The sequence below is a fragment of the Carya illinoinensis genome, chromosome 8 (assembly GCF_018687715.1).
Source record: "Carya illinoinensis cultivar Pawnee chromosome 8, C.illinoinensisPawnee_v1, whole genome shotgun sequence".
Lineage (NCBI taxonomy): Eukaryota > Viridiplantae > Streptophyta > Magnoliopsida > Fagales > Juglandaceae > Carya > Carya illinoinensis.
The window spans coordinates 32,904,287-33,014,372 of record NC_056759.1 but is presented as its reverse complement, the minus strand read 5'-3'; the positions used below and the strand labels follow the sequence as shown (position 1 = coordinate 33,014,372).

General features: G+C 35.4%; 4 protein-coding genes and 1 non-coding gene across 5 annotated transcripts; 2 read left to right on the top strand and 3 right to left on the bottom strand.

The window, feature by feature from the left end:
- Window positions 1–15,127: 15,127 nt before the first annotated feature.
- LOC122319266 (peroxidase 5-like) lies at window positions 15,128–16,697 on the top strand. Its single transcript, XM_043137258.1, has 2 exons — window positions 15,128–15,594; window positions 15,785–16,697. Exons 1-2 carry the CDS (start codon window positions 15,385–15,387, stop codon window positions 16,562–16,564), a joined length of 990 nt encoding a protein of 329 aa, XP_042993192.1. The 5' UTR covers window positions 15,128–15,384; the 3' UTR covers window positions 16,565–16,697.
- A 19,196-nt stretch (window positions 16,698–35,893) lies between these two features.
- Window positions 35,894–37,219, top strand: LOC122274233 (peroxidase 5-like). The gene is made up of 2 exons (XM_043083250.1): window positions 35,894–36,218; window positions 36,331–37,219. Exons 1-2 carry the CDS (start codon window positions 35,982–35,984, stop codon window positions 37,105–37,107), a joined length of 1,014 nt encoding a protein of 337 aa, XP_042939184.1. The 5' UTR covers window positions 35,894–35,981; the 3' UTR covers window positions 37,108–37,219.
- A 574-nt stretch (window positions 37,220–37,793) lies between these two features.
- LOC122274300 (uclacyanin-3-like) lies at window positions 37,794–39,893 on the bottom strand. Its single transcript, XM_043083339.1, has 2 exons — window positions 39,663–39,893; window positions 37,794–38,478 (listed from the first exon to the last, which is right to left on the bottom strand). Exons 1-2 carry the CDS (start codon window positions 39,832–39,834, stop codon window positions 37,970–37,972), a joined length of 681 nt encoding a protein of 226 aa, XP_042939273.1. The 5' UTR covers window positions 39,835–39,893; the 3' UTR covers window positions 37,794–37,969.
- A 4,791-nt stretch (window positions 39,894–44,684) lies between these two features.
- Window positions 44,685–44,792, bottom strand: LOC122274857. The gene has a single exon (XR_006228397.1). It is a non-coding gene; the product is annotated as a small nucleolar RNA R71 (small nucleolar RNA).
- An 18,032-nt stretch (window positions 44,793–62,824) lies between these two features.
- Window positions 62,825–93,717, bottom strand: LOC122318294. The gene is made up of 8 exons (XM_043135523.1): window positions 93,089–93,717; window positions 92,576–92,737; window positions 77,485–77,628; window positions 66,689–66,772; window positions 65,919–66,047; window positions 65,242–65,505; window positions 63,822–63,979; window positions 62,825–63,552 (listed from the first exon to the last, which is right to left on the bottom strand). The coding sequence occupies exons 1-8, from the start codon at window positions 93,612–93,614 to the stop codon at window positions 62,938–62,940; spliced, it is 2,082 nt and encodes a 693-aa protein (XP_042991457.1). The 5' UTR covers window positions 93,615–93,717; the 3' UTR covers window positions 62,825–62,937.
- Between the last annotated feature and the right edge of the window lie 16,369 nt (window positions 93,718–110,086).

The window sequence follows — 110,086 nt, the reverse complement described above, 5'->3', positions numbered from 1 at the left end:
TTCCAACAAAAGTGGTTGATGGAATAAAAGTCAAAAAGAAAGAAGAAGACTTTGATTGTAAAGACGATCAACTTTATATATTGAATTTAACTGTTATGAATTTATTATATAATGCTCTCAATGGAAATGAGTTTAATAGAATAATGACTTGCGCTACGGCAAAAGAAATTTGGGATAACTTGAAAGTTACTTATGAAGGAATTTCGCAAGTCAAGGAATCAAAAATTTATATTCTTACTGATGAATATGAAATGTTTAAGATGAATAATGATGAATTTATTTCTAGTATGTACACTCGTTTTACTAACATCATAAACAACTTGATAGCTCTCGACAAAGTTTATTCTAAAGTGGAGATAATAAGAAAAATTTTCAATTCTCTTCCAAAACGCTGTGAATTAAAAGTGACAGCGATTCTTGAAGCTAGAGACCTCAAGAAGCTCGAAATGAATGAACTCATCGGGTCACTTACCACCCATGAGTACATATTGAAAAGAGGAGAAGAAGAAGGAAAGCCAAAGAAGAGCTTGGTACTTAAAGCTACTCCTCATGAAAGTGAAAGTGATGAAGATGAGAAAAATGATGACAAAGATGAAGAAGTTGCGATGATAACAAGAAGAATTAAGAGGTTCTTAAAGAAAAATAAAGCTCATCCGAGAAAATCTTTCAAAAAGTTTTTCAAAAAAGATTCAAGTAAAAATGACTCTTTAATTTGTTATAAATGTAATAAGTCTAGACATATTAAGCCAGATTATCCTCTGCTAAAGAAAGATAGAAACAAGGGCAAGAAAGCAATGAAAGTTACATGGAATGATGATTCAAGTAGCTCAGATAGTGAAGCAAGTAATGAAGAATAAGCAAATTTTTGTCTAATGGCTAAAGATAACTTTGAAGTAACAAATTTTGATAATATTGAAAATCCTTCATATGAAAACTTGCAAAATGTTTTAGAAGAGGTATATGAAGAATTTGAAAAATTGGGTATCAAGTATACTATTTTGAAAAAGGAAAATTCTTCTTTAACAAACGAAATTGATATTTTAAGAAAAGAAAACATCATTTTGAAAGATGAAAATTTTGAGTTGAAAAAGAAGAAAATTGATTTAGAAAATATTGTTGAAAACTTTACAAATGGAAAGAGAAATTTTGAAAAACTTCTTAGTAGTCAAAGATATGTTTTTGACAAGGTATGCTTGGGATATATGCAAAAAAAAAAAAAAAAAAAATACAAATCTTATAAAAATATATTTGATAATCCTTCTACATCAAAATTTAGTATTCAAAATTTTTTTCATAAAAATAATTTTGTTAAATAAAGATACTGTTACAATCTTTCAAGTTCTTCATATATGCAACATGCTATTTGTAATTTTTGTAATAGAAATGGTCATAATTATCATGCTTGTCCTATTAGAAGAAAGAATACAATGACTATTAGGAACATATGAGTACCTAAAAATCTTATTTCTTCTAATACTAATAAATAAATGACCCAAAGAACATTGGTACCAAGAAAAATCATTTTAATTGTTTTTATAAGTATGCATGAAGTCCTTCACAAGCAAAAACAAATAGTTTTTAGATAGTGGATGTTCAAGACACACGACAAGAGATAATACTAAGTTCTTTAATTTTAGATATAAAAAATAAGGACGCGTGACATTTGGAGATAACTCAAAAGGGAAGATCTGGGAATATGTAAAATTGGTAATGAATCTTCTCTCATAATTGAAGATGTTCTACTTGTTAAAAGTCTAAACTATAATCTTTTGAGTATAAGTCAATTATGTGATAAAGGATTTACAGCTACTTTCAAAATGGATAAGTACATTATTTTGAATGACTATGATTACAATGTTTGTTTTATGGCTTTTAGAAACAACAATGTTTATACAATTGATTTTGAATAAATTTCCTCACAAGATGCTATTTTTTTTCCAGCTCAAAATGAAACTAGTTGACTATGGCATAGAATACTAAGTCATGCCAACATGGAATTTATTTCCAAATTTTCAAAAAAATAATCTTATGATAGGTTTACCAAAGACAAATTTTCTTAAAGACAAAATTTGTGATGCATGCTAATTTGGTAAATAAACAAAAACTTTTTTTAAAACCAAGAAACATATTTTCACTATTAGACCACTGCAACTGATACACAAGGATCTATTTTGACTAAATAGAGTTGCAAGTCTAGGAGGAAAAATAGTTATTATTGATGATTTCTCTATATATACTTGGGTCATCTTTCTTACTTATAAAGATGAAGCATATAATGCATTTACCAAGTTATGCAACAGAATTCAAAATGAAAAAAGTTATACTATTTCAAGTATCCGAAGTGATAGAGGAAAATAATTTGTTAATAAAAATATTGAAACTTTTTATGATGAAAATGGTTTTGTGCATAATTTCTTTACTCATCGAACTCCTCAACAAAATAGGGTAGTAGAGAGAAAAAATAAATCTCTTCAAGAGATGACAAGAACAATACTCAATGAGAACAACTTGCCTAGTTACTTTTGGACCGAAGCGGTAAGTACTGCATGTTATATTATAAATAGAGTTATGCTAATGTCTAAATTAGATAAAACCTCCTATGAGCTTTGAAATGAGAAAAAGCTCAGCATTGATTACTTTCATGTATATAGATGCAAATGTTTTATTTTGAATGACAGGGATAATTTAGGCAAGTTTGATACAAAATTTGATGAATGTATCTTTCTCGGGTATTCTACTAATAGTAAAGCTTATAGAGTATTTAATAAAAAGATTTTGACTGTATAAGAATCTATACATGTAGTATTTGATGAATCTAATTCTCTACTCTCCAAGAAATCCGTTGATGAAGAAACATGAGGTATAAATAACATGAAAAGTCTCAACCTCAATAAAGAAAACACAATAGAGGAAGTCTATCATGGAGACATCAGGAAAGATCATTAAAATTTAATACAAGATGCAACTAAATAGTGAAAATTTGTGAAAGATCATCCAATGGAACAAATTATGGGAGAACCTTCACGAGGTGTAAGTACTTGATCATCTCTTAGAAATATTTGCAATTATACTGTTTTCTATTTCAGGTTGAATCCAAAAATATTGATGAAGCACTTCTTGATGAATGCACTTCTTGATGAATCTTAGATTCTAGCTATGCAAGATGAGTTGAATCAATTTGAAAGAAATGATATTGGACACTTATTCCTAGACCCAAAACTCATATTATTATTGGTACAAAATAGTTTGAACAAAATGGATTTTTAGAAACAAGAAAGATGAATCCAGAGTTATTAATAGAAATAACGCTCGACTTATAGTCCAAGGTTTCAATCAAGAAGAAGGAATCGATTATGATGAGATATATGCTCCAGTCGCAAGATTAGAAGCTATTCAAATGCTACTTGCATATGCTTATTATAAAGATTTCAAACTTTTTCAAATGGATGTTAAAAGTGCTTTCTTAAATGATTTTATAAATTAAGATGTATATGTTAGACAACCTCCAGATTTTGAAAATCATATTTCTCCAAATCATGTTTTCAAACTCACAAAAGCACTATATGGACTCAAACAAGCTCCTAAAGTTTGGTACGAGAGACTCAGTGGTTTTTTTATTGAAAAAGATTTTTTAAAAGAAAAATTGACACAACTCTTTTAATTAAACACGAAAATGATGATATTCTTTTGATTCAGATTTATGTTGATGATATAATATTTAGTGCTACTAATGAAAATATGTGCCAAGGTTTTGCTAAGATTATGCAAGAAGAATTTGAAATGAACATGATGGGAGAACTTATATTCTTTTTCGAATTGCAAATCAAGTAAGCAAAAAGTGGAAAAACATTCATCAATTAGTCAAAATATATTAAGAAATTACTCAAAAAGTTTGAGATGGAAGGTGCTAAGGAAATTGAAACACCAATGAGCCAATCCACTAAACTTGATAAAGATGAAACAAGTAAGTCAGTTGACTCGAAGGAATATCGAGGTATGATTGGTAACTTATTATATTTGACAGCCAGTAGACCAGATATTATGTTCAGTGTGTGCTTAAGTGCACACTTTCAATCATTTCCAAAATAATCTCATTTGATTATAGTTAAGCGCATTTTTAGATATCTTAATGGTACAATTAACCTAAGGTTATAGTACCCTAAGCACACATTTTTCGATCTAATCAGCTACATAGATGCAGATTATGCTGCATTAGTGGAGCATGCCATTTCTTAGGTGATGCACTAATTTCCTGGTTTAGTAAAAAGTAAAATTTTGTTACACTATTTACTACTGAGGCAGAATATATTGCTATGAGTAGTTGTTGTGCTCAAGTTCTTTACATGAAGAAACAACTTGAAGATTTTAAATTCATGTATAATCACATTCCAATCAAATGTAATAATACAAGTGCTATAAATTTTTCAAAGAACCCAATACAACATTTTAGAACTAAGCATATTGAAATTAGATATCATTTTCTTCAAGATCGTGTGTAGAAGGGTTATATAGTATTAGCATTCACAAACACACAAGATTAGTTAGTAGACATTTTAACAAAACCTTTGCCAGAAGATGGACTATGTATTATTAGAAGAGAAATAAGTATAATGCATGCTATGAATATCTCTTAAAAGATAGACCAGAGTCAATAAAAATAGAGAGAGAATTTTTATAAATAATTTTACATAAACTTGAGGTTCTTAGCCTCAAGAACCTCATGTTTGAGACGCTTATTCTCTTCATACAATATCATGCCATCTCTATCCATGGGAACTGGTAAGCGGAATGAAGAATCTAATGAAGGTTGTGCTTGAATTTGAGTGGTTCAAGTAGAGAGAAATAAACAAAAGTGGATACACTTGAGGTCCTCAAGTTCTTCTCAAATTTAGGCAAGAACTTGAGGTGATGTTGATCCCAAAATACTAAACCAAAGTAATAAAAACACAACAAAAGAAGTTGAAAACATACCTAGAGAAGTGTCACTCCTGAGCTCTTGAAGATCTCAAGGACTTTGAACTTTCCAGAGCTATAAGCTGTGCTCTCTCTCTGACCAATGCAAAAGTTGAGTGTCCACCTTTCATGCTTGCCTCCACAAAGGACCCAATTAGATTTCATAAAGAAATTATGTAAAACCCATCTTCCACAAGCAAAATATTTAGACACTATAGAGAGAACATTATAGAGACCACTTACAATATCAATTGGCTTGTTCTGCTTATACTCAATTTTCTTTGATTCAACAATCTTCTCCAAAGTCCGTTGATCCCAGTCTTGCATTTTTTTGCTTTTTCTTCAAAATGAAAGTTATGTGAAACTCACAATGAAGTTAAAGAAATCAAAGTAAAGTAAAATAGCAACCAAAGAAGAAAACCTAAACCAATTTTGGTCATTCATACCATGATTGAGTATGCAGTGTATGCAAAGTTAGATGCTCCAAAGTTCACACCATCAAGAACAAAAAGTTAAGTTGCTAAAGTTGAACGAAGATGGTTACCTTAAGCAGAAAAAAATGTAGAGGTTAAGTTAAATGGATGAATTAGTAATAAAAAATCAAATTAACAAATAAAAGGATTTACCTTTAATGTCAACACCTTTTACATGCTCCTTCACCTCCCAAGAACTAAGTGGTTCACAAGTCAACCAATTTTGCATGCAGATTAGTGTTTGGACAGTCTTCGGCACTAATGAGTTTCAGTATGGGTCTATTACATGTCCACTAGTACTGAATGGGATGCAACGGTGAAAATATGGATGACCAATATATCATGTGCGATCTCTGCAAGGATGAGATGTCTAAATGAATTCTCTTCCACAAATCCAAAATCTCAAACTTGGGTACTTTTGATTTAATCAGATTCAACAAATACATTTCCATGTCCGAGCTAAATACTGAATTGTTTTGCCTCTCAAGATATTGATCTAGAGATGTATCGAAATTTTCATAATCCAAGTCATCACCAATAATACTTGAGGAACTTCTATGGGCTATATTTGATCTTCCACTATAAACTTGTGGTGTTGCTCAATGAAATGATTCATGAGCAATCTTACTTTGGCCTTAATTCTCTCTGCATTCAACCACTTTTCACCCTTTTAACCAATATGATAAGACTATAATCTTATATCGAGGGTCAAGGATAAAAGCTACATAAATAATCATGTTCATCTTATTCGTATTCTCCCAAATGACCCGCCAGCAAATGATCGAAAATGACCCCCATAACCCTTGATTAGAAAGATATTGGTAAACGCGCACTCTGAAGTAGTACTACTCATTCAAATAAGACTTTTCTCCCTATGGAAACACTACAAAAAAAAAAGTAGATTGGGCTATTTTTATTTCCGGCAACACTAATATTGCTGGAAATAACTCATATTTTTATTTTAGACGGAATATTGTGGATATATGGAAAGAATTAAAGACTTTTTCCTAGGAGTTTTGGTTGTCGAAAAAAGGCTTGCAAAAATAACTCTATTTCCTATTTCTAGGTTGTTTTTAACTTATTACAACGATAAAAGTTTGCCACAATTTTGCTAGCCCTAAACTTGACATTTTACCGCGACTTCTAGTCACTGTAATAAGTCTTTTAAATCCCATTCTTCATCCCATGCCTAATTTTCCTTCACTTTCCCCACTCTCTCTCTCTCTCTCTCGGGATTTAATATTCTCACAAGGATTTTTGATCATTGCCACCGACACCGTCTTCTCGCCGCTATCTTCTTGTCGATGCCGGTCAGTTTCTCTAATTTTATCAATCATGCTCTCTCTCTCTCTCTCTCTCTCTCCAACTCTCGCTCGGATTCGAGACATTCAAAGAGAAATGGTTACTCTCTCTTTGGTGCCCCAATGTTACTCTCTCTTTCTCTCTCTATATGTGAGCTTACAACTTTCTATTTGTATTTATCTCATGTTCAATTTGTGTAGTTTTTTTCTTAGATGTTTATTCTTTTTCTTTGTTTTGGAGTAGTCCGATTTTTCTTTGATTTTCTTATTTTATTTTTATCATTTCCTCGGTTTTCCTTTTTCAATTTTTTCATTTTCTTTGGAAACCATACTTCACAGCTGTGTAATTAGTTGTGTTGAAGTGTGGATGGAAAATTGAAATTCCAAGGCTGGAATTTCAGTTCAAGCACTATGTTCTTTAACTCTTGAATTAAGCAGTATACATTGCTTTGTATCTTCATATGATGATAATATTACATCATTTGACCATTAAGATAATGTTAAGAGTTCTGAGTCTTCTGCACCTAGTTTAAACTTTGAACTCTTTAGAATACAGCAAAATTCTCATTATCCAATAACATATTTATTAAAAGAAGAAGAAGAAGAAAAAAAAAATCCTGTTTTCGGATTAAGATTATTTTACAATGGGATGCACTTGATGAGCTTTTGGAAAGAAATTAAAATTAATATCAAACATCATTTTCTGAAAAAAATAAATTAAATTAATTAGGGGTGAATAATATTTTGTATCAATTTTTATTTCTTCAATGTCACCACTTGAGACACCAAAATATTCATTGTATCTCCTATCATGTGAAAATATGAGCTCTGATATTATTGTTTCCAGGACACATTGAAGACAAAAATTTATTATGTTGGGAAAGGTAAGTGAGGTAGGGACTGGAGGTAGATTTATTATTATTTCCATCATACTATTTCATAAACTTGCGTCTGGATCTGTATTTTTGTCTTGTTCTTGTGATAAAAATATGTAAATTGGAGGTAGATTTATCTCATGGAATTTTTTGGCAGATTAGTTTAATTCCTGCCATTTTTGTGAACTTATGAAGTCTTGAGTTGTGTAGTTAATGTGAAAGTTGAAACTACAAACCTGCACTCAATAAACCTGCACTAAAGAGCATTAAGGTATGTGTGATCTTTTCCTTCATATCATTCATTCATGTGTTACCTATTTCCATGTCAAGATTGTTCTCAATCCAATTATATATACCTCTCAGTTTTCACTACAACATAAATGCTGATACAGGTGAAGATGGCCATGTGAAAGGGTAATATTCCAGTTGTGCCTTCTTATTTTGTAGTTCTTTGTAGAGGCCTTCCTATGTGATTTGGCAGGAAACTTTTAGATGATTTTTTTTTTCTATTTATGAGAATATGAGTTATGCTTTTTACGTTTACAATCTGATCAACACAATCATATCTATTATATGAATAAAAGTGGCTATCCGGTAATCTGATCTGGGTGTTGTTTAGTTTTTATGTATTTGATTTACAAGAGCATGTTGAGCAACCCTTTGATTTATAAACATTTCTGTGAATCTACTAGGAGTTTGTGTTGTTATTTCAGTTTATTAATTTGTTCAGTTTCTAACACGGAGGAGTCTGTATGTGTTTCTCTGTAATGTTTTGTAAAGCTTTCAGATTATTTTTCATTTGAAATATCTTAACTGGTTTCAATCATACTTATCTTCCTGCTCTAGGTTGCTCAAGTTTGCATCAACTATGGCGTCAATATGGGGTAATATTTATGCTAAGTTTGCAAATTCTATGAGGACGATGTAATTATGCTTTCTCAGATTCAACTACCTGAATGGGAAAAATAAATAAATTTATTTATTTTATTTGTATGCATAGCAATTAGATTAGATTTGGCACTTGGGTTTGTCCCTTGATTGTTATTTCTTGTTCTCCTTTTATTGATGCAAACTGTTATTTTAACAAATCTCAAGCTGAGAAAGGGTAGTTTCACTCTGATGATTATGGAATTTGTAGGTTAGTAAACTGAGTACGATCAGTGTCTTTAAAATTTAAGCATGATGAATTGATGATACAAATGACATTAGGCCCAAAATTCTATTTTTTCTACAGAGTTGATGGTCATGATAAGTTCTTTCATTACAAAAAGTGTGGTATGCGCTTCCTCCTCTATAATTAGTAACTTTTCATTCTTATTGTTTTTATTTATTTAGAATTAGTAGTAAAAAGTAACATGCGACTTTCTTTGTGGTTTGTTAATTTCATGATTGTAATTTTGGTAATCTCCACAAAATTGCATGGGTGAGAAGTAGAAGTACTAATAAAGGAGTAATTTATTTATGTCAGGTCTGCTCATTTGTTTGTTTTGTTTTATATTTTTAGTATTCTTTCCTATGTACAACATTTGGTTGCTGGTTTTTAATTTTTATTTTTTTGGTAGATACTTTGTGGCCAACAATATTTTACGTTCACTTGTTTGTAGCAACAATATCCTTGAAAATGGAAAACCCTGAAAATGCATGGAAAGAAGACCCTTATGGCATGGCTCTTGCAAATCATATAAACTATTATCGTCCCAAAATATTAAAGTCTTTATCATTTTACCCTCACAAGAGGCGAGACCCAAATTTTTTGCATTTTATTTCTTACGAAATACCATGGTGATGGAGTGAAAACATTAATTTGTGTTGTTTTTTTTTTTTAATGTTTTTTATTTTCTTAATACTCTGTTTCACTTTTTTCATATTTGAATTGGGGCAAGAGTATCAACAACAAGCACCAGTTTGACTTGGGGGTGCTAATTTAGTGGCAGTGGCCAGAAAAGTTGCATTGTTACCTATGCCTTACTTAAAACTGTAGAAAGAGAGATCCTTAAGCAAAATCAAATAAAGGTTTCTCAAATATAATTATACTAGAAGACCACATAGTTGACTTCTGATTGTTCAGGCTTTGAAGTGTGTGTTGCACAATTAGATTTGCATTTTCTTATTATTGGAAGAATAAAACAAGCTGACCATTTACATGATGCTCTGTTTCACAAGTTTGTCATGCTATCCCATTTCGTCTTCTAATCCTTGGATAATGTTTACGTGCTTTTATGTTATATGACATTTGATTCTGTAATCTCTGGAAGTATTCTTATCTCCTTCCTGCTAAAATCATTGGAATCAAAAGTTACCTTAGCACAACTGAAGTTGATCATCATCTGTTAGACTTCAATAATATATTGAATGCAATTGAGGTGGGGTACATTTTTCTTTTATTCCCTCTATTAATGTAAATTTTCATTTCTTCTCTGGTTGTGAACTAAATGTTAATTTTGCATGACCTTTTATTGATTAAATCCTGTGTTAGCCTCCAAATTTTTTTGTACACTCCACATTTTGCTTATAGGCATGCTTACATGTTTTTAAATGTATCTTGCAATATATGGAGTTTCTTCATAATATAAACTTGATCTGGAAGAATGTATGCAAATTATGTCATTGGCTGAATTTTTTAAGGTACTCATAAAAAAATTGTGAATGTAGGGTCCTTATATTAAAAAGCTCATATGTTACTCTCATGTAGTCTATTGTTGAAATGCACATGCATTATGCTTAGATGCACTTTCATACTTGTCATCATATATATTTCTTCAAATATGCAGTTGAAAGCATTGGAAATGGAATTTAATTTTCTCAGTTGTCTCTCTAAGAAACCAGTAGACAATTGAAGTTCGAAAGTGGATTGTAGATTGTGTTGCATTATCATGTGTATCAATTTTATTGTCTGGCACATAGCACGATTGGACTTAGATTGCTTTGTTTTCTTTCTTGTAGGAATTTATCTACATCTGCAATAATGGAAACTTGGAATGCTAAAACTCACACTAACAGGACACATTTAACAAATACGAGGTCAGCTCCTAACAAATTAATGATGTTATAGAGATTTTAGTGCTTAATTATGGTATGGTTAATGGCTATATTATTGGGCACAAGATGGGTAAAAAAGTGTGTTTTCTTTTGCAAGCCTTGCTGTTAGCAACAAATATACTTACATGTTTTCTGCTGGTGATGACAAACTAGTTAAATGTTGGGACCTTGAGCAGAATAAGGTTAGAACCTCCATCAAATAAAAATCTTCAATGCTTTGTTGTATTAGGTAAATTCGGTAACACTGTGAGTTAATATCCAGTGATATGATCATCAGTGTTCTTTTCTTAAAAATATCAATGGAATTATTTTCTTATAGTAAAAAGCAAATCATGAGTGTTCAAAATGGTATTGAGTGGGATTTATTATTCAAAAATTAATTTTTTTACGTAGATTTCATATTTATTGGAACTTTAGTTTTCTAACAGTAGCAAGTTTATCCTCTACCATTGCCCATTACATGCAAGTCGGTGGCATTAGATGTCGCTAATAAACTAGAATATCTTTTCTTCAAATTTATTGTTGTGTTTTCCAAGATAATATTTTTTCCCCTAAGCTTAAATCTAATTATTCTACTTCTTTACCCTATCATTACAATCTCTTCATACATCATATTCATTAATCCATTGTTTTTAATTGAACCAATCACATTTTATTCATTTGTTTTTAATAGGAAGAAGCAACAAAACAATCATACAACTAGACGAAGGTCATTTGTGCGGCTAATGGAGATGAGGGTAAGTCTCCATTTTGGTTGAAAGATGCCTTAGGATTTCCTATATATATTTAGTCTAAGTTGAATGTAATTTGCTAGTATTTGAAGTCTGGGAATGATGAGACTATGGTGTTCTGTTGTATACTTGTTTTTTCCAGGTTGATACTGCTCTGGTTTTATTTAGATTTTTTTAATAATCTTTTAAGCATGATTTGATTATTGCAGTCTATCAATGTTTTAAAGGGATCTCTGATGGCTCTTATTTGATTGAAGTTTCTTATCTGTAGTTTGTGGTCATGGTCGTGGAATGCTTATAGTTGTGGAGCTGTCGGATTTGCCTAGATTTTCTTGTACATGTGGTTCATTTTTCACTTCGGGATGAGAAGAAATTCGTTAAATAAACTCATGAAAGGGCTGCTCAAGTCAAATAAGATCTTTGCTAGCCTGTGGTCTAGCAAAGGGGGAAATGGTGACAATAGTGGCTCGGATTCATTAAATAGTCTTTGTTCTACAAACTCAGAGGAAGTAAAATCAACACCTTTAAAAAATAGGAAGCATTTTGTATCTTAGATACAATTGAAAGAAATAGTTTGGTGGACTCTTTTGGGCTTTTTGCTTTTGTTAATGACATTAGTAAACTTCAACAATAATGCTTATCATTTATAGATTTTATGAACTTAAAAAATGAAGTGCATATAGATTTTAGATGAGGAGTTAAGAGTTTGTTTTGCTGAGAAATTTACTATTGACCAAGAAAAATTTTACTTGTTGGGAATCATGAAATACATAAACTTTCAATTAAATCTTGAGTGCTTGTGAGAAAAAGACACATTTTATTTGCTATGAAGAAGAAAAAGAAGCTCATTTGATATGAGTGGATAAAAACCAATATGATTAAAAAAATAAAAAATTATGAATAGCACTAGCCAGACTTTCAGGCAACTATTTTTAGCCGGTGACTATTTTCAACAAACAGAAGTCGTCGGAAATAAGCTTATTTGTTGTAGTGAAATTAAGGGGAGAGAAAAGGGTACTGCACGCAACATATATGCAAGAATTGGCCATTACGGCTAGTAATTGCTAGAAATTCCTAATTTGACAATACTATATGTATGTATATATTTTAGTGGGTCCAATTGTACTAAAACTTTCAAAATTAAATTTATAACATTAGTTTACATGTGGAGAAGTTTATGTAAACATTTCTGTGGCTGCAATTGACTTCTTTGATCAAACCGTTGATCACTAAATTAATAATTAATAAAGAAACAAATTTAAGCTTGTTTAATAATATGCAAGAAAACCCAAAGCCGTCATAAGGTGAAGAGAAAGCAAGCCCTTCGATGCCCGATGGTAGGAACGACGTCGGAGCAGTGTTCTTTGATGGTGCAGGCGCCTGATCTGCTCCCGGCATAGAGAAATGTGGTGGCTGAACATCCGGATTGGCTGGAATTGAAGTACTTGGACTTGGGCTAGGTGGATGGGTTGGCTGATAACTTGGTCTAGATGGTAGTATGGAACTTGGACTTGGACTTGAGGTAGGTGGATTTAATGGACTTGGGCCCGGGGAAGGTGTCGGGTTTAGAGGTTGAATCAAGACCCTGATGTCAACCTTCTCGGCCGGCTTGCCAAGAAAAATGTACTGTAAGTACGATGCATGGGTTCGTGACACGTGTCAGCTAGTTCACAAACACCACAGACATCTAACATTTTAGTTGTATTGGAAATTATTGCATTTATTTATTATGTAGCGAACGTATTTATTGATGATTAATTGAGATTAATGTGGTATGCGATGACTATTCAGCCTTAATATAATATATTATTACCATCGATCAGTAATTCCAATTAAGCCCTTTGAAAGTCAAGAAAAAAACCAATACCTTTCAAACTTTAGACTGCTTCCATTTTCTCTGAAATCTTCAGCAGTTAATTAATAATGATGCATATATGGAAGTGTTCAAACTTCAGAAGGCTTCAAGCTAGCTTCTCTATCACTATGGAATTGTTCAAACTGAGACAGCTTCAAGCTTCTCTGCTTGATTATTTGCAGCGGCTGTATGATAACTCGTTTTGCATGGTTTACAAAGCACTACAGCCGCCCATACCAATATCATCATCAATCTCCATCTTCACCTTTTCTATCTCTGCCTATAAATACACGTACGTAGTATCAGCTCTTCCATCCAATATCTCAACCACTTCATTTCACCATCTCTCTAGTCTCTAGTCTCTAGTCTCTCTCTCTCAGTATCATTCTTGCTTTAATTTGTTCCAATATATTCCCTTGTTTGTTGCTCTTTAATATTTTCTCTCGCAACGATGAGGTCCTTTGGTTGCACGGTGAATACGACGTGACCATTATGTTATAAATCATAAAATTATCTGAAAAGTGCGCGTTATAAATTATGATAATTAAAGTAACATATATCTTATTTAATTAAAAAAAATATAACTAGTAGATTTCCAAAATACAATAAAAAAATTAAAAAAAAGTATATAATAACAAAGTTGAAAATGAATTATAATGCTTTCTTATTATATAGAATTTAGATTTTTTTTTTTTTTAAATATAGAATGTAGATGGATGGATCAAATTCTGAATAGGATAGATAAAGGATAAAAAGTCTAATATTAGAAAAAATTTGACTAATAAGATAACTAATACAATGCTTTTTTTTTTTTTTTTTCAAGCTTGATCATATTAAGAAAACTGAAAAAGAGTTTTACACAAAGTAGAGATTGTACGTAACAGGAAAACATAAGTACAAAATAAATACAGCGCTAATGCTATCACAAAGATTTATGTTTTATTTTGGTAATTTCACTTATTTACACAGTACCGAACATATTTATTGATTGATTGAGCAAGTGGCAAGTGTTGACTTCTCAGACCCCATCAGCATCCTCCAATTAATTCCCATTTAAAACCTTTGAAAGTCAGAAATCTAGTATATGTACTCACCTTTCTCAAATGGCATAATCCGGCCAGTTTTTCGTGATTTTTCCATAGGTGAACATAAAAGAATAAAAACAGGATTTAAAGCTTAAACCTGCAGGGAGGGAAGTAGGCCAACTTCTGGAACTGTTCAAACAAAGACAGCTTCATGTTTGATACTACGTTTTCGCAATGAGAAATATTTTAACCATAAAAAAGTTTATACAAAAATTTATTTACAAACTGACATTACTTGATATTATTCGTTAAATTGTAAAACTATTTTTATTATAAAGTAGATCTAACGTATCGTATGAAATAATAATAATTTATGATTTTACTTTTATTGAATCTCTTTATAGTTAATATATAAACATGCCTTTTGGCCGGACTGGAAATTAAAGCTGTCTCCTGCAAGGCATATGATCATCATGAGCAGAGACGTGACTTAATTGAAATGGTCATTTTGAATGGGTTCCAATGCAGAAAAACTACCAATTAGTCATGGGAAGACGGCCTAATTAACTTTCATCCATGTCACGCGGTTTCCTGGTTGTTCCCAGTCGCGCAGTATATATTGGCAAGAGTGGATGGTACCTCGATCCTTTGTAAATTACTTTGCTTACAAGACATTCATTTTATCATCCTGAACGTTATCCATCCTCGTTGTCAGTTGACATATTTTGCAAGTCAAAGAAGATATGCAATGCCACCCACTCAGAATGAATAGCTAATAACATATACAATATATAATATATATATATATATATAGAAGATCAAGAAACTGTACATGGGAGAGTGAACCAGTGAAGAAGGTTTCCTCTTACCTAGCTTTGAACAGCTCAAACTTGGACAGCTTCAAGCTTCTCTGCTATGCAATACACGCTTTGGTTTACAAAGTAAAACCGCCAGCCTCAAGCTGTACTTGTCCTTTTTCTCTATAAATGGTTCAATCATTCCACCACGATCTCCATCACTCCCATATCATTATTCTTCCTGCTCATAGTTTACTCCATTCTCTTACACAGTTCTGTGACTCCTTCATTCTCTGTTCATTACAATAACCAGGCATCTGGGTTGCAAAGTAAATATGGCAACCATCAAGATTTTCATGGTTTTCTTTCTAACCATGTGTGCTATGGTCTCAGTATCATTGGCATCGCTCAAAGTGGGTTTCTATCATTCAACTTGTTATTCTGCAGAGTCAATTGTGAGAAAAGCTGTGAACAAAGCCGTGTCACAGAACCCTGGCATAGCTGCTGGCCTCATCAGAATGCATTTTCACGACTGTTTCGTCAGGGTATGATTAACTTTGTTGATTAGGTTCTTTTTTCTGTGGTGTTAAACTCCGTATGCACGTTGCAAGTTTAGCAAATTCATCTTCAAGAGAAAAATTGAGTCAAACAGGATTTGTAGAAGGAATTTATGGCAATAGATATCTTAAGTACTCATGTTAATGATCATATTCACTCCCCTATGAATTATTACAGGGTTGTGACGGCTCCGTCCTACTTGATTCAACCCCTGGGAATCCATCAGAGAAGGAACATCCAGCCAACAATCCAAGCTTAAGAGGCTTCGAAGTGATCGATGAAGCAAAGGCTGAACTTGAAGCTCAATGCCCACAAACTGTCTCATGCGCAGACGTTCTAGCATTTGCTGCCCGTGACAGCGCCTACAAAGTTGGAGGCATAAGTTATAAAGTGCCATCAGGACGACGCGATGGCAGGGTATCACTTAGCGAAGAGCCTTCCCAAAACCTGCCTCGACCTTCCTTCAATGCCATGCAACTCCAAGAAAATTTTGCAAGAAAAGGCCTGAGTCTGGATGAAATGGTAACACTTTCTGGGGCCCATTCTATAGGCGTGTCTCATTGTTCCTCCTTCTCAACTCGTTTATACACTTTCAATGCAACACATCCACAAGACCCTTCAATGGACCCCATATTTGCTAGAAATATGAAAAGAAAGTGTCCCCGACCACCTCAAAATGCTGGAAATGTCAATGATCCAACGGTGCCACTCGATGTTCTTACACCAAACAGGCTTGATAATAAATACTACACAGATTTGAAGAACCGCCGGGGCATATTGACGTCTGATCAAACTCTTCTGAGCAGCACTTCCACTGCGGGTATTGTGAAGAACAATGCAAGGCAAGGAGCAGCATGGACTTACAAGTTTGCTGCAGCCATGGTAAAAATGGGTTCCATTGATGTTCTCACAGGAAGCCAGGGTGAGATCAGGAAGAACTGTAGGGTTGTTAACTAAATTATTTGGGACTTCCCTTTCCTGTATGCTTTGTACTCTACATTCATCCTTCAATGTTATGCAAGTGTAAATCAATTCTATTGAAGTTTAAAACCAAATCATCCTAATTAAGAAAATTCTATTGATCTAAAAAGTAGAGTGATATATATCTTTATATATAAGTGTTTTATATGGATGTGTTTCACCGCTACTCACGTACGATTACTTGCAACCAAAGACTAGAGTGGCTTGGAAGGTTTGTGGGAACGCCTCCGATACCTAAGTCAATAACCAGAATGAAACTTTCTCTTCAATACTAATGAATCAGATGAGATTTATATACTTGGGTTCTTCGCTTATATAGAGCTCGTAAAATATCTATTATTATATATGTGATAGCGAACTTATAGTCTTGGGATGAGGGGCATATCTGGTATTCAAATGATAGCTACCCTCACCCGATGGACTCCCAAGTAGTTATCCTTTCTATGATTAGGGTGGATTGGGCCCCTAGAGGTGGGCCAAGTTTTCAGATGATCATACCATGGGCTAGGAGCTCCATTGGCGACCCAGATCCATTAATCAGCCCCTATAGGCCTCATAATTACACTACAAGAGAATTGGTTTTTGGAGACAAAAAATTTTATCTAAAAAAACACAAATTTTGTCCCTAGAAGTGTTTGGAAACGAAAAATTTTTGTCTCAGAAAGACCGTCTTAGAAAGTATTTGGAGACTTTTAGTCTCCAAAAAGTACTTTTAGGGACGAAATTGAATGGAACCATTCGAAACTGTTCGAACGGGTTTTTTTTAGACAAAAAGGTCATCTCAGAATCAAGTTCGAATGAAAAAATTTCTATTCGAACTTACACTTTTGTTCGAACAATATGAAATATTTATTTAAATTAATAACCATATTTGATCCTGTTCGTTCAAACCAACACATTTTTCAAATGACTTTTGTTCGAAATTAAAATCTACCCATTTGAACAGACATTTTATTTTCAAAAATCTTCTGTTCAAATTGAGTTTTGAAATATAACGTTATTTGAAGAAATATTTAATTGTTTGAACGGACGTACGGAATGTATTTCTCCGATACCGTGTGAATGGGTTGTTTTTGTTCGAATGAGTCTATTTTTGTTCAAATGGATGCATAAATGGTAATTCACCATTCGAACGGTATTGGTCAAACAAATCAAAATTTAATTAAAAAGAACATACTGATATTACACAAATTGTAATCATATATATCAAATGTTCAAATGTTTACGAACATCATAAATAAAGGCAATTAAAAAAATTAAATGAATTATGATTGTGGTGGTGGTGGTGGCATAGAATTTTGGGATATCATTGACTAAAATTGTTCAAACATTTTTTTGTTATTTAATCGTAGTCTCTCTTCTAATCTTGCCTCTAAATCTGCTGTTTGATGTAATCGGGCCATCAACTCTTTTTCCTTCGACCTCAATCGTTTTATCTCAAGTGCAGCTTCCTCTAATTTCTTAGCCTTGTCGTCGTTTGATCTGACTTTAGAAGAAGATGATGATGTTGAGTGTTGCCCAGATGACTAACACAGGAGGGTGGGTGAATTGAGTTGTATTAAAAAAATAACAATTATAAATCAAATATATAATATAAAATATAAACAAAATATGAAATAACAATAAATATAAAGAGTAAGGGTAAGAGAGAAGCAAACTCAGTATGTTAACGAGGTTCGGCTCCACTGCCTACGTCCTCGCCTCAAGCTACCCCTTGAGGATTCCCAAATTCACTATTCAACCTCCTTCAGGTGGAGATAGAAACCTATTACACATTTGAACAACATCGCTATAAAGGATCCGTGTAAAACACCCTCTACATTTGCAATCACCTTACACGTGGTGATTCAACTATTCCCTGTGTAGAACACTTTCTACACACACAAGGGTTATACACACCATTTTACTGATACAAGAGCTGATAGTGGGTAGGTTATCATAAAACACTCCTCAATGAGTGGAATAAGAACAATACAGCGCAAACTATATCTCTCAAAATGAACAAGAATTAAGGCTCAATGCTTAGAGAAGAGAGAATGAAAGTTTTGAATGAATGTTGTATGCTCTAGATGTTGTGAATGTGAAGCTCTCAAATGATCTATTTATAGGCATATGAGACTTCATATTCAAATTTAAAAAGATTCACATGTCAAAGACAACATCATTCACTTTTTCAAAAAATTCAAATAAAAGGTTCTTCTTTTTCAATTGTCAAAGACAACATCATTCATTTTTTCAAAATCTTCAAATCTAATCTTTTACTTTTGACATATGACAAAAGGAGCACACTTTACTTTTCAAATATTTCAAACATAATCTTTTACTTTTTGCATATGACAAAATGAGCACACTTTACTCTTCAAATTTTTCAAACAAAATCATTTACCTTTTGTATAAGTCTAAAAAAGCATCAATCACATTTGAAAATATTCAAATAAAACATGCACATGTGAAAGATGACAATCAATCATCTTTAATATTTTCAAAGTTCAACCCTTTAATCAAGGTATGCACATGTGAAAGATGACAATCAATCATCTTTCAAAATTTTCAAATATAATTTTCAAAAATATTCATGCACATGTGGAAAATGTATTTTAATGCTTTATGATAAAATATTAATTTTGAGCATTAATCCTAATTTCGAATTTTAAGAGATTTACAACATTACTCTATGACTTTAATGTGGACTTATTTCCTTCTTGCTCATGCTTGGTTTTTTGATGTGCTTGATTCCATTGTGTGAACAACTTGAGCTTGAAACTCCTTTATTCTTTGAATTCATTTGTTATCATCAAAATCCATGTGTAGATTTATAATCACATGAAACTTGAAACCTTGAGTTCAACAATCTCCCCCTTTTTGATGATGACAAATACTTGATAGAACTTGAAACCTGTATTAATACTTAAGCTCCCCCTGAAAATATGCGTTAGTTTTTCAAGCAAAAATATAAATATAATTCCAAGCATATATAACAAGTTTAGCAATTTAAACAATGTTAATGTTCTAGTCTAAAACTTCTCCCCCTTTTGGCATCATTAAAAAGGATCGGCAGCAAGTAAATGGACTGAAGAAAATGATGCGTTTAATAGTCACTGTAGATAGTTGAAAAAGGAGCCGTCCGTGACCCGACAAATACTGCAAAGTCTCGAGGCCTAACTTTATGAATTTAGTGCGGCTGGAGATTTAAACAATCGCCTGATGTTGTTGACAAACGTGATTGAAGCCTCTGAGTTGCTATAAAAAATGATCATTTTCATCTATTGGATGCCAAAAAATTAATCGCTTCTTGACCTGAGTTATGTTTTTCCACAACGATAGAATGGCTGAGCAATTCTCTTCCACTAATGTTCCAGACTTGAATCAGGAACCCTTGACGCATCAATCATCAATCTTCTCTCCTGAGGCCGTCAATACCATGATAGGAGCAGTGAACTGTTTTTCTAGTAAGGCTGATTCTGAGATTATTGCAGAATCAAGAATGCTCAATAGTCAATATGCTGCCTTTGTTACGATCATGTCTCGGAGGTTAATGGCGAGGGTGAGTGAGATTGATCATCTTAATATGTAAATATTTGAGTTACGACAGAAGCTTGCTAATAAGGATAGTGAGAATAAAAGGCTAAAGCAAGAAAACCAAGAGTTGAAAAAATTTGCAGATTGGTATGCTCATGATCTGCAACCACGAATAGAGGAGCTGGAACGAGAAAGGGTTCAGATACAAGGTCAACATCGGCAGATAACAGCAGAGGTTCATCGTTCACTAGAAAAATAGGGACAATCTACTGTTAATCTTGCTGGCTTAGTAAGAAAACTTTTGACAATGTGTGTCCAGCATATCTTGTATTTCTTTTGACTAAATAAGATTTGAAGAGACAATAGTTTGTCTTATTCTTTATGCCGTCTCTATAAAATCAGTCCTGAAGTTCATCCAATCCGCATCAAGTTTTCATCTCATCTCTATAACTCATCTGAATTCTTTCAGCATTCTCGTTTTAAGCCTTCTATTCTTTTCTCAATGGCTCATTCTTCTAACATTTTTCTAGATCCATCCATGAGGCATTCTGCATCTCAACCTCCTGTCCTTTCTGCAGCTGCCATTGGTGCCATGTTGCAGCAAGAAAATAATAATCTGACTAATAAGTCAGATTCTGATGCTATTTATGACTTGGTGAGTCTTGGGACTCACTACTCTTCCTCTATTGTTGTTTTTTCTCAGCGGCTACAAGCCAAAAATCACGAAGTTGAAAAGCTCAAAGAACAAATTGTTGTACTTCAACGAATTGTTCAAGAGTCTCACACAAGGGAAGGAATCATTCGGCAGAAGAATAAACAGTTGAAATCTTTATTAGATTCTTCATTTCGCTTGCCGGTTCCCATGGATAAGAATGACATGATATTGTATGAAGAGAATGAGCGTCTCAAACATGAGGCTAAGAATCTCAAGTTTATGTAAAAGTATTTAAAAATTCCATCTCTATTTTTATTGACTTTGGTCTATCTTTTAAGAGATATTCATAGCATGCATCATACCTATTTCTCTTCTGATTATACATAATCTATCTTCTGGTAAAGGTTTTGTGAAAATATCTGTTAACTGATCGTGTGTGTTTGTGAACTCTAATATTATATCGCCTTTCTGCACATGATCTTGAAGAAAATGATACCTTATTTCAATATGCTTAGTTCTATAATGTTGTATTGAGTTCTTTGAAAGATTTATAGCACTTGTATTATCACATTTGATTGGAATGTGATTATACATAAGTTTAAAATCTTCAAATTGTTGCTTCATGTAGAGAACTTGAGCACAACAACTACCCGCAGCAACATATTCTGCCTCAGCAGTAGATAGTGCAACAGAATTTTATTTTTTACTAAACCAGGAAACTAGTGCATGACCTAAGAAATGACATGCTCCACTAGTGCTTTTTCGATCTATTTTACAGCCAGCATAATCTGCATCTGTGTAGCTGATTAGATTAAAAGATGTGTGCTTAGGGTACCATAACCCTAGGTTAATTGTACCACTAAGATATCTAAGAATGCGCTTAACTGCAATTAAATGTGATTCTTTTGGAGATGATTGAAAGCGTGCACATAAGCACACACTAAACATAATATCTGGTCTACTGGCTGTTAAATATAATAAGCTACCAATCATACCTCGATATATCTTCGAGTCAACTGGCTTACCGGATTCATCTTTATCAAGTTTAGTTGATGGGTTCATTGGTGTTCCAATTTCCTTAGCATTTTCCATCCCAAACTTCTTCAATAATTCCTTAATATATTTTGATTGATTGATGAATGTCCCACTTTTTGTTTGCTTAATTTGCAATCCGAGAAAGAATGTAAGTTCTCCCATCATGCTCATCTCAAATTCTTCCTGCATAGTCTTAGCAAAAACTTGACACATATTTTCATTAGTAGCACCGAATATTATATCATCAACATAAATCTGAATCAAAAGAATATCATCATTTTCATATTTAATGAAAAGAGTTGTGTCGATTTTTCCTCTTGAAAAACTTTTTTCAATCAAGAAACCACTAAGTCTTTCATACCAAGCTCTAGGAGCTTGTTTAAGTCCATATAGTGCTTTTGTGAGTTTGAAAACATGATTTGGGGAAATATGATTTTCAAAACCTGGAAGTTACTCAATATATACCTCTTCATTTATAAAACCATTTAAGAAATCACTTTTAACATCCATTTGAAAAAGTTTGAAATCTTTATAACAAGCATATGCAAGTAGCATTCGAATAACTTCTATTCTTGCGACAGGTGCATATGTCTCATCATAATCGATTCCTTCTTCTTGATTAAAACCTTGGGCTACAAGTCGAGCCTTATTTCTAATAATAACTCCAGACTCATCTTTCTTGTTTCTAAAAACCCATTTTGTTCCAATAATAGTATGATTTTTGGGTCTAAGAACAAGTGTCCAAACATCATTTCTTTCAAATTGATTCAACTCTTCTTGCATAGCTAGAATCCAAGATTCATCAAGAAGTGCGTCATCAATATTTTTGGGTTCAATTTGAGATAAAAAAGCAGTATGATTGCAAATATTTCTAAGAGATGATCGAGTACTTACACCTTGTGAAGGTTCTCCCAAAATTTGTTCCACTGGATGATCTTTCACAAATTTCCACTGTTTGGTTGCATCTTGTATTAAATTTTGATGATCTTTCCTGATGGCTCCATGTTGAACTTCCTCTATTGTTTTCTCTTTGTTGAGATTGAGACTTTCCGTATTATTTATACCTTCTGTTTCTTCATCAATAGATTTCAATTTTACCTATTCCCACGATCTTCCCTTTCGAGTTGTCTCCAAATGTCACGTGTCCTTCTTCTTTAGATCTAAGATCAAAGAACTTAGTCTTGTCTCCCGTCATGTGTTTTGAACATCCACTATCTAAAAACCATTTGTTTTTGCTTGTGGAAGACTTCATGCATACCTATAAAAACAATTAAAATGATTTTTCTTGATACCCAAGTTCTTTGAGTCCTTTATTTATTAGTATTAGAAGAAACAAGATTTTTTGGTACCCATATGGCCCTAATAGTCATTGTATGATTTCTTCTAATAGGACAAGTATGATAATTATGACCATTTCTATTACAAAAATTGCAAATAGCATGTGACATATATGAAAAACTTGAATGATTATAATAATATCCTTTTTTGACAAAATTATTTTTATGAAAAGAATTTTGAATATTAGTCTTGATGTAGAATGATTATCAAAGAAATTTTTATAAGGTTTGTATTTTTGTTTTGGCATATATCCCAAACCTGCCTTGTCAAAAACACATCTTTGACTATCAAGAAGTTTTTCAAAATTTCTTTTTCCATTCGTAAAATTTTCAACAATATTTTCTAAATCGGTTTTCTTCTTATTCAATTCAAGATTTTCATCTTTCAAAATGATACTTTCTTTTCTTAAAATTTCAATTTCATTTGTTAAAGAAAAATTTTTCTTTTTCAAAGCAGTATATTTGATACTCAATTTTTCAAATTCCTCATAAACCTCTTCTAAAACATTTTGCAATTCTTCATATGAAGGATTTTCAATATTATCAAGATTTGTTACCTCAATGTCATCTTCAGCCATAAGACAATGATTTGCTGATTCTTCATTGCTTGCTTCACTATTTGAGCTACTTGAATCATCATCCCATGTAGCTTTCATTGCTTTCTTGCCCTTGTTTCGATCTTTCTTTAGTAGAGGACAATCTGGTTTGATATGACCAGGTTTATTGCATTTATAACAAATTAAAGTGTCATTTTTACCTGAATCTTTCTTGGAAAACTTTTTGAAGGATTTCCTCGGAGGAGTTCTATTTTTTTTCAAGAACCTCTGAATTCTTCTTGTTATCATCACAACTTCTTAATCTTTATCGTCATTTTCCTCATCTTCATCACTTTCACTTTCATGAGGAACAGCTTTAAGTGCTAAGCTCTTCTTTGGCTTTCCTTCTTCTTCTCCTCTTTTCAATGTATACTCATGGGTGATAAGTGACCCGATGAGTTCATTGACTTCGAGCTTCTTGAGGTCTATAGCTTCAAGAATCGCTGTAACTTTTGATTCCTAACGTTTTGGTAAAGAGTTGAGAATTTTTCTTACTATCTCCACCTTGGAATAAATTTTGCCAAGAGCTGTCAAGCTGTTTATGATGTTAGTAAAACGAGTGTGCATACTAGAAATAGATTCATCATCATTCATCTTAAACATTTCATATTCATGAGTAAGAATATAAATTTTTGATTCCTTGACTTGCGAAATTCCTTCATAAGTTACTTCAAAGTTATCCCAAATTTCCTTTGCCGTAGCGCAATTCATTATTCTATTAAATTCATTTCCATTAAGAGCATTATATAATAAATTCATAACAGTTAAATTTAAAGTATAAAGTTTATCGTCTTCACGATCAAACTCTTCTTCTTCCTTTTTTACCTTTACTCCATCAATCACTTTTGTTGGAATATAAGGTCCATTTACAATACATTTCCAGATTTCTCTACCTTGAGCTTGAAGAAATATTCTCATTCTAACTTTCCAGAATGAATAATTATATCCACAAAAGAGTGGAGGCCGACTGCTAGATTGATCTTTACCAAATGAAGCTGCAATGTTAGCCATAAGATCTTAACTCAAAAGATAGTTAATCTTATAATAGAGCTCTTAGCTCTGATACCAATTGTTACTGATCATAGGCCGCACCTATGTCACCTAACAATTATACCTACCAGACTAGCCGGCCACCTTCTCTACCGGTGCACCGTCACCCATGGTCAGAGAGTCTTGCTTCGGTGACACAGTCACAAGCGAGAGTTCCTATGAGTGATCTGCCTGTATGAACAGTACAGGTCAACTAGCTCTGATACCAATTGTTGCCCAGATGACTAACACAAGAGGGGGGGTGAATTGAGTTGTATTAAAAAAATAACAATTATAAATCAAATATATAATATAAAATATAAACAAAATATGAAATAACAATAAATATAAAGAGTAAGGGTAAGAGAGAAGCAAACTCAGTATGTTAACGAGGTTCGGCTCCACTGCCTACGTCCTCGCCTCAAGCTACCCCTTGAGGATTCCCAAATTCACTATTCAACCTCCTTCAGGTGGAGATAGAAACCTATTACACATTTGAACAACATCGCTACAAAGGATCCGTGTAGAACACCCACTACACTTGCAATCACCTTACACGTGGTGATTCAACTATTCCCTGTGTAGAACACTTTCTACACACACAAGGGTTATACACACCATTTTACTGATACAAGAGCTGATAGTGGGTAGGTTATCAGAAAACACTCCTCAATGAGTGGAATAAGAACAATACAGCGCAAACTATATCTCTTAAAATGAACAAGAATTAAGGCTCAATGCTTAGAGAAGAGAGAATGAAAGTTTTGAATGAATGTTGTATGCTCTAGATGTTGTGAATGTGAAACTCTCAAATGATCTATTTATAGGCATATGAGACTTCATATTCAAATTTAAAAAGATTCACATGTCAAAGATAACATCATTCACTTTTTCAAAAAATTCAAATAAAAGGTTCTTCTTTTTCAATTGTCAAAGACAACATCATTCATTTTTTCAAAATCTTCAAACCTAATCTTTTACTTTTGACATATGACAAAAGGAGCACACTTTACTTTTCAAATATTTCAAACCTAATCTTTTACTTTTTGCATATGACAAAAGGAGCACACTTTACTTTTCAAATTTTTCAAACAAAATCATCTACCTTTTGTATAAGTCTAAAAAAGCATCAATCACCTTTGAAAATATTCAAATAAAACATGCACATGTGAAAGATGACAATCAATCATCTTTAATATTTTCAAAGTTCAACCTTTTAATCAAGGTATGCACATGTGAAATATGACAATCAATCATCTTTTAAAATTTTCAAATATAATTTTCAAAAATATTCATGCACATGTGGAAAATATATTTTAATGCTTTATGATAAAATATTAATTTTGAGCATTAATCCTAATTTCGAATTTTAAGAGATTTACAACATTACTCTATGACTTTAATGTGAACTTATTTCCTTCTTGCTCATGCTTGGTTCTTTGATGTGCTTGATTCCATTGTGTGAACAACTTGAGCTTGAAACTCCTTTATTCTTTGAATTCATTTGTTATCATCAAAATCCATGTGTAGATTTATAATCACATGAAACTTGAAACCTTGGGTTCAACATTGAGGATGGCTTCATGCAATGTCCTAAGCCTCTCAAATATCCAGAACGTGATCCAAGAATTTGAGAAATGATTTGAGCATCGTTGATAGATGATTCATCAGATAGATTTGCAACAGTTTCCTTAAGAGATATCATCTTGTCCATAAATTAAAAAAAAAATTAAAATAGCATAGGTAACAAAAATATCTTTAGACAATGGAATTAAAGAAACTCAAACTTACATAATTTGCATCTGCCTCATGATTGCTCCAAACACCATCACGATTTTTATGTGTTTTAGCATATAATTGGGTCAGATCATAGTCAGCAGGGCTTTCTTCTTGCTGCAAAATGAAAATCTATATCAAAACTTAAATCAGAAAAGTGTATATGTTAATATTTAATGAGGACTATAATAACTTACCATTTTTTTTTTACAAGCGATGAAAAGATTGAAAACCCACATGATGGTGTATCATTAAATTTGATCTATTTGTTTTGTTCACCATACTCCATTACTAAAGAAAAGTATTATAATTATATGTTTAATACATCTATCATATATTATTAAAAAAAGATAGCAGTGAAAGTACCTGATAAGCAGGATCTTCAAACAGATCACAAACTTTCTCCCATTCGTTTGGTGGCATTGCTTGAAATAGACTTTGACGTGCCTCTGTCGTAGTACTGAACTTCTGATAGTGTGCATTATATCGACCTTTGTACATCAAGAATGCATTCGACATCAGTTCCTCAATTGTTAGTCGATCCTCTCGCCGGTCAAAATTTAGTTCAAACTTGTCTTTCAAAAATTATAAACAATTAGTATAAATACAAAAATTATTTAAATTAACATGATATACAAAATAGCTTATTATCAAGTAATGATTTTTGATAGGGTCTTCACATCTTGGAAAATTTTAGCCCAAAACTATGTAGTCATCGGTGCATTCGTGCGAGTAAGGGTACAAACGTAAGAAGCAAGCCAAACTATCGAATCCTTGGAGCCACAGGTGTGATTATCAGGTATATCAACTTTAATTTTATCTGCTTTCCTTACGTTCTCTATACAAACACCTCTCGTAATGCCTCTAACTCAGTGCTGGTTTACAACAGTTATATATACAATAATTAAAACATATATTTTAATTAAATTATTTTATTTTAAAGATATACAGTGATAAAATACTTTGTTCTGGTTTTGGTGATGTTGGTCTACCATTGTTGGCAGGTGAACCACATAGGGAGTTAGTAAGGGGTGGAGATGGCTTGCGTGTTCTTTTACGTTTATGAGGCATATCTATTTGAAATTATAATAAATTATTATTCAAACAAGATACATTATGAGTTTTTATAAGAATTATACCAACACAAATATCTGTTTGAAAATCATTCAGTATCAGTTTTGTTGGACCAATCGCTCTCATCCTCAGTAGACACTTTAGTTGATTCATATTCTTCCGACACTTCCCTTCAATTACTTTGGGTTGAACATCTTCTCCACGCAATGGACCATGTTTGGACTGGTTTAGACCAACAAATAGATTGATGCCTGATTCATTTTCTTGATATGTTTCTTCATGGTCTGGACTATCAACTTCTTCATGTGGTTTGTCTGCCTCTGGAATATAATCATATACATTTCTTGGTGCAAACTTCTCGACTACCCACCATGGATTTCCATACTCCGGATTATCTAAATAAAAAACTTGATTTGCTTGGTAAACGAGAATGAAAGGATCGTCCTCATACCATTTGCGAGTATTGACACTTACAAAATAGTCATCTTTACGCACTCCCAATCTAGGATTTGAGACATCCCACCAATTATATTTAAGTAACCAGACCATATATTCTCCCACATACTTAAACGCTATGATATCTTCCACAATTTTGTAAAAATTAATATTATCATCCCCATGGCTTCCTTCGACTACGACTCCACAATTTTGAGTTTTCCTATATCGTTTTTTGTCTACTGTGTGAAATCTATATCTACGCACCAAACATCCTGATTATTGGATGGCTCGCTTAGACAGACCAAATGGCAAAGCATACAACTTTGGTGAGATTTCACCTGAATTTTCATTATATTTCGATCATTGCATCCTTCCACAGTGATCCAAAGTCTTCATTTCTCTCAAATGATTGTGTAGATGTTACTTCTCCATCCTTGGCACCAAATATGCCTGTGCCAAGGTCTCCTAACATTTCAGTCATATCTTCTCCATTATCATAACTATCATTAGAAACATCAACATTTATGTTGTCCATGTCGATCTCGTTACATTTGTCCATATGATTGAACTGACTGTCAAATCTAACTTCTTTATGAAATGAACTGACTGCCAAATCTAACTTCTTTATGAAATGGTTAGCCATGTAAAACCCAATGTTAGTATTTAGGATCAATTCTATTTACGAATAAATGATCCTCCACTACGATCATATTATATGAACAAAGGTTCTTGCACTTCTTGCATGGACATCTTATAAATCCTTGACTGTCAACACTCCTACAAGTAAATTCTAAGAAAGACTTCACCTCTTGTGCATACTCCTTATAGTCTCGACCAAGTCTATCTCCTAACAATATCTAACTCTTATGCATCTATAAAAAACCCAATTCATGGGATAAACACTATCAATAAACTATTACAATATACGTGTTTAATTACCATCTATTTGTAAGGTAGTTGGTCATATCCCAATCAAGAGACTATCATTTATATTGCATATATATTCAGTCCAAAACTCGTATGTTAGTAAAAATTTCAGCAGCATTTCCCTATAATTCTCCAAATATGCTAGTCACGATAAGTCGTCGACCCTATTCATGGGCCGAGAAACTTACGAACTACATAATACTCTAAAACAGGAGTTTTAACTGAATATTATGCCATATAGATGATAGATTCCCAAACCGTCCACTTTGGACAATTCAAGAGTTGTTCCCAAATATTCTTTAAGAGAATATTTGGCCACAACTCTCGAACGGGTCTAAGATTTAACCGAATGTAAAAATAATTAGCAAATCCAACACCTCAATAATAAACATAATAATTGTTATAATCACATTCCAAATCACAAATACATTACAAAATTACATTACAAATCACTTTAATTAGAGTGCACAAAGAGTTTTAATTATACATTATATTTTTTTAATTAAATATTTTATAAGTATATTTTAAGTATTAATAATTTTAATTAGAGTGCTTACAGATTTTTAATTATACATTATAGTTTTTTAATTAAATATTTTATAAATATATTTTAAGTATTAATCACTTTAATTAGAGTGCTTAAAAAGTTTTAATTATACGTTATAGTTTTTTAATAAAATATTTTATAAGTATATTTTAAGTATTAATAATTTTAATTAGAGTGCTTAAAGATTTTTAATTACACATTATAGTTTTTTAATTAAATATTTTATAAGTATATTTTAAGTATTAATAATTTTAATTAGAGTGCTTAAAATTTTTTAATTATACATTATAGTTTTTTAATAAAATATTTTATAACTATATTTTAAGTATTAATAATTTTAATTAGAGTGCTTAAATATTTTTAATTATACATTATAGTTTTTTAATTAAATATTTTATAAGTATATTTTAAGTATTAATCACTTTAATTAGAGTGCTTAAAGAGTTTTATTATATATTATAGTTTTTTAATAAAATATTTTATAAGTATATTTTAAGTATTAATAATTTTAATTAGAGTGCTTAAAGATTTTTAATTATACATTATAGTTTTTTAATTAAATATTTTATAAATATATTTTAAGTATTAATCACTTTAATTAGAGTGCTTAAAGAGTTTTAATTATACATTATAGTTTTTTAATAAAATATTTTATAAGTATATTTTAAGTATTAATCACTTTAATTAGAGTGCTTAAAGGATTTGATTCTGTTCGAACAAATTAGCCAAATGTTCGAACATAATTTTGTTTGAGTAAGATTCTGTTCGAACTGGGTAAATTCAATTCGAACGGGATTCAGAGTATTTGAACAAAACCAACCGAGAAACCAATTAGGAAACAGAGTAAAAAACTAAACCACAAAACTCAATTTTCACATATATAATGGTATATTTCAATACAATACATTGCATATGAGATTACACAAACACACTTATACCTAAATATGATTATTAAATAAAACTATAAAAACTTACCCCTAATTTTTTCAATTCAATAAAAATATCAATCCACAATACCTATACATGCATAAAACACATTAAACATTTGTTCTATCTCAAGAATAAATGTAATAAATATCAATAAATGTGTACTTGAAAATTGAAATGAAAAATAACAAATAAAAATATATTACCTCTTGGTGCACCTCTCTTCTCTCTCAAGAATCTCTTCTCTCACACTTCTTTCAAGCTCTCTCTCTCTCCACAACACTCTCTCAAAGTCGTCTGCCACACACACTCTCTCTCTCTCTCTCAAATTTTAATCTGAGTGAAAATGAAATGAAGGGACCGGCTTAATAATATGTGAAGTTCAGTTTGAACGGATTTGTAGCAGTTCGAACGCAAAATTAAAAAAATCGCAAAGTTTTCCCACAAAATTTTCCCGTTCGAACGGATAATATTTAACGTGCAAACCAACAAAATAGAATATTCTATAGCATATACCCATAATTTGGCGTGAAATTTCCCTCCAAACATAAAAAATACGTTCAAATAGACTTTATCTCCATTCGAACGTATTTGAAGTTAGTTCGAACAAATAAATTATAGCAATACATAAATATACATAATACACCCAATATTATTATTAGTATATATTAAAACTATATACACTATATAATACTAAGTGTTACTAATAGTATAATACTAAGTTACTTATAAATCTATAATATTAATTATCACTAATAGTATAATATTTCATTTAGTATCACTAATAGTGTCATACTTATTAGTATCACTATAAGTATAATACTAAGTACCATAATAGTACAAATAGCATAAATATATGAAAACTAATAGTACTATAATATTTTATAATATATTCTAAGTACTTAGTATATTACTAATATACAATATAAGTATATTAAATATAAGTATACAAAGAATCACTATAGAATACACTTATAAGTGTATTATATATATACTAGTTAAGTATATTTTACTATATACTATATATACTCATCTAATGCATAATATATATACTATATTATATATATGCTAGTTACTTATAATATATATAGGATATATATAATACTCTAGACTATATACTATATATAGTTATCTAATATATATTATATATATACTAGTTAAGAAATTTTTTATTAATAGTAATATTAGTATTATATAATAGTATTAGTAATATAAAACATATTTTTTTACTTGTTGTACTTATATATATTTTTTCTCAGTATTATATATTTCATTCGAACGAATATCATTCCAGTTCGAACTAATACCCTTTCCGTTCGAACGAAATTTCATTATATAAGTCGCGATACAGTTTCTTCTCCGGTCATTTCGTGCTCTCTCATTCGAACCAAAGGATCGTCTCCTCTACCGTTCGCAGCCACAACGCCGCCACCAACTCTGACCAAGTCGTCAAATCTTTAAGAAGAAGAGGTATGGGTCCTCATCTTGTCTATTGCTTTTTTTTTTTTTTTTTAAATAAACTTAGGTTTTGAGCGGGTCAGATTTTGAATCAATCCGACCCCATTTTGTTGTTTTGGGGCCAAATGATGCAAAAGTAATCAGTAGAAATGATGGGGGCTTCACTCCTAAATCATTTCTACCGATTAAAACCAATGATTATCAAGAATCCTTGGTTTTTAAATTTGGGACTGAGTCGACTCAGCCATGGCTGTTTGGCTCAATTTTGTTTGAACAGTTTTCTATTCCATTCGAATGGAATTTAAGGTCATTTGAACTAAAGATGCTGTCTGCCAGCACTTATTCGAACATATTGGAATCCATTCGAATAAGCAGTTGCCAAACACTCAGCAAACAACATTATATCCATTCGAACAAAAATATATTTTGTTCGAATAAATCTTCAAATGTGGTTGTTTCCTGTTCGAATGAACATGATAACTAGTCTTTGAATAATATGTTATGTTTGAACGAATTATTTCAATTCATTTCAATATTTCAAACTTCTTTACTTTAATTAGATTACATAATTATTTTATGGATCAACAGTATACTAATGGCAAGCAACAGTGGAAGAAAACGTTCCCTACCCCAGACAGGCCAAAGTAGCAGAGCATCTCCTTCTCAGCAGGCCGTGAGGCCTATACTAGTTGAGCGGGAGATCATTCTGGGTAACTTCCACAATCTTACTTGGGAGGGATGGAGCATACACGACATCATCACCGAACGTGGATGGACATCGATCTGTCACCAAATGGGCACATCATATCTTGATATGGTCGGTAAGTTTATAGTGCCATGGGAGAGCAGTCTAGTGAGACTTTGTGCTACAACTTAATAGTCTAGGGAGTGAGTATTATCTTCTCTCCCCACATTATTGCTGAGTTTCTTGATCTGCGGCGGGAGCCCGGTGCATATCCTGCAGCAACAACGGCTACACCGAGAGTAGCGACTGCATCATCTGATGCTGATACACCAGCCGTATCCTCATCGCCAGTACCAAGTGTAGAGACAGTTAAGCTGGATGTTGGCTCAGATGATAGTGAGAGTGGCGATGAGATACCTGATGATAGTCTCACAGATGATCAGGTTTGTGAGCTAGTGCAAGACCCTTCGGCTCCTCCATATGATGGCAGTAAAGTAATCCGACAGGCCGACTGTATAGCATTTTTCAGAATGCTTAATCTGATTGTTGGGTATAACATTGATCCGAAAAAAAAACAAGATTGATTTCGGGGTCAAGCGAGCCAGATTTTTGTTACGGATAGCACAAAGGAAGCCGATTGATCTGGCATTGTATTTCTTCCTCTGCATTCGAATAGATTCATGCTATTCGGGTGGAGGGAGTCTATCATTTGCACTACTGATATCTAACCTCCTACTCCAATCGGGGGTTACAGTGACTTCGAGTGAGTGGAGTTTGCCACGAATGAAGCCCGTTAACAAGATCACATTCAACAAGAGTAAGGGTCACTTGTCGAAGACTCATGCAGTACAGGATTTGCCTCTGCCTACTAATCCAACTTCTACTGCTGATGTCGGTGTTGAGAGACAGCCTGTTGGGGCTACTTTGAATGAGGTACGAGCTCTATTGGTAGAGCACCGCCAAATTATGAAGTAGGATTTCATTGAGCCCATCATGGAGAAGCTTAATGACCTAGATGGAATCTTATATACCTTACAGGAGGATTTTGATTTACTTAACAAATAGATATTTTTAGTTATTATTTTACTATTTTTTTTTTAAATGTTGTATAGAATTTCTAACTCCTTTTGGGATGTAATAAATGTATAGTTTTTATTTTTAATGTTTGTTAGCCTCTTTAATGTTAATTATGTTTTTTTTTTCATTATACTTAATGTTCACGATGATAGAAAAAATGACACTATCTTTAAAGTAATATTTATTTAACTAAAATATTTTTAGATTAATTACATAAAATTAATTTATGAATTCTTAAATATTTTAATTCATTGTAAATCATAATATATAATATATACACATTTTTATTTATTTTAAAAATGACAACAAATTAATAGAAAAAATATGTATTACTTTAATATTTTGGACCTGTTTAACAATATATTATTACAATTAAATAATCCCGTTCGAATAAGGTAATAACCGTTCAAACATATTATATTGCATTTGAATATGATTAATTATCTGTTCGAATAAAATTTTATTAGTTCTAATGGTTTAGACTTTTAGAGACGATTTAATTCGTCCCAAAATATCTGGTTCAAATGAATATGTATCCGTTCGAACGGATTTATAAGATTTTCCATATTTTGAGATCAAATTTAAATTTCGTCTCTAAAAAATACTTTTAAAGATAAAATAAATTTTAATCCTAACAAAATTTTGTCATTAAAAATCAAATTTGTTGTAGCGTCAGCCCTCATTGGCTTCATGCTGGCATCCAGCCCTCTCCAATAATAAGGGTATGACATAATGTTTGTTTCGGCCCCCGGCCGTTTGCAAGGAGTGATCCATGCATGCAATCGATTTCTTTCTTTCAACCCAGGTCAATGAAGTGTTCTGTTCATGGTCCAGTCCATAGACCTAAGATAATCCCATAGGAAAGTTATATAGCTCTTTTTACAATTTTGTTTTAAATAGAGGCGTTCTTTTTTTTCTTTTTTTCTTTTTTTTCTTTTTTTTTTTTACCTACACATAATTAAGATATATATATATATATTTTAAAAATAACTTGATACTAGTGGTTGGCGGCAGCCGGATTCCGGTGGTTCCGCCACTAGTTATGCATGGACGTCCGGATTGTCTTTTGGGGTGGCAGCCCGTCATGTGATGGTTAAAAAAATAAAAAAATATTGATTGAAAGTTGTTAAATATCTTATCATCATTGATATAAGTTGGGGTATAAGTTTCCAGTTTAATAATTAGTAATTAGTGTGTTGTAAATTAAATGGGGGTTTAATGTGTAATACTCTTTCAACAAAAAATTAAAAAAAAGGCTTCAATATTACATATAGTTACTACACGATATTAAAAGAAGGACAATGCTACGACCAGCCAATATTTTTTTTTTCTTATACTTTTTTTCAAATCTTTTTTAAAATTACTTAAACATTTTTTTAAAAATAAAAAAATCACAAATTCGTTTAAAAATACTTTTTTTTATTATTAAGTAAAAAAATTTTAAAAAAATAAAATAAAATACAATTCGGTAGAAAATTTCCGTAAAAACTATAGTATTTTCCTTAAAAAAAAAAAAAAAAAAAAAAAAAAAAAAAAGGCGAGAAAGGCATTGGGCCCACCAGCAATTACCTTCATGTTTGATATTTTTTTTGGGTGCAGTTGTAATTATGTCCTCTTGTTTTGCATCGATTGGCCAAGAAAAATGTACTGTACGTACGATGCATGGGTTCGTGACACGTGTCAGCTTGTTCACGAACCCCACAGACATCTAACATTTTTGTTGTATTGGTAAATTGGTAATTATAACATTTATTTAGTATGTAGCGAACATATGTATGCGATGACTATTCAGCCTTAATATAATATATTATTACCATCAATCTGTAATTCCAATTAAGCCCTTTGAAAGTCAAGAAAAAAACCCATACCTTTCGAACTTTAGACTGCTTCCATTTTCTCTGAAATCTGCAGCAGTTAATTAATGATGGTGCATATATGGAAGTGTTCAAACTTCAGACGGCTTCAAGCTTCTCTATCACTATGGAATTGCTCAAACTGAGACAGCTTCAGGCTTCTCTGCTTGATTATTTGCAGCGGCTGTATGATAACTCGTTTTGCATGGTTTACAAAGTCCTACAGCCGCCCTTATCAATATCATCTCGATCGATCATCAATCTCCATCTTCACCTTTTCTATCTCTGCCTATAAATACAAATACGTAGTATCAAGTACTCTTCCATCCAATATCTCAACCACTTCATTTCACCATCTCTCTCTCTCTCTCTCTCTCTCTCTCTCTCTCATTCTTGCTTTAATTTGTTCCAATATATTCCGGCCCTTGTTTGTTGCTCTTTAATATTGTCTCTCGCAAGGATGAGGTCCTTCGGTTGCACGGTGAATACGACAACCCTATACTTTTTCTTGATTTTCTTTCTTACCATGTCTACTATGGCCTCGCTCTCGTCGGCATCCCTCAAAGTGGGCTTTTATAGGACAAGTTGTCCTATTGCTGAAGTAATTGTGAGGAAAGCTGTGAACAAAGCCGTGTCAAGAAATCCTGGCATAGCTGCAGGCCTCATAAGAATGCATTTCCACGACTGTTTTGTTAGGGTATGTTTGTTTCCATTTTTTCCCAAAGTATTGAATTAATCTCATATATTTTAAAAGCAAAAGCATATCGTAATATCCTCTAATATAATTTCATTCATGATAAATATTTCAGGGTTGTGATGCTTCCATTCTACTAGATTCAACACCTGGAAATCTAGCAGAGAAAGAAAATACACTTAACAATCCAAGCTTGCGAGGCTTTGAAGTGATTTATGAGGCAAAGTCAGAAATTGAAGCTCAGTGCCCTCAAACTGTGTCGTGTGCAGACATTCTAGCCTTTGCTGCTCGTGACAGCTCCTATAAAGTGGGTGGTATAAATTATGCGGTGCCATCAGGACGTCGTGATGGCAGAGTATCTTTGAAAGATGAGCCTGACGGGAACCTCCCAATAGCTCTCTTTAATGCCAAGGAACTACAGGAAACTTTTGAAAGAAAAGGCCTTAGTCTGGATGAAATGGTGACACTTTCCGGGGCACATTCTATTGGGGTCTCACATTGTTCTCCCTTCTCAAATCGCTTATACTCTTTCAATGCAACCCATCCACAAGATCCCTCGTTGGACCCCGTATTTGCTAGAAGCTTAAAAGCAAAGTGTCCCCCACCATCAAATTCTGGAGATGAACGTGATCCAACGGTGCCACTAGATGTTCTCACACCAAACAGGCTAGATAACAAGTACTACAAAGATTTGAAGAACCACCGAGGCGTATTGACATCTGACCAAACTCTTTTTAGCAGCTCTTCAACCAAAAATATTGTGAGGAACAATGCAAGGAATGATGCAGCTTGGGCCAACAAGTTTGCTGCAGCAATGGTGAAAATGGGTTACATCGAAGTTCTCACAGGAAGACAGGGTGAGGTCAGGAAGGACTGTAGGTTTGTTAACTAGATCAAAGATCTGGAGTTCAGTGGCATCTACATGAATGCAATTCTTTCAATTATTTGTTCTTTTTCCATCAATTCTTTCATTTTCACTTCAAGTGTAAATCTCCCTCATTTATAAAAGTTTCTGGATTTTTATTTTCGTAATGTGATTATTTCCAAAAATAAACAAAATAATTTCTTACTTGTAAGTTGTATATGCTCCAAGGCACTCTGCATCTTGTGTGCAAGTCTTCAAATTTTGTTTGAACTCTACAATTTTTATGATCAAGAGGTAAAAAGAAACGGTCTAATTTGGTTACCAAGAGGAGTTCATATTATTATTACAAGTTTTCAAAACTCTTACAAAAAATATAACAAATAATTTAATTTTTTTAAAAATTTGAAAATAAAAAAGATATTAAAAAATTATATATTAATAATATTTTATTTAATTTTTAACTATTATTTCATGATAATTAATATATTCATGCAAGCTAGCCAGCTAAGCGATCGAAAACGGCCTGCCAGAACCCCTGATCAGAAAGATATTGGTAAACGCGTGCAATGAAGTAGTACTACTCGTTTAAATACTTTCTATATAAGACTTTTCTCCCTAAGGAAATTAAGGGGAGAGAAAAGGGTACTGCGTGCAACATGCAACATCTATATCTATATATATATATATATTGTATAAACAATCAGCAAAACGACTTTGATCATACCGTTGATCACTAAATTAATAAAGAAACAAATTTAAGCATGTTTAAGTAAATCGTACGTACGTAGAACGTTTGGTTATTGATTAATTAAACATATATAACTAGTTAACTACTACTACTAGCTGGGAACTATATGATCTCTATCCTTCCTACAGAATCACATCCATATTAATGATATGCAAGAAAACCCACAGCCATCATAAGGTGAAGAGAAAGCAAGCCCTTGGATGGTAGGAACGACTTCGGAGCAGTGTTCTTAGATGGTGCAGGCGCCTGATCTGCTCCCGGCATAGAGAAATGTGGTGACTGAACCTCCGGAGTGGCCGGAATAGAAGTACTTGGACTTGGGCTAGGTGGATGGGTTGGCTGATAACTTGGTGTAGATGGCAGTGTGGAACTTGGACTTGGACTTGGACTTGAGGTAGGTGGATTTAATGGACTCGGGCCGGGGGAAGGTGTCGGGTTTAGAGGTTGGATCAAGACCCTGATGTCAACCTTCTGGCCGGCTTGGCAGTGACCCGGAAAGGAGCAAACGTAGTAATAATGGCCAGGCTTCCACATGGTGATGGAGTCCCTGCCGCTGGTGTATAAGTTGAGTGGACTTCTTACGTTGCATGACTCGAAATCCTCGCGGCTCACTTCCATTACGTCGTTGGATTTGTAATCATACTGGAAAACTGCACGTCAAATAGCAGCTATATAGCGTGCATCTTATATATATTAATAATAAGCAACTGTACTAATTGCTTGACTCATTCACGACTGCCCGACGTCTACAAGAAACGCAAATATGGAAATTATACACTATGCTCTATGGCAATATTCTCCTTCTATATTTGTATTCCAAAAAATCTCTTTTCTGTAACGTTACTACACTATAATTTCTCCCACATATTGTATATATTGAAAGCTAGCTAGACTCTCAATGGACTGATGATCTCACGGTGTGTGAGATTTTTCCACAAACACCTAAAGTGCAATTTTCTTTAGTTTACATGCTATAAATGGATAAAAATTAGAACAAAAATGTAGAGACACGGGATCGATCTTGAATGTGAGCAGTAGTAGTACTGTTTTCATTATTCACATAAACAGTAAAATACAGTTCATGATGTGTGAACGGGAGGTTTCACGGACAAATTAAGGAACATGAACAAACCAAAATACTTAATTTACTGTTTACGGACAGTAAAATAATTTTGATTCTACTTAATTATAATTAAGTAGAATCAAAAGTTCAAAACATACTCATATTATCAAGAAAAACGAAATAATTAACGAAAAATGTAATAAACAAAACTTTCCCATCGATCGAGATGATCATTACCTTCGGAAGAAAATAGAATGTTTCATAAATCAAGAACGCTTAACAATATTAAGAAGGGTGGGTCTAAACTCACCGCCCGGAGCTTATGCTAGGTCAAAAAGATATTTATTTTATTTTTTTTACATTATTTTTTTTAAATATCTTTAAAAAAGTAAAAAAAATTTACAATATTATTAAACAATATTTTCTTAATTGCTAAGTGGAAAAAAAAAAATTTAGAGTGGTAAAAGGGATCCCTAACTTTTTCGAGAATAAATATTTCACATATTGATCGCTCACAAATTAAATTAATAGAGAAAGAAATATTATTGTTTATTCTTATATATTTGCAGGATTAATATAAATTAAATAAAATATAGAACGAATTTGGGTACGTACGTAAGAAATACAGATCGAAGAAAAGGTCAATTGTAAAAATGCGAGTTTGTTTATAAATCACTATGTGAATAAAAAATAAAACATGGCAATAATATTAGAAATTGAAAAAAAAAATGAATGAAGTAGCAATATTTAAGATCAGAAAAGCTTACGTACAAAAAGTATCGCCGACGAAGAAAGTCGAATTAGAAGACCAAACCTTGTAATCAACATTGGTTTCGTTAGTCCACCCTTTAGAGTCGCCCACCTTATACACAGTACCAAAGCAGACACCAACGGCAGACATAAAACTGAGCAAAATCATTGCGCCTGTAGCCAAACAAGCCATGGCGACACCACACAATGGCAAAGAGAGATAGAAAAAAGGATAAAAGACAGGGAACACAATTGTGGGAGAAGATTTCAAAAGATTGATTCCGAGGTGCATGCAGCTATATATATATATATATATACATGGAAAGGACAAGATTTCACAAGAAAAGTTTCTCTTTTTAATTGGTTTAGTATATAGCGTGATTTGAGTGAATTAATGGACAGGATTATGTGTAATTAATTAATTAATGATATGGTCATCAAGGCAACGTATCTTACCAATGGCCACCTAGCCTGCACTCTGGTTGGTTATTAGTAGGGAAAACTGAAATAGAAATGGAAGTACGTAAATGGACGAGTATGGAAAAGCATTTTTCTTTGTAATTAATTTCCTTTGCCGTTTGAATTAATTTGTCCTTCTGTTTTCTTATTTCCAAGAATTTAATGATCATCAAATCTGTACGTCCTTTTGAAAATGGTCAATCTTAATTCGTTGCCGCCAAGTTCATGGCTGGGAATATATCCAGTTCCCGGTGAGTTCAGCTTACTGATGAGGGGCAGCAGTTTCAAGCTTCCTAGAAGCTTCATTTTCCTTGATTCCAGTTAAGGAAATTTTCTTGATTAGAACTAAACGGCCCTGGTTTTAGGGCTGCTAGAGTTCCTCTTCTAAAATTCTTGGTTAGAATCCGTTTCCCTTTTCACTTTTGGCAAGTTTTTCGATCTTTCCATATATATAGTACCAGTCCCAGTTTGGCAAGTTTCCTCTACTTGCCTTGTGTAACATTTAATTATCGGCACCTAAAACAATTGATTCAAAGCCGTCAAACAGCAGCTGAAATTAGGAAAATTAAGGCATATATATTTCGAACTTATATACTCAAGCTAGAAAAAGTCGAATTCTGCGGGATATATAGGGCTCGATCTCTACAAAATAACATTAGATCACTTTGTTGATGCTGCTATTGGAGTACTGATAATTAAGAGATGCATGTCACCAATCATTCGACCCAACAGATCCAGATCAGTGCTTTTACATTAGTGGTAGACCTTAAAATATTCTTTTTCTTGTGCACTTTTTCTTCTTTTATAGAATTCAGTTCTAATGCTTTATAACTTGCAGAGGATATAATATATATTACGGTGCATTTTTACCTCAATGTTGAAAAATCCAGTTTCACCTTTGAGAATGCCATTGACTGTGTTACAATGTTTGGATTAGTATGATGATATAAGTTTTGAATTCCATTCCCTTCTGGCTTGAACGACTGGATTTTTTTGTTTCGATGTATTATCTAGTACATTATACATCGACCTAATCATTCTGTTTTTTTCTAAATTGTTTTAATGACAATTTTTTGATTTTCTTGAGTTTGAATGACATTTTTGTCGTTTCAAATCTAGATAGCATTAACATAATTTTAAAATATTAAAGGGATTTATATAATTTACATTTTTATATAACTTTAAATATGCTCCCTCATTCTCTAAAAAGATAGGAGTAATTCTACATACAACTGTGAAGTGCATAAATATCGCAAAATCGCCTTGAAAAATAGTGAGTTCTACTATTAAGAAATTAATAATTTTTTTCATGTGGGTTCCATATATATATTTTTTTCAAATCTATTATGCGGCAGTTGTACAATTCCTAGTTGCAAATATCTCTCTCTTTTTTTAATATGATCTTTTGACACCAATATCTCTACCCTTTTTTTTTTCTTAATGTTTTCAATGTATATTCATGTTAAAAATATTCAATTCTTCCACGTGCATGCACCCACATATACAAAGAAATGCTAAATATTGTACTTAAGAAAACTTGTAAAAACTTAATTCTCCACGCATAAGCTATTGATATGCTAAAGATTATGAAACTTTAATTCAAATAAAACTGTTAAAATGAATCTTATACGTAAATATAAAAGTACATATAACATTACTCATATATATACACACATACATATATGATACGCACTTACATATACATGTTTTTTTTTATTAATTATCAGTTTATATATATATAATTATATATATAGCTAATTCCAAAATAGTACACAAGAATGCACCTGAGCTATTTCATTCTTGTACTTCAGCCAAAATGATCACCATAATGGAATTTAAAACATTGTGAGACATACGTTGGTTTGTATGATTAGCATTATGATATGCCCTCTTTCTTATAGGTACTTTTTACAACAACTTATTCTTCAGTTTTGCTTCGAGTTAGTGGGGACCTTGAAAAGATGTCCAAGACATAACCTGTATGCAGTGCTTACCCATATGTTCTTTCAATTATCTAAAAATGAGAGGAAATTAATGTTGTGTAGTTGAAGATCAGTTTATATCACAAGAGAGAAAATGTTGTTGATGTCATACGTTTTTCATATACCTATGGGTCTAGCTCTTAGAAGTTCGAGTCTTCGGTCTTAGCGGCCTGCTAACATAGAAATGAGATCGATAGGAGGTGGCCATTGGATGGTTGAGGTAGCCTCTGATGCCTAAGTCAGTTATAATCTTGAGAGTATGCGGGAAAGCAGGGAATTAAGGAAGTATAACAAGTGTGTAGAATGTAAACCCCGTTCGAAACCTAGGCGTTCTCTTTTATTCCCTGCCTCGAGAGCCAGGCAGCCATGCCTTGTGGCTGGGGGGAGGGATGTCCTCCTGAAGTCCCTTCCGACATACCCATTTAATCCGACGTGGCCATTTGAGTAGTGTACTTAATGCAGTGTGATCCTCTAGTGAATGCATTTAACGTGGCGTGATCCTCTATTTCACCTTAGGGTTTAGTCTCGTCAAGATAGTGTGTTCCTCTACCCCTTTCACTTCGGCAGCTGTCCCGTACTCTAGGTATAACAACCTGATGAGTGTGCGAAAGTGCACTCTAAATACCCTATTATTAGACTAAAATGCTAAAATGTGAATAGAAATCATAGGAATTAATGTGTATTCTTTAATTGAATTTCTATTTACGTTGGGATACTCCTAAGCAGTTTTTTTATGTTTAATTTCAAAGTTTATAAAAGAGCAAGTCAAGCCCAGTCAAATTCAAAGGAGGACATTCATGGGGTTTGAGAGCAATTTGGAAGAAAAGAAAAAGAAAAAAATCACAAAATGAAACCACAAGAAGTCCTAGTCGGAAATTCGCTAGGAGACAGCTGGACATACTTTAGTCTTTTGAATGTATCTTTTTACTCATATATTGGATTGATGCAATTCTTAATGCATTGGAAAGATATCTTAAGGGGCTATAACTTCGTCTCTAATAAGGATTTCCAAATTCAAACTCCTGAAGGGTGTATGTGGCTGCCAAGATAAGTCCTAAAATTTAGGTATTTTTTTATGCGAAAATTAAGAGGACATTAGGGTTTCTTTCCTACCCTATATAAGTATATCATTAGCTCGAAATAGAGGGGGAGGAGGAGGCACAAGAGGCAGATCTGAAGAGAGGAGAAAATCTTTTGCTTCAGTTTTCTCTAGAGATTTTTGTTGTCTAGTATATTTATGGGTAACTAAATTCTCAAGTAGGGTTAGGGATGAACTTGCACATTAGATGGTATTTCTAATTTATTCTTAATTCATGTATTTGATTTTCAATTTCTAAAACTCTTTTGTTTTATCATTCTCAATTCATTGTTGATGTTTTCTTCTCTGAATAATCATAAAATTTATTCTGTTTATGGATTCAGTCATGTTTTTTCTATTGAATGGATTAGTTCTTTGATTATGTTTAGATCAATTATTTATCTATATTGATTTAGTTTTTTGCTGCAATATCGCTTCCTGAGTATATTGTCGTCATTGGATTTTATCAATAGGGGTAGTAATTCACGTTTTTTTAAAAGTGGTGAATGTTTTTTCAAAGGGTTACATTTGATTTAAGTCTGGTTTATAAATCTATACCTTCCGATTGAGAATTGCAGGAATTGAGTTCCTAATTGAGTTATCCAATGAATTAAGAATAATTAAAATACCAGATTTGTGCAAGGGATTTCCGACGCTCTACTGTTTGTCAAATTTGAGTACTTTTTCTGTTAATCACTTTGCTTCACTTTAATTTACATTTAAAATTAATCTTTGTTCTCTATTACTTATTTAATATTTTTCTTTAGTTTCTTTGTTCGTCTTGCAATTCTTTTAATTTGTCTTCCTGTGGAATCGACACCCTAAAGCTGTGCTACAACTACCGCGTTATTCTTTGGGCGTAATCAAATTTTGGCGCCGTTGCCGGGGAGACGGTAGAAGAATTGTGAGAGAGTTTTTCTTTTCAACAATTTGTAAAGGCTGTAACTTCGTTCCCTCTTTTAGCTTGCTGTATCTTTTTTTTATTTTCTTTTTCTTTTTGTAGTTTCTTTTAGTGTTGTGTTTTTCTCTACCTTGCATGCACATGTATAGAGATGCCTTTGGTCGGTTTGCTTGTAGACCTGTGTTAGAGTCTGAGTTTAATTTTTCTGATCATTTGTTTGAAAATTCTTCTAATTCTGAGAAAATGACTGAACATGAAGATCAACCCACTAGGACCCTTCAGGATTACCTCCACCCTACACGCACAGCCACACCATCATGCATCATGTTTCCAGCTAATACTCGCCAATTGGATTTTAAAACAGGGATGATACAATTACTCCCTACTTTTTATGGTTTAGAAAATGAAAATCCATATGTACGCATTAGGGAGTTTGAGGAAGTAGTTGCAACTTTTCATAGTCAAAATGCAACTGATGACATTGTGAGACTTAAGTTCTTTCCTTTCTCTTTGAAGGATAGAGCTAAGAGTTGGCTATACTCATTGAGACCACGATCTATTGGGTCATGGAATAAGATGACTCAGGTCTTCTTTAATAAATACTTTCCCCAACATAAGACCAATGCTTTAAAAAAGTAAATCTCCACCTTTGTACAAAAGGACAGTGAGACTTTGTATCAGTCTTGGGAGAGATTTAAGGAGCTATTGAGTATGTGTTCTCACCATGGGTATGAGAATTGGTGCTTAGTGAGCTATTTTTATGAGGGACTTACACCTAGAGAGCGTCAATTTGTGGAGATAATGTGTAATAGTGAGTTCTTACAGAAAGATCCTGATGAGGCCATAGAATACCTCAATGAGCTTGCTGAAAAAGCTCACACTTGGACTGGACCTAGTGCTACTGAGAGCACAAATAGGTCACGACCTGCAGGAAACCTAATTGGTGGTGGAATTTACCATCTCAGGGAAGAAGATAACCTAAAGGCTAAGGTTGAGATGCTCACTAGGGAGCTAGAGGTGTTGAAGAATAAAGACTTAAAGCCAACACACGTGGCTAATCATACAGAATCTTTTGGATCATGTTTTGTGTGTGGCAGGGTAGATCACCTTGCCCAAGATTGTCCCACATTTGCTGAGATGAGAGGGATGTATGAGGAACAATGTAATGCCTTAGGTATGTACATAAAGCCTGTTGCACCTTTCTCTAATACCTACAATCCTGGGTGGCGTAATCACCCCAATTTTAGTTGGAAATCTGAAAACCAGCCACCTGCACAACCCTCTAGATCATATCCTGCACCATATCATGCACCTTCATCTTCTAGGAGCCCCTTAGAAGATACTTTACATGCTTTTATTGAGGCACAGAGTAAAACTAATCAAAAGTTTTGAATCTTTAATTATGCAGGTTGTTGAAGAAAACAAAGAGATAAAGAGTCATATATCCAAGATAATGAGCTCCTTGAGTGTGAATGAGCGTGGCAAGTTTCATTCTCAAACTCAATCCACACCCCAAGGTCATCATATGGCACAAAAAAATTTGAAAGAGGTCAATGCTATTGTGACAAGAAGTGGTAAGTCCTTACACCTCCAAACAACTGATAAACCAAAGGATGTTGAAGAGGAACAAAGCAATGATAGTACCGAGTTCCCCAAGGATGCTGAGGTAATCAAGAGTCCAATTAAGGTACCATTTCCTCAAGCTTTAAAATCTGGTATGCGAACTTTGGATCCTAGTAATGAAATCTTGGAGAACCTCAGGCAGGTAAAGATTAACCTTCCTCTTTTGCATGTTATTAAACAAGTTCCCACTTATGCAAAAGTTCTTAAAGATTTGTGTACAGTTAAGAGGAAGCACCATGTTAAGAAGATAGCATTTTTGACAGAGCAAGTTAGTGCTCTAATTGAGCAGCGAATTCCTCCTAAGTACAAGGATCCTGGTTGTCCAACCATTGCATATACTATTGGGAATCATGAGTTTGGGCAAGCCTTGCTAGATCTAGGAGCTAGTGTTAATTTGATGCCTTATTCCATTTATTTGCAGCTTGGTTTGAGTGAAATTAAGCCTACTTCTGTCGTGCTTCAGTTGGCTGATCGTTCAGTTAAGAAACCAAGAGGGATAGTTGATGATGTTTTGATCCAAATTGACAAGTTTTATTATCCTGTTGATTTCTTAATTTTGGACACTCAATCAGTTGTTGAGTCTAACTCTAAGGTTCCTCTCATATTAGGTAGACCTTTCCTTGCTATGGCTAATGCACTTATAAATTGCAGGAATGGGTTGATGAAGCTATCTTTGGAAATATGACCATGGAGGTCAACATTTTCCATATTGAGAAACAGCCAACAGATGATGAGTGCCACCAGACGTACATGATTCACGCACTCATAGACAAGGAAGTTCACACAACTCATGATTTTGATCCTTTGAATATCCCCTTGTGAATTCTGAGTTTGATACTATTAGTGATTCATTTGATGTTATTGATATTTATGCTGTTTTTTATGAAACTCAGAACTATGACACACAGGCTTGGCAACAGAAATTTGAGGAGTTGCCTAAGAAATGTGGAAAACAGATTCCTGTAAGTATGATTGCACCAAGAGTTAAATTGAAACCTTTGTCTAAGTCTAAAGTCTATAAGGTTAAAATGAAAACGTTTTATGATAAAAATATTCTTAAGAAGAGGTTTAAACCTAATGACCGAATATACTTATATGATTTTGGATTTCACAAGCACCAAGAAAAACTTCGATCTAGCTGGACTGACCCTTATTTAGTAAGGAATGTTTTTGTAAATGGGGTGGTAGAAATAGAAGATCCTAAGGATGGTCGTATCTTTAAATTAAATGGTCAACGCCTTAAAGTATTAATTGATAGGCAAGTTCCGGAAGTGGAATACATTCCACTTGTGGATCCAGTCTATCAACCTTGACCACACCACCCAGGTATGTTTTTCTTTATTTATTTTGTTTTGCTTTTTGTTATTTTTTATTTTTTATTTTCTTATTTTCTTTCTTTTCCTTTTCGTTTGCTGTTGTTTTCTTTGTTTTTGATTGCAGGATAGTTTCATTTCATTTCAAGTTACCATCTTTGGTGTTTAGCGAGCTATCCACGTCACTCATCAGGTGTATTCTACCATTTTCAGTTACTCCCCATTCAATTTTGATTTTTAAACATTGAGGACAATGTTTCATTTAAGTTGGGGGGTAGTGGTGTAAATTCAGTATTTAAAATGCTTGTTGGAACTCTGTAACATATTTTCATATGTCAGTTTTTTTTAATTTGCATCACACGTGCATCATTTTCACATGTGTACTCATTCTCATTTATAGCCATCTTCGTGAATTCACCAAACCCACCATAATAATTTTTGCTGAAACATTCACAGAACCCTTAATGCACTTATCCAAGTTTTGTGGTAAGATGGTGGTTTGACACATGTAGCTAGAGAACTCTTTTGCTTAAGTATTCATGTGAGTTTGGAGAGGATTGAGAGCATACAAATGCAGTAAATTGTGATAAGCATTCATTGATCTGTTGAATTGGGCACTTCTTTTGAGAATATCATTACATGATTTTGTGGTAAAATGGTGGATATACTTGAGATATGACGAAGGTCAACTTAGGATTAACGTTTGAGCCTTTCAAGCTATCCATTTCCACCATAGACCCCTAGTAGCCAACTTTGAGCCAATAAACACATGTAGCTTTTTATTTTCATATGTCCATATCATCCATGCCTCTCCACATTGGAGTATAACCTATACACGGATTTTCTTACTCTTTTTACTTCCAAGTGTATATTAGGTGTGGAATTTATATTTTCTTTCTTTAATTTTATCATTTTCAAATTAAAAGAAGAAGAAGAAGAAGAAGACGACAGAAAAAAGAGAAGAGTACAAGTTGCAAAGTGTTCAATTGAGTGGATTTAAAAAAAAAAAAAAGAAGAAAAAAAAAAGTTGGTAGAGATGGAAAGAATGCAAAAGTGGCATGTGTTTATCCATCAAATTGTTGAAAAAAAAAAGAGTAAGAAGAAGGAAAAGCATTATTATTTGATGATATGAAAAGTTGGAGAGTACATTAAGTGAGAAGTGTGGTCTATTGAGATATTTAATAAAATTCCCTTTGTATGTACTTGGAAGTTTTTGAATCCCTTTCATCCTTTTTTTTCATATAGCCCCGAAACCAAGTCACATTACAACCTTTTGTGTTGACCGTTCTGATCCTAAGTAAGCTGTTGGAAAGACTGGTGGAAATCTCATTTGTTAGTGTTCCTATCGTAAGATCAATGTTTGCTTGTTGCTTGTACATAATTGCCTAATTTTCCATGAGAGTATGTATACACCCATTGTCAACTTCATAGAGAGAGCCCTTACACAAAACACTATTATACCCGTGAGTTATGGAGTTGAACCTTTTGCTTGAGACATTCTTGATGTTGCATGTGTCAAGGTTAGTAGTAAGATGATTATGGCTTGGAGAACACACACACACACTCTGTGAATTGCTATAGGTGGATTGATCTTGATGGGTTATTGAATTCCTTAGATTGTTTTGATATGTGAATTTGGAAAGTGTGACTTGATGGCCTTTATGTGTGATTTTTTTTTTTTATCTCTTTCGTCGTTTTGACATGAAAATTGCTAGGGACTAGCAATGAGTAAGTTGGGGGGTGTGATGAGTGTGCAAAAGTGCACTCTAAATACCCTATTATTGGACTAAAATGCTAAAATGTGAATACAAATTATAGGAATTAATGTGTATTCTTTAATTGAATTTCTATTTACGTTGGGATACTTCTAAGCAGTTTTTTTATGTTTAATTTCAAAGTTTATAAAAGAGTAAGTCAAGCCCAGTCAAATTCAAAGGAGGACATTCATGGGGTTTGAGAGCAATTTGGAAGAAAAGAAAAAGAAAAAAAATCACAAAATGAAACCACAAGAAGTCCAAGTCGAAAATTCGCTAGGAGATAGTCTGGTCATAATTTAGTGTTTTGACTGTATCTTTTTACTCACATATCGGATTGATGCGATTCTTGATGCATTGGAAATCTATCTTAAAGGGCTATAACTTTATCTCTAATAAAGATTTTCAAATTCGAACTCCTGAATTGTGTATGTGGCTGCCAAGATAAGTCCTAAAATTTAGGCGATTTTTTTATGCAGAAATTAAGAGGACATTAGGGTTTCTTTCCTACCCTATATAAGCATATCATTAGCATGAAATAGAGGGGGAGGAGGAGGCATAAGAGGCAGATCTGAAGAGAGGAGAAAATCACTTCCATGGCCACCGTTTGCTTCAGTTTTCTCTGGAGATTTTTGTTGTCCAGTATATTTATGGGTAACTAAATTCTCAAGTAGGGTTAGGGATGAACTTGCACATTAGATGGTATTTCTAATTTATTCTTAATTCATGTATTTGATTTTCAATTTCTAAAACTCTTTTGTTTTATCATTCTCAATTCATCGTTGATATTTTCTTCTCCGAATAATCATAAAATTTATTCTGTTTATGGATTCAGTCATGCTTTTTCTATTGAATGGATTAGTTCTTTGATTATGTTCGGATCAGTTATTTATCTATATTGATTTAGTTTTTTGCTGCAATATTGCTTTCTGAGTATATTGTCGTCATTGGATTTTATCAATAGAGGTAGTAATTCATGTTTTTTTTAAAAGTGATGAATGTTTTTTCAAAAGGTTACATTTGATTTAAGTCTGGTTTATAAATCTATACCTTCCGATTGGGAATTGCAGGAATTGAGTTCCTAATTGAGTTATCCAATGAATTAAGAATAATTAAAATACCAGATTTGTGCAAGGGATTTCCGACGCTCTACTGTTTGTCAAATTTGAGTACTTTTTCTGGTAATCACTTTGCTTCACTTTAATTTACATTTAAAATTAATCTTTGTTCTCTATTACTTATTTAAAATTTTTCTTTAGTTTCTTTGTTCCTCTTGCTATTCTTTTAATTTGTCTCTTTATGGAATCGACACCCAAAGCTGTGCTACAACTACCGCGTTATTCTTTGGGCGTAATCACAACCTGCCCCCCGACCTGAAGCCCCGAAGCTGACTTATATAGGTCAAAAGTCCTTGTTCGGGCTGCCAAGCGGGTACAAGCCTTTGGATATTGGGCCTAGCGCCTGGGCCTGAGGGAAAAAAACCCTAGAATAGTTACTCTGTCAATTATCATCAGGTTAGGCCAATGGGAATTTCACTTACTCCCTTTTAACCAGTAGGTTGTCTACGTACACCTACATTCTTTAGGCCAAAGGGCATGGCTGTATAGCCGTCTAGCCCCTTTTTGGTGATGAATGTGGTTTTCTCTTTATCCTTCGAATTCATGCAGATCTAGTTGTGCCCAAAGTAGGCATCCATAAATCTAAGCATACGGGCAGGCTTTGTTGAGGTTAGTGAAGTCGATGCACATTTTCCATTTGTCGTTTGATTTCTTCACCAACACTACGTCAGACAACTATTCTAGATACTAGACTTTGTGGACAAAGCTTGCAATTAGCAGACGATCGACCTTTGAGCTATGGTGACGTTCTTTTCTGTGCTAAAGCTTTGGCATTTTTACCTGATACCCCTGGCTTTCGAGTCGACACTCAGATGGTGCTACATAACTTCGGGGTCTATGCCCGACATGCCTTCATGGCTCCAAGTGAAGACATCTTGATGCTTGGCGAGGAGTTGTTGCATGGTGTTTTGCATGTTGGGTGTCATCTCTTCTCTAATCCTAGTGGTGGCTCTCGGTCGGTGAGGGTTTAAAGGGCATAATTCTAATAGCTCGTTCGACTCTACCTTTTTAAGAGTTTTTCATCTTGGATTTCAACCCCATAGGAGGTCGCTTGGGAGGTGGTGGTAATACTTGATTGTCTACCCTGCCATTCTGTGGTGTTACTTCATAGGCAGGCTCTGCTAGTTATTCGAAGACCCTAGTTCTCTTGGTTTCAATGTTTACTAGCTCCATTTTGCTTTGGCTCCCGAGCCGTCTGGAATAAGTTATTGTAGTTGCACGAAGTACACGAGAGATTTCTCAAATGTATCGCAAAGACGGTGTGATGCCCCCAACTCCCACGTACAGACACGTGGAAATCGAGGCATCGGGATGATGACAACACGGGTCACACATCCCATCGCCAAGTGCCAAGTGTGTGTACATGCAACAAGTGTATAATAAAACCACATAGTGGATAATAAAAGTCTTATAACTAAGTACCATAATTTTTGTTTAAATACAAACTCTTTTAAATCACACATAATAAAATATTACAAGTCTCAAATATTGTTTCAAAACCAAATTACAAGACATAAAAACTAGTAGAGATAATTTTTAATATAAAAGACTCCAAGTCAATACTCTGGTGGAGCCGCCTCCTCGGACTCAGCCTCATTCTTTTCAAACTCTGCATCAAAATCTATGGTACCAAAATGGTGCCGCAGGTAAGTAATAATCCAAACGCCATAAGATAAAAATATATTACACTCAACAATATGCATGAAAATATGCTGAATGCAAATGTCCCAAAATCCACATTTTTGCATGCACGTCAAAAGTCTCATTTGGCCCCAAAATATAATTCCTTTAAAACTCACGCCAAAAGTCACGTTTGGCCCAAATCCAATTTCAAATCAATATCCAATTTATCCGAATGCACCATGACCTCTCCTAGGGGTCATCCGCACACCCTAGCTCCCTTCGTTACACCACGGGTAACGATCATGCATGTGACTTCGTAACGAGCGATGCCCAGTTCCACGCCCAGCGCGTATGTAGCCAAGCATCCTCTAGCCTCCGTCAGCAGAGGGGCCACGGAGTCAGTACGAGAGCGTTACCATCCCGCCCACTCCCGTTGTCGCCCAGCGACAACCTAGGTGACCAGTGGAGCTCCACCGAGATAATACCTCATCTCGGCTTGGGGTCATGATAGACATTCACCCAAAAATCCATTTACACATGAAAATCCAGTTTTCATAATTTAACGCATGTACATGTATGCCATTATGCCAAAAAAATCCAATTTTTCCTTTTTAAACATGAACATGCATGCTCCATGCAACGCACACCTCAAGACACAATTTATCCAACAAATCTCAACATTAACAATAAACAAATAACTCATTCCTCAAATCCATCCGACCCCCGACTCCTTGGACTCAGTCCGGAATAACCAACCAGCCAATGAATTTATTGTAAAAGTAATAATATATTTAAATCTAAAATAAAGTTTGGAAAATACTTACAGCGCTATATAAAAATTTTTGAAGGATCAACGAGCTGAAAAGAAAGAAGAAAAAGCAACGTAACAGTGTAAAAACACTGTGGCCAATACCCACTTTTGAATGGGAACAAACCAAGACTTGATATTGACAGGGAATGGCTTAGAGCATTGGCAATGGGTTATTTATCTTCATTTTCATCTTTGAATTTGAAAAATATGCCCTTAAAATGGTCTACATTGGTTTGTTCATATCTATAATTATAAATAACTATGTATAGTTCTTATTCAAAGATGAAGACCTCCTTTTCTTTCTTCAAACTATATTTTATTGTTTTTTCTCTCTCCTCCCAACTCTCTCTTTTCTCTCTTTTTCTCTCGTTTCTTTTTTCTATTCTCTCTCTTTATTATTTTATTATTATTTGATCAAAAAATACATAATCCAATGTAGTATTTTTTCTTCATATTCAAAATCAATCTTCAAAAGATATGATTTTGCATATGAAGATAAAGAACCCATTGCCAATGCTCTAAGAGGTGTTTATGAAGCTACTAGAAGTGAGGGTTGGCTGTGGGTGGCGGCGAAAACGGTGGTGGAAGTGAAAAACGGCCAAAACGGAGTTGAGCTCGTGGGGGCTGCTCTGGCAGCGGATCGGAGCTGGAAATGGGTGGTTTAGGACGGAAAGAGGTCGGTGATGAAGCTGTGAAGAGATGGTGGCCGGAGGTGGAACGACGACGGCGATATGGCCCAAAAGCAGGGCGGCTTGGAGGAGTTAGTGGGTACAAACAGCAGCTCTGATAGAGGTGAAATTTGGTGGAGATGTTCACCGGTAGGAGGGGAAGAAATCTGGGTGGGTGGTGTAGTACACGGCGGTGGATGGTGGCGGTTCTGGGTGGCTGAAGGCAAACAGCGAAAATGGAGGGGGTGAGAGAGCCTTCGTGTGCGCGGGAGGAAACCGGAGGAAAAGATAAGAAAAAAGAAAGAAAAAAAGAAAAGAAAGAGAAAGGAGAAAAATAAAATGAGAAAAAGAAAAGATGAGGAAAAGAAATGAGGTCCAATCCTCACCTCAAGAGTCTAGAAACTGATCCGATGAAAACAACTTTAAAAGCTATAAAACGAATAAAATAATTTAAACATCACATCTAGCTAAAATATAATAAATAACTAGTAAATAATAACAACAAAATTTTAAATCCAAAAATAAATTAAAATAAATTACACAGCAATTTAAGAAAGCTCTACAAAATAATTTTTACAGCTAAATAAATTCAATAAAAATAAAATAATTTAAAATAAAATAACTAATATTTTAATTAAATTAAAATACTCATTCAGTGAAAATACACGTAAAAACGGGATATCATAGACGGCGCTATGTCTAATGTCGTGTTTCGCACAATTATGGGCTAGATTCCAATGGCTCAGGTCTTTTTGGTAGGGCCTGCAAAAACTATACAGAAGAGAAGGAAGGAGGTGGCCTTGGGACTGAGGAGCCTCCGATGCTTAAGTCAATAAATATCTTTGTGAGATTGTCAGTAAAAAAGGGAACTAGAGAGAGTTCTCATACCTGTGACTCCACTATTTATACCTAGAGTTTGCAGGGGGCATATCACATATGCTCTTTTGGGGCCTACGTCCTTCTCGCCATCCTTCTATCAAGGTTTCTTGAATGCAGAGTGGCCTCTACAGTGGCATAATTAATTCGATGTAAGGCCAGGGTGGCGCATCATTAATACAGTGTAGCTTCTTGTCTTGCTTTTCCTTCAAGCTTTGCTAGTTGTCTGTTGATGCTTATTCGTTAGTGGATCGATGGTTCCTCCCTCATCCCATAACATCATGAACAGGTTCCTAAGGGTACGTTGGAGTCAAACGGTGTCAGTTCCCTTACCTTGTCAGTCATGGTTGTTGTCTCCCTCTACAAGTGGGCTGCCTCATGGGCCAAGCCGAAGGAAAGGCCCACTACTTGCCAGTTGAAATTGAACGGCCGAATGTGAGGGGAAAGTCCCTTACAATATATATATATATATATATATGAGTTATGCTATACAATTACCCCTATTCACTCAACCTCCGCACTCTAGCCTACGTGGCTTTCTTTTTTTTTTTTTTTTTTAAATTGAAAACGTGCATTTTGGTCCAAGAAGTTTCATTTCAATTTCTCCCCCCACCCTGACCCGCAGGCGTTCTTCTTCACTTCTTCCCCTTGCCCCCTTCACCGCCACCGTCTAGGATCTCCGACAAGAAAGCTACGACCGACCGACGAGAACCAAGCCATCAGACGAGAGCTGAATGGTGTCCATTATGAGATTCAGGCCACTGACCCCATGGAGATGGATCTCGAAGTGCTTAGAGACCATACTCGTTGAATAGTCTCTGCTGTTTAGAGTTTTCTTCCTTGGAGAGTGCTATGGTTTTTAAATTTACGAAATAGTTCTAAGGCACAGCATAGCATTGCACTATCCGTGAATAAATTGACATATTTGAGGCACATTAGTTTTAGGCTAATATTATCTGATAATAATAGAGATAATGGAGAAAGTCACTTCCTTCTTGATTGCCGATTCTCGGGTGAAAAGATGAAAAGATGAGTTTGTAAAGTGGTATATGGAAACTCTTGATATAAGTAATCTTATGAAAGTTGGTCTCCAAAGGATTTACCAAGGTTATGTAGAAACTCCATGTATATTGGCACGTAAATGGACATGTCTGAAGATGTATGAGAAACAGAAAAAATTGCTCTTATTCTTACCTTCCCCTCCCCAATTTCTACCCTTCTCTTGCTCTTTGCTTCAGGTTTCACAAGAGAAAATGTCATGAGCGGGAAGTTGATTTCCCCCAACGGGAAGAGCAAAACCCTCGCGTTGCATTTGTCTTGACCCAGTTCTTAGAGAAATACGAGAGCCCAAATGCACACACCAAAGTCTCAAGTTTTGCGAGCAAACCGAGTAGAAAATTCTCCCACAAGAACCTGAATATTTTGCAGCTATGTATTCCACATTTTCCCTTTCATTCTCCTTAGACAAATTTTCTTCAAGAGACTGGAACTTTAGCAGTTATATTCCATAAAATCATTTGTAATTCCTAGTCTCCCACAGGAAGCCTTACAAGAAACCAAATGCACCCACAATGGCTCCAAGCTTTTCCGATGCTGCAGATATGCAATGGCAAGTAGACGCAATCTGGCTGGGAAAATCTCAACTGGCACGACAAATGCGGTTGCGTTAGGCCCGAAATTAGCAAAGAAGAAAGTGATGATTTCTGATGGGGGAAGATGAAACCGTCACGTCACGGGAGAGAGTGATGATTTCTCAAATCGCAAGTGGGGACTCACGAGGAGAGGAAGTTCTCAGATAGGAAAGATGAAATCATCGAAGGATTTTTCCTTAGAGGATTCACGGGGAGAGGGTGAGGGATAGGGATTTTTGGATTTGGATTTAATCACTGAACCGGAAGGTAAGTTGACTGGGTTTGCCACATCAGCCTTCGTGTGGCGTGTGATAGGAAAACCGGATGAAGAGTAGAATTTTCCTATATATATATATGCAAACCCTAAAGTAAGTATGCTACTACATTTTGACAGCATGTAATTTTTAGAAGTAAAAACTCCAACAGCACAAAGAAACCAAAGGCAGCTTCGCATGAGACAGAAGAGTACTCTCATTGAAATAGCCAAAGTCAAACTTAAGTTTTAGCTAATATGACGTAAATTTGTTTTTGCCTATTCCATGGTCATCCAATCTCCACATTTATTTAATTTGTCATATTTTAATTTCTTTTTTTCTCATTTTTAATTTATTTAATTTTATCATATTTTACCATTTTACCAATAATATGTTAATTAATAATAATATTATAGCCCTAAAAAAACTTCTAGTTCAAAAAACCCAAGCCAATATTATAACTACATTATATAAAACTCAGCATCACTCTTCCCAAATCAAGTATATCTTCTACCAAAAAGTTGTGAAGCCAAAATATTAATAAAATAATATTAATTTGTTTGGGTAGTAAGATGAGATGGTTTTAAATTAAAGCTAAATAAAATATTATTATAATATTATTTTTTTAATATTATTATTAATTTGGGATTTAAAAAGGTTCAATTATTTTTTTATATTTTGTATAGAAATTTAGAAAAGTTATAGTGATGAGATGAAATGAGATAAAACTGTTATATATCCAAACGAGCCTTAATAATATTAATTTTTTTTCTAAATTTTTTTTGCTATTAAGAGTTAGAGGGATATATTAATGCTCTACCATTAATGGGAATAGAACACATAACGCACACAAGTAGCACAAAATACCCCATTGGAATAACAAATAACGTACACAGGCAAAGAGAGGATGTTTTTATTCCTTGTGATCATGTTACGTACCGAGACTATCAAATTTGACCTAAAGAACTAATTGATTGTAGTAAAAAGCCAGCCATTTTTGCATTTGCCACAACAACAGATTGGCCTTTTCCCGGCGTTGTAAAATCGCCGGCAAATAGACATAAATCCCCGCTATAGTCATATTCCAGCGATTATCTAATCGCCGCATATTCGCCGGTATTATTCTTCCACTTTACCTATAGCACGACAAATAAAGAAAATCGCCGTGAAAAAATGAATATTTAGCAGCGATTTTTGTATCGCTGGCATATACTTTGAATAGCGTCAAATTCTATTCCAGCGATTACTAAATCGCTGCCAAATTAATTAGCAGCGCTTCCAAAGTCGCTGCCATATACTGTCCATGGTTCAAAACATATGGCAGCGATACATACATCGCTGGCAACTGAGTTTGCAGCGCTTTTGTAATCGCAGCTAAATACGTAACCATTTCCAAAATCATATGGCAGCGATAGAAAAATCGCTGCCAAATAGTAAGGCAGCGGTTTTTTAATCGCTGCTATATAGTTTTCCTGTTTCAAAAATATATGGCAGCGATTATAAAATGGCTGCCATACGATTTTGCAGCGCTGACGTAATCGCCGCCATATACGTTTCAATTTCCAAAATCATATGGTAGCGATAGAAAAATCGCTGCCAAATTATATAGCAGCGGTTCCTTAATCGCTGCTATATACTTTGCCTGGTTCAAATTATATGGCAGCGATAAAAAAATTCGCCGGAATATGATATGGCAGCGGTTTGTTAATCGCTGCTATATAGTTTTCTGTTTCAATAGCATATGGCAGCGAGATAAAACTCGCTGCTATATGATTTTCCAGCGACTAAAAATAGCTGCAATAGGATTTTCTGAAATGGGAATCTATCGTATTAAATGGTTTTTTAAAATTATTGACGGCGATTAAAAAATCGCTGGAGAAACCTGAAAATCGAATTTTATATAACCTAGTAACCCAATATTCTTAATGGGTTACTAGGTCTCATTTATACTTTCTCCATTCATCCAATAGCACCTGATAGACATGATCATTTAATTTTCCATATATATAAGTGTAAACATAGAATTGGTCGTTAATGTTTTAGCTCTATATGTAAGAGTCAAAATACTGTTTTAAACATGGAAGACAAACAATACAAAAATAGTATTGAAATTTTGGATTATTCGCTTTATACACGGTAGTCTTTAAAACCAAAAAGTTCATACCAAGTCCACTGGTTTATGCATCTAGGAATTCAACGATCTAAGTTCTTGTACTTTTCTGCCACTCACAGCAAATCAAGACAGAAAGTAGGCCAAAAATACAAAATCATAGTTACCTATTTAGCAACAACAGTCGCGGCAGGATGTGCGTGATGTTAGACAGGCTATTGCTGCACAATGGCAATCTGCTGCAAATTCAAACCAAATGCAAATTGAAACACACAATTATTTACAGTAAAGAGACAGGGCCTAAGCAACCAATTATTAAAACAATATTAGTAGTAAAACATATTATACTGCAGGTGTTTCGCTGAACTTAAAAGTTAAGAAGTGTTATGACAGGTGATCCCTAATCTCAGAAAAAACTGCTGTGGGAAGTTTTACATTAAGTTCATTGCCTGCTTAATATTCTCAAAGAATTAAAAACAGATGAGTATATAAGTACAAAAGAAATCAGGACAGAATTTATGGTCACCACAACCCCCCCCCCCCCAGAAAAAAAAAAAAAAAAAGGAAACCATAAAAATAACATGCTTGTACTCACTGTTTGTAAATTAGCAATCTTTTTGACAAATCTTTTTTTTTTTTTAAGACAATAAGAGGAAACATATTAAGGATCTGAAACCAACTTTTTGTGACCTTCAAACACATATCATCCTTCCTATGGCAACCAGAACTAGTTTTCTTGACTAGTTTGCAGGCAATGGTTGCTCGTGGAGACCTTGGAGCGGAACTGCCAATCGAGGAAGTTCCTTTATTACAGGTGAATTGATGTTAGCGATATGCATCACACAGTTTTTCTCTAAACTTATTCATAAAGTTGCTCGACATAAATAGCTTTGATGTATGATCTATTCTTTTGGTGTGGGTATAAAATGTTTGGGACTCATAAGTCAAATAATCATATGCTTGTTCAATTAAACAAGTTAAAGGAAGAACCCCCATACATCTTGATCCAAAAATGGAGTTGTCAGTTTTGCACTTTTACTTTAGTTTATAATAAGTATATAAGAGAATAAATACTAACTTTTTTTTATACTTTATTTAATACATATTTAATACATGTGCACTAAATTTTAGCAAAGAGATTTACTTTAGCCTGGTAGTTTTTTACTCAAAACTCGTGAAATGTTGATACTGTAACTATTTACAGTATTACAAACTGCCATAGAGTACTTAAAGCAAGCGATATCTGCAAGTAATAAATGTGTAACCTACTCTTAACAAAAAAACACAAAAAATGCTATGCCATATTCGCCTATTTGATAAAAACTAAACTATGGCTTCTAAATGCATGATGCAAAAGTGAGTACTCTTTTGCTGATCTAAGTTCTTATAAATGATTCAAAGACTCTTCTACATCATATTAGTGATCATGAACATAGAGCAATCAAAAGGGTAATTTGTCATCCGTTGTTCCAAAACTCATATGGCATCCAAAAATGTCTAGCTGGAAAAAACTCTGTTGAACATTTTCCAGCTAACTAACACATAGGTTTGTAATGTTTTTTGATAGATATTATGGATTTTATTCATAGTAAATAGGCATAGCCCAAGTACACGGGTAGTATACAAGAGAATAAACCTAAGTACAATCTAAAGCAGAAACAGAACTAATGCTAACCATTACAAATGTTGATATCCCTTAAAAGATAACTCGCCCAAAAGTTTAAAGTGTTGAGGAAAGAGATAACCCTGATTTGTATGAAATATATGTAGTGAGGACCAAATGACCACACAGTAGAGATTTGATTTTGAAAATGTGAGAATTGTAATAGGAAAAGCAAACATTAGCTCAACAAGTAGTTTCTAATGCTTTGTTGAGCATACATCCCAGGGAAAACAATCAAATTAATTTGAGATGAAAAATCCATTCTAAGGTCATCATTTTGGCTGAGAAAGGGTCCCATGGAGTCCCCTAACTACAAATGTACTGGTTACATTAATCTTATGCTCGTGATATTAGAATGATTTTGAAGTTATTGATCATTGAGTTTTTATCAATTTCCTCATTGCCAACCACAATGAATGCTCTGATTTTCAGTTTCCAACAATCTTATCTGAAGGGTATTGAAGTTTATGAAGAATACTTGCTACCTTTCAGTAAGAATTCATTGGAGTTGATTGGTTAGAACTGTATATATTCTGTCATTTAGGTTAGCTAAATCCTATGTCATAATTACGATCTAGATGCAATGACTTTGGGCCTGAGAAAGAATGAATGAACTCTCTTATTGAAGCTTTCTCCCCACAAGTTGTAATTTTACTTCCTGACCATGAACTGTTGGTGTGAGTCTATTACTCACGGACCAATATTGTCTTCTCACTTGAGGAAATAGAAGGAAAACCAGAATTGATCATTATGCAGTTTGAAATGGAAGCTTCCCAGTCAAGTATATAGTTAGGTGTGCCTCTTATCACTTCTAATTTTGTATCCTTGAGATCTACATCTCAAGTTCTCAACTCCTGGTCTACAGGATTACTCAATAGAGCTGGACTGCAGGGCTCTTTCATGTCTGGGAGTTTCAGTTCACTTAATTTAGCATGGAGATATATATTGTGTACTTTTGCTTGAAAAGGGTTATTCGGTGAATTAAACAAACTTTTCATGGAAGGGGACAATGGATACGAAGACACTCACCAGGCTGTTTACTATCCTAAAAGGGAGGTTGTTTAGGATTAAGAAGATCAATGAATAGGTTTAGGCCATGAAAAGAACCGACGAGGGGTGAACAATTAAATAAACAGACGTAATGCCTTCCTATTATCACCAGAACTTTAAAGCTTAACCTTGAATTTGGCACTAGATAAGCAGCCCCCCCCCCCCCCCCCCCCCCCAACAAAAAAACCCAAGAAAATAAAAACGTTAACATTTGACAGATCCTGTTTTAATGCTTATATAAAGGCTGTACCTTGTATATAAGTTTTAGTGTATCATCAGTCTAAAGTTGTTGTAAGAAGGTAATTTTTTTTTTTTTGATAAATAAAAAGGTAAAAAAAGTGGCTTTGATTGTTTGTATTATTACTGGCTCACATGAATACCTTGAGTATCTGTGTATTTATTGAAATTTTTAGTGTTCTCTCTCTCTCTCTCTCTCATCTTTTATTGGCTTCTTTGTACTAGATGTAGAGGTTGACTTGTTATTCCAATGATCTCTCAGTTTCTGATCATTGCATCGAAGTATGTAAAGTCTAGATCAAGCTTTGCTCTCCACATACTTTTCTTGTTGCCACGAAGCTGGCATAGTATGAATGCTTGAATTACCTGGTTTGTATAATCTGGTTTGTATAAGAATGTCTGAAGGCTTCAGAAAATGATTGAAGTTCATGAAAAGATTGGACTACAATAATGGTAAAAAGAACATTGGAAGTGGTCTCTCTATACCCAAAAAAGAGGCCCAAATCAGGGTTATCTCTTCAAAAATTAAAATCACATACCTATTTAAGTGAAAAAAAAGAATACTTAACACAATACAAATTAAAAACTATCTGAAGGCTAGGGAAAATGATCACCACAAACCAACAACATAAAACCAGCCCCACAGGGTACTATAACAGAAACAAACCAATAAAACACAAATCATCCATGCAACAAATAAAGTATAAACCATACAAAGGAACAGATGAGAACTCAGAAATGTCAGGGACCGAAAAGTAAGAAACTGGAGAACCACAGATTTCAAATAAAAACTCTAAGCAACTCGCTGCATAGGCCAAAAACTAAGAAACAGTTCAATTTAGTAATTTTCCATAGTGATAAAATCAGATAAACTAAATACCAGAGAACAGCCCAGCAGCATTTAATTTAAAATCACTAAAGCCAGTTATATCTATCTTGGCAGGTCGGCTACCATTTGCATCATTATTGAACTGCAATTGGGGGTTTCAGAATGGAATATTGTTTCCATTTTACATTCAAGTCCAAATTTTAAAACTATAGTTCAATTAGGAAGCAAAAAATCAGTTGTCTAATACCGAACGAAAAGGATGGGGCTAAAAAATTATAACTTGAAGTGAACGTGGGTGTGTGGTGAGAAGCAGAGAAGGAGAAGGTGCTTACCAGTGGTCGGCAACTCAGAACTCCAACAACTTCACAAGCCGTGCAGCACCAACTTTCCCATTCAATCTTCGGTGGAGATAGAGAAGGGGAAACAACTGAATGCCCTAGGATTACAAAATCAGAGGGTTTTCACGAGAGAGAGAGAGAGAGAGAGAGAGAGAGAGAGAGAGAGAGAGAGACGAAGAATGGAACCTAAAGCTTTCAGCTGTATGGACTCTGGTTCAACCTCCGTGGGAAGAAAATGGCGTGGGGGTGGTGTGGCTAAATCGCTGGAGATTTCCTTCGACTGAAATAGGTAAGCATATGGCGTCGGTGGTCTTTTGGAGAAGGACAGAACGTATAGAGGCTGTGGAGAACGAAGGAGCAGGCCGTAGGGAATCGGGGGGTGGGTTTTGGTGGTTGCAGGGGGGGACGCGGGATGAGGATGAAAAATAAGACTTCGCGCCCAAAGATAGAGATAAAGTGACGTAGTTTAGGCGATGGGAAAAGTATATTGTAATATAGCAGCGATTTTATAATCGTTGCAATAGTTATTATAAGCCCCGGCTAGTAAATGGTTTTATTAGATCATGAATTTCGCGGGGATTTTTAACTCGCCGGCAAAACATACTTTTGCCAACGAAATATTTTGCGGCGATTATTAAATCGCCGGAATATCCCCGATTTCTTGTAGTGTGCATAATCCAATGCAACGTATTTTGAGACTTTATTAGCCAACCAACAGCCATTGAATTTGTATTTGCATAGTCCATAGAAAGTGCTCTAATTAAGAAGAGGAAAGAGAATTTTATTCAAACATTAATTTCATCGTACATATAATATATAATATAAGACAAACAGTTCTTTTTTTTTTTTTGTTTTTTTTTTTCGGTCAAAAACAGACTAAACATAATCACACACGGAGAGATCCTTATTCGATATATAAAATAGAAAAGGGAGATAAAAGAAAATGAAAATTGAATAGAAAAAAAAAAGGCACATTACTTAGTCATGAATGGATGCCATGTAGCTACGTCGTGGCACCTTCCTGAAGGTAGAATCTAAAAGATCAAAATACAGCGGAAACTGCATCACAGCAAATAAAGTAACCGGAAGGCAGGTTGCCGCATACACTGTATACGCCACATACTTTAACTTATCGTTTATCACGAAGAGATGTCCTGAGCAGAAGGAAATCAGCATCGCAGCTATGGAAAAGAACAAGGACGTTAAACCTATCAAGAGCTTCAGTGGCAAGTCCTTTCCGAAATCTGTTGCTTTATACCTTGATGTTAAGATGGAGAGGAACGTGACCAAAGCCGTGACCGAGAAGCAGAGTGCGATGAGTGATGAGATGGCAAAGAGGTGGAATGGGATTCTGTTTTCCAATATTGGAGTGCCAATATTATCCTTGACGCCTCCGGGGACTGCTGTGGAGGTGGCAAAGGCCACAGTGGCTATGAGTCCAGCGACAACGGAGTACGCTTCGGAGGTTTTAACTAACCATTCGCCACCGTTGCTGACGAGTTCGCCGTGATTCTCGATGAACAGTTCCACAGGGGTCTTGTTGTCCGCGTTGCAGCAGGTAAGAAATTTAGAGGGAATGGAGTCTATCACGAACTGCATGAAGCCAAGCATCAAGTACGTACACATGACAACAATTAATTATTACAAATATATATATATTTATATGTATATAGTTTTTTGTATATGCATAACTGAAACCACTTGATTTCATATTGCATTTGCAAGGCTTCCCCAGGAATCAGCCAAGGCCTATATTCTCCAAGCTTAGCCGCGAGATGAGCTGCATTATTCGCACTTTTATCCACCACCCGTAACACGCTGTCTCTGACCAGTATATTTTTTTGTAGCAGGATTTGAATTACCTGTGGTTGTCTGTTCTGCGCCGCCAACAACATTGCATTCTTGTTTTCTTTATTCACGTCATGTATGGCTATTGGAAACTGTTCCAGAATTTTCTCCACAATTTCAGAAATGCCATTTCGAGCAGCGATTAATATAGGAGTCTCTAGTTCCTTCCCACCTACATTTTTTTTCGTGATAGGTCAGTAATATATATGAGAACAATAAAAAAATTAATAATAAGAATAATTATTCGATTTGCAACTGATCATGAGATTTTGTCGATCCCCTCTCATTCGAGAGATCGATCGATATTAATTTGGGATTGGGTCCCCATATGCTTAAGCAGTGGCCATTATTTTCGACTACTTCACTTAGCCAAATTATTGGTTTCCCTTTGATTAATTGTTAATGAAATGGAACTTAATTAAAGAAAAACAAGGTTAATTAAAATTTTTTGGCAAACTCATGCACAAAGTCATAAAACAAAAAATTAATTTTTTAATAATCAATTTAGTACTGTTTTAATTGCATATTAATGTTTATACATTCTACAACTGTATGTATCATTATTACAGTGTTACAATGATAATGCACATGAGTATTTCAAGATGACGTTGGTCGTGATCAGAAATATTCAACAGTTTTTTAAAATAATGATTTCAAATCTAACATCTTTAAATTAAAATAGAAATATTTTCCAAAACAAAATTCATCTAGTCATTTTTTAAAGTTTAAATAAAAAATAAAAAACACAAAAACCAAAAAAAGATTTAAAAGAGGACAAAAAATCTTTAAAAAATTATATTTAAAAACCTTTTCAAATCTAAATTTATACTCACTCTTTACCAACCCTAATGCAAATCAATAAATCTTAACAAACTTTTATTCAAACAATAATAAAATCTTTCACAAATCCAAATAAAAACTCATCTAATCACTTTTCTGAAAAGTTTTCAAAACCTGATTCTCTAAAAATTTTCTAACCCAAATTGGATACCCCAGCGTAGAATTCTATTTATAAAAATGTTAATTCCACAAAGGTAATTATAAAAAAAATCCTTTTACATTTAAACTAATTTGGTGTGCCAAATCAAATTGTAAAACCTTTTTATAATTATAAAGTAAATATGACGAACTATCTCAAAATACATCTAAGTTTTTAGTTTGGAAACTCCCTTTATAAATCTATCGCTTATTAATTCTGCTACCTTCTTTGTCCGAGGTACTCTCGAACGAACAGTTATTTATTTATGGGCTTCCTCTCCGGAAATTGCTTTTAACGACAGGGGTAGCTTATATAATGCCACGAGTGAAGCACCCAAGAAGGGTCTTCTCAACCATCTAGGACAAGTTACAAGAGCAGAAAATGCATGAGGTCACTCATAAGCAGTAAAAAGTTAGATCTGAGTTTTGGAGAAGGCTTGTCCTTGACTGTATTACCTTTGCTGTTGTCATCTTCATTGAGATCATATGGACCCAATAATATTTCATCTGGAACTATTTCGTCCATATCTATTTCGTGATCCGGATCTATACTTAATTTATCTGGCGATTGCAATATTGGGCTCCTGATCTTCTTCCCACCGTAATAATATTCATAAATCCAATCTTTACCAGTACTACTCTTTAGAAGCTTTTTCATGATCACAATGGATATCTTGTGCCGCCTTTTCTCCTCATATATCTTTCTTATCGTGGGAATTCCTTGTTAAAATCATACAAAAAATAGCATAATTAAGAAAGCCATGAAAAGTTATTGTATGAAAGCATAAAATTAGGTAATTATCATGCACAGAAGAAAACAAATTAAATTTAGATACGTATTAAAATCATGCGTGTGTTATACATGTCTAAATATAAATATTATTAAGATATATGAACATTAAGAATGCACATGACATGATAATCATAACGATCGGGTACGGTACTGTTAATTAATATATAGATGGTGTGTACATATATATATATATAACCAAATGATGACAGCTTCTAGCTGTGTACACTATATATATATATATATTTTTTTTTTGAGATTTAAATACACAAAATATAATTATTCCCAGAATCTCTGTGAACTTTCCCTTAAAATTAGTTACTTTGGTTGTATACTGACATACCTAGTGCAATTAGAGCTATCACAATTGTCCTGTTTGCCAGCTTGAAGATTTGGTAGAAAAGGGCCAAAAGGCCATACATGGCAAGAGAAAATCGATTCTTCCAACCTCCATTAATGCGAGCGCTTAGTTCTGTAGAAAATACAAATAATTCATTTTAATGGTAAAGCAGAAATCATGTTAATTAGGCTCACAAAAGGGATAAAAAAAATTGCAAGCACCAATATATACTTGATGTACTGTGATATATTAAATTGTAAAACTGATGACTCTCTTCATATAGAAGATTTGATGAAATAAAAAGAAGGATTATTTGATGAAATTACATATATAAATTCACATCGGTTTGTAATCTTCTTGTTTTATAATTTTGTTTATAGACGTATTGATGTAACGCGCATTTTTCTTGCCAACACAAGCTAACCTCATCAATGATTAAAGATTATATTGGGAGACTAGGATTTCATGATCCGTTCAACCATTTGATATCTTTGGAAAATTGGCAATATATATATATACACACACGCACAACATGCATGTGATATGTTTTTAAGTTCACAATCGGTCTCGATCAATATTACTAATTAACCATCTTAATAACACAAATAGTCAGATTTTGTTTCTTGTTTGTACTGCTTTAAATAGTTTCAGAATATCTATAGGAGCTATATATCATGGTTCTGAAAGTCATGATTTCGAAGTTGATGGGAGTTCATGCACATATTGTTCCTCATTTGAGCATGCTTTCAAACATACAGTTCTGCATTGCTTACCTGGATATCCGGGCTGTCTTTCAGGCCTCTCTTCATCTCTCGGTTCTCTAACCTTATGTCTGATCATTGCGAGTACTGACAGTACTAGTAGTACTCGAGAAAAGAAAAACGTTCAGTCAGTCCTGCATATATAGCAAATGAATCTTGACAAGATAGAATTACTAAAGCTGTTAAATGCAGCTTGAGAGCAGCAAGCTTTTGAACTTTCAGTTAACTTTCTTCGTATCATTTTATAAAAATACTACACATCCTCCTACACCACACACTTTATATATTAAAATATTATTTTTTATTTTTTATTTTATTTTATTCTTATTAAACTAATTAAATTATTTTATTTATCATCCACACACTACATATTTATTATAGAAAAAATGAAAAAAAAATTAAAATAAGTGTGGTGTGTGAAGTGTGAGGATGACAAATAGATTTTTCCATCATTTTATAGTTGTTTTGTTTCAGTCTGATCTGAAGTTAACATTTATGGTTGACGAGAATTCTCATCTCAAACTCAAAATTTTCATCTCATCATTACAACATTTTCAAATTCTCACACAAAATATAATAAACAATTTAACTTTTTTAAATCTCAATACAAATTTTTCAAATTTCAAAACAATAATAATACTAAAAATAATATTTTAAACTCTCATTTCAAACTCAAAATTCTCATATCTACCCCCAAACCTCACAGTTGCAATTTCTGCAACAAGAAATAAAAAATTTGAAGCTTTTCCTAGAGTTGTAATGGAGCCGAGTTCAAGCATTGTCCATTCACATATTATTAGTTGCTTGATTAATTTATTATTTTCTTGAATGAAATAAATAACTACAAATCTATGAATAAAATAAGGTAAACTAAGAATGTTGTGTTTGAGATGGCAGCCGGACAAAAATTCAATTTGCAAAAAACTGCAGTACTCTTTTTCATTTCAAATACAAGCAAGGAGGTATGTACTGAATTAGTTAATATTACTGGTGCAAGCTAAGTGTGTGGTGATGCTGAGAAATATTTGGGATTGCCTACCATGGTGAGAATATCAAAATATAAAGCTTTTAGAGGATTAATTAAGGAGAGGGTGTGGAAGAAAATCAATAGCCGGAAAAATCATCATATCACCCAAGTAGGGAAAGAAACACTGATAAAATCATTTATACAAGAATCTCAATTGTTGACATTTTTTTAATTTTTTTAATTTATTTATTTTTGAGTCACATATGAAGGAGAAAAAGACCATTAACTTAGAAACAAATGACAAATGTAGTATTTCATGCACAATCACAAATTAATCACAAATTTAATACAAAATAATACTCATACATCTCCTAATTTTTTTTATTCAACTAAAGAATAAAAAAATACAAACAAATAGATTGTAGTATCAGATTGTATACAATGATGGCCGCCACTTATTAATTTCCCTAACCTCGTTATGAGTTTGTCCATAGGATTGCATACATATAACAATTCACCAATTCAATCTTCGAGACACGTCGAAATTGGCCCTAAACAGTTTTTTTTTATTCAACTAAAGAATAGGAAAATACAAACAAATAGATTGTCGTATCAGATTGTATACAATGATGGCCGCCACTTATTAATTTCCCTAACCTCGTTATGAGTTTGTCCATAGGATTGTATGCATATAACAATTCACCAATTCAATCTACGAGACACGTCTAATAAATAATTGGCCCTAAACAGTTTTTTTTTTTTTTTTTTTTGGGTAAAAAAAAAGGATTCAATGTTTTGTTGTAATAAGTTGTCCATAGATTCGATGTTCTATCGGTGAAAAACACATAGCAAGCTGTAGAGAAGATGAATGTGAAGTACAGAATTTAAGAGACCGACTATATAGATCTGAGATGGATGTTTTGTCATATCAAATGTGGTACTGACAATTAAAGTCAGTCGCCTGATAGTGGGGGTGCCGCTCGGCACCCCTGTAATGGTGCTACATGCACCACGGTGCCGCGCGCACCATAAGGGGCCCACGGTGCTCCGTGCACCGTGGGGGCACCATATTGGTGCGGCAAGCACCGCCTCGGTGCTGCGCGCACCAGAGGGGTGTGGCCAGCACCACCTAGGTGCTGCGGCAGCACCCAGCTTCCTCTGGAAGCTCTTTTCGAAGAACAGCGGCGCCGGTGATCTCTTTAAACGGCTACTGAAATTTGCTGGTTTTGCAGTTACTGTTCATGTGAACAGTAACTGCTGGAGGAAGAAGATGACTTAACTCATCTGGTTTTTTGCATGGGCTTGGGCCCTTCGGCCCACTGTGTTTTGGGTTAAAAAAAAAAGGGGCTAGGCCGCAGTGTTTTTCAGTTTTTTAAGTTATGTTTTTTTTTTAAAAAAACGAAATAAAAGAATAAAGTGGCACAATGGGTTTTGAACCCAAGACCTCCTACTAAACCAAGGAAATGGGCTGTGAATATCCTTTGGTTTAGGTGGGGGTTTTAAATGCTTTTATAATAGTTTTTTTTGTTATAAATAATAAAAAAAAAAGACTTTTTTGGCATGATTTAATATATGCTTAGATATATTGTTATATTACATGTGATCTTTTATTTAATGTTTTAGATTAAATGTGATTACATGTGAATATTTGGTTATTTTCATGCTATTTTTTTTTTCCATAATGTTATATTACATGTGATCTTTTATTTAATTTTTTGGATTAAATGTGATAACATGTATGTGTGTATTGAACATGTGGAAATGTGATATTTTATCATCTATGAATGTTAGACTTGAATGTTTAGACATTAGTCTTTATTTCTTTTAGTGATAAAATAGAAAATCCCACTAAGTAGTTTTAGTTAGAATTGTCAGTGTGAATGATAGGCTGAAAGAATTGCAGTGACCCTAGTAAGAACTGTAAATGCACTATATAGCCAAAAGACCATGGTGACCCCAGTAAGAACTGTAAATGCACTGTATAGCCAAAAAGACTACAGTGGCCCCAGTAAGAACTGTAAATGCACTGATGGAACAAGAAAAATAGACTGTAATGGTCTCATATGAACCATCTTTGTAGATTGGCCCAACAGGTTACTGTAGTCTGGCTGTCTTTATAGACTGGCCCAATAGGTTGCTATGGTCTAGGTAGCTGTCCTTGTGGACTGACCCAAAAGGTTACTGCGATTTTAGTAGGTTATGTCTTTACATGTGACTAGGGCTAGATGACTACTTAAGATAGTGGGAGTATGGTTGAGATTTATGATGATAAATTCTCCCATATTTAGTTTTTTAAATTTGCGCGGGAATTAGGTTAGAAATTTAATAATTGGATATTGTGGCGCAAGAGATGATTCTGAAGCCTAGCGATTTTTCGAGCTTGCGACATGTCTAAATTATTCTTTTTCTAGCTTGAAAGGACGCGACATATTTCTTAGGTGTGTGTGTAATATCCTTTCTTTGCGTATTGTAGTGAAATGGCATCCAAGAATATTGTTGCCGACTTAAACAAAGGGGAGAAATCAGATGGGGAAAACTATGACATATGGCATCGCAAGATCCAATATGTCTTAGATGAGCAAGAGGTCTTGGAGGCCTTATCTCACACCCTTACTGTGCCCGAGGAAGGGAACTCAGAATAATACAAGATAGATCAACAAGCCTAGACTCAATGGGCTAAGAAAAATCGGTGCGCGTGCATAATAATGTTAAGCAGCATGCACAATGATCTAATGTGTGAGTTCGAGGTCTATGACACTGCCCAAAGCATGTGGGAGGCTTTGAAATTGAAGTTTGGTGGAACTTCAACCACTAGGTTGCGTGGATTAACCATGAGGTTCGACTCCTATAAGATGCGCTCTTAGCACGCAATGAAACAGCATCTTAGAGCTATGTCAACTCTGATCCGCGAGCTTAGGTCGGCAGGAAACAACCTGATAGATGAATAGCAAGTATAGGCAGTGATAAGATCACTATCGAATTCTTGGGAGAATATGAGCCAGAACTTGACGCATAACGAGAATATCAAAGATTTTGATGATGTCTCGCATCACTTGGAATTGGAGGCTGAGCGCTTAGAGGCTGCTAAGTCCAATCATACGGCGAATGTGGCTAATGCTGGTTCGCGCAAGACATCAAGGCCTAAGCGCAAGAAGTCCAAGAATGGGGTAGTTGCTGGAAAAATTAAAAAGGTATCAAGAACTTCTCAGCGCACCAAGAGGGGCAAGCACGGGAAAAATAAGTCAAAATTATAGTGCTTCAACTGTGGAAAGATTGGCCACTTCGCTTGTGACTGCATTGAGCCGAAGAAGGTACACTCTGACTTTTCTCGCATTGTTTTTGTAACTAGCTATGTGATGGTTGCTCACTCCTATCCTTTGTAGACTGTTGATTCAAGAGCGAGTGAGCACATAGCGCGGGATAGAGTCGGATTTGTGGAGTATCACCAGATTCCAACTGGGAGCCATGATATCAAGGTAGGGAATGGAGCTAGCGTGGAGGTACTGGGCCTTGGTACCTATAAGCTGGACTTGTGGGGTGGCCGCACTCTTTTCCTCCACAATGTGCTATACGCTCCCGAGATCCGACGAAACTTACTTTCAGTTGTTACTCTATTAAAACTTGGTTTTCAGATTGTTTTTGAAAACAATTATGTTTCCTTTTATTTGGGTCATGTGTTTTATGGCAATGCTTTTCTGCAAGACGGTTTTATGATATTGGATTTGGTTTATTCTAATATAAATTAATCTATTGTTTTTCTTTCTTCATCTGCTGATAATTTGGATTCATATACATGGCATGCTAGGCTTGGCCATATAGGGCAAGATAGAATGACTCGGTTAACTAGAGAAGGCTTGATAGGCAATCTCGCTAGGGTCATCTTTCCCACGTGTGAACATTGTCTAATGGGAAAAGCTAAGAGAAAACCGTTTGGAAAAGCCACTAGGGCATCTTTTCCACTGCAATTAGTCCACTCAAACATCTGTGGTCCAATGAGTGTGAGGGCAAGACACGGAGGTGTCTACTTCATCAATTTTATAGATGATTTTTCACGTTATGGTCATGTCTACTTAATCTCCCATAAGTCTGAAGCATTTGAATGTTTTAGGCGATATCTAAGAATGGTTGAGAATCAGTTAGACAAGAGTTTAAAGAATCTAAGAATTGACCGAGGATGAGAAAATCTCTCTGAGCAATTTAAAAGGCTATGTGATGAAAAAGGAATCAAAAGACAATTAACAATGCCGAGTACGCCGTAGCAAAATGGCATGGCGGAAAGGAGAAATTGAACATTGCTTGAGATGGTCAGGTCAATGATGGCGCACACAAACCTACCAATTTCTTTTTGGGGGGATGCACTTTTGACTGCTGCCTACATTCTTAACCGAGTGCCCTCCAAATTAGTAACTTCCACCCCATATGAACTATGGACCGGTGAGAAACCAAATTTAAGTAATTTGCGGCCATGGGGTTCAACGGGTTTTGTTCATGATCTTTCTCATAAGTATGGAAAATTAGGCCCTAGAGGGAAGAAGTGTATCTTTATAAGGTACTCAGAACACTCTAAAGGGTATGTGTTAATAGGTGAACAAACTGATGGAAGTGTAACTAAGATTGAATCACGAGATGTGGACTTCATTGAAAATGAATTTCCAAGTAGAGGTGAGGTTGATAGGAGTTTAGAATTTCATGAGATTGTGGAACAAGAGGAAAGTGCTCTAAAGAATTTAGTTGAGAATGAGGAAGAAATTCTTCAAGCTTCTACAAATAATAAAAAGGACTTAAATCCTAGTGAGAGCACACCACTTGTCAATCAATCACAACAACCTCAGTGGCATAGAAGCACACGTGAAAGTATTCCCCGTCGTCATTTTGAGATTGAAGGGGAAGCTTTTATGGTAGCTCCGCATGATGATGATGAGCCTAGGACAATTCATGAGGCTCTCTCATCTTCTACTAAAGATGAGTGGATGAAAGCTCTTAATGATGAGATTGAGTCTATGAAGACTAACCAGGTCTGGGATCTGGTTGATCTACTGACACGGCGTAAGACTATTGAGAACAAATGGGTTCTTAAAGTCAAACGCAACTCGGATGGATCGATAGATAAGTACAAAGCTCACTTAGTGGCGAAAGGATATACCCAACAGGAGGGTATAGACTATGAGGAAACTTTTTCACCAGTGGTGAGATTTGCTTCCATTCGCCTGATTCTAGCTATAGTATCAAACATGGATTTGGAACTCTACCAGATGGATGTTAAGACAACATTTCTCAATGGAGAATTAGATGAGGAGATCTATATGGATCAACCAATGGGTTTTGTGGTCAAAGGTCAAGAGCGCAAAGTGTGCAAGCTCAAACGATCAATATATGGCCTAAAACAATCATCTAGGCAATGGTACCTCAGATTCCATCGAGCCGTTCTTTCAAATGGGTTTACGATGATCACAGAGGACCATTGTGTCTATGTCAAAAGGTCTAAGAAGAGTTTCATTATGTTGTCATTATATGTTGATGACATACTACTAGCTGGAAATGATAAAGGGTTGATAGTCGCCACAAAAGAGTGGTTATCCTTCAATTTTGAGATGAAGGATATGGGTGAGGCAGAATACATTTTGGGAGTTAAGATCTACAGAGATCGCTCAAAGAGACTTTTGTGTTTGTCCCAACAAACTTACATAAAGAAAGTCCTCGAGCGATTCCTAATGAATGGATGTAAACCCATTGACACCCTTATTGAAAAAAGTGAGAACTTATCTAAAGAGTTGTGTCCTAAGACTCAAATAGAAAAAGAAAAGATGGCCCGTGTCCCTTATGCTAATGCTGTAGGTAGTCTGATGTACGCAATGATGTGTACTCGGCTTGACATATGCTATGCATTTGGCTTAGTGAGTAGATTCCAATCTAACCCCGGACTGGCTCACTGGAAAGCAGTCAAGAGGATTATGCGATATCTCAAGGGAACTGTAGACTATGTGCTGTGCTATCAAGGTTAAGATTTACAGCTAAAAGGTTACAGCGATGCCGACTGGGGTAGTGACCTAGATGAGTGTAAATCAACCACTGGGTATGCCTTTCTGTTCAATAATGGCACCATTACATGGAGCAGCAAGAAACAACCCTGTATATATTTATCCACCATGGAGGCATAATACATAGCTTGTTCTGCAGCAGTTCAAGAAGCTGTTTGGTTACGGAGATTCTTCAAGCATTTAGACATTGGCACGAATACTTCAGATCCAGTGACAATATTCTACGATAGCACGGCTGCTCTCGCATATGCTAAGGACTCTAAGTACCATGGAAGAACCAAACACATAGACATCAGATATCACTACATCAGAGACATGGTAGCGCAAAAAGAAGTGGTTTTGAAACACCTCTCTACAAGTCGCATGGTTGCTGATCCCTTAACGAAGCCTATAGCAAGAGATGTCTTTGAGGCTCATGTTAGGAATCTAGGACTACGTAGACTATAAATGTATTTTGTATTTCAAATAACATTGAGATGTAACATTTCCTTTGGGATATTAATACAATATGATTAAGTTATTGTCTTTATCATATTGTTTTTTCTAATTCACACACAAGATATGTCAACAGACTTAGATCAGCTCACTCACACGAGCGATCACCTCTAGCGCTTGAGAATCGAGTAGAGATGAGACATTGTGTTCTTAGATACTTTTCCAAATGGATAAGTTAGTTGACACAAAGATATGTCGTTTTAGTGGGAGTTAAGATGAGGTCCAATGAGAGGACTATGTATGGGTTACCCCACAATCTATGTAGCCTGTGGTTAGCCAAATGTGAGATCATTTTTTATGACTTGGAGGCGAGAAAATGGAGGAACTCGGGTTAGACGCTTAAGGAGCGGCTAGACTAAGATCTGTACGGTGTTGATATAGACATATGCTCTTTGAGAAAGATAAATCTACCGTAGCATGTGTTTCATACTACATGTGCTTATTCGACCAAATGAGTAAGTGAGTAAATGGTTCCCCTCTTTCTCACTGTGTGAGTCTCATTTTTTTTAATTGTCCTTTACTTTTGACTATGTTACGAGATGGAGGTTATGATGTCTGCTACTTTGGCATGTTGTCTATGGCCATGATTAATACGGTCTAAAGAGGCATTGTGGAAAGCGATTCGACCAAAGTTGAATGATATGAGTGCAAAGGGAAGATTCTTCGATATCGCATCTTTGATAGTGTTTGCTGACGTCAAACTATGACGCTACATACTCGTAGCAACTAAGGTTTTGAACATATTGAAATGATTTGGAGGTAGTCAAGCATTGTTCTGAGTTTTCTGAACTCAAGAGTTCGAAAATGCTTGATCTGATGCGATCGAATGAGTTTAGGACATAACTAGACACTTTAGGGATGTTACTATGCTAGTCTTCTCTGGGAGAGATTTAGTGTATGTACTCCCACCTTTCTACAGATGTGCTTGGTGGTCGCACGGCCTATTTACTTGTATGAATAAGATTGAGAACATTAGAGAGATGCTGACCTGGGGTCATGCCCATTGTGTGCGAGTGAGAGATGTTATATGGAGGGGCGCCCATATGGGGCAGACCCCTCCTCTGGTCTAAATAACGCATGGCTTTAAGCCATGCATTACTTGCTTATAACGCATTTAGACTGTGGATTTGTTAAGTGTTATTCTAGTTTTATACTACGTAGTATACTTTACCACTAAGTGAAAACTCTTGAGATTTGTTAATCTGGATAAACTTTTGGAGCAACTTTATAAACTGAGCTTGAGGTACTTTCTGCTGTGCTTTCTAACAGGGAGGGATGAGATGGAGAGTGGGAAATGGAGATAAGATAAGAATATGGGATGATGAGTGGTTACCTACTCCTACCACCTATATGATTCAATCTCCAATTAAAGTGATGCATCAAGATGCCTGTGTTAACAAACTTATTAATGGTAAGGGTTGCTAGAATGTTGACTTAATAAATGAAGTGTTGCATGAGGATGAGGCAGATATAGTTAAGAGGCTCCCACTTAGTAAGATAAATTGATTTGGGGCCTTACCAAGTCTGGTCTCTTTACAGTTAAATCTCCTTATTATCTAGAATATTAGTTAAAGAGGGGTTGCAGAGGTGAATCATCAGTCCATCCTAATGGCTCTGAGGCTTTGAAGAAAATTTAGGATATGAATATTCCAAATGTAAATTTTTTTTATATGGAGAGCTATTGGTGATGCACTTCCTACGATGACTAATTCGTTTAGAAGGGAAGTTACTGCTAATGCAGATGTATGTCCTATCTGTGGACAACTTGAGGAAACTAACATTCATTAGTTATGTAGTTGTGCTTTTGATCAAGATGTATGGGTAGACTCATCCAATTGTTTACAGAATTGGACTTGTGAAGTTGTTAGCTTTTACAATATTTGGGAAGATATGATAGATGCATTACAGAAAATTCAGATTGAGGAGATTGCTTGTGTTATGAGAAGAATCTAGATGCAAAGGAATTTTTTTGTTTTTGAAGAGTAGTTTGAAAGCCTTAGTATAGTGTGGCAGAAGGATAGGGAGGAAAAATAAGAGTTCTAGAAAGCATAGATTATTAATAACAAAGCTTTTGAAGAATTAAACTAGAGGACCAGATATTTACTAGCTAGATGACAAAAACTAGAGATGAATTGGCATAAGGTTAATTGGAATGGAGCCTTAGATAGTAACAGATCCAAGATGTGTGGAGTTATTTTGGTTAGGAATTGGGAGGGAAGATGTGTGGAGTTATTTTGGTTAGGAATTGGGAGGGTGATTTAAAGGTTGCTGTTTGCATGCCAAAATTTTTTTGTAGATAACCCATTGCAGGCTGAGATGTTGGCACTAGAAAGAGCTATGGAATTGTGTACTAAGTTAAGGTTATGGAATGTCATTTTTGAAGGGGATGCTTTAGCAGTAGTAAAACCTGTAAAAGGCATAGAGGAGGATTGTTCTAGATATGGTCAGATTATTGAGGACATCAAGGATCATATGCAGGGTAGATGTATATGGAGACTTCAACGTGTGTTTAGAGATGATAATAAAGCAGCCAAATTTGCATTATCTTGCATGTGAAAATGAGCTTGTGTGGATTGAAGAGGGACCTGAAGTGATTATGCAATGTATCAATTATGAAAAACTTTGTAATGCATGAGTTATGAATGAAAGTGTATTCTATTTAGAAAAAGAATGTTGTGTTTGTAATAAATTATATGGTTTTTTGTTTATCAAAAAATATATAGATTATGTACAATATATCTAATAATTTTATTCTAAATATTTTGACAAACCAATTAATTTTTCATTTATATATATATATGGTATGACAAGTTTACATATACATTGATGCATATATATATCTGTGCACTTATGTTCATGGGAATTTAAACAACTTCTACCACATGATCAGAAACACGAATACTCCATCTTAATATTTCTTCAAATTTAAGTTTTTTACCTTTGAAAGTTTAAGCTAATACTACAGAAACCGTAAATACAAACTTTTATGACGATGTTATATGAGTTGCCTAATTTAAATAAATTCAATTTGCATATTAAATTAGCACAAAATTTTGAGATTAAAAGTGTTTTAATATGCACGTAACAACCAAACAACTTAATTTTTCTAAGTTTTCTATTAAAGAACCTTTAAGGGTATTTAAGCACTTTTTAAGTGTACTCCAATGCAACTACAACTCCAAATAGGCCCTAAATGTTTCCATTTGCAGTCCAATTTTAGCTTTGCTTGGTCTTTTCGTCATGATCATCGTGAGATGTATATAGGAAATAATTACCAGTAGTTAAGAAAAGAATAAAAAATTACATACCAAAGCTGCTAACCAAATCCAGAAAGAACAGAAAGAAGTCGATGCAAGTTTTGTAGTTCTCGGGATAATGATTCGGCGCCAGCTTCCATTCTTTCGGGAGATTAACATGATTTTGTTCCACATCGTGCTCTTCAACAAATATACCTTGCAAAGTAACAGCGAAGGATAAGTCATACAAAACAGAAAAAATACATATCCTACATGGATAGAAATTCCATATATTCATTTCATGACCATTTTGGTTACATTCTTTCATATATATGTATATACCTCGATGTTGTTGAATGATCGATTTCTTTTCATTATTTTCTAGTTACCTACCAATCACTTGATACTAACTTTGGAGATGATAAAATCATAACGTTTAATTTATGAATTTCTTTCCGTCTAATAATTAGATAGCATATCACAAAATAATTAAATGGCATAGTACTGTATGTGTCAAATATGGAAAAATAGGCTTTCTAATTTGTCATTTGCATGTGGATATATATGATAACAGAAGAAAATTTAAAGAAAATTTAGCTACTCAGGTGTAGCTCGTCCAACTTAGTCCGGTTTTGAACAAATTTTGGAATTGAACTAGTATACCGTATTCATCCATTTTAGAAATTTAAGAACCGATACCAAATCGATTCGTCATCAATACCAAAGCGTTCATTTTTTTTTCTGTCTAGTTTTTCCGGTTTACCAATTTATCATACTGCGTACCATAGAATTAATCAAATACAATACCATATAAATAGTCAAATAGAAGAGATTGAGAAATATATATAATCAAATGTGTAAAAATGTATTATAAGTTATTATGCTAAAAATGTATTTATTCTTTATATGTATATATATATATATATATATCAAAGGTAAGTTTATATTAATAACTTAATATTAATGTTCATGTTTAATATATAAATTATTTTTTTATGTTAATTTTATTTTATAAGATTAATAGACATAAATAATAGGATTAAATTTTTATGTTATATTAATTAGTAATTTAACATATAATATAAAAAATTATATATAATATAAAATATAAAAAATTAAAAAATATATATATACCAGTTTGGTTTGATTCAAACCGGTTTTCAAAATATGAAAATCGGTATAGAACCGGTTTTGATTATTAAGAACTGGTTCTAGATCGGACCAACTACGAATCGAAACGAACACATGATAGGTTCAATCCGTTTGATTGGTTTACTTTTTTATCTTTTTTTTTTTTCTTTTTTTGTACATCCCTAGCTACTTGTGGTTACCCACTTATTTGGCACAACTAGGCAAATCTTTAGAATGAATTTGTGTTGATATTTATGCATAGAAATTATAAGATCTAGAGTCATTGGAGAAGCATGATATACATGAAGTGATGACGACATGATGGTACTAGACTATCTTGATATGGCAGATCAGCATAAATATGGTAGAAAATAGTGAAGATTCATTGGATTGGGGCAATATTGGGCACATGTTAATATTTTGGCCATATTGGGCATATAACCCCAATTCATAAATCTTTTTTCGGCATGCATGTTGGGGTTATGACAAGAACCCTAGAAGAAAAGGTGCCAGTTGAGAAAATAGGAGCAATCGTTTGAAAACATTGTGGGGACGTCCTAGGTCTTAGAAGGACTTTGTGGCTCAGCCAAGACCGAGGCTTGTCTCGGCCATGACCAACCCATGGCTAGGCATGACCAACCAATAGCCAGCCATGGCCAAGCAAGCCCAACCCATGGCCACTAAGGAGACATGAAGGATAGGGACTCAAGGCTTTTAGAAGATAAGGATGTTGGAGAGGATAAAGACAAGATCAAGCAGGACTTTCAAGTGTTTACACAAGATAAAGTAGAGTCCAAAATTGACTCTAATAGAGACAAGGAGAAAGGATGAATCCAAGATGAAGCCAAGATGAACCTAGACACCATAAAGGCACCATTTGGCTGGCCAGCAAGAGGGGTTAAGCCTATCCCTACATTTTGAGGCCTTTGATCCTATTTTTTAGGCTTTATCCCTTAGCTATTAGACTTTATCTTCTATGTCTTAGACTTTATTTTCCATGCTTGTAGCATTTCAATTGTAGAGGGACTTTGCTAGAAGGCCCTATAAATAAAGGCCTTGTGGTCTAGTTTTTATTCATTCATTGGTTTAGAAATTTTGGCTTTAGGCTTGTTTAGTTCTTTAAAGTTCAATGCTAGGGTGTTTTGCTCTACACTTGACCTACTAGGGTGCAATTCGTGAATCTCTTTAGAGAGTGGCTCTCTGCAATCCGTGAATAAGAGTGACTCAATTTTTATGTTATTTTCTTGCTTGTCTCTTTATTTTCTTGCATTCCAAACACCTACCCAAACCCTCATTCAACTCAAATACCAGCCTTTAACGTCCCATTGTCAGATCTAGGCTTGTGGGAGGAGATCTTGTGATTTCCTTGATCAGTCTAGGAGGCTTCATCATTCGAATCTAAGGAGATGAAGGTTTATGTTTAGGGGCTAGATTGAGGCTCTTAACATAGTTGGTGCTTTCATTAAGAGGTGGTTCACAAGCTACCAACATCATGGATACACTAGGGAATAGAAGATCCAATCGAGATCGACTCCAATCCCTCGAGGAGAACACCAAGAAGATGGCATACATACTTGATAGTATGAAAACCACCATGGCCGAGCTTCAAATGGCCTTGAACCATAATTCAAGAGCTATGGAGGAGAATAGGAGGGCTATGGAGGACATGCGAAGGGAGACCGACCACAACATGGAATGGCTAGAGAGGCAATGGATAGAGGCCAACATTCCACATAATGGAATCCATGGGGGTCAACATCCCCAAGGAAATTAGGATGTGCCACCACTCATAGCACCACATGGAGACCAACCTCAAAATCAACAACAATATGTTGAAGGCCTTGAGACTAGTGTGATTGAGTCTATACGAGGATCGAGACCACGAGACAATTTGAGGATGGGAGGTTGAATTGAAACTCAAAGTGCAATTGTTGAGAGATGGATCTGAGATGGTGGGAGATCTAGGAGTCTAAGTCCTAAATGGGAGCCTCAAGATGTGAGGGCTAATTATATGGTGACATGGGACCTGAAGTTGAGCAAACTAGAGGTCGAGAGAGACCTTATGGCCTAGCTGAGTACAACGAGAGAAGAAGGAGGTTCCACGACCATCATAGAGGTCATGAGAGGTATGATGATTATGATTACAATCGAAGAGGGAATTGGCCTTATGACTGAGGACTTAGGAAGCCAAAGGTGGAGTTTTCAAGGAATGACTGAGGAGATCCACACGAGTGGCTTGACAAGGTAGCCCATTACTTCCATATTTATGATGTTACAAGAGATGAGATAGTCTCTATTTCTTGTTTCCTTCTTGATGGCAAGGTGACCAGATGGTGGAGATGGATCAAGGCTCAATATGACAAGGAAGGAAGACGGCTTGGATGGGCAGCTTTCAAAATCCTGATGCAATTCGGCCCTTCACTCGTGATCAACCACACAGTCAATTGGCCAAATTGAGACAAGAAGGCAAGGTGCACAACTACAACGAAGAATTTCAACTATTGCAAATACTTGTGAGAGGATGGTCCAAAGAAGAACTTGTCGGTACATTAATTGACGGCTTAAGGCCTTGGTTGGCCAAGGAGTTGAAGTTGAAGTAGCCTACACACTTACAAGAGGCTATAAGGATGGCTGAGATCTTGGAGGATAGCTACTACATGGAGAAATGCCAAATTAGGGAGAGCATGGACCAAGAATCCTTGGAAAGGTAAGGAGGCAATGAAAATCTCAACCATTGACAAGACCAAAGAGGTAAGAAAGCTTTCTCGAGAGGAGGTCTAAGACTTAATTAAGAAAGGAATTTGTTTCAAGTGTGGGGAAAAGTGGAGCTGTGAGCACAAGTGCAAGAAGAGGACAATTTTCGTGCTTGGAGAAGATAGTGATAATGAAAACACAAGCTGCCATGAAGAGGACTCGCATGACGGGTCTGAACAAGAGGAAGCTAAACATGATGCCTTTAGTGATGATGCAGAGTTGTCCTTGAATGCCATGCCCGGTGTGCAAAAGCCTTTTACCATAAGGCTAATGACGTGGATAGGCAAACATGAGGTAACCTTAGTTGTTGATAATGGGTCTACTCATAATTTTATCAACTCCAACATTGTTTCTAAGGTTGGCTTAAGAGGAGAAGACATAGACCCATTTGATGTCAAAGTGGCTAGTGGAGAGAAGATGAAATGTGAGCAAGTCATCTAAGGGGTGAAGATTAATGTGCAAGGCGTTCGCATCACAGTCGACTTGCATATCCTTTCTTTGGTGGGGCTTGATGTAGTGTTGGGCAATGCTTGGTTAAGAAGCATTGGCAAGGTGATCACCAACTATGACACCATGGTGATGGAGTTTGAGGTTGGAGGCAAGAAGAGAGTATGGACGGCTTTGGCAACTAAAAGAGTCAAGGTATGTGAAGCTAATATTTTTAACATTTGTGCAAAGGTGGTGCTAGATGTTTTACTATTGTGGCTACACCGAACCGAGACCTAGAGGAAGCCGAAGACCACAGGGAGAGCCGTGAGGATGAATTGAAGTTGCTACCAAGTGAAGTCCCAAGCCTTCTAGAGGGCCATTAGGGTGTCCTTGAGATGCCTAGTGACCTACTGCCCTCGAGACCATTTGATCACCGCTTAGTGTTGACGGACGAGTCCAAGTCTATCAACGTTCCACCCTACAGGTATACACACTTCCAAAAGGGGGAGATCGAAAGACAAGTGGAGGAGAGGTTGTCAAGTAGGCTCATTAGACTAAGCACAAGCCCATTTTTTTCTTCAATCTTGTTGGTGAGAAAGAAGGATGGTATGTGGAGGGTTTGCATGGATTATAAAGCTCTTAATGAAGCAACGGTGACGGACCATTTTTTCATTCCTAAGGTGGACGAGATGCTAGACGAGTTGCATGGGGCTACAGTGTTCTCAAAGCTTGATCTACATGCAGGCTATCACCAAATTCATATGAGGGAAGAAAATGTACAAAAGACCGCCTTTAGAACTCATTTGGGCCACTACGAGTACTTGGTGATGCCATTCGGCCTTTGCAATGCCCCATCCACCTTCCAAGTAGCTATGAATACCATATTCAAGCTACTTTTGAGGAAGTTTGTGCTAGTGTTCTTTGATGACATCTTAATCTACTCTTAGATGGTTGAAGAGCAATTGGAGCATTTGAGGATAGTATTGGAGATTCTTAAGGAGCGTCACTTCTTCATAAAAACTTCCAAATGTGATTTTATGAAAAAGGAGTTGGAGTACTTGGGGCACATAATTTTGGGTGAGAGTCTCAAGGTGGATCAAATGAAGATTGAAGCTATAGTTGATTGGCTTCTACCAAAGGATGTGTCGGCCTTAAGGGGATTTCTTTGCCTAACTGGATACTATTGAAGGTTTGTCAAGGACTATGGGCTCATTGCTAGACCACTCATAACCCTATTGAAGAAAGACAATTTTGAGTGAACTGATGAAGCCAAGCAAGCCTTTGAAGACTTGAAGCGAGCCATGACGAAGACACCAATATTTGTTTTGCCTAATTTTGAGAAGTCTTTTGAGGTGTACATGGATGCTAGTAGTGATGGTAACGAAGCAGTCTTGGCTCAAAAGATGAGGCCTTTAGCCTTTATTTCAAAGCTTTGGGGCCTATGAAGAAGGCTTGGAGCACTTATGCACGTGAGATGTTGGTGGTAGTTCATGTGGTAAAGGAATGGAGGCGCTATGTTCTTGCTAGGAAATTCACTATTGTGACCAATCAACAAGCATTGAGGCATCTTTTAGAGTAAAAGATTGTCACCCCTGAGCAACAAAATTTTCTTGTGAAGCTTCTTGGGTTTGAGTATGACATAGTGTACCAACCCAAGAAGGAAAACAAGGTGGCAGATGCATGAGCCGCAAGAAGGGAAGTCCGATGCTATGGACTATGCACAATGAGGAGGACCTGAGTGCTTTGGCCTTGAGTGGGTCCCAATGAAGGATATGGAATAAGATTCGGGAGGCCGTGAAGCTTGATCTGAGAGCTTTGAAGAATTGTGAGAAGTTGAAGGCTCAAGATGATAGAGTGGTGCGGTTCAAGGTTAGAGATGGTCTTATCTTTTACAAGGAATAGGTTTATGTGCCAGATGTTCCTAACTTGAGAAAGGAGATCCTTGCTCACTTTCGCCATAGCAAGGAAGGAGGGTCATTCTAGAAGGTTGAGAACCTATGTTTGGGTGAAGCACTTATTCTATTGGGAATGACTCAAGAAGGAGGTCAAGACCCTTATGGCCGAATGTGATGTGTGTCAAAAGGCCAAGCATGACACAAGGGCACCCACGGACTTGCTACAACCCCTACCTATTCCGGAGCTATATGGGAGGATCTTTCGATGGACTTTGTGGAGCGGCTTCCTTCAAGCCACGGGTTTGAAGTAATCTTGGTAGTGGTGGACCGGTTAAGTAAGTATGGTCGCTTTATCTCACTAAAGCACTTGTACACGACCAAGAGTGTGGCCAAAGCTTTTGTGGATAATGTGGTCAAACTTCATAGTTTTCCAAGGAGCATAGTGACAGATAGAGATTAGGTTTTCATGAGTTCCTTTTGGAATGAGCTTTTTGAGTTACAAGGTAGCAAGTTGAAGGCAAGCTCTTCCTACCACCCCCAAACCGATGGGCAAACGGAGGTGGTCAATTGAACTTTGGAGCAATACTTGAGGTGTTTTTGCCACGAAGAACAAATGAAGTGGGAAGACTTTCTTCATTGGGCCGAGTATGGGTATAAGACTTCTTTTCATTCCTTCATTAATGCAAGCCCTTTTGAAGTTGTACGTGGAAGACCACCACCTGTCTTGGCCAACTATGAGAGAGGGACGGCCAAGAATGATGAAGTTAAGAGAGAGTTGATAACTAGGGATGAGATCCTAGTTAAGGTGAAGAAAGAGCTTATGAAAGCTCAAGCACGGATGAAGAGTCACTATGATCAAGGGAGGTGTGATGTATCTTTTGAACTGGGAGACTTTGTGTATTTGAAGCTTCAACCTTATACACAAAAGACCTTAAAGGAGAAGGTGAGCTACAAGTTTTCCAAGAGGTTCTATGGGCCTTTCAAGGTCTTAGAGAAGATTGGGGAGGTGGCTTATCAATTGTAGTTTCCCCTTACAACAAAGCTTCATCTAGTGTTTCTTGTGACCGTACTCAAGATGAGGGTTGGAGACCCAAATCTAACTGTGGAGGAGCTACCCTCGTTTGATGAAGAGAGAAGGATGCTACTCCAACCCAAGAAGGCTCTTGATTACCAAGTGATCAAGAGGGGGCAGACTAGAAGGAAGGTATGGCAATTTTTGGTGCTTTGGCTAGGGGTTCCAAGAGAGGAAGCTTCATCGAAGGACTACGATGAAATGAGATTGAGGTTTTCAAAATTCACCCTTGAGGACAAGGGAACTCTTGAAAAAATGGGGAATGACAAGAACCCTAGAAGAAAAGGTGTTGGGAGAGAAAATAGGAGCGATTAGGTAGCCGCGTCTAAAGATTTTGTGAGGACGTGCCAGGTCTTAGAAGGACTTTGTGGTTCAGCCAAGGCTGAGGCTTGCCTCGGCCATGACCAACTCATGGCCAGCCATGGCCAAGCAAGCCCAAACCATGGCCACCCCAAGGACACATGGAGAAGGGGGACTCAAGGCTTCTAGAAGATAAGGATTTTAGATAGGATAGAGAAAAGATCAAGCAAGACTCTCAAGTGATTCAACAAGATAAGGTAGAGTCCAAGATTGACTTTAAGAGAGACAAGGAGAGAGGAAGAGTCCAAGATCAAACCAAGACGAACCTAGATACCATAAGGGCACTATTTGGCCAGCCACTAAGAGGGGATAAGCCTATCCCTACATTTTAGGCCTTTGATCCTATTTTTTAGACTTTATCTCCTATGTTTTAAACTTTATTTTCCTAGCTTTTAGCATTTCAATTGTAGAGGGACTTTGCTAGAAAGCCCTATAAATAAAGGCCTTGTGGGCTAGTTTTTATTCATTCATTGGTTTTAGAAATTTTGGCTTTAGGCTTGCTTAGTTTTAAAATTTTCGATGTTAGGGTGTTTTGCTATATACTTGGGTTACTAGGGTGTAATTCATGAATCCCTTTTAGAGAGTGGCTCTTTGCAATCCGTGAATAAGAGTGACTCAATTTTATGTTAATTTTCTTGCGTCTCTTTATTTTCTTGAATTCCAAACACCTACCCGAACGCTCATTCAACTCAAATACCAACCTCTAACCTCACATTGTCGAATCTAGGCTTGTGGGAGGAGATCTTGTGATTTCCTTGATCGGTCTAGGAGACTTCATCATTTGGATCTAAGGAGAGGAGGGTTTATGTTTGAGGGCTAGACCAAGGCACTTAACAAGTTATCACATTATGCTTGTTGATCCCTATTTCAAATCCAAAATCGGTCATTTTCCTCCAAGTTGTAGATTAAGTTATTTTTTACTTTTATAGTAATGTTTTGCTGTCAATTTTAGAGATAATTCTTGTTTTGATTTTGGCTAGATTTTTGGTAAGTTACTTATTTTATTATGTAGTATATTTTTATACGATAATTGTGATTTTGTCCTCTCTCGCCATCTGTGAGTAGAGGTTTTTCTCTCTCCCACTGCGAGTTTAGTTTGTCTCTTCTCATCTTCACGTGCATTTCTCCACTGATTGGGATCGGTGAGGAGTGTGGCTGATGAATTGAAAGGCTTGTATGGTAAGATGTCTTTGACGGAATATGAGGAAGAAATAATTTTTGTCGAGGAGGAGGTGGTTCGAGATACTGTGTGTCAGGGTGAAAGGTGTTTGATAATAAAATTGCTGACACTGAAACACTATAATAAGGAAGCTTTGAAGCAAATGTTGTGGAGCGTTTGGGGTCCTGTGAAGATGATGTGTATTCAAAATCTAGACTCCAAATTATTGATTGCAGAATTTGATGATATAAAGGACAAAGAGAGAGTTATTAGGGATGGCCCATGGACGTTTAATAAATAGTTAGTCTTAGTTAAAGACTTTGATGGTGCTCAATAAACCCAACGTTGCATCTAATTGAGGCTTCGTTTTGGGCAAGAGTTCATGACCTGCCTTTGATGACCCACAATGAGACTATGGGCAAATTGGTTAGAAGTGCTCTAGGTATAGTAGAGGAAATTGATCTAATGGAGGGGGAGATCGCATGGGGTGAATATTTACAGATTCGGGTTCGCCTGGATGTTACAAAGCCTTTGTTAAGAGGCAAGAAATTGTGCATTGGAGCTAGTGTGCCATACTGGGTCAGATTTTCATAAGAGAGATTACCTAACTTTTGTTATGTTTGTGGGAGAATTGGTCATTCTCAACAAGATTGTGAACAAAGAGGAAGTTATGACCAGCAACAGGGTCCTCTTCCTTACGGTCAATGACTACGTGGAATTGGGCGAGGAGGAAAAGCTATTGAGAGATTCGACCAGAAGCAACCATCTATGGTGCAGGAGGTGCAGGCAAACAATCCTCGTAAAACACAAAAGGGTGAAGTGACTGATACAAATACTACAGTTATGGAACCTTTCATGGCTGATTTTTTGGATAATCCAAATAAATTCATCGAGGCGAGTAATTTGAATGAGATGAGAATCCGGAAGTGTGTTGTAGATATCCTTGAGAAACGGTTGAGCATTAAAGATGGAGTGGTGAGTCAGTTTCGTAATGTTGCCCCTGAGAATTTAATGGAGCAGTTGGAAGAGATGAGTGGAAACATTGTGGGCTGGGTTGCAGAAGGAAATTTAGTGGGCTATGAGAGTAGCAGAGTGGATGTGAGCCTTGTTACAAAAGACTCAATCTCAGATGAGGGTGGCTTACTAGACGAGTTGGGAATTTCTTATCAATATAATAATGTGGCCCGTAGGTGGAAAATGATGAATAAGGGAGTTAGTAGTTTTGAAAAGGAAAGTTTTGCTTTGAGGGTGGTTAGTGCAGTGAAAAGGAAGTTTTCCCTTTGCTCATCTGAAGTCGTTTCTCTAGAGAGGAAGAGGCAAAAGTGTAAAGTTCCATCGCAGGCAGAGAGCGAGCAGCTCCATGAGGTTTGGATTGAGTTATCGGTAGAGGCTAGTGTCCATCCCCGCCATCAGCTATGAAACTCTTATGTTCGAATTCCCATGAGCTTGGGAACCCACAGGGAATTTGAGCTCTACGTGACTTGATCACGAAAGAAGATCCCAGTTTGGTCTTTCTTTAGGAGACTAAACTAAAGGCCCGTGTAATGGAAATTTGTAAGTATAAATTGCATTTTAATAATTTTTTTACGATTGATTGCGTGGGTAAAAGTTGTGGATTGGCTTTATTGTGGAAAGGGGATCTGTGTGTTAGTATTCAATCTTTTTCAAATAATCATATTGATGCTTTGGTAAAGGAAGGGGATCGGCCAGAATGGAAATTCACAGGGGTTTACGGCAATCCTAAGGCTGCTAATAGATATATGACTAGGAATTTAATTAGACAGATTAATTCTGGTGGAAAGTGTCCTTGGCTTGTAGGGGTGATTTTAATGAAATACTACGTTTTAATATAAAAAGGGGGGGAAGACCACGGCCTGAATCCCAAATGGAAGCTTTTAAGAATGTCCTTTTAGATTGTTCTTTGAGTGATTTGGGATTTGATGGTCCAAAGTTTACATGGTGGAATGGCAGAGGGGGTACTTGATCCATTTTTGAGAGGCTGGATAGATTTTTGGGGAATTATCAATTGCACATTTTGTTTCCTCAATTTGTGGTCAGACATGGTGTTGCAACTCATTCAGACCACTTACTTATGTGGTTTGAGACTGAAGAGGTGGAAGTTAGGGGAAAGAAAGACAAACAACCTAGGTTTGAGGTTAAGTGGGTAGGTGATGATAACTGTTCTTAGATTATAGATAGTGTCTGGAGTAATGGTGCGAATCAAGGTAACATCGAGGGTGTACTGAGGTTGATGAAAAGGTGTGGGGAACACTTGTCTGTGTGGAATAAACACTTATTTGGGAATGTGTTCAGAAAGTTGGCTTTTGCTAGGCAAAATTTACAGCAAGCTCAAGATAGAGATTCCTTGCATCCATATGGTTTGGGTGTGACTAAAGCTCGGCAAGAGGTACAGTTATGGCTTGAGAGAGAAGAAGTTATGTGGAAGCAAAGATCTCAGGTCCAGTGGCTTCAAGCAGGGGATCAAAATACATGGTTTTTTCATGCTCAAGCAAATGGTAGAAGAAAGAGGAATTTCATCAAAGGCTTGAAGGATGAAATGGATGTTTGGAGGGGAGGTGCTCTAAAAGACAGGTTAATTGTTGACTTTTTTTCAAAGCTATTCACTTCTACTACACAGAGGCACCAAGAGGAAGTTTTGGCTTGTGTGCATCCAAAGCTGACAGCAGAGATGAATTTAGATTTTTCCAAGCCTTTTCTAGAAGATGAGGTAAAGGTGGCCCTTCAACAAATGCATCCTACTAAGGCACCATGCCCAGATGGTATGTCTTCCATTTTTTTCCAAAAAAATTGGCACATTGTTAGGAATTCTATGACTAATGCTATCTTGCAAACTTTGAATTCTAGTCACTTTCCAAGAGACCTCAATCATACACTTATTAGCATCATTCCAAAGAAAAAAAACCTATGAATTAGTTTTTTATTTCCGTCCAATCATGCTTTGTAATGTGGTGTATAAGTTGGTCTCTAAGGTCATTGTGAATAGGCTCAAAATTTACTTACCTGGTGTAATTTCAAAATCTCAATGTGCATTTGTTGGGGGTAGGTTTATTACGGATAATGTGTTAGTGGTCTATGAACTGGTCAATTATTAAGGCATAAGAGGTATGGTAAAAAAGATTATATGTCCCTTAATTTGGATATGAGCAAGGCCTACAACCATGTGGAGTGGAGTTTTTTGGAAAAAATTATGCTCAAACTAGGGTTTGCTCATGGTTTTGTGCACCTGGTTATGCAATGTGTGACGATGGTTTCTTTCTCAGTTTTAATTAATGGAGAACCTCATGGACCTAGTATACCTTATAGGGGAATAAGGCAAGGGGACCCTTTATCCCTTTACCTTTCCATTTTTTGTACTGAGGGTCTCACTGCTCTGTTGAAGGATGCTGAGATTAAGCAATTAGTGAGGGGTATTAAGGTGTGTCGAGGGGCTCCTATGGTGAGTTATTTGTTGTTTGCAGATGATAGCATTATTTTTTGTAAATCTAATGAACACACTACAAGATATATTCAAGTGGTGCTTAATAAGTATGAGGAGGCATTGGGACAAAAAGTTAATAAGGAAAAAATTGTTGTGGTTTTCTCTAAAAATGTGGATGATGTGAAACAAAGAGAGTTGCTGAGTTTGTGGGGTGTTAGGACTTTTCAACAATATGATAAATACCTTGGGTTACCTAATCTTGTGGGAAGGTCCAAATCTCTTGCTTTTGCTAACATTAAAAGGAGAGTGTGAAATAAATTACAAAGTTGGAAGGAGAAATTCTTATCACAAGGGAGAGAAGTTCTTATTAAGGTAGTAGCTTTATCTATTCCCACATATGTTATGTCATGTTTCAAGTTACCTTTGGGCTTATGCAAGGAATTGGAAGGAATGATGGCTTGGTTCTAGTGGGGGCAGAGGGGTAATGAGCAAAAAATGCATTGGTTAAGTTGGAGGAAGTTATGTGTTTCTAAATTCAGAGGTGGGATGGGGTTTAAATGCTTACATTCTTTTAATATGGCTTTATTGGCAAAGCAAGGATGGAGAATATTACAAAATGTTCTTATTTGTTGGAAAGGATATATAAAGCTAAATACTTTCCTAATGGAACTTTCTTCCAAGCAAAGCTGGGACTACATCCATCTTATGCATGGAGGGGAATCTTTGAAGCAAAGAAATGGATGCTAGCAAGCTGTTGATGGAGGTTAGGGTCTGGAGCTTCTATTTCTATATGGAAGGATCATTGGGTTCTAGGTCATAAGAACATTAGGATGAGTTGTGAAAATGGTTTACTTGCTTCTCAGGAGGATGCAACTATTGATAGTCTTATTTTTCAGGGCACAAGAATGTGGAAGGTGGAAACTATTAGAGCTCTCTTTAATCTAATAGTAGCTGAGGAAATATTAAAGATTAGATTGCCCTTCATACCTTACAGAGATAAATGAATCTGGTTAGAGGAAGCAAGTGGTTGTTTTACTGTGAAAAGTGCTTATAAATTGATTCAAGCTTTGAATTTGAGGGATATGGCTGAGTCTTCAAGTTGGCTGTGAGATAAGCAACTTTCGAAGAAGTTATGGAAAATGAATGTGCCACGAAATATTAAAACTTTTGCTTGGAGATCTTGCAGAAATATCTTACCAACTCTGAAAAATCTTAGGCAAAAGTATATTGCAATGGAAGAAGGCTGCTATTTTTGTGAAGAAAGGGAAGAAGATATTAATCATGCTCTGCTGTTCTATCCTTAGTTAAGGGGAATGTGGGAGAGGTTTGGTCCAATAGGGTTATAGCTCCAACCAGATAATTGTTTTATGGATAATGTGAAATGTGTGTTGACTGAAGGAAGTGATGTAGATTTTACTATAATATTTGTGTTGTGTTGGGGCATTTGGTATCGAAGGAATAAGCTGAAAATGGAAAATGAGCATATCACTCCTTGTGCAGCAGCTAATATGGCTATCTCTTGTAAACAAATCCTTTTCAAATTTAAAGGACTTGAGTGCTAAAGAAGTGAAGAAGGTGTGCAGGTGGAAATCCCCTCCTAATGGTTTTTTGAAGCTTAATGTTGATGGGGTGGTTTTTTCAGTATTTAGAAAGGTTGGGATTGGGATGATTTTAAGTGATAGTAATTGTAATGTAGTGATGGCATCTACTATCTCAGAAAATGCAGTGAATGATCTAACTACAATTGAGTTACTTGTAGATTTTAGGGGTTGCAATTGTGCATTCCCTTGGGCATTCCAAAACTGATAGTGGAGTCTGATTGTTTGCTAATTATTCAGGAATTGCAAGCTACACGAGTCTCTTTCGGCTAATCGTAATTTAATTATGGAAGTTAAGAGTCTAAAGATCTTTTTCCAAGAAGTTATATTTGAACATGTAAATCGAGAAGAGAATGGAGTGGCTCATACTTTGGCTAGAAATGTATGAAATGTTGTTGATGTTCAAATGTGATGGGGGAATGCCCCTGAGTTTTGCTGGTCATGCTATGTGGTTTGATCATGCTATTATGTAATTGTTTTTTTTTTTTTTTTTTGAATGAAATGTTCTATTTAACAGAAAAATAAATTCTCAAAATCTCATATAGAATAATCTATTTAGTGCAAATATGCTACAATTTGATCATTATATATATATTTCTAATAAAGATCAAATTGACAAGTGAAATTATCAAACAACTTAACATTTTGCACTCCAAGATTCTTTGGATCAATTGACAATACCTAAGTTTCTCATTAGAAAACCCATGATCAAATCCTCCCTCTACCATGTGTCAAAGAAAGAAAAACTTAACATTTTGCACAAGACGAATACTACGAAGTTGATCAAGTCAATAGAGAGAATCTTAATTGTTAGTGTCGGCTAGCTAGATTCTACATGAATATGCTAACTTACAATTACAATATAATTAAGTTCCCATCTTACGTTCTGTTTCACTTGAAACAAATATAATCCATTTGGTGCAAAAATATGGAATATCTTAAATGTCATTATTATTCTAATTATAAAGATTAAGTTGACAAATGAAAGATCATTAAACTTGCATCCAACCTTTTACATGACTAAGAATTTTATGAGATTTGCTATTCATCATCCTCATACACTACATACCATATTTATTTATTTTTTTTGTTTTATTCTTTTTATACTAATTGAATTATTTTACACATTATTTATATACTACATATTTGACAAAATAAAAAAATAAAAAAATGTGATATATAAAGATGATGAATAAAATATTTCTTATATTATATATAAATAATAATATATAATAACATGAGATCATCAGCCATTTCTGATGCATATATTGGTGGTGTGTGCATTATTAAGAAGGATACTATCATTTTAAATTGATGGATACATACAGTGATAAATGATTTTTTTGCAGAAACCAAGAAGAAGAAGACTCCCGCTTGGGAAAGCCAAAGGCTTCGCCGCTAGTAGATGGAGAGGTGTGACTCCTTCCTCATTGACAGCTTTTTCCAGTTCTTTCCCATCATACAACTCAATTATTCGCAATGCCAAATCTGTTGACACGTGAAAAAAGAAGCATTAATTCCATATTTACCCATCTAATTAATTAATGTGTTATTTCTTAAGAGTAGTACTATCATGTCGCTCGGCTTTGATCCTCGGACGTGTCCGCTGGTACAAAATTGTTTTTTTCTTTTTTCTCTTTTTTTATTTTTTTAATATATTTAAATATTTTTAAAAAATTAAAAAGCTTATCAATACATTAAAAATTATTTTCTTAATCATTAAATAAAAAAAAATCAAATACTTGAACAGTCAAAATAAAAAGACAAACTCAAACCTAATATTTTCCATTTGTTATACATTAAAAGAAAAAATACAATAATAATAATATTATTACTCACCAAAATGATCTTCAGAAATGGCGCAGTGAAGAATCGTGTCACCAGTGCGCGTATTCCTGGAACCACTGTCACGCTCACGGATTGGACACAAATCGTAAAAGCATTGGAAGGCTTGTTTTTTACCAAAGAACACTGCCAAGTAAAGAGGAGTTTCTTCCTCTTCATTACGTGCAACGATCAATGAAGGATGAACCTCTGCTATGCACCTACACATGGCCACATTCCCCACCACTGCAGCAAGATGGAGAGCTGTATTCCCTCGATTGTTTCTACTTCGAACAGACTTCTCGGGATCCGGTAGTTCCTTAATGATATTTATCATTTTCTGGACCGTCTCCACTTGGCCGCCGGAGACAGCTAGGTGTAACAGTGTGTCGTTTGTTCTGGTGATGCTATTCACTAGGAAAAATGGGTTTTCCGTACATGTATTGACAACGTCACCCCATTTCCCATTCAATACCATTTCGAACAAGATCATCCCCCCTTCTCCTCTACTCAAACCTCGGTCGATGCGGGAGTATTCCATTTTTCTCTCCTTTGATTCTACGTACGTACTACTAATATTATTGGAAGCTAGGTAGAATTGCTCTAATGGTGGTGCTAGGGCTGGGTGCAGGTGTGCTAATTTATACTCGCGCACACATGTAAGCACAGTCCTCTGTCGGAGGCTGGGCTGATCATCAGTCAAGTGCTAGCTACTGCAAACACGCGCTCACACGTAATTAAGCACAGTCTATTAACGGTACCGTAAAAAGGTTAAATGCAAATTCAATACAAGAATTTTCATTGAGAATCTCAATTCGTAGGATTTATACAACTAATTTTGAATTTAATGAAAAAGCTTGCGATTAAGGTTTTTTGGATTGAGAAACCATTTTAATTCATTTTAACTTATTTTATTATTGTAATTTTTTTAAATTTTTCTATAAATATAATAAATAATTTTTATTTGTAGCAGCACATTTCTAATGTTATAAATTTTAGTATTAAAACAACTTTTGAATATTTTGATGACGTACGTGTGGTCGTAAACCTTTGTTTGTAATGATGTGACATTTTGACATAGTTTAAATGATATTTTAACTAATGGAATGAAAAATAGATAAAAGTTAAAAAAATTTGGGAAATGTAGAGCTTAAAACTAAAGTTAAGATATTAGTATATTTACTATTTAGTTCTCATTGCTTTTACAGATTAGATAAAATAAAATAGATAAAATTTAAAAAATTAAATAAAATATTATTACAATATAATTTTTATTTAAATTTAAAAAAAATTAAATTATTTATTATATTTTATATAAAAAAATTTAAAAATTATAATGTTTAGATAATATGGAATAATTTGTGAAAATAAATCAACTCTAAATATCAAAGTACATAGATTATTTTAGAATTTACCCATTTTTCAAACAGGCAGGCAAAGACAATATTGCTTTGGCATAGACCCCGCAAGATTTGGGACCTCAAAGCAAAGTACATATCATGTGCTAAATTGGAAAATAGATTAACTATTTTTCAAGCTCTTGATCTCTTTGAACAAGATAAATAGTTATAATCTCCTTTTAAAAAGAACCGAATCTTTAAATCAGAAGATTGTCCGCATCCTTCCTTTGTCCTACCTTTATCATATAAAAGTAAATTTATGAATTGACATTACTTTTATATGTTAAATTTTTTTATAATATAAATAATTTTATAATTTATCGTATCACAACAAATTATGTTAATATATAAATTTAATTTTATAAAATTTCTTTATAACTTTACAATGCACAAAAAATATAATAGTCATTTGTATCGTATCTGGAAAAATGATCAATACGTTATTCTTTATGATTTGACAAAAAATAAAAGCCATTTTGGATAATTGGCGAGTTTTTAATGCATGCTTCTTCTTTCTTTATTATTATTGTCTTGTCTTTGGAATTTGTTTCATGCAAGCTGTACAAATCATTTATCTTTTTTAAAATCTACGTTTTATTCAAAAGGTTTATTTTTATTTCTAAAAGCTTAATTTTAAGTATTATTTTTCAAATGTACATTTTATCTAAAAATTAAGTTTGCAATTGAATTTCTTGAGGTGAATTCATGAAGCTTTGCATCAATTTATCTTATATGATTTCGATCCGTAGAATTCTTATATAACTAAAGACATCTATAGCTTTGTGCTCAACACATGGAGACCATAAATTTTTAATCTTTGAAGTTTCTCTCTCATTTTTTTTTTCTTCTCCTTCTCTTTTCCATTAATTCTATTGCTATTATTTTTTAGAAATACTACATACAATTATTTTTAAGTACTCTTTGTGCACTCTAGTGATTTGACAGTTATTTTATATTAAAAAAATTGACGCAGTAAATCATATCAGTAAAGTATATAAAGATTACGTAAAAGTGATTGCACATAGAATTCTTGATTATTTTTTACAAATAATTTTATTATTTTTTAAAGAAAAAATTGGTCAATAAAGTTTTGTTTAGTTACGCAGATGAGATTAGATAATATAAGAAATAAAAGTTAAAAATTGAATAAAATATTATTATAATATATTTTTTATTTTAAAATTTTAAAAAATTGATGAATTATTTAATATATTTTGTTTTAAAATTTTAAAAAATTATAATAATTAAATGAAATAAAATGAAAGGAGAGAATTTACAAACGAGTCGTAACTCGTACATTTTTTTAAAAATGTTTTTAGAAATAACACGCTTTTACTATGATAAACTTGAGATCAGCCACATCCTTAATTACTAATTTCGCCCATCTAACAGCTTAATGAAAATCACGTGGCAGCCTAGCATGCAATGGTAATCTTGTACTAGACTATTGTACTGAAACACGTGGAACTCCACCCTTTTACTTTCTTAAGGAAAAATAAAGGATTAAAGTACTAGTAGTATAAAAGAAGGATGTCGGCACCCTTCTGATCTCTAATATTTAAAGGTTGTAAGACATCTCCTTTGTTTCTTTTTTAAAAAGAGATACTAGGTACAATTTTGTTCAAAGAGAAGAGCTTGAAATGCGTTCGGTTTTCAGGGCATATTGATGCATGTGGCTCGTACTTCTTTATAGCTAGCATATATACTTTGCTTTGAAGACCCAACTCTTGCGGGGCCTATTCTATATCTGAATTAAGTATTAATGCCTTCATGACCTCCTGTTTGAAAAATACACAAATTTCCATGAAATTACTATACAATTTTGTAATCACCTCCTTGGAAGACTGTTAATACTCTTAAATAATAATAATAAAATAATTCTCAAAAGTACAGTATAAAAATTAACAAACATAAAAAAAAAAAAAATGAATACTTTTTTCACAAAAATAAAGTTAAAATCACAAAATAGAATGATACTAATTCTTAAAAAAAAAAAAAACAAAAAAAGGTCTTTCTTCGGCTTTTTATCTAAAAGTATTTTATTTAAAAAGTTATATAAAGTCATTTTTAATTAATATATTTTTATTTCTACTAAATTACTTCTAATTATTATTTTTTAGATATTTGTTTTTTTTAAAAGTCCATTTTTAAATTTATTATTGGTATTTTGTCTTTATTTTAAGAATTTTTACTAACATAATATTATCTTTTGGGAAACTAGAATGGATAGCAAATTTTGTATAGTTCGAGGCGTGATTGTCAAAATTGATAGCTTTCAATGTTATTGTAATTGCTTAGAGTTTTTGTATTTCACCTACTTTATTCAATATCATGTGATGTTAGAGCATCCGGATTATCTAAAGTTAAATGACACTTTCGATGAATGACATTTTTGATAAATATAAAATGAATTTGAATTTTGACTATTTTATTCATATAAGTCCTAATATTGGAATACTTCTTTTTTATTATATAATAATAAAATAATATAAGATAAATTTGAATTTAACTATTCACATCAAATCTTTATATTAGATTATTTATTTATTCATTATATAGTAATGAGTAATTAATAATTAAAAAAATATTTAATTTTCTAATTATTAATTTATTTAATTTTATCATATTTTACTATTCTACTTATTATATGTTAATTAGTAATTATATTCTAATTAAATTAGTAATCAGGTGTAATATAAAATAATAAAATAAAAATTTACTCAAATAGCAACAAGAAAATTTGACTTTACTTTTACCAATATTGTAGTTAAAAGTCAAATAATTTGAATTTGCCTAATCTATTGCAAGCCGGTTTTTATCTCTAATAGTTAAAAAGAACTTTATTTTTACATGTGCATAATCCATTAAGAATACTCTTAATGTATACTCAATTTAAAAATGGCTGATATTCTCCTCTCTTTTTTCTCTCTGAAAAAAGAGGTGGTGTGTGAGTGGTGCGACAGGCACGTGAAGTTTGTTATAACGGCTTTTTGAGTTTTTGGACCGTAGAGAGTAGTGGTGGAGGTGGTTACAGACACAGAGAGGGGGTGAGATAGGCGTGCCTACGGTGGCTAGGGGGTGGCGGAAGGTAAAGGAGGTCTGCATTTTGAGCAGAAACACGGACAGACGAACTCTCAGAGGAAGACAGAATGGAATCCTTAGAGGAGAAATGGAAGAGGTTCAAGCTGAGGGAAGAGGAGCAAGTGGATATCAACCTGGATGATGACTCTACGTCTGAACTGGTTTACAAAGAACAGAGGAGTATGCTGGGGAAAATTTGTTCATCAAGAATGATTAGCAAGGAGGTACTGGAAGCTACGTTGGCAAAGATATGGAGGTTAAGCAAGGCTGTGAAGCTAACTGAGGTAAGCTCAAATGTTTTTGTCTTAAGTTTTGAGACGATTGCTGACAAAGAAAGAGTATGGTCTGGCAGACCTTGGTTGTTTGACAACCAGCTTCTAGTGCTTAAGGAATTTGAGGGGTTTACTCCCATTAATCGAGTCAAGTTTGATTCAGAGAGCTTCTGGATGAGAGTTCATGATTTGCCCCTCTCGTGTATGACAAAATCAAAAGCTGAGCAAATAGGTAGTTCAGTTGGGAAGGTGGAGGATGTAGAAGTGCAGGAGGACGGTAGTGGTTGGGGGAATTTCCTGAGAATCCAGGTTCATCTGGATCTAGCTAAGCCAATTGCAAGAGGGAGAACAATCAATGTGAGAGGCAGCAGTTTTTGGGTTCCCTTTACATATGAGAAGTTACCTAAAATTTGCTTCTCTTGTGGGTGTATGATTCATGGAGAGGAGGGATGTACCAGAGATAGGTTGGCTAAGGAGGGTGAGGAGCAACAATATGGCTCTTGGTTGAGGGCAAAGTTTGCTCAAAAACCAAAGGCCTTCAATGAAGGTAGAGGGAGGAGGGAGGAGTCGAATTGGTGGAGGAAAGTGGAAGAGAAAATGAGTGAGATGGAGAGTCAAGAAAGCAAGGAGATGACTGAGAGGGAACCGGGTTGGGAGAAGGGAGAGGTTGATGTGAGTGATAAGATTGAGAAAGATGGAAGGACAGAAGAGGAGATAGAAAAAAGTCAGTATAAAGGGGAAGAGAACAATTCTGAGAAGGGTATACAGGAGCTCATGGGTGCGGGGACAGAAAATAACAATAAGGGTGAGAATCTGTCTGAGGACACTGAGTGTAATGTACTAGTGATAAGGGAAGGGAAGGAGGTAGAAGGGGTGAATACTGAAGTGATGAATCAGACACTGAAAAAGGGAGGTTGGAAAAGGAAAGCTAGAGATAAAGGGAAGAAGGAGGTGGCTGTAACTCAAATAGGTAAAGAGAAAAAAAGAGGCTGTGATGAGGATGTGGTAGGAGAGAATACAGGAAGGCAAAAGAAAGGAAGATGGGGCAGTGAGGGTGAGGAGCTTGGAAATTCCATTGTAGTGGCGGAGGCTGTTTTTCAGCCCCGCCAAGCATTATGAAAATTTTGAGTTGGAACTGTCGAGGGTTGGGGAACCCTCAGACAGTTCAAGATCTCTGCAATATGGCAGAGATAAATAATCCCAGCTTAGTCTTTGTAATGGAGACTAAGTCCATGAGAAAAAGTTTTGACAGTTTAAAAAAGAGGTTACTATGTGAGGGTTGTTTTGTGGTAGAAGCTTTGGGAAAGAGTGGGGGTATGATATTGCTATGGAAGTCATGCATGAGAGTGGAAATCATTAACTATTCTCAAAGACACATCAATGTGTGGGTAGAAGAGGAAGGGGAGAAGAGCTGGTTATTAACATGTTTTTATGGAGAGCCACAAGCTGCAAAAAGAAGGGAAGTTTGGAATATGTTGAAGTCTTTTAAACCTTCAAATAAGGCTGGGTGGTTTATAGTGGGAGATTTTAATGAAATTCTCACAAATGATGAAAAATGGGGGGGCAGAACAAGGACTGAAGGACTAATGGAGATGTTTAGAGAGGTGCTGCAGGAGGGAAACCTTTATGATCTGGGTTGGAAGGGGCAGAAGTTCACTTGGAGTAACTCTCATGAGGATGAGTCTTTCACTAAGGAAAGATTGGACAGAGCCTTAGCAAATCATGAATGGATCGAGTCCTATAAAGAAACCTGGGTAGAGGTTCTGGCGGCCAGAACTTCAGATCATAAGCCTTTATTGGTACACATCCTGAAACCAGAAGATAGAAGATGGAGGAGGAAAAGAGGCTTTAGATATGAAGCATGTTGGGCTCTAGATGATGATTGTGAGGGGATCCTTAAAAAGGTGTGGCAGAAAAAAGATAATGAAGTGCTAAATGCTAGATCTGTGGTAGTTTTACTGAAGGAAAGTGGGATTGCTTTACAAAAATGGAGCAAAGGGAAAAGGTTGGGGGGAGAAAAGGAAATTGAGGCCAAAACCAAACTACTTGAAAGCTTACAACAAGAGGAGAACAGCAGTAATATAGGTGAAATAAGAAGCTTAAAAAAGGAATTGCATGTTTTATTAGAAAAGGAAAATTTGAAGTGGAAGCAAAGGGCAAAATGTAATTGGTATAGGCATGGAGATAGAAATACCAAATACTTCCATGCTTGTGCTAACCAGAGGAGGAAGAAGAATTTCATAAATTCAGTGTATGATGAAGACAATAGAAGGAAGGAGGGGTATAAAGATGTGGAAATAACATTCAGATCATACTTTGAGAAGCTGTTCTAGTCCTCTGAGCCTGGTAGTGAGGAGATTGAGGAGTGCCTGGTGGGGCTGGAAGAGAGAGTAACTCCTTCTATGAATGCTGTTTTGATAAAGAATTTCTCTAGGGAGGAGGTGGAGCAAGCTTTGAAACAAATGGCCCCATTAAAAGCTCCGGGACCCGATGGTTTTGGCCCATGTTTTTATCAGAACCACTGGGGGGTAGTTGCTGAAGAGGTAAGTCTAAATGCTCTACACTTTCTAAATGGCAATCCCATGGACCCTGGTCTTAACCATACCCATATAGCCTTGATTCCTAAGTGTAAAGAACCAAAGAAAGCTAGTGACTTTAGACCAATAAGCCTTTGTAATGTTATGTACAAAATAGTGTCCAAGGCTATCTCAAATAGGCTGAAACAGATCCTTTCAAAGATCATTTCCCCAACCCAAAGTGCCTTTTTGCCTAGGAGGTTAATTACTGATAATGTAATGGTGGCTTATGAATTGTTGCATTCCATGAAATCTAGGCAGAAGGGGAGAGTAGGAAGCATGGCTATTAAACTAGATATGTCAAAAGCTTATGATCGAGTTGAGTGGTTGTTTTTGGAGTCCATTATGAAAAAACTGGGTTTTCATGAAAAATGGGTTAATCTGGTCATGAGCTGTGTCAGATCTGTTTCTTTTTCTGTTCTTATCAATGGTTTTCCTGGTACAAAATTCTGGCCTAAAAGGGGTTTGAGGCAGGGTGATCCTTTGTCACCCTACCTTTTCATCCTTTGTGCTGAAGGATTAAGCTCTCTTTTAAACTTTTATGAAAACCAGAAGGTTACAAAGGGAGTACAGGTGACTCGAGGAGGCACCAGCATCAACCATCTGCTGTTTGCAGATGACTGCATCCTCTTTGGGAGAGCAAAACTAGAAGAATGGAAGAGGCTACAGGAGGTATTGAAGAAATATGAAAAGGCATCGGGTCAGTTTCTTAATAAGGAGAAGACTTCAGTTTTTTTCAGCAGCAACACAAAGGAAGGGGATAGAAAGAGGATAATGGAGGCTGGGAACTCAGTGGCTTGTGGTACATATGAGAAGTACTTGGGACTCCCTGCAATAGTTGGAAAATCAAGTTGCAATACTTTCAGAGTTCTAAAAGAGAGAGTATGGCAGAGGATAACAAGTTGGAAAAACACTTTTCTTTCCCAAGCTGGGAAAGAAATAATGATTAAGGCAGTGCTACAGGCCATTCCAACTTATACCATGTCAGTGTTCAAGCTACCCAAGAAGATTTGTCAGGAGATTAATATGCTCTACTCGAAATTTTGGTGGGGTAAGAAACAAGAAGGTAATTGTATTCACTGGAGGACATGGGAGAAGATGGGAGTGCAGAAATGGAAGGGAGGTTTAGGCTTTAGGGACTTGGAATCTTTTAACCTGGCCCTTTTAGCTAAACAAGGGTGGAGACTAATGGAGGCTCCTGATTCCTTAGCTGGTGTGATCTTCAAAGAAAAGTACTTCAAGCAGTCCAACTATCTGGATGCCAAATTGAGTTTTAAGCCTTCTCTGATATGGAGAAGTTTGTGGGAAGCTAGGGTCTTGGTGAAAGAAGGTATAAGGTGGAGGGTGGGGGATGGCAGTAAGATAAAAATATGGGGTGATAAATGGTTGTCTTCCCCTTCATCCTTTGCAATACAATCACTTATGACTGTTTTACAGGAGGATGCAAAAGTTGAAGAGTTAGTTGACAAGGAGAAGGGGGAGTGGAATGAAGTTAAAATTCGAACCATCTTCAACCAAGAGGAAGCTAAACAGATTCTAAGTATTCCCCTTAGTAGAGGGTTAGCACAAGACAAGTTGGTATGGGGCCCTTCCAAGAAGGGTGTTTTTTCGGTTAAGAGTGCTTATTACCTACAGTTGGAGAGATTGAAGAACAAGAAGGGGGAGTGCTCAGCAGGGAATGAGATGGATGAAAGGTGGAGAAAAATCTGGGATCTCACTGTGCCTAATGTAACAAAAATGTTCTTATGGAAGGCTGGGAATAACATACTACCTACCAAGGAGAACCTTTTTAGAAGAAAGGTGGTAAAAGAGAGGTCCTGTCCAGTTTGTAAAGCAGAAGTAGAAACTGTTGAGCATGTCCTCTGGACATGTCCAGCAGCAAATGACATCTGGGCAGAGTTTGATGGTAGAGTCCACAAGTGGAGCAGAACAGAAGATGGCTTCATGGTGCTATGGGAGAAAATGATGCAGAGTATGGATCAGAATCAGCTAGAAGAAGTGGCAATGGTGTTCAAAAACCTATGGTTGCGCAGAAACAGCTTTATTTTTGAACAACAGATGTCTTGCCCAACAGCAGTGCTCAGAACAGCCAGGGAAGCCTTGATAGAATATAAGAAGGCTCTGAGTTTACAGTTGAAGGAAAACCAGATTTCAATACCTGCTAGGGGATTACAGAAATGGGAAAAACCAGAGAATGGCTTTGTCAAAGTGAACTGGGATGCTTCTTTTAAGGCAAAAGAGAGGAAGATGGGAGTGGGGATCATCATAAGGGATGAGGAGGGAGAACCATTAGTTGCTGTTTGTGACCAAAGGAATCATGTAGCAGATCCAGCAGTGGCAGAATGTGTGGCTCTGAGAAAGGCTTTGGAGATATGCAGTGAATTAAACATTCACAATGCTATTTTTGAAGGTGATGCTAGGAATGTTATCTTGGCAATACAAAGGGAAGAAGAAGATTTGTCAGTTTTAGGTCCTTTGATTGAGGATGCAAAGTCTTTTTTCAGAAATTATAGAGGTTGGCAATTGATATTTGCACATAGAGAGAAAAATACAGTGGCACATTGTTTAGCAAAAACAGCTTTAGGCTTGTTAGAAGAAACAGTTTGGATAGAAGATATGCCAGACTTTGTTGCAAAGGATCTGGATTTTGACAGATCATGTAACACAGTTTATCATTAATGAAATACCGAGGTATTCTTTTCAAAAAAAAAAAAAATTTAAAAATGGCTGATGATTTCTCTTTTCTATTTGATCAATTTCTACTCCATTTTAAAGGATAATTTGGTCGGTAGCCTGAGTTCTTTGACCCGATTAATTAGATCCGCCCCCTGTCCAAACTTGATATTTATCCATTCGATCCGTTACTAATTTCATCCATGTGCTTTAACAAAAATCACATGACATTTTTTTTCATTTAAAATATTATGAAATTTATAAAAAATAAAAAATAAAAGTTAAAATCAAAAAGAAAAATTAGGATTAACTTTAACACGGGTCGTTAATGAATCTGTACCGTTAAAAAATAATATAAGATGGGTAACGAAAATACTTAATCCCAAATTTTTTCATCAAATTCATATATAATTAGTTTTATAAATCCTAAAAATTGAGATAACTCTGCATAAATCAATGAAAACTCTTGTATTGAATTTGCATTTAAAGATCACTCATGTGCTTATAACTTACGTATGTGCGCGTGTATGCAGTGGCACTTGCCTGGTCAACCTCCGATTGAGGATTGTGCTTACTAGAAGTAATAATATGTTATACGATATGTTAACTCAATACAAATATAACACGATAATAACAAATTAGCATTTAGTCTTAACGAGTTTAGGTAAAAACCCTCAAGCCAAGATTCATTTTGCAATCTAAATCGATCGAGTCATTATACTTGAAAATCCGTACAGATTATAGATTTTCTGTACCGTTTACACAATAGAATTTAATTTGAAAATTTTAATTTTTTAATTAAAAATATTTTTTACAAATGATATCGTGCCATGTCAATAATTTAGAAAAATTTTCCTCCACACAACGGACTTGCAAATGGAATTTATTTTTAATATAAATACTGGTAAGGGTTGTTTTCCAGGATCAGCACAAGGCATTCTCATCAAAAACTCAAATTTAGCTGTAGAGAAATCGGGCCAGGATGGGGATCCACAGCCTTTACTTTAAGGCCCGACAGTCCACAAAAGGAAAAGTTACACGAAATGGGCTCAGGAATGCTAGAAAGAGGGTCTACGATATGAGGTTCGTACATAAGACGGGTTCAGAAAATCAACAGGGGGCACTCAGAGTAGAGGAATGCGGTTTTTAATTAGTGCCTAATTTAAGTAAGAGAAATTATTTTCTCTATGTTAAACTTTGTCATGTTTAGTCACATCTATTAGGTGGCAAATTTTAAATAGTTGATTTATGAAGTTAATTAAAATGTGTCACATCATTAAATATGACCGAGAATGATAAAAACTAAGATAAGGATTAGTATTGCTCAATTAATATTTGTTTTTTAAGGAAAATTCAGTTATGATTCCACTTTAAGACCTGAACCAAGCATATGAATGATTTTTAGGGAAAGTGAATAACTAAACTGCCAGTACTATAATTCAGTGAAGCACCTGAAGTGGAAAATGAATGCTTCTTTATTTTTTTCCAAATTATCTGAAAGGAGAGGAAAGGTTTTTTAATTTAAATGAAAATATATAGAGTAAAAGTAGAGAAATCGAAGAGTTTATAGCATAAGAGATGATGAATGGTTGTTTCCAACAAGATGAAAGAGGAGAGAAAAGTTGAGAAATCGAAAGATTTATGACATGTCTAATTTTACGACGTACTCAAGTTTTCTAATGCTTGTATGGAATTTATATATATTAATATAAACAAATTTAGATTTCTTATAGTTCTTGTCTGAATTCTAAGACTTGGAGTGAGTGAGAAATAGATACATAAATCGATCTCCTCAAATACTATGACATATACTTTATATCATGTGCTGTCTCTTCCATTCTAAGCCGCAAAGTCCGAGTTTGAACCATAAAGCTCGATTTTCATGCTAGTCTCTCTTGTACTTGCCTTAATTTGCCTTCTTTATTTCCCCCATTGAAAGAAACAAGTTAGGATGTAAATTCACTAAATTAAGTACTTATGCTGGTAGCTAGTTTTTTGAGACATGTTTAAGACTGCAGAGAAACTCATTCTTCATTAATAGTTAATAATACAACTCGACCATAGGCGGAAGGGTAACTTGCACGAGACAGAACAAACAGATCGAAAGAGTAGTCGAGCGTTAATTTCACATGTACTTGACATAGCAAATAGTTTTTATTTTTTGTCAAAAACCGATCATACATACATACGGGAACATGACAATTGACAAATAGAACTTTTTATTCGATGAAATGGAAAAAAGAGAGAAAAGATAAGAAAAGAAACTGGAAAAAAAGGGACATTAGAGAGTTGGCTTGTAGCTTCGTCGTGCCACCTTCGTAAGGGTAGCATGTGTTGAAAAGCCACCTGCAGTGTGAGAAAGAGAGAAGCACTGTTGTCTCTTAGCGTATTAGGCGCCCCCCCCACATGCAGCAAGTGGCCTGCTGCATCGAATACACATGCACCGTTCGGTGCTTTTGTTTCTAGTAGGCGCCTCCCGTAATTTCAGCAGCAAACTGCTGCATCGAAACTGATCAGCAAATTGCTGAAGAGAACTTCTCCTATAAATAGGAGAGTTCTGATCTGCAGAAGGTGCAGTGGGAGAGAAGCAAAATAGAGAGAAGTAGGGACGTGAGAGAGAGATAGAAATTTGTAGAGTGATTTGTAAATCTCGTACAAATTCTATAAAAGAGGCTCCAGTGGATGTAGGCAATTTGCTGAACCACTTTAAAAATTATTTTGTGTGATTTTCGGATAGGCTTGTGCCACAACAATTGGTATCAGAGCCACTAGGTTCTTTTTGTGAGGTGGATTTTTGGTGTGGTAGTGTGGATACGTACAGTCTAAGGAGGTTCTGTCTAGGACATTGGAAATTTTAAGTGTGTCCATTGTGACCCTCCAATCTTTCCTGGGAACTGACTTAGTGTGGTACTATTCATTTCTACAGTAAAAATTCATCAAGAGCTCTGGTTCAAGCTGTCCGAAAATTCAAGTTGGTCAAAATCAATTTTTGACAACTCCAGGGTGTTCCTCGCGTTGAGACGAATCCGTTGCCGCAAACGGAATCGAAAACGGAGGTCGGAGGAGCCCACACGCGCCCCTAGAAGATCAGCGCGTGCATCTGCTGCACTTCACGCGCCCCACGCGCTCCAGAGGAGGAAGACGCGTGTCAGACACGCGCCTCACGCGCGCCTACAGTGGTTCAGCGCGTGAAAGTCACGGGCCCAGGCGCTCCCCACGCGCACACAGTGCTGTAGCGCGTGTGTCACACGCGCCTACTCGGCCCACGCGCACTGTGCAGCGCGTGCATCCCACGCGCCAGACAGATCACAACCATACGTTTTTCAGATCGATTTTCGGCTTGATCTAAGCCATTCGGAGTCGGATTTGAGCAATCAAATAGTGCTTTCCTACTATTTGGATCGTTCCGGACTCATCCGTACGGTTAGAATTTTGAAATTTTGAGTCTAAAATTTCTAAATTCAAATGAAAAGATCTGGAAGAGATAGGAGTTCTGATAATGCCAGTAGCTCCGGGCGTCGGTCCACTGTGTCAAATGCCAAGTTTGAAGTTGAAAAGTTCGATGGAACAAGCAACTTCGGCATGTGGCAGTGTGAAGTCATGGATGTGTTGATCCAACAAGAGTTGGATATTGCGTTGGGAGGAAAGCCAGATGATATGACTGATCAGGATTGGAAGAAGCTTAATACTCAAGCTTGTAGTACAATCCGATTATGCCTTACCAAAGAACAAAAGTATTTTGTCATGAGAGAGACAAATGCTAAGGTACTTTGGCAGAAATTGGAGGATAAGTTCATGAAGAAGAGCATTGAGAGCCGTTTGCACTTGAAGAAGAAGCTCTTCAGATTCCAATTTCGTGAAGGTATTTCTATGTCTGAACATCTGAATAGTTACAACCAAATTCTTGCTGATTTGTTAAATTTAGATGTTGAAATTGAAGATGAAGATAAAGCTTTACTTTTGTTAAATTCCTTGCCCGATACATATGAGCATCTAATTACTACTCTATTGTATGGGAAGGAAAGTATTAGTTTTGATGATGTATCTAGTTCTTTAATTAGCAATGAGTACCGGAAAAAGGATAAACAGGTACATCAAGATACATCAAGTGAAGCTTTAACAACAAGAGGGAGACCAAAGTCAAGGTATCCCGGAAGGAGAAAAGGTTTTCATTCGAAAACTCGGGCCACATCACGTGGTTCATCAGTCGGCAGAAAACTCGCCAGAGACGAGTGTTCCTTTTGTCACAACAAAGGACACTGGAAGAAGGATTGTCCCAACCGGAAGGGACAACAGCAGAATCAACCCACCACAGCCAATGTCGTGGACAGAGATGATGATTCGGATTTTTCCTTGATAAGCTCATCATCCATTTGTCATTCCGATGAATGGATTATGGATTCCGGATGTACCTATCATATGTGTCCCAATCGGGATTGGTTTACTGACTTCACAAAGATCGAGGGTGGAGCAGTACTTATGGGCAATGACAGTGCCTGTAAGACACAGGGAATAGGTAGCATTCGGTTGAAGCTACACGATGGCAGCATCAAGACTCTAACAGAAGTTCGGTATGTTCCGGACTTGCGGAAGAATCTCATCTCACTGGGATCTTTGGATTCGAAGGGATTCAGAATCGTCATTGAAGACGGAACTCTCAAAGTACTAATGGGAGTTCAAGTGGCAATGAAGGGCTTGAGGCGAGGAAACTTGTACTTCTTGCAAGGAAGTACTGTTGCTGGAAGAGCTTCCACAGGCTGTGAGAAGCTAGATGAGACTGATGATGACACCACCAGTCTTTGGCATATGCGTATGGGACACGCAGGTGAAAAAGCTTTGCAAACACTGGTGAGGCAAGGCTTACTCAAAGGTGCCAAGACTGGTAAACTATCTTTCTGTGAGCACTGTGTATTGGGGAAGCAGAGGCGGATCAAGTTTGGAACCGCAGTACACAATACGCAGGGAATTCTTGACTATGTGCACTCCGATGTTTGGGGACCTACCCAAAATGCATCTTTGGGAGGTAAACATTGGTTTGTAACTTTTGTTGATGATTATTCTCGTCGTGTGTGGGTGTATACGATGAAGAATAAAGATGAAGTGCTGAAGATCTTCCTTGATTGGAAGAAAATGGTTGAGACTCAGACCGGCAGGAAGATTAAGCGGCTCAGATCTGATAATGGAGGTGAGTACACTTCAGACCCCTTCATGGAAGTATGCCGGAGAGAGGGAATTGTCAGACACTTCACAGTACGAGGTACACCGCATCAGAACGGTGTGGCAGAACGAATGAATCGTACTTTATTAGAGAAAGTGCGATGTATGTTGCTGAATGCTGGATTGAGTAAACAATTTTGGGCTGAAGCTGTGACATATGCCTGCCACCTCATCAACCGACTACCTGCAGCTGCCAATGATGGGAAGACACCCATTGAAATGTGGAGAGGTAAACATGCTACTGATTATGACTTTTTACACATTTTCGGATGTCCTGCTTACTATCATGCTAAAGAAAGTAAGCTTGATCCTAGAGCCAAGAAAGCAAAATTCTTGGGCTTTAGTACTGGTGTAAAAGGGTACAGACTCTGGTATATAGAGTCCAAAAAGGTGATCATCAGTAGAGATGTAACATTCAACGAATCTGAGATGCTTAAGTCACATAAGCATAAAGATTCCAGTGAAGGCAGCAGTAATGGCGAAACATCAGATGATTCGCAGAATGTGGAGTTTATTACTTCAAAGAAGCATGGACAAGATGAGACTAATAATCCAGTCACAGTACCTCCATGTCAACCCGAATCAATAGCAACCAACAGACCGAGACGAGAGAAACGTGTACCAACACATTATGTAGACTATGTGACATATGCATTACCAGCTGAAGGGGGTGAAATCCCAACCACTTACAGAGAAGCCGTACAGTCCAGTGAACAAGTTGAATGGACAAAGGCGATGAATGAAGAGATGCATTCTCTTCACCAGAACCAGACTTGGGAGCTTGTGCCGCTTCCAAAAGGAAAGAAGGTAATTGGCTGTAAGTGGATTTTCAATCAGAAAGATGATCAAGCTGCTAAAAATGGAGTGTGATACAAAGCTAGGTTGGTAGCCAAGGGCTACGCTCAGACATAGGGAATTGACTACAGTGAAGTATTCTCTCCGGTTGTGAAGCATTCATCCATTCGGATATTGCTAGCTTTGGTTGCACAATATGACCTTGAGTTAGCACAGCTTGATGTAAAGACAGCTTTCTTACATGGTGATCTGGAAGAGGAGATTTATCTGTCTCAACCAGAAGGATTCAAAGAAGCTGGCAAAGAAAACTGGGTATGCAGTCTGAAGAAGTCTCTCTATGGGTTGAAGCAGTCACCTCGGCAATGGTATAAGCGGTTTGACCGCTTTATGATGGATCTGAAATACACTCGTTGCCAATACGATCATTGTGTATATTTCAGAAAACTTGCAGATGGATCTTTCATTTATTTGCTTTTATATGTAGATAATATGTTAATTGCATGTAAAAGTAAGGGGGAGATAAATCGCTTAAAAACTCAGTTAAGTAATGAGTTTGAAATGAAAAATCTGGGAGAAGCACGAAGAATACTGGGGATGGAGATCAGCAGAGATAGGGTGAAAGGTACAGTTCACCTTACTCAGAAGCAGTATCTGAAAAGAATACTGCAACGATTCAACATCGACTCGAAGACGAAGCCGGTGAGTACTCCTGTGGCCTCATATTTCAAGCTCAGTGCATTGCAGTCTCCTAAAACCGATGAAGAGCGGGACTACATTAAGAATGTCCCATATGCAAGTGTTGTTGGAAGCTTAATGTATGCCATGGTGTGTACACGACCTGATATCTCCCAGGCTGTTAGCTTAGTTAGTCTCTATATGCATAATCCTGGAAAGGTTCATTGGCATGCGGCTAAGTGGATTCTACGGTATATTGTGGGGACCGTAGATATTGGTTTGAAGTTCGAGAAAAGTGAAGATAGTCTAGTAACTGGGTATGTT

Excerpts from the sequence above, each read along its gene's own strand:
- LOC122319266 (XM_043137258.1), top strand. The coding sequence starts at position 15,385 with ATGGCAACCATCAAGATTTTCATGGTTTTCTTTCTAACCATGTGTGCT. Across the intron at positions 15,595-15,784 it reads TTCACGACTGTTTCGTCAGG|GGTTGTGACGGCTCCGTCCT; the intron begins GTATGATTAACT and ends GAATTATTACAG.
- LOC122274233 (XM_043083250.1), top strand. The coding sequence starts at position 35,982 with ATGAGGTCCTTCGGTTGCACGGTGAATACGACAACCCTATACTTTTTC. Across the intron at positions 36,219-36,330 it reads TCCACGACTGTTTTGTTAGG|GGTTGTGATGCTTCCATTCT; the intron begins GTATGTTTGTTT and ends TAAATATTTCAG.
- LOC122274300 (XM_043083339.1), bottom strand. The coding sequence starts at position 39,834 with ATGGCTTGTTTGGCTACAGGCGCAATGATTTTGCTCAGTTTTATGTCT. Across the intron at positions 38,479-39,662 it reads CTTCGTCGGCGATACTTTTT|TTTTCCAGTATGATTACAAA; the intron begins GTACGTAAGCTT and ends TTTGACGTGCAG.
- LOC122318294 (XM_043135523.1), bottom strand. The coding sequence starts at position 93,614 with ATGGAATACTCCCGCATCGACCGAGGTTTGAGTAGAGGAGAAGGGGGG. Across the intron at positions 66,773-77,484 it reads GGATTTGGTTAGCAGCTTTG|TACTGTCAGTACTCGCAATG; the intron begins GTATGTAATTTT and ends GAGTACTACTAG. Across the intron at positions 65,506-65,918 it reads GATAGCTCTAATTGCACTAG|GAATTCCCACGATAAGAAAG; the intron begins GTATGTCAGTAT and ends GATTTTAACAAG.